The 121,896-nt window shown below is 37.4% G+C and overlaps 1 protein-coding gene across 4 annotated transcripts; it reads right to left on the minus strand.

Moving 5' to 3' along the window:
• Window positions 1–11,595: 11,595 nt before the first annotated feature.
• SH3BP2 (SH3 domain binding protein 2) lies at window positions 11,596–121,504 on the minus strand. Of its 4 annotated transcripts, XM_051966511.1 has the most exons (14): window positions 121,246–121,504; window positions 63,105–63,164; window positions 32,303–32,442; window positions 29,660–29,762; window positions 27,820–27,937; window positions 27,491–27,561; window positions 25,696–25,784; window positions 24,815–24,883; window positions 20,480–21,071; window positions 17,918–18,026; window positions 16,687–16,742; window positions 15,720–15,798; window positions 14,666–14,725; window positions 11,596–13,218 (listed from the first exon to the last, which is right to left on the minus strand). In XM_051966511.1, the coding sequence occupies exons 3-14, from the start codon at window positions 32,436–32,438 to the stop codon at window positions 13,081–13,083; spliced, it is 1,620 nt and encodes a 539-aa protein (XP_051822471.1). In that variant the 5' UTR covers window positions 32,439–32,442; window positions 63,105–63,164; window positions 121,246–121,504; the 3' UTR covers window positions 11,596–13,080. The 4 variants fall into 4 exon arrangements, with proteins under 4 accessions (XP_051822471.1, XP_051822472.1, XP_051822470.1 ...); XM_051966512.1 differs by lacking the exon at window positions 121,246–121,504 and having other exon boundaries at window positions 63,105–63,686; XM_051966510.1 differs by lacking the exons at window positions 63,105–63,164; window positions 121,246–121,504 and adding an exon at window positions 49,403–49,529.
• Window positions 121,505–121,896: the final 392 nt, after the last annotated feature.

Here is a 121,896-nt window from a genome sequence, read left to right on the forward strand (position 1 = left end):
TTCAAACCTAATCTCTTATAGTTACTAGCTGAGTGATGATTTGGCAAGTTCCTTAATCTCTGAGACTCAGATTCTGCACCAGTAAAATTGCAACTATAATACCTACCTTAGAAAGTGAGCATGGATTCAAGGAGATAATGCAAAGTGATTTGCAAACCTTAAAGCATTTGAGAGTAGTCTCCTTTTGTTGTTATTATTTTTGTTATTACTGTCTTTGAATCTTCCTTGTCCTTCATTCTTCCTAGTCTGTTACTAAATCTTGTCATTTTTTTCCTTTGATATTTTCAGGATAACTTCAGAAAATGTCTTGCCCAATCTGTATCTGAGCAGGGATCTCCTCCGTGACATGCCTGGCAAATAACCTTTATTTGAAGACCTCTTGTGGTATCACTCCCTACCTCTTAAGGTAGTTCTGGAGGGTTCTAATTATCTAGTGAAGAACACACTACCTATCAAGGCAGTACATTCCACTTCTAAAGGTTCTAATTACCTAATTATCTAAATGAAACCTAGAATCTAGATGCTGCCTTCTGTAACCAGGGAGAACAAGTGTAGCCCATAACAGCTTCCCAATATGTTGGGCAAATCATTCCATCTTCCTCAATTTCTTTCATTGTAAAATGAGGGTTGTAATTCCTGCTCTACCTGCTGGCCTCTTAGGGATCTTCAGAGGAACAAATGAGATAATGGATGAGAAAAGGGTTTTGGAAACTGTAAAACCCTGCACAGATGGAAGTGATTATCACTACTCGACCCAGGGGAAAATGACACAGATTTGGGCTAGAGTTATTGTTAAGAAACCTTTTCAACTTTCAAACTTATGTTTCCCCACCTCCTTTCAAATGTTTAAAAAGCCTTTTTAAAAAGGGCCTGAAGCCTTTAATAAAAGCCCCCGATGTCATTTAACCACAAGGGGCAGCTGGACATGGGCTGACTGGGGAAAAGCTGGGGCTGACACAATGCCATTATATACTTCCCCTTTAAAAATTCTCTGAGAGCAAACTGGATAGAGAAAGCAGGGCAAAGAACCAGGAGGGCCTTGAGGGCAGAGACACAGGGTAGCCAGAAGGGGGAGAAAGAGACACACACCATTCAGTACAGGATGAAAAAAGTGGATCAAAGGTCAGAACCAAATAGGTGGTGTCCCTTTAGGAATGTTTCTTTTTAGAATTTTAGAGTCCCAGAATCTCAAAGGGAGAAAAGAGATCTCAGAGGGCATCTACCATAACTCATACGTGACAAGGAATCACCTGGACCACAGCAGATGCAGCATGGAGAATGTGCTGATGGGCAGAAGCCTGCGAGTGAATCCAGGTTTGGGGGCTACTCTCCGTGGAACCTTGTGGGTCTGCCCTTGGGACCTTGGTCTCCTTGACTGTAAAATGAGGAATAGAGGATCTCTGAGGTCCCTTACAACTTTCAATCCTACAACTTTGACATACTGTCTATACTTGATGACAGATGAGATCCTGGGTAACTAGATGACCTTGACAGAGTCTAAACTACTGATAAAATTACTCCCTGAGATAAAAAGGAAACTGATGGAGATCAGTTTAATCTTATAGTCCCACCCTCCTTGGAGGTCTTGGGTAGCCCCACCTTGCTGGGTCTAGTCAGAAATCCAAGTTATGTCAAATCCCCAAGGTTAAATTTCCTCTATAAATTTGTCTATGATTTAAGTCATTTTTGCTGGACTCCTTTTGGGTTAAGCTTGACATGATGACATTCATGGTGTCTTTCTTTTCCCCAACCCCCAAGCCTCATGGTGTCTTTCCTCTCATCATCTCATTATACCTATTGGTGTCTTTATCCTTCTTATAGCTAACTTTTTTTAGGATGCTAACTCCTATGTATTTAGTTTGTCATCCATGATATATTCCCACCTCATGGAGTATTTCCTTTCTCCTGATTAATTCTAAGTTCCATTGGGGAATTTGTCTTTTTCATTATTAATTGTTAAAATCCTTTTCCTTGCTACCTACATGTTCTCCCAAATTTATTTCATATTTACCATTCCTGGTGTCTATTGTATCTCTTCATTTGGTCTCAAATCTGTTCTCCTAAATAAACCTATCTTTTGCCAAAGAGAATGGCCATTGTGAATTCTTCACGTGACTAAACCCCAATATTTGGTGCCTACATCAATCATCTCATTTGGGGCCATACCTCAAATACATCATTTGGAACTAAGAATTGGATGTTCAGGGATGGGAAATTCACTATTTCTACAAATTTTGACTTTATTTTTTTGAAAATCCATTTATTAAGGACTTACTGCATGCAGAGGACAGCATTCAATATTGGGAAAGATACAAAGTTTAGATGATCCAGGATTGTTGCCCTTAAGGAGTTTAAAGTATAACTGAGATAAGAGAATGCACAAACAGACAGCTACAATACATATTATTACATGATGAAAGCATTAGAAATGTGTAACAGAAAGTGCTATGTGGGGCCCAGGAGGAAAGTCATTATGGATCTGGAGGATCAGAGGCAGAATACTCTACTTTTGGAGAACTAATTATTAAGAAGTCCTCTCCCATTTGGAGTTTAAATCTATAGTGAAGAAAGAACCAGAAAAAAACATACAATGCCTACAGCTACATAAACAAAAAATATTTTATATAGCACCAAACTCAGAACAAATATAGTGAACAACATATACTAATATTTATTAATTTATTAAAGATAAAGCATTTCTTTTCGACAATGAGGTGATTCAGGCCAGTTCCAATAGACTTGTGATGAAGAGAGCCATCTGCATCCAGAGAGGATCATGGGGGACAGAATGTGGATCACAATGTAATATTTTCCCCTTTTTGTTGTTGTTTGCTTGCTTTTTTTCTTTCTCATTTTTCCCCCTTTTGATCTGATTTTTCTTGTGCAGCATGATAAATGTGGAAATATGTTTAGAAGAACTGCACATGTTTAACCTATATTGCTGCCTAGAAGAGGAGGATAGGAGAAAGGGAGGGAGAAAATTTTGGAACACAAGGTTTTGCAAGAATGAATGCTGAAAATTATCTTTGCATGTATTTTGAAAATAAAAGGCTATTATTAATTTTTTAAAAAAATATCAAGCATATCCTCCTTTCCTTAAGTGATGGTGTTTACCTATAATACCTGTTATTGGTCTGAGCCTGGGGGCTTCGAGTTCTGAGCTGCAATAAGGCTAAAGCCGATTATGTGTTCACTGGCAGCAATGTGATGAGCTCTCGAAAAGGGGAGACCCCAAGGCCGGAAGGACAGAGACAGAACTGATCCAACCTTCTATGGGGATCAACAATGGAATTGGCTTGGGAGTGGCTATGATCCTCCTAACATGAGCTAGAGATAGGGAAACCCAATCTCTGGGAGAAAAAAACCCCCACAGGTAAATTAGTGTAAGATCAAAAGCACTATAACTAGTACTTGTTCTTTTAGACTACATTAACTGTTTAGGGAGTTGTACTTTGGTGGAGGGAAGAGAGGGAGAGGTCTAATTGCATGTTGGGATATACATAATGCATCAAAACAAAATAAAAATATGGAGCTAAAATCTGCCCCTCCCATTTCCCCTCCTGCCTCCTACTTCTGCCTGTTGGTGCTAAGCAGAACAAGCCTACTCCCTCCTTTAAAATAAAAAAAAAAAAGTATCTTTAGCCTTTCCCAATACTCTGGGCTGCCTCAACCCCAACCTACCATTTGATCAAATAAGTAGACAAAATATAAAATACAACAGGACATTTACCATAATTGACAGGATCTTCCTTCTTTGGAGGAGCTTTGTGTCACAATGGATGGAACACTGGACTTCAAGTCAGAAAAATTTAAATTTAAATCTGATCTCAGACTTTAGGCAAATCATCTAATCACAGGCTCCTCATCTATAAGATGGGGATTATAATGGCAACTATCTCTCCAGGGAAGTACTGTGAAGATAAAATGAGTTAATATTTGTAAAGTACTTTTAAACCTTAAATTTCTATAGAAATGCTATTATTATTGTTACTATTAGTATGATGTCAGTCTAGTACCTGGTCTTTACCAAAAGAAGGAAAATATGTGCCATCATTATTTTTCTGTAATTAAAGATGGTCATTGTATTTTTCTAAGGGTTTTTTTTTTTTATTACTATCATCATTTATATTGTTTTCTTGGTTCTGCTCTTTTATCACTTTCTACAAATTGTACTGAATTTCTCATATGTGATATTGCTTATGGCAGGATACTATTGTACTACAATAATATACCAAAGTTTTTTAAGGATATTCCCTGATAGGAACCCCCTCTGTTTCTAGGTTGTTGGGTTTTTTCCCACCACAAATATTGCTACTATAAACATTTAACAAATGTTATTAACAAAATGACAATAATAATAATTGATGAAAATATTGGGTAAAGTACCCAGGTACCAGGAGGTAGAAGAGTTGTTCACAATGTGAAAAATTCATGAGACATTTGTCACTGTCACAAAGGATGCCATTTATTGATGTGAAATGACTCACAGACATTAATCAAAATGAATAAGCAAGATTAAATGAAATATGTTTAAGCAAAATGCTTCCAGTGACAGGGCCTTTTAAAGTCATAAGGAAGAGAGGGAATGAAATAAAGGTGGGATCTGTGGAATTAGGGAGGGGTCAGGGAGACTGGAAAACAAACTTGCACATCTACATGACCAAATACACAATGAGTGACCAGATAAGACTGGAGGAAATAAAATATCCTTTTTAGATATGCTAATAAGACAATCCAAGGGATTCAGAGAGGCTTACAAAGGTCTGACAATGGAGACAGGATATGATGATTAAAATTCCTGTTCCACTTCACTATCATTGGGCTGGAAAGTGGGCAATATACAGTTTAGTCACTTTTTTAGTGTAGTTCCAAACTGTTTTCCAGAAAAACTGCACCAAGTCACAATCCCATCAATGGTACATTAATGTGGACTCATTCTTCTTTTGAGATATTTGAAGGCAGAGTTTAGGATCCTTCCCTCCCTTCCCCAATTTTTTCTTTTTTAAACTGCACATTGACAATGTCTTTATCTGACTTTCTTTTACCTGTTCTCCAAGGTTTCTGGGGCTCTCATTATCCCACTTTTCCTCATGTGGACTCATTCCAGTTAATTAATGTTCCTCTCCAAACATGGCACTCAGAAGCAAATACAATTGTCCAGATGTAGTCTGAAACTTTTGTTCTAACTATATTTCAGAGCTTCAAACTAGAAAGTAAATTTTGTTTTAATTTCTTATTTTTTCCTTTAAAGCAAAAGTGCATTAAGGGAGTGGATCATGCCTGTTGTTTTTGGTTCTCCTCAGATCGTGGAACCACGTCCTACAAGGGATCTTAGAGATCATAAACCTCTCATTTATAAAGGAAAGTAAGGTCCAGAGAAGTTATTAAAATATTGAACCTCAGAGCTTTGAGAAGGGCCTTAGGAAACTCATTTAATTAGAAAATGGCACTCAGGATTCAAACCCAGATCCCTTGACTACAAATATTACAAAATCCACCCCAACCATTCATCCTTTGAAAATTATGTAGGGGATGTTGAGGTCTGAAATTTTCTCTACTCATCCTTCTCCTTCTCCTCCTTAGCACCCTTAATCTTCTATTTCTTCTGAATTTGCTGCAGTCTCTCTTTAGTTAGTCAACAAACATTTATTAAGAGCCTATTATGTGCTGCTCTGAAGTGGAAGCACAGAGTGTAGGTTTTCAAACATTACATTCTGCAATTATCCTCTGGGGAGTGATTTCCCAAACCTCTGGCACAATAAGCCATAGTTTAGCTCTTGGCTTATAGGAGACAATTAAAGTGGAATAGAAGGAACCCTGAACTTATATGCCAAATGACCTATGGTTGTGTCAAAGAGGGAAAGTAGGAAGCACCTACTAAGTATCAGTGCTAAGCACTTAATAGTCATCATTTATATAGTACTGTGTTAGGAACTGTACTAAGCACTTTACAAATTCTCACAATCCTGAGAGGCAGATAATAATTATCCATTTTATGGATGAGGAAACTGAGATAGATTAAGTGAAAGTGATTTGACCAGGTTCATACAATTGGTAAGTGTCTGAGATCACATTAGAACTCAGTTCTTTCTGACTCCATTCCCAGCAGTCTATCCACTTCCTCTTCTGGCTGCAATGGGGTATAGTAATTTTAATTTTGTGTGCCCTGAACAAATCACTTAACACCCCCAACACACACTCCTAAATTTAATCATCTGCAAAATGGTAACAATGATAATATTATTTACTTCATCAGGCTGTTATGAGTATTTTGCAAACTATACTCCAAACTATCACAGTATTAGAGCTGTTACAATTTGGAGCTGTTACAAGAAGTTACTTGGTGTTGCAAGCATGGGGAACTCAGTTGACGTGAGTATTCAATATAACTGAGCATGACTTTGCTGTTTCCTGGAATCTTGGAGATCTGCTTTTTAGAGCTTTCAGAAAACTCTGATCTTGCTCAGTACTACTGTTCATGTTGCTTATGGACTGTAATACCAAGACTCTGTGGAACAGTAAGCCAGGACAACTCACTTTACCATCCACTAGTAAAATTGATCTTGGGTAAGTTGCCCCTTTCTGATGTCTGTAAAAAAAGGAATGGGGTGGATTATTTTTGAGGTCCCTTCAGGCTTTAGTTCATATTCTATGACCCTTTCATACTCTGCTTGCCTTTACCGACCCTTCATTTGGTTCAGTTTAACATTTGATAACATATTTTTACTCTCCAGTTTCTATGCACTAAAGTTTGTCATCTGTTCATGGGAAAGGAGTTACTTCTTATCAGATCTCCCCCATAGCATAGCCTAACTCAGGTCAGGGCAGGAGAAACACAGGAAACACTGGCTGGACTAATTTCAAAACCATGTCAACCTGAATTTCCTGCATTTGCCTGTTTAACCTTTGGGTTTTCTTTCTTATTGTTAATTAAACAACAGAGATTCCCAGCAGGTATCCAACAATGATCAAGAACATTAGATGTAGGCTAATTTTACCTTAAGTTTCTCAATCTATCTTTGGAAGACATTTAAAAAAACCTAGAATATTAAAATGAGAACTACTTCCAGTAGCTATGAAGATGACTAAAGGCAGATGCTGTGTTTTTAAGAATTTGATCAACCATTGAAGATACCCTGTATCACAAAGAAATCATGAAAGAGGGAAAAGGACATGTGCAAAAATGTTTGTAGCAGCTTTTTTTTTGGTGGTGGCAAAGAATTGGAAATTGAGTGGATGCCCATCACTGGAGAATGGCTGAATAAGTTATAGTATATGAATGTTATGGATTATTGTTCTATAAGAAACAATCAGCAGGATGATTTCAGAGAGGTCTGGAGAGGCCTTACATGAACTTATGCTAAGTGAAGTGAGCAGAACCAAGAGAACACTGTACACAGCAACAAGATTGCATAATTTTGGAATTGGCTCTTTTCCACAATGAGGTGATTCAGGGCATTTCCAACAGTTTTGTGATGGAAAAAGCCATGTACATTCAGAGAGAGATCTATGGGGACTTAATGTGGATCACAACATAGTATTTTCACCTTTGCTGTTGTTTGCTTGCTTGTTTCTTTTTCCTCATTTTTTTCCCCATTTGATTTGGTTTTTCTTGTGCAGCATGATAAATAAGGAATATGTTTAAAAGAATTGTACATGTTTAACCTATATTGGATTATTTGATGTCTAGGGAAGAGGAGAGCTGGGGAGGCAGAGAAAAAAATTTGGAATACAAGGTTTTTCAAGGATGAATGTTGAAAACTATCTTTGCATGTATTTTGAAAAATAAAGTTATTATAAAAAACAAAAATGAATATCAAAAACTATCTTTACATGTATTTCAGAAAATGAAATACTATTGAGAAAAAAAATAAAAGGACAATATTAAAAAAAAAAAAAAAGAAATCCCAGGTCTGGATCACCAAAAAAAAAACCCCAAAAACACCAAACTCAAAAAAACTTTTACTATCTCATGGAGGTATTGTTTTTAAAAAATAATAATGGTAAATCTTAATACAGCAAGTAAATGTGAATTGTTATCATATTATCATCCCTCTATTATCATGATTATTTATCACATTACATTTTCTACCACCTAAAACTCTCTAGTTTTTATTTATGTTTCTTAGTTATGTCTGATTCTCTATGACCTCATTTGGAGTTCCTTGGCAAAGAAGCTAGAATGGTTTGCCATTTTCTTCTCCAGCTCATTTTACAGATAAGGAAACTGAGGCAAACAGGGTGAAGTGACTTGGTCAGCATCACAAAAGTAGTAAGTATCTGAGGCCAGATTTAAACTCAGGATGATGTCTTCTTGACTCTAAGCCCAGTACTTTATCCACTGAACCACTTAAGTGCTCATAAAACTCTAGTGGTTCACCATTAAGCCAGATAAAATGTGAAGCAGGAAGCAGGGCTCTGCTAAGAGGGACCAGTTGAACAGCTCTGGGTTTTTCCAATTAAAAAAAAAAAAACAGAAGATCATTAAATTATATTATATGTGAAGTTTCCTGGATAATGTATTTTAAAAAGTCACATTTCTAAGCTGTAAAGAAGGAGAAAAATGTGTTGCTGCTAAAAGTAGATAGATGAGTGTCTGCTCATAGAAGATGGATTTCCTGAGTGAATCCTTCAGTGCAGATCATTTAGTATTCAGCTCTTTTCTGCACCAGGAAGACTGATTCTAGACATCTCCAAAATAATGGTGGTACAGATGAGATAAAGTCCTGGTCTTGAAATCAGGAAGATGACTTCAAGACACTTAACAATGTAATTTTGTGTTAATGATCTCAGAAAAAAACCTCAAAAACCTCTGCCTGCCTCAGTTTTCTCATCTATAAATAGCACCGATCTCACTGGATCATTATGAGGTTAATATGAAATATTATCTGTAAATGCTTATGTAATGCCCTTTGCAAAATTTAGGCTATTATTAGACAGGGTGCATGGCACATAATAGGTGCTTAATGTTTATTGACTATCGTTCTTATAAGGGCCGGACAAAGCTGGGCATTTAGATATGTAAATTTTTACCAAACCCTTTATTCTTAATAGGCAAAGCATGTTTTTAGCTTTGTAACAAAAATTCGTTGCTATAAATCCTCTGCTAAAAACCCTAATGATTTATATGTATGGTTTGGAAATGAATTAGCTTCTCAAGGACATTGCCAGTAGAATTTGTAAGGCCTCCCAAACTTTAGAAGGGGCTTTGTTTATTGCCCAGGGCCCATCTAAGGATAGAAGGGTTTATCACTAGAACAATGGTCCTTAGGGGAGGAATTATGTCAGCTACCTAATCTCATGAAGACCATTTGCTAAGATCAGAAGTCTCATGTGGTCCCCCAAAATGTCTAATATTGAAGTATATTTGTGGGTTGTATCCGAAGAGATATTTATATGTGTATATATGTTTGCTCAAATACATATGAATATAAAATACTTTCCCAGTCTTATTTCACAAAACTTCTCTTATTCTGTCCTTCAAACTGGATTACTGGCTAATTCTTGAACTTAACATACCATCTTCTGCTCTCCATGCAAACATTCATACAAGCCATCCCTCATGCCTGGCATGTTCTTCCCTTTCTCCTCAGCAAGGTCTTTCAGAATTATTTATTTTCAAGGGGTAGTTCAGATGCTACCTCCTCCCCTGCTGCCTCTAGCTGAAAAGTCAATTCTTCCTCATATTCTAAGAGTACACTTCTTGCATTTTATACTCTTCATTTATACTATACCATTTAAAAAAATCTTGTATCCTGCCATATATTTGTTGTCGAATGATTAATTCCAGGTATTCACATGTAAAAATAGCACAGATGATTTTATAATGGTCACATAATGTATAAAAAAGAAAAATATTTTTCATTATTAAACAAATCAAGTTTTCTTGTACCACTTTGATGTCAATTATTTGGGAGAGGGGGAAAGAGAAATGCTTGAATACCTGATAGAGATAGAAGGCCTGAGGACATAAGATGATCACAGAAAGGAACCTTAGATCATTCAGTCCAAACCCTTTCTTTCACATATAAGGAAACCAAGTCCCTGGCAAAGGACTGATCTGCCCAAAATCTCACATGTAATAAGCTTCCAGAGAAGTGAGGACTCAAACTTCTGTTCTGATTCCCGGCCTCAAACACTTTGATCTTCACCACTCTTGTTTTCTCAGCCTGGAGAGGAGTCACAATCACTACACTGGAAGGATCAGAACAAAACAATGGCCTAGTGGAATTGCAGGGGCAGTCATGTGGGTTTTGCTTTTCAGCATTATTTGGAAGATGGGCTGTGATTGCTGAATGTTATCCACTGAGGAAACTAAAAAGCCCAAGGAAGAAGGCCAAATTCTTAGCTTTCTCCTACACGGTTTTTCTTTCTTTCTTTTTTTTTTTTCTACACTGTTTTTCTTGGGGAAAGAGAGTCAGCTGCAGTCAGATCTTTCACTCCAGAGCCTTGCTTCCCTCCCAGGCCTTCCCCACCCCCACTGCTATGTGTTCCAAAAGGCATATCGCCTTTGGGAACACAGGCGTTTTCCATGTTGCTCTGGAGCTGGTCCCTCCCCAATGAGTCATTAATTGGCTCTTGCCCCCTTTGAGGCCTTCCTCTGGCTGGTAGGAGAGACTGAACTGTCAGCCTGGAGATTTGATGGGGGAGGAGAGAATGCAGGAGGGTCCAATATCATCTATTTGGAAAAATGAGTTGGAAATCTTGACCTCATCAGTGGACTTTGGAAACAAGGCTTCTAGGAAATGCAGTTTCTAAGAGCAAAGAACTTTTACATTTTGCTTTTAAAAATTACATTAGGGACACCTGTAGTTCTTGCAAAGTAGAGGTATTGAAATTGAAAACTGAAAATTTCCACATTGGAAAAGAAACTCCAGATCATTTATTCCAACTCAGACTCAAATCATAAATCTTATTTTTTAACATCCCAATTAAACACTTCCAATGATGGGAAACTCACTGATTCCTTATATGGTAGCCTAATTCACTGTTGGTCAGTTTTGTTGGAAGGTTCTTTCTTATACTGAACCAGAATCAATGAGCAAGTACCGATTGTGTGCCAGACACTACTAGCACTGGGGATTTTGAAGACAAAAATGAAATAATCTTTGCCCTCAAGACATTTAATCTATCTGTGGAAGAAATATGTACCTATATCAGAATAGATAAAATAGATTCAAGATGATTTGGAAGGAAGAAGAAGGTACTAGTAGCTGGAGGATTAGGAAAGATGATTGTGAAGTTCTTTATGAAATTAAGCAGAAATCTGCTTTCTGGCAATTCCTTTTGGGGCAGTCATAGTCTACCAGGATAAAAAGAAACCATAGCTAACAAAGCTACTTAGGAACAGAATGAGATGAGTTCCTCCACAATAGTGGAGTTCAAGTGGAAATACAGATAGGACTCATGCTTTAGGACTGGATTAGATAGGTTCTAAGATTGAATGTCATCTTTTCCTTTATGGGAGCATTACCAGGAAATATATGAATCCCAAGGAGCAAGAGAAACATGAACACTCCCATCTTAGTGCAATATGGAACTGAGCAGATTTCCCAGCTTGGTCTCAGAGCCCATTCCTGATAGAACTGGTCAAGCTTGTGTAATCAGGAATGTTGAGTTCTGTTTTATTAGTTACCATCGGAATTCCTCTTTAATTAGAGTTTAGCGTTAGCACAGGGGGAATATCAAAGGACAAACATTCCATGCCGAGTTAATTGTCCCCAGAGAAAAAAGAAAAGTCTGCTGCAATGCAAACTTCGAATGTCTTGATTTAGAGTCTCCTCCCTCTCTTGGCGCCAAGTCCCCATTTGTTTTTAATCAGCCCATGATGGGAACAAAAGGGTCAGCGTCACATGGCTTGCACAAGAACAAGTCCTTTGGTTGGCTTGCTGCTGAGGAACATGAGCCCAAGAGTCTAGGATGAAAGGTGGGCTCAGTCTGCATCTTTGTGCAATGGAGAGCGGCTTCCCAATGACACTTTGCAAGATGACTGAGAGGAACCATGAGAACATTCTGCACACCCGGTCCCAAGAGAAATCCTCAATGTCAAATGGCTTGCCCAGGACGGAGAGTCTTGTAACAGTCCACTTCTCAAACGGTCCATTCCCATGCTCATCCTTAGTAAGGATCCACCACCTCCCCAGGTGGGTCTCTCTTCTCTTGCTCCTCCTTATGAATGGCAGATGGTTTGCTTTCTCCACTATTCTTAGTTCATTTTGTTGCTTGTGACTATATTCCCGGCCAGCAGGCAAAAAGAAGAGTAGAGTCTGTGTGAGGTCACTCTGAAATGTTTCTTGCTTGAAACCCAAGTGAGTTTAATACAATTTTTCATGTTTAATACAATTGAAAACAATACATTAATAATAACAGCTAGCATTTATACGGTGCCTATTATGTGCCAGGCACTGTGCTAAGCACTTTACAATGATTATGACAGAACAACCCTGGGAGGTAGGTGCTATTATTATCCCCATTTTACAGATGAGAAAACTGAGGCAAACTGATTAAGTGACTTGCCCAGGGTCACACAGCTAGTAAGTGTGGGAGGCTGGATTTGAACTCCAGGCCCCATGCTCTATTCATCAAACTATCTGGCTGCCTTAAGTCATGAGCTCTGTCACTCTATTACTAAGACTTCTCAAGTTGACTCAGCAATTATGAGACATAGTATCTTGTGCCCTGATCAATAAAAGTATTTCTGTCCATTTCCATAGTGATCTTTTCTAAATATTGTCATTGATCTATCCAGTTTGGCCACCAGGGAAGAAGTTCTTTAAGAACTGCTTAGGAAATGGAGTTGAGGGTGTGCTTATTTATGATGCTGTATTCACTCCTTGAGCACTCAGGTAGGGGAAGTTAATGAAAGAGAGGTGGGGAGTGAACCCAATTCACCTGCCTCAGGGAGGAATACAGAGCAAAACTATAACACAGGTTCAGAATAACATGCAGGACAGATGAAATTGAGGACCCCAGTTGGGTGGGCAGCTGTCAGTGGAAGTCAAGACCAACCATCCAAGTCTTTCTTTTCTCCTTCTGTCTCCAGGTTCAATTATTGCACCAAAATGCTAAGTCAGACAGGTGTCACCTGGGCCCTGAGTAGCCATAGGGATGCTGAAGAAGCAGGCTCTTGTGACCAGGCAAGACGTGGGTGTAATAGTGCTCAACCAAGCTTCCGATGCTCACGAACAAAAGCTCTCCCTCAAGGTAAAATCTGGAGTCCTGGGAAAAGAACATAAAGATAATGGTCATCTCTGGGATCTATTTCTTGCCCTCTGATGTACACAAAAACCTTGGGGGAAGCATTAGTTGAGGGGTGAATTAGCTCTTTATCTATGGGTGCAGCATTGCCTTTCACTGGCAGGTTTGAAGCACATACATGGTTGGAAGGGAACAAAGGAGAGAAAAGAATGAAAGGAAGATCAGGATAGAGGAAAAGGACAAGAAAAGGGGAAAGTAATGTCACAAAGGGGGAATAGAAGAAAGGACATGGAAGAGGAATGGGGAAAAAGGATTCCAAGCCTGGAATTTCTATAGAGCCAAAAGAAAGGAGAAAGGGATGGGAAAAGAGGAAGAAGGAGGAGAGAGATGAAGACAGAAAAGGAGAAAAAAGAAACAGGAAAAGAGTCAGATTATGTTAACAGCAGGGAGAGTTTGTAATATTTTCTCTCCCCCAATTCTTTTTTTCTTTTCAGTTTTAAAATTATTTATTTATTCATTTTATTTTTGATCTGTAGAATAAAACAAAGCATCCCTATAACAATATACTTTTTTATTTCATTTTTTTTACATAACATAATTTTAAAAGATGATTGCACACGAAACCTTGTGAAGTTAGTTATTGCAAGAAATCTCTATTTTACAGGGGAGGAACTAAGAATCAGAGCAGCAAAGGCTCAGTAAATTTTAGAACTGGGAGAGGAACCTTTGTCCTATAGCCTGGTGAATCTGATTCTAGTTCCCCAGTAGCCAAATCTCATCCAGAAAGTTGAATCATCACAACATTTTGGCATATCAAGTGGATCAAGAGTTAGGTTTATAATCAGGATGACCAGGATTCAAATCCTGCCTTTGATTCTTACTGGCTGGGTAACCACTGGCAAGTTACTTAGCCTTCTCTGAGTCCGTTTCCTCATTTCTTCAGTGGGGGGAATGAGAGGAAAAACATAAGAGCTATGGTGACTGTCTCACAGAGTTGTTTTGAGACTTGAATGAAATAATACTTGTGAAGCGTTTTGCAAATTCCAAAGTGCTACACAAACATTAGTCACCCATCATCCTGGTGATCTCCTCCAATTCTAAAAGAAATCTTTTAGTCTTCTCTGTAGCACCAATCCCAACATTGGTTCTTAGCTTCCTTCCTTAGCTCTAGTGGGAGCCCAGACACCAGAGCTTTTACTTGGAGTTGAGCCATATGATTTAGATCAGTGCTCCCTTCTGCCTCAGGGATTCCCAAGGCATCTACTGGATCTATGTGACAAAGTAAGTATGAGATGAGATATCACAGATGTGAGATAGCCCAGTAAAGAAAACACAAAACACAAAGGATTCCTGCTGTAAAATCTCCTCCAATCGCCTGCACAATCAGACTAACAGTTCTAGCTTAAGGCTTGGTGGCAGGAAAACAAGAGACTTTGATTTCTTGAGACTTGTAAACAACATCTCTCACCTTTTCAAAAATCCGGTAGTTTCTCACTTTGTTAAAGGATTCATCCCACACAACCAAAACCTGAATTTAAGAGGGGGAAAAAAAGAGTTATCAAAAAGTCAGTTCATGGAAGTCCTACAGAGAGCAATTTGGTATAGGGGATTTGTAGGAGTAGAAAAGGAGAGATATTAAAGAAAGTGGGTTTTCAGCTGACACCAGTGGGAGGCTTCAGCAGAGTAAGGAGCTCAAGGCCTAAGTTCTAGTCCTATCCCTGCGACATTTTCCTTACTCTGTTTGACCTTGGATCCAACTACTGACTGGATCGTATTTGTAGATATCCCTTGAATTAGTGCTATTAGTATCTCCAATTTAAAAAATAAAGGTACCAAGCTTCTAAGAAATTAAGTGCCTTTGGCCAGTTAAGTAACAAATGCCAACATCAGGTTTTTTTTTTTTTTTTTTTTTTTTTGATAAGAGAAGGGTTTGGATTAGATAATCCATCTTGCCTTCTTTGGGTCTGAGATGCTGCTTTCTAATCTTTAAGGCTGGCAGAGAAAAGAGGCAAAGACTGAGGATTTCAGTCTCCTGCCCCAAAATACCCTGCCAACTCTATTCCTCATTTTATTTTTTACCCCCTACAGCCTGAATGGTTGGGTAACTCACTGGAAATGACTTTAAAAAAAAAAAAAACTGGTTTTGCTCCTGGCAAGTAAGAAGAAAAATTGATTGCCTTATTATGAATTTTATTATTGACATCAGTAATAATATCAATATTATCTTTTCTGTTAGATTTACTTCTAAGAAGCTCAGGTTCCAATCTGTAAAATAAGGATACCTATACTATTTGTCTTCATAAGGGTTTTGTGAGAAAAGCACTTTGCAAACTTTAAAGTGATCTATAAATGTTGACTATTACAATTATTAGATTATCTTCAAGAAGGCACAGATTGTGCCTTATTTGCCTTTCCATCTTCCCCAATGTCTAGGCATAGGGCTCTGAACATAAGCATGTACTTAATACTTGTTGAATGATTGAATATATTGAATTGAATATGAACATATTGTGGTGTATTACCTTTCCTGTCTTCGAAGAATTCCTAATACAGTAGAGTCCATCTTGTGGTTGTCCCCTAGGATCAGTGGCTTTAAACAAGCTAAAACAGAAGATAGTAACTGTAAGGACTTCATCGAACATTTCCAAATGTAGCTTCCTTGCCCTGAATTGCTAAAGCAGAAGAGATAGGCTGTAAGCCCACACTATTGAATGCTACCATAATGTTTTCAAATAATACCACAGCTGGTAGTTAATACCTTTTCCTTTTCCTGTTAGTTTTGTTTTGAACTACACATGCCTGGGACTTAACAGGACTGTGCTATATAAGCTTAAATATTATTTTAAAAGTTCAGTTGGTTTCCATGATAATGGCATCATCCCATTTCCTAATCTCAGCTATAAAACTGCTTCCTACCAGGGTTTCCTGTGGAAAGAAAGCAGTTTCTGGTATTACCACCTGTTTTTTTTTCCAGAAAGAACAATAATAGTGCCCCAGAGTTGAAAGGGACCTTAGGGGTCACCTCGTTCAAAGTATTCCTGAGCATTCATGAATCCTTTCTGTCCCAGGCATCCAAACACAGCAGAAAATATGCTGGACTGAAAGTGCAGAGATCTGGGTTCAAACTGCAGTTCTACCATCTATTACCTGAATGACATTGAACAAATCCATTCACATTTCTAAGTATCAGTCCCCTCAACTGTAAAATGAAATCAGCCTAAATGGCTTCAACATCTCTAAATCTATTATGCAACTACATCCAACAAGGAGTTACTCCGCCTCTGCTTGAAGAGGCCTCAATGATGGGGAACTACCCCAACAAGACAGTCCAGTTCGATTTCAGACAACTCTTAAGTGTTTGGAGATTCTTTCATAGATTGACTCCAAATTAGCTTCCTTATCACCTCCATCCATTCTTCTTATTTCTGTCTAACAGACAAGAGTTCCATATCTAAGCTCTTTAAATATAATAATTGGAATTAAGCATACTTTTCCACTTCATAGGATTCCGTGGTGTTGACAAAGATGGAGCTAGGCAGCGGCACCTGGAAGAAAGAGGAAGGCAAGTATATACAGTATGAATACAATGTATACAGTGTATACAGTAAGAACACACATTAAACACATGCACATGGTTGATAACAATCTCCTCCTTGGTCCTCATACAGTTTCATGTACTGTAATTCTCTGATGCATTTATCACATGAGATTCTGTACTATAGGATTTGTGTTTATATCTCAAACCCCTACTAGACTGAAAACTTCATGAGAAATCTCCTTCATGACTTTTCTTAATTTTGTATTTCCCCCATTGCCTTGCACAGTACTCTGAATACAGTGGAAGTTTATGAACTATTTGGCAAATGTTTTCTTGAATGAAGGCACACTGATGAATGAATTCTGTAATCTATGCCCAGACACTTGGGACTCGTCCATTTAGTAGTAAATGCTTTCCTCTGGCTGTCTCTCCTTACACCATTAACTTACTGGAGTACCCTTTTATGACTAACTGTTAAAGGAACCAACTTCCTATGAATCATTCCCAAACTCTCCAAACTGGATCGCTCCTTTTCTTGAGTTTTCCTTATATCATCTTCCTATCTTTTTTAGACAATGATGCTCTAATTTGCATTATTGTGTCTTGGCCTTGGTTTCCATACTAGTTTGAAAATTCCATTACGACAGTAAATATGTCTGATTCATTTTTGTATGTCCTTCAGTGCTTAGCTCAGTACTTGCACAAAATAGGTGCCTAATGTTTACTGAGTCAGTATATCTGTATATGTGTATGCGTGCACACACACATCCCCACAAGTTATTTATTTAGAAATCTCATTATAAAACTTTCCATGCTGCTCTATCCACTCTATGAATAGAGACAGTAAAACTTCCCTTTGGAGAAGAACACAGGCAAACTAGAGTAATATCCTAATGCCCAGCTTTGATTGTGTTATTATTCTGCTTAATAACCTTCAATGTCTCCCAACTATCTACAGAATAAAGTTGAAATTCTTTAAGCTGGCACTCGAGACTCTCTTTGATCTGGGACTACTTGATCTTTCTAGTCTTATCTCATGTAACTCCCTAAAACATTAAACTACGGAACTTGCCAAACTGGATTATTCATCATTCTTCAATCTTATTCTACCCAGACTAGATACCATTTCCTGCCCAACCTCCCTGCTAGGACTGTTCCCTTCCTTTCATGAATAAACTGTACCTTTTCATAGTCTTCATCTGAATCCTCGCAGCTTGTATCAAACTTAGTTGAGAGTGAAGGTTTCTCAAAGGAAAAGCTTCTGAAACTCTGTCCATCTGGTGGGGATCTCCTGGAAAGAATAATTCAACTGTGAACACTGCTTATTACCATAACTAACACTCTCCTCAATAAGTCCACTTGTAGAATGCCAGAGCTAGAAGGGTCTTTACAGATGATCTAGTTTAGTCCTCCTCTCATTTGGAAACCTGTCCAAGATCACACAGCAATGTCATGGAAACCTGGGGACTAGAATTCAGATCTTCCAGTGTCTTTCTTTTCTTCCATACTGCCACCCAGTGTAAGGGTCTTCACTGAGTTCTGAGATGGCACATTGTAGCCCTGGGACTTGTGTTATTGACCACTTAAGAGTCAACATACCAAGCTAAGTATCTCTAGATAGTCTTGATTTGAAAAGACATTTTCCTCTTCCTCTGAATATGTTCTGAAAGCCAATGTAATGTAAACTGTCTGGGAACTCATAGGTGTTGCAATGGAGAGAATACTCAACAAAGGGCTCACAAAGACCCAAGTTCAAATCCAGTCTCAGATATTTCCTAGCTGTCTAATACTGGACAAGTCACTTTAACCTGTCTGCCTCAGTTTCCTTATCTATAAAACAGCAATAATAATAGTTCCTGTATTTTCTAGGGTTGTGAAAATAAAATGAGCTAATATTCGTAAAATGTTTTGTAAACCTTAAAGCACTAGATAAATGCTTCCCATGATTATTACTAAGGGAAATTAAAAAATTAGCTGTTGAAAACTTAAATTCAAGATATACTATTTTGATTGCATTAATCTTTATGGTGCAATTTCAGGAAGTTTGGCTGTAGGGACTGTGGAATTCACTCTCTTCTTCTGTGCCTCTATTAGACATATATCCTATCCATTTAAATAGCAATCTCTCTATGCCTTAATGGACAGGATTGAATAGTTGTTTTGATTGGGAAAACCAAACAAACAAAACTAAAAATCAAAAAACTTCAGCTAGAGGTCAAACTACTGAGAAGAAAAGAGGCACAGAAAAAGACAGTATTATGGGGTTGAAAGAACACTTGGGGTCAGAATACCTGGATTTAAATAAGGCTTGCACTAGATCATTTTGGCGTTTTCTTCCAATTTTGAAATTTTATGTGAGGCTTCCTGGGAGTCTCAATTCAAACACTAAGCACTATGGGTCTTAGTTTTCTCATTGGTACAGATGAAGAAGATGAAAAAAAAGAGAAGATCTTTAAGATCCCTTACTGCTCTTCTTCTTTGTGATTTTGTGATCTTGGGTTCTACTGATTGTCTACTTACTAGCTTTGTAATTGTAGGCAAGTCATTTTCATTTCCTGAACCTCAGTTTCCTTATCTGTTAAATGAGGCTGCTTAGATTTTCTCCCCAGAATTACTGTGAGGACAGAGCTTTGTAAACCATAAACCCAACTTGTTATTCAAAGATCTGTGATTTTTGTCATAGTGGGTCTGCTCAGGCAAATCCTAACTCTTTTACGACATTAGGGATAGTTTTTGTGAGCTGCTCTGGCAAAAAGCTAGAAGCCATCGTGAGTCTCTCTGAATTTAGTTAGGTTGATCCCTGAAAGACAAGTGTATTCCTAGAACCATAAATGATGTCTTTTCAAATAGACTGGGTCCTGTCAGAAGTTGTACTCTGCCAGGAAATCCATAAGCCATAAAAGCCCTATGCAAACACGTGTCTTCATTATCTCAAGTTCAGTGGGACTATGAAAGTGCCAACTAACTTCTTGGTGGTAGGGGAGATTTCCATGTAAAAAATAACTAACCTATGATTATGTTTCTAGATGACTATTAACTAAAGCAAGGGACTCCTACTGTTAATGGTAAAATAAAGAATTTGCTTTTGAAAGGTTGATTAATAATTAAGATGTTATATTAATGATCAGTGCTTAATTTAGTTTTTTTTTCAACATAGACTTGTGATTTCATTAATGTGGAGAATGACCAGTACAGAAGCCACTGCAGATAGGATCAGCACCTTGTGTGCAATTTAGATACTCAAAACTGCCTGGGATATTGAAGGCTTAAGTGATTTGGCCAAGGCCACACAGTCATGTCAAAAGTGGGATGGCTACCTACAAGCAAAAGGCATTATTATTATGGATTGCAATAATTTCCAGTATCTATCTCATCAATTAAAAACTAATTAATAATAGTATTTCTAATAACTAAAAAATATTCAACACATAAGAAGTACACTCTGGAAAGCATTTCTAATAGGCTTCCTGACATTCGCATCTTTCAGATTTTTCTGATTAAAAATGAAATAATGGTAATACCAATTCTTTCAGAAAGATCTAATTATCCACAGATGTGTAAGGATTCATACAATTTATGTTAATCATGCACACCTCACCCCCCATCATTATCAGTGCAGTATTATAAAAGAATTAATGATGGTCGGAAAAAAGGATTTCCATGAAACATGTGATCCCATCTCTTAAGTTTTGACTGAAAGATGACAATTTCCAGTGAAGGGTTAAGCCTTCAATGCCAACTTACTGTAGTTGAGGAAGTGGAGGTTTTTCAATTCTGGGTTTCAGTTCTGGCACAGAATGCTTAGGTGTCAAGACCGGTGGTTTGGGAGTCACAGGGGGCACAAAGAGTCCAGGTTTAATAGCTTCTCTTACAGGCGGTAACTCTCCCACCTTTATCAATTTGGGTTTATTGGTTGGGATTGGAGGGGGCTCAGTCAGAGGCAATCCTTGAAATGCTCCTCGAGGAGACAAGTGGATAGATTTTAACTTGTCGCAGTTTTTGGAAGTATTCAGAAGGTGACTGACAGATGCGACCTCTGGAGAAGCTGGTTTTCTGAAGCTGGGCATAGGAGGTAGATTTCCCAGGGGTGGATCACTCTGTCTTCGACTGGGAGAGGGCACTTTCAGATTGGGCTCTGGCCTCCAAGAAGAGATCACTTCTCTTTTCAGGTCCTCAGGATTGATTTCTGGCAGGCCTCTTTTGGGAGGTGGGGGAGGGTGAAGAGGTGTAGAGCCCTTGCTGGAAAACGAGTGGGACCGCTGTGTTTCTGAGTAGGCTGGTTTTCTTGGAGTGGGGATCGGAGGTGGGGGATAAGTTGGTGGGTGAATCATAATATCTGCAAAGTAAAAAGCAAACCCTCTTTCAAAGAAAGTTACTGACTGCTTTACTCAAGGTGATATAGTAAAAAAAAGGCACTATATTAGGAGTTGGGAGACTTGGTTTGAAATACAGCCTTGCCACTTACTATCTGTGTGGATTTACAAGATTCTTTATGAAGCTAAATCTATGACTCTGTGAACTCAAAAAATTAAAATCATCTTGAAGGAGATACAAAATTTATATAAGATATAGTCTTTTTTCATGGGGCTTAAAGTTTAGTACAGTGATAAGAATGATATGCAACAATATATAAATGCATCAATGATGGTACAAAACAAAAGGTTACTAAGAGATCTGAGAAGATACATATAAAGTGGGGACAATGTATCAGGGAAGCCTTCCCAGAGGAGGTAGCATTTGAGTTGGGCTTTAGAAGATGGGTACAGATTCAAGGGAGAGACATTTTAGACATAAGGGAAGGCATGAGCAAAGATAGAAGCGAGAAAGAGGACTGGATATATCTGACTAGAGGAATATATACACACACACATACTTACATATATATAAATCTATATGTTATCTATAAAATAGCCTTAACCTGTCAGGTTGAATAATATTAATAATAATGATGATAGTTAACATTTATATAGTGCTATAAGGTTTGCAAAGTGCTTTTATTTTACTGATCCATGATAATCCTGTGAGGAAGGTATTATTATTATCTCCATTTTACAAATGAGAAAACTGAAACTGAGAGGTTAAAGGACTTGTCCACAGTCACACAGGTAGTAAATGACTAAGGTGCGATTTGAATTTAGGTTTTCCTGACTCCAAGTCCAACACTCTAGCCACTGCACCACTCAGTTGCCTCTCTGTTTCAATTGACCCACACAAGCCCATTCATTGGAGAGGTCAGTTGCTTTACTCCCCCTCAAATATGCCTTATGCATTCTCACATCTAAGCCTTTAATCCTGCCATTACCCATCATCTTCTCAATTTGGAATGCCTTCCCTTGCTCTCTTCTCCCTACCTTAATTCTACTTATTCTTCAAGGTCTGGCTCAAATCTCTCCTTTTCCAAAAGAAGCTTTTCTTTGACCATCCTTGCTTTTATCACTTCTTCTCTCCTTTTAACTCCTTCTCCAGATATTGGTCATTCACTCAATATTGAATCCTATCTTGCTGTGTATTGATGGTTATCTCTGGATGGATATTAAGTTTCATCTTCCTACCTAGACTGTAAGCTCCTTGAGATCAAGGGCTACATCTCAACCTTCTCTGAATTCTCAGCATCTGTACTGTCCTTTTCATGCTCAATAAAAAATTTTTGATCAAGTGGCCAAAAGAGGTCTGAGCCAAGATCCACAGACCATCTAGAAAATGATGTCCATCCTTCTGCAGAGGATCAGACACGTGGTAGCTCATTCTCCTTAACTTGTTTCTAGGTAGGTATGGATTATTCTAACTTACTGCCTAAAAACCTCTGGTTCCATTTTCCTTATAAAGCATCTCCTGAAGCATCTCACCTGATTTACATAGGTAATACTCTTGCCATGTTTCTTTTCCTTCATTTACGCTCACGCGATTCTGGTCTATGTTGATCTCTGTGGTCATTAAAATGATAGGCCTAACTTCATAAACTAGACATGGTTAGAAAGACTAAATAACATAGGGGAAAGCAGGGCTGTGGCCAGAGAAAAAGGAGAATAATTCTGTATATCATTGAGTCAGAGTTTTGAAAGCTAAAGGGATTTTAAGGGATGTCTAAGTCTCTCATTTAATAGATGAGGAAAACAGGCTTAGAGAGGATGAATAATTTATTGATGGTCACAAAACTAGCTAGGCATAGGGACAAATGAAAAACATTCTTTTAGAATGTCAAGAGATAGCTGTCTTTTTATGATTGTGTTATTGCTGGCTAGCCCAGTGGCAGGAGTCTCTTATACAAAAGAATGGCTGGGGATGAAGAGATGATTTTGACCACAATGAATAAACATATCCAGGCACAGATTTCAGTGTATTTTTCCATTTGTTAGGTCTATATAACTTCCATGTAATTGGCAGGATTCACAAGGGCGTGATAAACCCTGACAGTACCACAGAGTGCATGTCTTTCTTCCTGCCCACATGTATTACATTTTACTATCAATATATTACAGATTACTTGGAAAGAAAATATTCCCAAGTACTGGACAACATCACTTAAAACTGAAGTAGGGGAGGCCCATCTGAGGATGCAGCAGTGACTGCTCATCCGGTGCCTGAGTCCTGCTTCCTTCTAAAACAGACCAGGATGATAAGGCAGCTCTTAGGAGACTTGCTCATCACCGGGACTTTCCCCAGCTCCATAAATGGTCAGGAGTGGCTCTGGCCAGATGCACATAACTTTTCTAGGGATACAAAGTCATGGATTTTCTATCCATGGACAGGCCATGGGAGGGGGGAGTAGAGTCAGGAGGGAGGGGAATCTAGGAACCCCCTGCAGCATGCCCTTTATTGAATGTTAACCCGATATTATGAAACAATAGCCTATAGCAACAGGCTACTTGCTTTCCTAATCTCTTTTCCCCTTAACTCCATGAAAGAAAATTCATCTGACTAGGATTTGGTGGGCTAAAGTCAATTTAAAAATTGGATTAAACACCTCTGGTGAACTAATTATTGGGGATCTTTAGCTCCACAGGTACCACTTTCTATAGTTTTTTTTTTTTTTTAATTTGAGCATTTAATAGCAATGTGATGCTGTGCCAATCACTAAATCTCTCTGATTATCATTTTACCTCATTTGAAAAATAGGAATAATATTTATTCTACTTTGTCTCTGAGGATTGGTATATAGAAAGCACTTTGCAACTATTATGTATTCAGCATCACTCTGGGAGTACAGGGTCACCATCCTAAAGCAATGGTGCTTTACCTTGCTATGGCCTACCAGATTCACTGATGAATCAGATTCAAATATAATTGACAAATAAAATCAACACAAATACACAACATAATGTTAATTTGTGATTTTTTAAGATAATATGTAGCCCAGAGGGATGTTTCTATTTGAATCAGACATGCTGTCCTAAAGGATCTCACAAATCCAGTAGGTGACATGAGAATCATGCACATAGAACACCCCAAGGCAGCACATACTCAGGTTTTAAATTGTACCAAATCAAGCTACTTAGATTCATAGAGGGGAGGAGAAAGCTTAACAAGTGTTAGAGATCCACTTCATTAACAGAGGAGAAAGCTGAAGCTCTGAGAGGGGAGGGGACTTGTCTGTAGTTTACAGGATAATAGCAACTTACAAGCCATTTCATCTTGTTGATGAGGACCCCAAAGCCCAGACTCAATAGAATTTTCCCAAATAAGCAAAAAAGAGCTAAAGCCTAGGTCCCTGAACCTTGAATCCAGTATATTTCCTTCTTCCCTCCCTCTTTCCCTCATTTTTTCCTTCCTTTCTTCCTTCCCTTCTTTCTTATTTCCCTTCCTCCCTTCTTCCTTCTTTCCTTCCCTCCTTTTTTTCCCCCTTCTTTCTTCTCTTTCTTTTGAAGTAAATGGGGTTAATGCCTAAGATCACACAGCTAGTAAGTATTAAGTGTTTGAGGCCTGATTTGATACATTTTCTCCGATACCACAAATTACATACTAAGCTAATGTTCTCAACACACCCTGACCCTCTTCAATACTTCACACAATCCCTACTACAAGGTTCTCAGGAATAATGGTCATTTAAGATGTTTATGAAAAAGCCAGGTTAATACCTACCTTCAACTTTCATGGAATCTGGGGTATCTGGCTCCATGTAGGAGTCATCATCATCATCATGTTCATAGTCTGATAAGCAGGAAGGGGAAAAAAAATAAAAATAAATTATTCATTCCCAATTCTGTGCAAGGTCCCCAGGGAAGATACAAAGATAAGACAGAAGTCATTCCTATTGTGGAGAAACTCAAGAACCTAGTAAAAGAAAAACAACAAGGATACAAATGAATATAATATAAATCAGGATGTGGAAGGTGAATATAAAAGTAGTATATAGTGCTATGAGATCAGACAGAGGAGAACTCACTTCTGGAGGCCCTAAAAGCTCAGGGAATACCTCCTGCAGGAGGCTGCATTTCAGCTGAGCCCTAAAAGATGAGACCAGATTCTTTCTAAGTGATGATAGGCAGGTGAGAAAAGAGCATTCTAGGCATAAAGAACAGCATAAGTAAAGGTGCAGAGGTGGAAGTCTTCATTTCTCTGAAGCTGAGAATAAGCTTTATTTAGGAGAAAACAATCTTTTAATGGTTTAATATCAAGCCAATTTTTAGGAGGTCTATTGGGCTAAAATCAAATTTTTAGGTGGGAGTTCAGTTTTTAAGATGCTAGCCAAAGTTTATACACCTATACACACACATCCACTCAGAGCTGGAAAAGAAGCCATATATAATTGGCCATTCCTTCTTTTTCCTCCATTGCCAGAGGACACAGGACCAATTTCTTTTATTAAGATACACATACTTCCCAGGAAAAGGGGTAAGAGCCCAGAACTCTGAGCTCAGGAATATTTCAGGTTATTCAGGAGAGAGTGCACAGTGGTAAGGAAGGGCCAGGCCTTAAGAAACTCCACAGATGGAGAAAGCACGTAATGTGCTAAAACTCACCTTCATTATCAGTGGGATATGGAGATAAACTGATATCAATGGGGCGTTCCACAGAGCCATAGAAGCTATCTGTGTCGGAACTCGAGTCGCTAAATAATAAATACAGAAAAGAAAAAGAAAGCATTTAACACACACTTATAAGCCAGTTTCTACCCCCAAAAGGAGCTTCCAGATCCAGACAAGGGAGAATTTTAGACTCTGATATCCCAGACTCCTTGCATGCTATTTAGTGGAATGAGCCTTGAATTAGAAGTCAGATCTGGGTCTGAATCCTAACTCTTATCCTTATGAGCTTTATGTGATTTCGGGCAAGTCAATTCACATACCCATAAAATGATGGGGTTGAATTAAATGATTCTCAGCTCTAAATCCCATGACTGTGTTATCCTGTGAATTAACTTAGTAGCTGCAGTATTTCATGTCACTAATGTAATATATTCTTTTGTTTGGTTTTGTATTATATTCTTAATGTATCACCCTATCCATGCTGTTATTCCCTTACTCAAAAGCCTTTGATAACTCTCCGTGGCTTAGGGAATAAAATTCAAACTGCTTAGTTTGGTATTCAAAATCCTTCCAGTCTCTGTCATCTTATAGCCCCTTCTTGTGCTATTTCGCTATATTTCTGAGCCAAATGAGATCACTTAATTTTGTATAATCACATCTCATGCTTTGTAATATCTCTGTATCAAGTCATTGAAATCTATCTTATTGTCAAAGATCTAAATTAAATGCCAACTTTTCCACAAAGACTCCTGGATCTCCTCAAGATGGAAATGATCTTTTTACTCCTCAAAACTTTTGAGTCTATTGTTTATATTCCCACTTCTGCCCCATATTAAACTCCATTTTTTGTATAATTATGTGTGCCTCTGTCTCATTTCCCCTCATAGACTGGGAGCTCTCTAGGGACAGGGTCTGTGCTAGGTCTCATTGTTTCCCACACAGTCCTGCAAGTACTCACAAGTACTACTTTAATTTAACATAACAAATATTTTTTGAACACCTGCTACAAACAGGCCTTTTGGCTTTGAGCAAAGAATACAACGTTGTTCTGGAAGAGCTAAGTGTCTATCATAGAGATTGTGATACATACATGAATAAATATGATTCGTTGTGCAGAATGTAACAAAAGGCTGTTCCTGAAATGGTTATCTCTCTCCACACTCAAAGCATAATAAGGGCAAAAGGAGAGGTTCAAAAATATATTTTCAGAAGAATTGAGGATAAAGAGGTCACTTTAGCTAGGGAGGAAATCAGAGGAGGCTTCCTGCAGAAGCACACAATTGACCTAATTCTTGAAGAAAGAGAAGGATTTCCACCAGTGGAGATTAGAAAGGAAGTATTGCAGGGGAGGCCAGGGCACAGCATGAAATGGGGGCAGTTAATCAATAGTCCAGAGGATCAAAGATTTGGAGCTAATTACTGAAGGGCTAAGAACCTCATTTTACAGATAAGGAAACTGAGTTTGAAAGATGTTAAGTGACTTGTCCTGGCTTACAAAGCTAGTCAGAAGCAAGATTCAAACTCAAGTCTTTCTGAGTTCATTTAAGTCCAATACTGCAAAACTTAGTTTGTCCGGAATATGGAGTATGTGAAGGGAAATAATGTGAAATGAGGCTGAAAAAGTGGGTAGAAGTCCCACTGTGCCGGCACTAAATGCCAGAAAGAGAAGCCTGGATTTTCTTCTCTATGCAAGGGGGAGCTTCAGAATGTGTGCTAAATCAGGAGCACTCCAGCAAGTTCCATTTTGAAAAGAATGTGACCCCCAAATCGCTATTGAATAGCTACATACCTGAAATCTAATGATGGCTCTTTCTTCTCATGGTAGTGGCCTATTTCTTTCCTTAGCAGGGCCATCCAACTCTGAAAGAAAGGGGGAAAAACCATACTTGATCTCCTTGTTATAATATAAATTAAATCTTAAAGACAGCCGATAGCAGGATACTGGCAGCAGATCATGCAGAAATGGCCACTAAATTGATTTTTACCTTTTTATGCTCTTAGGATATACTGCTATAAAGGACAGTCGAGATTATCTAGCTTAACTCTCTTCTTCTACAGATTACAAGCTGCCTTTTGGCTGAGGAGACATTCTTATCTGAGCTACAACTTGAAAATCACCTTTCTTTCATCTTCAGAGGAGGCTGAAAAGAACCAGGTTCTGTGTTTCTTGCTAATATGAACAATCTTGAAGGGAAAGACGTTGTTTGATGTTGTTTCCTCAGCAGCTCTCATTACCCTGGGAGACAAGAAGGACAATATCAAGGAAGTGTATCGACTTGATGGAGTAGAAGAAATCTTGGTCTGGACAACAATGGACCGGGATTCTAGTCCCAGGGCTGTCAATTATATACTATGAGACTTTGGGTAAATTGGTTAACTTCTCTCAGTCATGTATCATCCGGGTCTCTTTCTGTTATGCCCCTACAACAAAAATTTCCCAGTTCCTCCTGGCCAGTAACAACTTTACCTCAGACCAGAATCTCAGAAGTAGTAGGAAGGACCTCAGAGGCCATCTACTCCAACCTAATCCTGAAAAAGAACTTGTCTATAACACCCTCTACAAAGGAGTACCTAATTCCCACTTACAGAGCTCTGGGAGTGGTTAATCTGCCACTTTCTGAGCTCATGATGAAGTTTCTCTTTATATCAAGACAAAATATGTCTTCAAAATTTCAACTCAGTGCCATACCCTGGAGCCAAATCCAACTACTATAATTCTTCTGCCACACAACAACTTTTTCACAGATACAATGTTACATGATAGTAACCTCCCAAAATCATAATTATCAATATTAGTCTTCTATCCAATCGGACTAATCTCAATGATGGCAGAGATGGTGTCTTTTTTAAACTCTGTAATTTCTCCAGATCCCAGCACTTTGGACACAGCGGATGATTAATGTTTGTCGAAATGAATGAATCAATGCAAGAATGCTCCATGTTGCCATGCAAAACTCGGTGATATTTAAAGGCCTGCCACATGCAAAAACAGCTTAATTTTTGCAAAGAGCTTATATAAGAATAGGCAGTCTACCTTTCTGTTATTTGTTCTTGTGAAGCCTGGGAAGGGAGATGGTCAGTGTGGTCTCCCTCACTGGGCTCAGCTACCTGGAGGCAGATCTGAGCACTTCACAAGTTCAAACGACTCAACTAACTTTCTCAAATTAGTTTGTCAACCATCCAGGATGTGGGGTTATTTAGAAGAAATGAAAAAGCCAAATAAAGAGTGACTGGTGTTATGACTTTGAGAGCTATAAATGTGGTCAGTCCTTTCACAAATCAATTAAAGGGCTGTGTATTTTTGTATTATGTCTGACTCTTCTTACCTCTGTATTTATCATACCTTGCTCTCTATTTTAAATATCTCTATCCCTGTCTTATCTGTTCTTTCTCCCTTACCTTTCTATGGAGCAAAGGATGTTTTCAGTTCACATCATTCTATTCCCTACATATCCTCCAGGACCTGCCCTCTAGGTGCTTGGAATATACTTATTAAATGAATGTTACACAGTAAAGCTCTGACATTTATAAATAATGCAACCCTAGGCAAGTCACTTAAACTGAATTCTAGTAAAACAGCAAAAATGATAATGATAATAATAACAAATAACTGATATTTATATAGCATATTAATGTTTCAAAATACTTCAGGACAAGAGTACATTCTGGAACACTGATGACTGTCATCTCTAGCCTTGGCTGAGCCATCGATTCCCTCATTAGCATTAGGCAGTTATTCTATCTTTAATTTAGGGACAATAATCCTTTTCCCATACTCACTCTCACTGGGCTGAGGATTCCGATTTCCAGAAAGGTGTTACATGGGCCAATATAAGTGCTAAAAGTAACTTGGAAACAACTCAGTGAGAAGAAGTAATGGATAATCTTGTCAGATTCCAAAGAAAACAGGGGATGGGCCAAGAATGTCTTCTTATCACAGGTAACCAAGTCAACTCACCGATTATAGCCACTCAGGGAGAAGGCCCCTTGGGGAGATGCTGATGTGCTACTCTTAAAGTAATAAATACATCTCTTGTGGATAATCACAAACCGCAATGGCCCTAGAGACAGAGGAAGGAAAAGGTTATTTTAATATGTCTTGCTGATTAAACAAAAAAGTATGATTTTCCCAAAACACCTTTTGCTTTTTGTCTCCACCTGACATTTCTATGACTTCAGGCCCACAAAATACTTTTCCTGGGATAGCTCATCTGCTCTTTAAAACTACCCTGGGATTGTACATATTTAACCTATATCAGATTGCTTGCTGTCTAGGGGAGGGGAGGGAGAAAAATTTGGAATTCAAGGTCTTACATAAATGAATGTTGAAAACTACCTTTATATGTATTTGAAAAAATAAAATACCATTAAAAACAAAAATAAAGCAGATGATCTTTTGAAAAACAATAATAACAACAACAATACCCTTGAAGTTGTACTAATATATTATTCCCTCATTTTACAGATAAGGAAACTGAGACTCAGAGAGATCGACTTGCTTGTTCACATTTAGTAGCTAATAAGTATAAGGAGTGAGGGTCACAAATCAATTGATAAATATAAATCAAGTTTTATCTATGAAGTTCCACAGAACAAAAATACCATTGGTCACATACATGTTCTTGGTGCAGACCATTCCAAACAGCTTCCTATCATGTACCATTCCTAGTCCTGTTTCTGCAGAGGATGATGATAATAATAATAATAGCTAGCACTTATAAAGCACTTTAAAGTTTAAAAAGCACTTTACATACACAATCTCATTTGATTCTCACAACAACCCTGTGAGAAGGTGCTATTATTATCCTCTCTCTTATTTTAAAATTCTTAGTATTCTCATTTTTGCCAATGAAGAAATTGAGGCTGAGTTTGTGACTTCATTAAGGTCATACAACTAGTTAAGGGGTCTTTCTGAATCTAAGTGCAACATTATGCACTGTCCCCCAACAGCTGCCTCAAGGATGCAGCAACCCTTTGGTTATGAGTCTGCACTTGACCTCAAATGCCAACCACACTTTAGCACTGGACTGTCCTCAAAACTATTTAGCTGGTACAACTTTTGAAAATGAAGCCTTTCTTCTGCACCAATGTGGAGCATTAATGGAAGGACACAAGCTGAGTTCAAATCCCACTTCTTTGGCTTTGGCCCCTCTTCGGTAGATTGAAAACTCTGAATACTCCTCTCAGTTTCTTTCCAGCTCTAAATATACCAAGTATGGAAGCAAACTTCTTTTTATTAAGAATTTCTCTAATATTTGTCCTGATTTTATAGTATTTTATTTTTCCAATTTATGTAAGGATAATTTTCAACATTCACCTTTGCAAAACCTTGTGTTCCAAATTTTTCTTCCTCTCTCTTTTTTCCCCCTTCCCAAAACAGAAAGCAATCTGATACAGATTAAATATATGCGAATCTTCTAAATATATTTCCATAATCATCATGCTGCCCAGGAAAAATTCAAAAGTAAAAAAAAATGAGAAAAAGAGAAAAGAAATAAAACTTCTTTAATATTCAGAAAGTATTCTAAAAATATACCAGTATACAGCCTTTTACTAATCTGAAATCTATCAGATGGGAAATGATGTCTTGCTTCCCTCTCTCTGACTAGCCCAATAAAGTCTTCTCTCCTTTGATTTAGGTAGTAACAGGACAAAGACTAGAGACAGGAGCCGTTGGCTGATTTCCTTAAGAAAGGTAGCCTGTTTCCCACGGCTGTAAAGGAGGTAATGATCTATCTATGAAAAGGAAGAAGTCTCTTTGATGACCTCAAGTACCTTGTGATCAGACTGAGATGTGTAGAGGGAGAAGGGCCCTTGAGTGGCCATGCTGGTCATAAAGGGACTGGGTGAATTAGAAGAATGTAGACAACCATATTAATAAAAGGGGAGAGAAAGGTTAAGCCAAAGGTAGCAAAATTCCATAAAGACCTGGAAGGCAACACAAAATATAGTTGTTGTTTTGGGGTTTTCTGTTTGTTGACTGTTGATTTGACTGATTTTCTTAAATCTTAAAAGTCTGATTTAATATTTATTCCTTTTTATACTTATTTGTTTTTATTGACTTATTTACACATATGTGGAAATATGGAGATAAAACTGGGCATAATCTTTACTCTGATATTTAATTTGCTTTGGTTACTTTCTAAATTTCTAAACTTCTGATGGAAAAAAAAAATTTGAGATCCAATTTTTTTTTCTCCCTCCCTTTTCTCCCTTATCCTCAAGACAGCAAGCAATCTAATATAGGTTATACATTTAAAATATATTTTCCATATTAGGGAAAACATATTCTCATTTAACTCTCTTAACAACCTTCCTGAGGGAAGAGAATGGGCATTAGGACCTACATTTTAAGATGAGGGATTTGAGATAGAGATGAGTGAGCTCCTAACATCTCACAGCTTAACAAGCGTGGTTGAGTCCAAGCTACAACTCAAAAGTCTCCCATCTCTCAGTCCTACGATCTCTTGGCTGTGCCTTGTTGGCTCCCTGAATATCTACACTATTCTGCTGGTACCAAAGCTCACTGTGGGAAATGGTGGGTGATTAGATGGGTAGGGGCTTCAGGAGACACAAAATTAAAATAGCTGAAAGGACTTACATTTTAGCAATTGCAGCTGGGTGCCACCTTTTTTGTGAAGGTATCCGGACTTGACCACTCCCCCAGGCATTGTCAAGAGATTCTGAGCTCCAATGGCCTTCATTGGCACGGGCCAATGCTGCTCCTCCGAAGCCATCAAGCTGAAAATAATGGGGAAAGATAAGCTAGATTTGGACTTGGACAATTACTTTGAGGAAAAAACAAGGAGAGGGGGGAAAACATTGAATGTACTTCTGGAAATAGCAAATAAGATACAGCAATGTCTCAAAGATTCCAGGAAGTATGTAATGTGGCAGCTTTTCAGAAAATCCCCAGGGAATTTTTTTTAATGGCTTGTTTTGGGAATGATTTTTTGGATATTCAGATATTTAAACTCTTAAGTACATATGAGCCAGAAGAACATGACCAATCTAAAGTTTAATAGTATTGACATCAAAATACTTTTATTCCCCCTATCTTCTACATCTATCCTAATTCAACAAAATATGAAAAAGCCAGCTTTTTGCCTTACTCCTTATTTTCTTGGTTTGCTTAATGCATAAGGGTCCCTTTAACACTAGTGGCTAAGAGGAAACACTAATGACCACTTAAGCTGGTCAGAGACAAATGACCTGGCACAAACTCTAGCCACCTGAGTACTTTCCAAAGTGTCTTAAGCCATGGGTTGTGACCCCAGATAGGGTCACAAAATTATGACTTATTTGATTTGAATTTGTTTGATTTGTATATAGATATATACAAAGTCATCCAAAGTCATGTAAAAATTTTCTTGGGAGAAAAGGGGTCGCAAATGGAAAACATTTAAGCAGTCCTGCCTGAGACAAATCACTTCTCTTTTGATTTCTTCTTCTATCAGCATTTTGGACTATGTCAGGGTTTGGGGGGGACAGGGATTGGGACATGTCAGACCAGTAATTTTATTGGTAAAGGGAACTCCTTATGCAGGCATCTGCTCTGCGTTTTATAGTCTTAGAGAATCTTAAATCACCTGTCTTGATTCATTCAATCAAAGACTAAACTTTTTTTTTTTTTTTTGGCAAGGCAATTGGCATTATGACTTGCCCAGGGTCACACAGCTAGAAAATGTTAAAGTGTGTGAGGCTGGATTTGGATTCAGATCCTGGTGACTCCAGGGCCATCTAGTTGCATAAGGGATGAAACCTAACCTTTTCAGTTATAAAGTCTATGATCCTATAATAGCATATATATAATGTTTTACAACGCTCTTTATAGCAACACAGGGAGATAAGTAAGCAGCAAGGCACATTGAAAATAGTGTTGTATTTGGAAATAGAAGACCCATGTTCAAATTCTGACTGCCATTAATTACCCACTGACATTGGGTAATTCAATCAACAAGCATTTATGAATTACCTCCTATGTGCCAAGCATCTTGCTAAGAGATGAGGATAAAAAGAAATATAAGAATGGGTCCCTGATCCCAAGGAGCTCAAATTCTAACTAAAAGCAATAGTGGTTTCTGAAACTTTAATGGATCCTTTCAAATACTTTGACTTCTGGACCTCAACTTCTTTATCTTTAAAGCATAAGGGTTGGATGAAATACCCTTAGTTCTAAATCTATTATGCTATCATCCTTTTTTACAGATGTGGGAACTGAGGCTCAGAGGAAAAGGCTACAATTACACAATCTATGAGTAGCAAATGCTTAAAGCTAAATATTTTGACTCCAAATCTAATGCTTATTCATTTCCCATCACCACATATCAAGACCTATAGCGAGCTATCCCTTGAAGAGATAAACAGATGTGGAAACTGAGGTTCAGAGATAAAGGGACATGCTTACATTTAGTACATGTAAGTAGCAAACGCTCAATGCTAAATCATTTGACTCCAAGTTTAATGAATTCATTTCCCATAATTAAATATCAAGACCTGCTTCGTTGCAGCCCTTGGAGAGATAAATAGATGTGGAAACTGAGGCTCAGAAATAAAGGGACATGATTACATTTAGTACATGTTAGTAGCAAATGCTCAATGTTAAATCATTTGACTCCAAGTTCAATGAATTCATTTCCCATAATGAATATCAAGACCTGCTGTGTTGCAGCCCTTGGAGAGATAAACAGATGTGGAAACTGAGGCTCAGAGGTAAAAGGATATGCCTACAGTTATACCCTTTGTTAGTGGCAAGCACTCAAAGCCAAATCTTTTGTCTTCAAGTCTAATGTTCATTTATTTTTCATCACCAAATATCAAGACCTACTGTATGCTAGTTCCTGGGGAGATTAACATTTTAGGAACATACTGAGATTTTTGTCCACACAGAATCTAGCAGGATGGTAAGTCACACATAAAAATAATGCATAACAGTACAGTATAAGGTCTGAGGGAGAAAAGCTTGCAGCAGACAGCAAAGTGGGAGGATATAAGATACTTTTGCTTTTTGAAATGATAATCTATCATCCAGCTAACAGCATATGGATATGATGGGAAGAAATCAGATATGCACCAAGTAAAAGATTTCTGGCCAGTTTAGAAAACCACCCCAATTCTGCAAGAGAATGCTGCCTGTTCTTTCTAGGAAGGATACCTGCAGGAGGTGTAGGTGAGATGAAATGCACCAGACACCTCTTCTCCCCTCTCTGCTCCCTACTCAAGATCCGCCACAGCAAAGTACTCCCCACTATGGCCGGCCATGTCGATTACAGCTGTTTAACTGAGAATCATAGGAGGCTTTGATCTTGGGTAAGCTTCAGGGCACAGCAGGAGCAGGGCTCTTTCCCTGCTTTATGCGGTACAAAAGGCCCCTCTTTCCTTCCCTGGCACTTACTATTCTGGGTAAGGGGGAGGAGAGGACATGCAGAATTAATCAGCACCTGTCTCATTCAGCCACAGCCCTGTGGTACAGGACTGGCCTCAAATGCCATCTTTCCCATGTGAAAGAAGACCCAAAAGGATTCAGCAGCATGAAAACACCCCAATAAATCATAATAGTGATGACAATTCAAATTTTGCATAGTCGTGGTAGTTCCCTTACAAAATAACTGTGAGGCAGGTAAGTGAAGGCATTATTCTACCCATTTGACAGGAGGACAATGAGGCTGGGAGGGGTTAAGTGATTCGCCCACGTTCACACAGCTAGTGATGATTAAGTCTTCTGATTTCCGAAGGTTAGTGAATGTTGTACTGGGCTCTTCTCCCCACTGGCTGCTATTAACAAACCATTCAGAATGGAGAGACTGGGGGCAAAGAAGTAACATCCCTCTTAAAAAAACAAAAAACAAAGAGACTCCGTCACACACACACCACACACAGGGACACAAAGGGCTGGGTTAGGTTTAGAAGGTTCATAATGAAACATGAAAAGGAAACACCCCTTTGCCCCCTTCCAGCCCGATCCGCCCCGGAGGAAAAGGCGAGGCATTCATTCCCTGCTCGGTCCCAGTTCACAGCCCAAGCCAGGCAGCCCCACGGTGAGGGGGCGGACTCCCGAGGACGCGGAAAGGAAAGGAGAGACTGCCTGGGCTGATTAGATAGAGCCCTCTCGGCGACTCCGTGCGCTCATGAAACACGTGGCGGCACAAAGGCAAGAGGCTGGGGTTTCAGCCCACGCACTGATGAGATTAAAAACCCAAACGAGAGTCCCTTCTCATTCCCCACATAGATTAGCCCCCCATCCCCCATCCCGCAACGAAGTTCTCGGCAGACACAGCCGCGGACACGCGCGGCACACGGAGGGGCACCCGAGCATTTGCACTCCTTTGTTTAGGAGAGGAAAGCCGGAGGTGTGACCTGCATGACAAGTAACTCACAGTTCCCGGGCGCCGTCCTTTCGCTCGCGGACATGAACGCAACTTGCACAGCCCTCCGCGGCCGGCTTTTTGGAGGAGACCCCTCCTCTGAGCCTCTCCTTACACCTGCAGACTTCGGGGTCTGCTTCAAAGCTCGCCCCGATTCCTGACAGTCTCTTCAATGCCTCCACGGCTTTCTGACTCTTAACAGTCCAGCCCTCCATTTCTCCACCTGCTTCCCTTTCCTCGACGCCGTCTTCGCCGTCCCAGGAGCAATTCTGTGCTCAGCCGGCTCTTCCCAAATCACCTCTCACGGGAGACTTCCTTCCTCTGTTTCCTGGCATCCACGAGCTTCTTTTCTTAAGTAAGCATTTCGGGCTCGCTTACCTCCCTCCTCTCTTCTTCCATTCTTGTCAGTGCTGCCCCCCCTCGCCCCCCAAAGTGCATGGCCACATCTGCTCTCTTATTTCCCTAAGGGATGCAGGGCTTTTCTGCAGAAGCTGCCTCCCCACCAGGGTTTTGCCTTCAGTCCCCCACCCCCACCCCAGCTCTCCCACCTCCCAGATTATAGATGAAGAAACAGGAAGCCGAGTCCATTGCGGTGCTGGGTGGCGGGCTGAGAGGAGGTGACAGCGGAGAAGGGATAAAGAAAGCACGAAACAAGCCAGGGAAAAGGTGGCAGACCGCAGACCCAACCTGGGGAAGAATAAACAGAGCGGCAGGGTGGACCCTATTTATGAGCCAAAGTATCATTTGGCTCCTGAGACACACAGTGACAGACCTCAGTAATAGCAGCTACGGCTGTAAGCCAAATTAAACATGTTCTCACAGGTACTCGGGGCGGGCTGAGCCTTTTGTCATTGCTGATTCTTTGAGACATACCCATATCCACCAATAGTAACATCTTAAAATCGAAAGGATAACACTCATTAATACCCATTCAACAAATATTAAGTGCCTACTGTATGCCATACTAGGAGCTGAAGAAAACAAAAACAAAAAGATGAAATAAGGGGATTAAAAAACCAAACCAAATCCAGAAGCATAGATTGTTAGGTCTAGAAGGGAATTTAGAGGTCGCTTGATTCAATCCCCTCATTTTGTAGAGGTGAAATCTGAAGCTCAGACAGTTAACTGTACAAGATCACACATCCAGTCCGTGATTGAGTTCAGCCACACACCCTTCAAGGCTCAGTTCAAGTCCTATCTTCTTCCAGGAAGCTGTCTCTGACGATCTCTCAATCTACAACTACTGACATACCTTTCTCTAAAGTCTGACTATTCATATAATCCATGTAACATAGAATAACATATTCTGCAATGTTTTTTTCATTTAACTTTGCATACCACTGCATCTCTAACTAGACTTATGACCTCCTCAACAGTAAAGGGTAATATATTTCTCTACATTCCATTTAGTGTGAATATGGTAGAGTCCTGTAATACATTAAGTGCTTCAAAAATAAACATCTAATGGGATGAATGGATCTGGCAAAGAGATATACAAGAAAACTACCTTGGAGATAAACAGCTGGAGATAAAACTATCTTCTGCCAAAACCCTTCTAAAAAAGTGAAAGTGACAGGATTTGGGTAGGGGAGCTCCATGCCTTATAACCACCAAAGTCAAGGTGGCCTTCTGTCATTATGAGACTGCCTACTTCCTTAAGGTTACCTGGTATATAGTAACAGTCTAAATGAAATTCAGCAGTAAGTAAAAATGGAGTTTTGGAGCTCAAAGAAGACAAATTGTTTCATTTTATAGACGGTAAAACTGAGACTCAAAGAAGAAATTGCTTTTCATTGTTACACAATAAATGACTAATCTTAGCACTAAAACAGTTTCTCTTTGACTCACAGGACCAGCAGTTTCCACTACAGCACAAAGTCTCTCCTAATATTTTTGAATGATTTAGTTCCTATAAAATTCCCATGTTGTCTCCCTAATTAGACTGGGAACTTCTTAAGAATAAGACACTGTTTTTTGCTTGTCTTTGTAGCTTCAGTGCTCAGCACAGTTCATGCATTGTAAAGGTGGGCACACAGTAGGTGCTTAATAATCGCTTGCTGACTACAGCCAAAGGCTGTAGAGATGAGAAAGAGCTTAATGATTATCTACACCAGGGGTCTGGTGAGGCCTGGAGATGTCTCAGAATGATGTTTATTACCTATATCCACAACTGATTGTTCAGTCATTTGGCCCTATCTGTTTCTTTGTGACTCTACATGATGTTTGCTTGGCAAAGATGCTCTTGGAGTGGTTTGTCATATCCTTCTCCACATCATTTTAATTTTACTGATGAAGAAATTGAGGCAAAGAGAGTTAGATGACTTGTCACCTTGTCAGAATCAAACAACTCGTTAAGAGTCTGAGGCCAGATTTGGACTCGGGAAGATGAGTCTTCCTAACTCTGGGTCTGGTGCTCTAACTGCACCACCTAGCTGTCCTATTCATAAATGGAGGAAATGCTAAATTACAGTAAGAAGTTAGTCAAGGTGAGGAAGGGGGGAAGGAAGGCAGGGCTGAGGCAGAGACTGAGAGATGTGTGAGAGACAGAGAGAATGTGTAAGAGAAAGAAAAAATGTGAGACAGACAGAGGAGGGAGAAACAAAGACAGAGAGAATGAGAGAGAAAGTGTGAGAGACAGTGATAGAGAGGAGGAGGAGGAGGAGAAGGAAGAGGAGGAGGAAAAGGAGGAAGAGAAGAAGGAGGAGAAGGAGAAGAAAGAAAAATCTATATTTGTAAAATGAGGAAAGTAACATCCTAATACTTGCTTCACCAAGTTGTTCAGAAAATACTTTAAAAACTTTAAAGTGCCATAGAAAGGTGAATTTGTATTCTGTGGTGTACTCTGCTTTACAGTTTAGTCCATTAAGTGGCCCAATAAGTAGAACATTGGACTTGAAGTCAGAAAGACCTGAGTTCAAATCCTGTCTTGGATATTTTGAAGCTATGTGACTTAGGGCAACCTCTTTTACCCTCAATTTCCTTACCTATAAAATGGGGATAATAGTACCTAATTATTAGGGTTGTGAGAATTCAATAATATAATATATGAAAAGTTCATTGCAAACCTCAAAATATCATATAAATGCTAGCTATTACTATTTCTCTTACCTCACTGATTCTTTACATCTCTTGGAAGGAAGCAGAACAGGTAGTATTATCACCCTTTAATAAATGAGGATCATTATTATCATCATCATCCTGTGCTAAGCAGTTAACTTATCTCATTATCCTGAGAAGTAGATACAACTGAGGAAACTAAAATAAGTGACAAAGAACTTCCTGTCTCCACTCAGAGTTCTATGTACTTAATCACGAAGTTCCAAAACACTTGCATAGTGCTGCCTATACTGAATAAGATAAAGTTGAAACTTCCTATTTCCATAAAACAATTCTGGCAGTTAAAAAACAGCATTTGGAAATTTTAATTTAATTCAGACCTTCCCAAATTCCACTTTGTCTCTAATTGGCCATCACAGAGTATCAGGATGCCGTGTGGGAGGCTATTGCCACTCAGCTGAAAATTTAGACCTACCCATCCAATCCACTCCTCATCTTCCCTAGCCACACAAACTCCATCAAATTACAGAGCTGGCTGAGTTGAAAGTCTAACTGTAAGGCTTCACCTAGATAAGAGAGCTCAATTTGGCTTTGTGTGAAGGTTGACTCTCCCTATTGGCTGAGAAGACTCTAAAATAAGTTTTCACATGCAGTCCACCAAGCCACAGCTGCCCTTCTTTCCTGGGCGGCCTTCCCAGTTCTAGAACAGTCTTCAATGGGGCTTTGAGACCCTGGTATTCACATCTGGTGATAACTCAGTCCAAGTTCCATGTGGCAGCTAACAGCAGCAGCTGTTATTCCTAATCTGATTCTCATAAAAGGCAACCTCTTTCTGAAAAAAGCCAGGATTTGTCACCAAGGAAGTGATCAGAAGACTCAATTCAACTCAACAGAAAACTGCTAAGTACCTACCATTGTCCAAGGCCTGGTGTTCTACTTGGGAATACAAAATTGGGAAATGACCTCAAAGAGGGAGAACGACCAGTACAGAAGATGATTTAAGGTAGAGAATGATCCCTGGGGAAAAAAGGATGATCCAGACAAAATTCCTTAAAAATTTTTTTATGGTGGAGGAAAGATTTTATGGAGGGACTTCAAAGGAAAAAATAGTTTTCTACAGGAAGAGATGAGGAAAGAATGAGTTGCAAGCTAAGGGAATGGACTGCACAAATAGATCTGTCTATCTATCTATATGAAAATCTTCAGCAATAACTTGGCAGGTGGATTTCCAGGACAGGAAGATTTACATGAAAAAGCAACTTAGACTATTATAAATTAAGCTATCTTTGGACCCATGAATTCGTGAGACTCAAGGAGGAAGATCTCTCATATCTAGGGCCAGAGTCAATGGAAACTTTGTGAAGGGTAAAAAAGAAATGTCAAGATTGGAAAACAGGTAGCAGTCTAATTTGGCTAGGTGCATACGAAATAAAGGAACGATGCTGGAAAAATTGAGTGAAACCAGATTATGGGGGGGAACCTTTAAAACCATGATTAGGGTTTCATATTTTATTTTACAAGCAAATGGAAAGGACAGAGAGGCTCTGTGCAAGGGAGTGACTTGGGAGAATAATTTTGGCAACCATATAAATTGCCTTGAGAAGGGGTACATTGGTGAGAAGAAAAGTCCATCATCCCCCAAAAATGAAACTGTCCTTTTAAGCATGTTCCTGTGCAGGAGCTAGCATGTCATCAGAGATGTCATTTCCTATAAATTTCTTGGTGCATTGGTCTGATGGGGGAAAAAGGGGGAAGTAGCATGAAGCACGCCCCAAACATTCAGTATTGCAAAGTATAAGGGGAAAAAACAAAGCACAATGGAAATTCAGGTTTTTTAACACAACAACTTCATCATCTTGTATTTGTAGGCAAAGTCAGTGGAACTTCTCAAGCCAAAGTCTGACTTTGGGTAGACTTAAAAGAAACCCCCCCCCCCCACAAGATTCCGCCCTTTGTCCTGATTGGCATTCAATTCAATGTTAATGATTATTTAACTGATGCCTTTTGAATGCTCAATTGTAGGGAAGATGGTAGCAGTAGCAGCACAGCAGTAATTGGTTATATCTATGAAGAGATTTAAGGATTATTTTCATACCTATGTAAATGACGAGTTAGAGGAGGGATACAGTGGTTAAAGCCCATCACCACCAAAAATAAAATGTATCCATCAACCATGATGTGACCATCTACCCCAAATGAGATTTTTATCTTAAGTGATCCTCCTAATAAACCTGTGAGGTCAGAAATATCGTAATCCTTATAATATTTATTTTATCAAATGGAAACTGAGATTGTGAGGGGTTAAATGATTTGCCAAAGATCATACCCAGTAAATGCTAGAGGCAAGATCTAAACTCAAAGAGTTCCTATTCCTCCACCCCTCCAATTTGCCTCAGAGGGAAGTTGGGGAAAGTCCAGTTCCATTAGGGATAGAGAAGGGCAGAATTACTCTTACTTTCTAAAGTTAAGGTGCCAGATTCCTATTTCTCCTTGCCTTTATCACATCTGTTTTTAAGAAGCAAAAAAAAACCTTAAAGATCCATAGACTTACTCTCACTTCTAAATAGGTGAACAGGAAAAGATACCATATGAACACACACCAAGCTTGCTGAGAGGACTTTAAAATAAAGTTCTCATGTGCAATCCATTGAGTCACAGCTACTCTTCCTTCTCAAGCAGGCTGCCCAATTCTAAAACAGTCTTAATGGAGTCCTTGGGTACTGGTACATGCATCTCTGATGATAATTCATCCCTAATTAGTGGGAATTCTGGGAAGAGGGATAGAAAAAGTGGGGACAAGAGTATTCAGGGAAGACTTTCTGGAGTAGGAAGTACGGAATAATTAATTCTTTATTAGGGTTTTTTACGTGCTAGACGCTAGGAGAGTCACAGAATTTGGAAAAGATTCAGGCCTTGTCTTTCTAAAACTTGCTATCTAGTAAGGGAATAAGAAACAGCCTGCAAATAAAAAGAAACCATTCCAAGGGATGAGCACACAAAGGGGAGCCCAGAATGCCAGGATGCCGTGGCTAGGGGCTGTCTTCAAGGAGCTAACTTACAGCTTTGCCAAGGAGAGAGAACAGGAACCCATATAACTATAATGTGAAGATATACTAAATACATAGAGAGAATGGATACAATAAGGCACTAGCCAAGATGGGGGTGGGGAGGAAGCTTATATACAAGCTCGGTCCTGGGTCCCATTTTCCTCAACTGTAAAGTGGGGCTCAAAAGATCACAACCTCTAAGACATCTTAGAAGTTATAGGATACATCCCAGCCCCTAATATCTTTTTAAAGAGGAGGCAATTGAAGTGTGGAAGTTCATTTACTTTACCTACTTCATCAGAGTGCTATGAGAGGAAAAACGGGGAAATAATGCATGTGAAAGGACTTCATTGATTCTGTAGTGGACTTTCAATATAAGGACATATATCTATCAATCAATCTGTCTATCTATTTATATGAAAATCTTTAGCAATAACTTGGCAGGTGGATTTCCAGGACAGGAAAGTTTACCTGAAAAAGCAATTTAGACTATTATAAATTTTAACTATCCTTGGACTCATGAATTCAAGAGATTCAAGGAGGAAGATCTTTCACGGAATTGATGGAAACTTTGTGAAATACTGAATGAACATATGTGTATGTGAATGTATATATGAATGAATGTGTGCATATTTGCAAATGTGCATGAACATACATGCGAAACTGAAGCGAAGGGTTGGGAGGAACTGTGTAGGTCAGCTGGACAAAAAGTTTTCTGCAACTCTGTGGGAAATGCCATACCACAGTTGACCACAGACTTTTCAGCTCAGTTGCACCATGAGAAGGTAGAAGATCTCTGGTCTTCACTGAAGGGGAAGCCACAGTAGGAGCCCCTCCCCTTACCAAACTTCAGCTGGGGTGAGGAAACCAGCATTTTCGTGAGTGAGAAGTTGGGGAAGATCTGGTTTTACTGGGGGTTGAAGAGGAGAGAATGACTATGGCTTTCTAAAGAGTTCAGGTGGTAGCTTCATATCCCCCCTGCTTTGGTCACATCTGTTTTTTAGCCCCAGAAAAAACCTTAGAGATGCATAGAGATTATTGCCACCTACAAAACCATAGGATATTCCTTCCTTGTCACTCTGGGGGCAGGGAGATAGCATCATGGTTAAGGTAAAGACATTGGATTTGGGACTAGAAGAACTTGAGCCAGTCAATTTTCTTCTCCCCCATAGTCACTAAACTGCAAATCCTCTGACTCAATGATACTGTCACTAGGCTTATAATAAAAAGATCAAAGAAAGCGGAAAAGGACCTGCACATACAAAAATATTTATAGCATCTCTTTTTGAAGTGGTAAAGAATTAGAGATACAGAGAGCACTTATTAACTGAGAAATACATGGAGAAAAGTCAGCAGGAAATCCAACTAGACAGGAGAGCTTAATATTTATTTAATATTTTATTTTTCCTTAGTTATATGCAAAATACTTTTCAACATTTCTCTTTAAAACTTTGGTTCCAAATTCTCTATCCCTTCTCCTTCCCTCTGCCATTAAGAAAGCAAGCAATTTGGTATAGGTCATATATTTGCAATCATATGAAACAATTCCATCTTAGTCATGTTGTAAAAGAAAACATACACACACACAAAAAAAAAACCTTAAGAAAATAAAGAATATAATAAAGTATGCTTCAATCTGTATTTAGATACCACCAGTTCTTTCTTGGGAGATAACATTTTTCATCATAATCCTTCAGAATCGTCTAGGATCATTCTATACCTGAGAATGGCTAACTCATTCGTAGCTGATCATCTTACATTGTTCCTATTATTTTGTAGACAATACATTTCACTTTGCATCAGCTTAAGAAAGTGATTCCAGGTTTTTTTCTGAGAGTTCTCTATTCATCCTTTCTTATACCACAGTAATATTCCATCATACCACATTCCACAATTTGTTTAGTATTCCCCAACTTATGGGTATCCTCCCAATTTCCAATTCTTTGTCCCAGAAAAGAGATCTTATAAATATTTTTGTACATATATGTTCTTTTTCTTTTTGTTTGTTTGTTTATCTCTTTGGGGATACAGATCTGTGAGTGGTATTGCTAGATATGCATGGGTATGCATGGTTTTATAGCCCTTTGAGCATGGCTCCAAATTGTTCTACATAACAGTTGAATCATTTCACAACTCCACCAAATATTCATTAATGTCTCATTTTTCTCACGTACTTCCAATATTTGTCATTTTCCTTTTCTGTCCTACTAGCCAACCTAATGGTTATCTCAGAATTGTTTTAATTTGCATTTTTCCAAATTGTGAGTTAGTGAATTTTTATTATTACTATAAAAAGTCTGGATTACTTATTTAAAAACTGTTCATATCTTTTGATTGTTTATCAATGGGGGGGTGTCTCTTTTGTTTTTATAATTTGACTCAGTTTTCTATGTTAAGAAATAAGTCCTTTATCAGAGAAACTTGCTTCAATTTTTTCCCACAATTACTATTGCTAACTATATTTCCCTCCCTACTTTCCCCCTATTGATTCTATTTTCTCTCTTTTTTCACCTGATTCCTCCTCAAAAGTGTTTTTCTTCTGACCATTCCCTCCTTAATCTGCCTTCCTTCTTTCACTCTCCCCTCATTTCCTTTTTTTTTTTTTTTAATTTTTTATTTAATAATTACATTATATTGACACTCATTTCTGTTCCGATTTTTTTTTCCCCTCCCTCCCTCCACCCCCTCCCCTAGATGGCAAGCAATCCTTTATATGTTGGATATGTTGCAGTATATCCTAGATACAATATATGTTTGCAGAATCGAACAGTTCTCTTGTTGCGTAGGGAGAATTGGATTCAGAAGGTATAAATAATCCGGGAAGAAAGGAGAGCTTAATAAATAACATGTTTAATGTATTGCATAGCTGGAGATAGAAACAAGTTATATGTGAGATGAAGTCCTTTTTTCCTGTTCTGCTTTTTACTGAGAAGTGCTCATTTTATTTGGTATTTAATATCAGAATAAAAAGTGAAAATTAAAAAAAAAAGACATATCAAGTTAAGGTAGGTTATAAAATTTTAAGAAGGGAAGTATTCTTGGGAAGTGATTCTATGCTACTTTCCCCTGACCAAACCAACAATTCCAAATATGGCTCTTTCCCTTTCCATATATGTGAACTTGAAATTATTACGTAAATCTGAGCTCATATTTATACTATTTTTCTCAATTGGAAAACTTCTGGGATCTTATGGTAAAGGGTACCTAGACCAATCCAAATTGAGGTTGAGTCCTTCTTTTGTTCCTTCCATCTAACTTATCCCTGTGACCCACCTGTGCCTCCTACAAAGACTCTCAACAGAGTGCTCCGTTTTAGGTAATATTCCTCCCAAAATGAAATGAAAGAGCTTATATCAAGACTTTGTATGACTGTCCTTGACTCCAGATTTGGCTCTAAAAACATTAAAGCTGACATGCTCCAATCCCGTGTTGAGGAAGTCAATAAAAGCACTGCTCAGGAGAGCCCTTCAAACATGAAGGCAGCCCATTAGGCAGAAGATATGGTGGGCACCGATGGATTAGGAATCAGAAGACCAGGGTTCAGAGTCTCAGTTTCTCATTCTTAAAATGGAGATAGTGTTGATGCTAGCGAACTGAAATGGCAGTTGTAGAGAAAATACCCTAGTAATCTCAGACCCCTATAGAGATGGGAATTGCCATGACTAGAGAGACCTGCCCTCTCACAGTTGACTTGGATTATGGTAGCTAGGTAGGCTGAAGGAGGAAAACTCTAGGGCTCTATAAAATTCCTACTAACCTGAAGACGACTTGGTTTTAACTGCCAAAAGTCCAGGGGTATTTTCCATAGAATCTAGATGTGAAGGAACAGTCATTTCCACCACTTTCCTACCTGACAAGAGACCCTTTTGAGAGTGGTTTACACTGTAAAGGAAACATACTTTGGTTGCTAAGTGAGATTTCAGTTCATGATTTCAGACTTAGAGATGGGAGGTTCTTTAACAATCATCTAATTCAATTCTCCCATCCCATTTAACCACCAAGGAAAAGGAAACTTAGAGAATAATTTGCCCAAGTAAGTGGTGAGAAGAGGTGTGATCTGAACCTCTTCCTCTGACTCCCAATGTGATATTCTGTCTACAGCTCAACTTGCAGGTGTGCCACCTGCTCTTCTAAAAATTATGGTAAAAGGTACTTTTTTTCAAGGAAGAGCCACCATAATAAGTTATTTGTGCATAAGGGGATACACTTATAAAAATGAAAACCAGCTCTTCTGTCTCTCTGAGTCTCTTTCCTCATCTGTAAAATGATCTTTAGGAATTAGCTCTGATATTATGTTCTATATATTATTCTAACTCTGAAATCCCATGCTCTAAAGTCCCATTCCATATTCTATGTTCCCTTCTAGCTTTGACTGACATTCTATGTTCTAAGGTAGGGTATCTTACACTTTTTTTCAGTCATGACCCTTTTTACCTGATAAATTTTTACACAACCCCAGGTATATAAGTATATAAAATTGGTATACAAATAAAACATTTACTGATAACAAACTATAGTTTTGTGACTCCCATATTTTTATGAGGGTCGCAAAGTACAGTTTAAGAAGTTTTGTTCTAGAGAGGCTTGGCGAGACTTACATGAACTGATTCTAAGTGAAATGAGCAGAACCAGGAGATCATTATACACTTCGACAACGATATTGTATGAGGATGTATTCTGATGGAATTGGATTTCTTTGACAAAGAGACCTAACTGAGTTTCAATTGATAAAGGATGGATAGAAACAGCTACACCCAAAGAAAGAACACTGGGAAACGAATGTGAACTATCTGCATTTTTGTTTTTCTTCTCGGGTTATTTTTACCTTCTGAATCCAATTTTCCCTGTGCAACAAGAGAACTGTTTGGTTCTGCAAACATATATTATATCTAGGAAATACTGCAACATATCTAACATATATAGGACTGCTTGCCATCTAGGGGAGGGGGTGGAGGGAGGGAGGGGAAAAATCGGAACAGAAACGAGTGCAAGGGATAATGTTGTAAAAAAAATTACCCTGGCATGGATTCTGTCAATATAAAGTTATTATTAAATAAAATAAAATATTAAAAAAAAAGAAGTTTTGTTCTAAGGTATCTTGAAACCCTGACATTCTATGTTTCTCTTTTTTTTATTAACTTTTAAAAATTAAAGCTTTTATTTTTAAAACATATGCACAGATAATTTTCAGCATTCACATTTGTAAAACCTTGTTTTCAGAATTTTTTTCTTTTCTTTCCCCTCACCTCTTCCCCTAGATGGCAAGTAGTCCAATATGTTAAACATATGCAATTCTTCTATTATATTTATGTCTCAACATTGCAAGAAATCTAGTAAATAAAAGTAAAAGAATAATTAGAAAGCTTGTTTTACCTTGCCTGTTTGTATATTCTTTGAGGGTGAGTGACCAAGTAAAACACACAAACACACACACACACACACACACACACTTTTTTGTGTGCCGTGCACAGCAATGAATCAGGAATGACTGAGTTTTCATTTAAGAAGTGTTGAATACTAATTGGGGTAAGTGACATTAATTCAAATTCAAAGCTGAAAGTTAAACCAGTGGGTCTTAAATCTCTTGGATTTGTACAGGTTTGTAAGAAGAGCAAAACAGCACAGGTTCTACAGCAATAGATAACCAAGGCAATTACTCATTGAAATAATTGTCTTTGGTCCAAAGACACACTGACCATGATAGAAACATAGTATTTTTCAAGCTTGGGTCCTATATAGTGAGAAATGTACACACAGTCCATTGAATGATACCCTAACACTTATTATGAACATCCCCAAAGTTTTCTTGACGTTTTAAGTTGTATCTGGCACTTTACCATTAAAACACATTTTATTAACTCATTAGAATGTTACTACACCAGACAGGGTTACTACATCCAATTTATAGACAGAAGGGCTCAGAAATCAACTGACTTTCCTAAGATCCCATAGTTAATAAAGGGTGATACTAAAGTTTGAATTCGAGGCTCCTGATTTCATGCTTAATTTTATTTTTATTAGACTATTAAGCAGATTAAGGGAAGAAATTATATTATTTCACCTTTTTATTCCCAATGCTAAATACGATTTATTGTCTACTGTAAGTATTTAGTAAATAAAGAATTGAATTTGGACTACACTACAATGTCTCCAGCATGTCTGAATCTACAGCCTTATTCTTCAAACAGTACAATTTGGTCCTAATTATTTTAGATAATGAACCTTTATGAAATAGTTCTATTATTTGAATTAGAACCGGATATTCCTATTGGGCTAGAATCAAATACCATATTTTCATATAATTATACTTTCCATGTTTTACATGTAATTATATTTCACACTATTGAAATATAATTATATGTACAATCTGGTAATCGGTTCCATCCCAATGGAAATATCTAGTGCAAAATCAAATAATGGAACCCCTTCATGGGATTCATTATTCACAGAAACTGGGACACAGCTGTATTCCAGAGGAACTTTGTACAAGTTTCTTCTTCTCTTTGGGGTTCAGTTTCCTTATTTGGGAAATAAAAGAGTTGGATGAAGTCATTGCTAAGTTTTCTTACCACTCAAATATTCTATAATCCCATTTCAAATTCCTAATAATTAATTCTATCTCTGTTTCAGGAAGTAGTAAGTTTTTTCATCACTGGAAATCTTCAAGTGAACAGTAGATGATTATTCATTGTTGGGGATGCCATTGAAAAGAGTTACTACTCAGATAAGGGTTGGACTAGAATAACTGAGATCTTTTTTAACCCCCAAACTGATTTTGGCCCTCACTAACCATCAGAATGTGGAGGTTAGTAATCTCATCTCTCTAAGCCTCAGTTGGTCATGGTAACACACTACTTATCTCACAAGTTCACAGGGAAGAGAATACTTGATAAAATTCAAAGTACTATGAAATAAAAGTTGCTCATCATCTCACCATGCTCATCACCATTGTAAAATCCAATTAGGGTGGGATAAGAGCCCTGGATTTCTGATTTCCCAACTGTGCTATGCTTTGTTCAACTTGTGAGAACTTGAACAAGTCAGTCTTCTTGGCCTCCAATGTCCTGGTTTTTAAAACGTGGAGTTTGGATGAGGCAATTTCTAGACTTCCTTCCAAATCGAAATTCTATGAGTCCTTTCACTATAAAGATACATCTTAAAGCAAATGCTATTACAAGAGATAGAAGGAGAAAGGAAAAAAGCAGAAAAAGATCTTGTTCCCAAGATACTAACCTGAAAGTATTTATTCTACACATGGTTTTCCTGTTGTAAGTTGCACCAAATGAGTATTTTCTTTGGACCGATGTCTCCATCAATCTCTCACAGTCTGGGAGAAGAGACACATGACAGCATTCCTGCTTCTGCCATGGACTTGTCAGGCCCACATGCCACGCAGGCTCTGTTCTGCTTCCCCTCAAAGGCTCCCCCAGCTAGGTTTTGATCAAATTGAGCTGTTGAGCAGTGACTAGTTTCCTTTACTTTCTGTCAGACTTCCTGTTGCTCAAGGGGTAAAGGGGAAAGGGGGCGGGGAGGGCCACTGGACAGCCTCTCGAAAATCCCCACATTTCCTGGCTTCTCTCAGGCCATGCAAGGAACCTGAAACTTGAGAGACTGCTGGCAGCTCATTTCTAGTTAAGTGAAAGAATCCAAACAGCTTTTGACACTTATTTCAGTGGGGGAATAGGGAATAAAAAGGGGAGCCAGGGTCAGAGGGAAAAGGCTAAGAGGAAAGAGAGATTATATAAAGCTTTATGAGAAATTTAATGATAAAATCATGGTTGGAAACACTTGTGGTCAAAGTTACAACCAAATGTTTCCCATTCTCATATTGTTTAAATATCAACCAGCTAGCCTTGCCATATTCACTGATTCCCAAAGTGTATGGGAAGGGTAAATTGGCTAGCCCTATGCAGAGATGGACAGTCACTCCTTCCTAGTTCCCAAACAGTAAAGCTTTAAGTGGTTTTCCTACCACCACCACCACCAAACCACTGTACAGGAAAAAAAAAATGTGCCTGTCCATTTATCTATGTAATCCCTGTATTATCTTCCTTCAACAATTTCATAAGCTAATACCCATCAACAAGGCATTCAAAATACTTCATAATCTATCTCCTACTTTCCATTCTTCTCACACCATCCTCCTCTCTCCTAACTTCTTCAATCTAATGACATCAGCATCTTTGCTGGTCCTCAAACAAATTGTACTCTGTCTGGAATTCTCTCTTTGCTCATCCCTATCTCTTAGCTTTCCTAGTTTCTATCAAGCTCCGGATAAGATCCCATCTTCTACAAGAAATTTTTCCCATGGAACATGGGGAAAAAGAAAGGGAGGAAGGGAGAGAAGGGGGAGGAAGAGGAAAGGAGAAAGGGAGAGAGGCAGGGAAAGAGAGGTGGGGAGTAAGAGGGAGATGGGGAGGGAGAAAGAGGGAAAGGAAGAAGGAAAGAGAGAGAGAGAGAGAGAGAGAGAGAGAATATGGAGACTAAAGCATAGTATTTTCACTTTTGTTTGTTCACTTTTTTGTTCTCACTTTTTTTTCCCTCTTTTGATCTGATTTTTCTTGTACAACACGACAAAGATGGAAATATGTTAAAAGTATTGTACAAATTCAACCTATATCAAATCGATTGCTGTTTTGGGAAAGGGGATAATAAAGGGGGAGGGAAAAAATTTGGAACACAAAGTCTTACAAAAATAAATGTTGAAAACTATCTTTACATGTATTTGGTAAAAAAAATTCTATTGAGAAAAAAAAATCATTTCCATTCACACTTGGTGTCATCCTTCCCTTTCACTGATTACCTCCACTTTACCCAGTGTATGTTTTTTTTTTATGCATGGTTGTTTACATGTCATTTCCCTATTAGATCATGAGCTCCATGTTTCTTGCCTTTCTACTTCTAGTGCTTGGCAGAATGCTACTTAATGGATGCTTGTTGACTAACAATAATAAAACATTTTTAAGAGTTCTACTAGAGTTTGTTCAGGAGAGCCAACTTGATTAGAATAAAATCATGGAAATGGACAGTTCCTTTAGAGTACAAGAATCTCTCTACAATGCCCTTGACAAGCCTGCTTGAACACTTTTAGTAACAAAAAGGTCAGTCCCTAATAAGGCAGCTAGTTTCTCTGACATCTTTGATTGTTAGGAATGTTCTATAAATATTAGCCAAAATTTTCCTTCTTAAAAATTACACTCATTGCTCCTGGGTAACAATCACTCATGTTCCTTTTTTGGGAGGTGTGGGGGGTACAGGGTAGGGGAGTATTGAGGTTAACTGTCCTGCCCAGAATCACACAGTTAAGTATCCTTCTTCTGACTCCAGGACCAGTATTCTATCCACTATACCATCTAACTACCCCTCACTCACAGTTCTATTGCACTCAAAGGGTTATCAAGTACTTTCTTTATACCAATCCTGTAATGTAGAAAGTGTAAATACTGTCATTCCCATTTTTATGTAGATACTAAGTCTCAGACAGGTTAAATGATGCTCCCCAAGGTACTTGCAGAATGGGGATGTAAATACAGCTTTCCCAACTCTTAAGTGTTGGGGATTTCTCTGCCATACTAAGTTGAACAGAATAAATCTTCCTACTTTCACCTGAAGCTCATTCAAGTAGATATTTGAAGAAAGTTATCTTGTCCCTCTTTATACTTGAGCTAATCAATCACTCAGCCTCTAGACTGTGCTTTCATTACAAATATTACATTATACACTTAGCTACCAGGTTTCTCTTAGTGCTCCCACAATGAGCAGAAAAATGAGTATCAAATTAAAATTAAAATTAAAAATGAATAGTAAAATAAAATAAAATAAAACAAAACACAACATAATTAACAAAAAGCCCAATAACCTAGCAACCAAATAAAGGGTAAAATTCTTCCAGAAATCCAAGTTGAAGTATCAATGGATAAGGCAGAAATCTTAATGGAGTAGTGAATTCAATAATAAATCTATTAAAGAAATTAGAGGACAGTATCACAGTTTAAAAAAAAAAAAGCCTCAACATGAAGTGAAACAACTGTAAAATGTGGTCAAAGACATAAAAATAGCTGTGGGAGCAGCAAATAATGATCTACAAAATCAAAAATCATAAGAACAAAAAAATAAAATTGAAGAATCAACTCAGGAAAAATAGAACCTATCAAAAGTAACTAATGAATACCTGAAGGAAAATATCAGATTTAGGAGATAAAGCAAAAAATATAAACACTAGTTTCTGAAAAAGAAAAAAAATGAAATACCTAATAACTCAAGTAAAGAAAATTTTCTACAATAGACTGGATCAGGCAATTCTAATGCAGTGGGAAAGAATCCTAAATCTGGATTCAGAGGACCTGAGTTGAAATTTTAGTTCTGTCCTTTATTCGTGATGTTCATGCCCTGAAAATAGGACTGTATTATTTGAAAACAGAATCAATTAAAAAGCATTTATTGAATACTTACTAGCTGCCAGGCATTGGGCTAAGCCTTGGGTACACAAAAAAGGCAAAAAATCCAAAAAACAACTACAACTCATCAATACACTTATATCCCAAGAAAAACAATATGCTTTGAAGTTAAAATTATTACTTTTAAGCTAAAATTTAATATGTGGAAATGCAAGAATATTATATAATATTATCTAATCATAATACAAATAAATTAGAATATATTATAAAAATCAACACTAAAAGATAAAGAATACTAAAAATCTGTATCTGTCATTTTAAAAGTCTAGATAATGAATGATGGAAATAGATTTGGGAGTGGGGAAAGAGAAAGGAATCAACATTGCCGAAGACAAAACTTCTTTAAACTAAAAAAAAGATTCGTATGCTTTAAAAAAGCATATCAATCAGCAATTAAAAATAAAAATGCTTATGCACAGTGTCCATTATGCACGTTTTTATTATATCCATAAAATGCTATTTTAATAGCTAACTATAGTAAATAGGGGATCTTCAACTCCGAAAGACTATGCTAGTGGGAAAAAAGTTTAGACTGGCAGATATTATGCTCTAAAAGCTCATAGTATCTGCTTTCCATGAACTAGCTAAGTATTAAAAAAAAAAAAAAGCTCAACACCTGTAGGTTGGCCACAGTAAGTTATGAAAAGTAAAAATATCAAGTGACCACAGTCCCATAGAGCTCACTTCCACTTCAGCAATGACTGCTAGGAGTGGCAATAGGACATAATGCAAAGAGAGAGTCTTAGAATCAGGAAGTTCAAATCCTATCTCTAATATTAAAGATGAACTGGGTTGACGCATCTACAACTGTCTTTTAGACTTCTTAATCTATATATTCATAGACATCTTAAATTCAACATGTTCAAAAGTGAAATTATTATTTTTCTCCATGAAACCATCCTCTCCGACCTCCTATTTTTCCTGTTACTAAAAAGGCAACACCTAACAGTACCTTCTATTTGTAGACGAGGTGTTATGCTCCACTTCCCATTATCCCTTTCTGATTCCTGTCTAATTTATTACCAAGGCTTGTTGATTTCAGGTCTGTTCTTCAAATTTTTTTTTTTTTAAATTGTAGCTTTTTATTGACAGAACATAAACACGGGTAATTTTTTTTTACAACACTCCCTTGCACTTACTTCTGTTCCAACTTTTCTCTTCCCTCTCTCCACTCCCTCCCCTAGATGTCTGCTAGATTTTACCCCCTTTTTTCCTTTGATACTAGCTATCACCTAATTGCAACAGCATATTGGTGGGTTTGTCTGCCTCAAGTATCTCTTCACTCCAATTCATTCTCCATTCAAAGCCACCAAAGTGATTTTCCTAAAGCATTCCTTTCCTCAACTAAACCTATTAACTCTAGCATCAAATACAAAATATTCTGTGGGCATTCAAAGCCCTTCATAATTTAGTCTACTCCTACCTTTCCAATCTTCTTACACCTTACTTTTCAACACATGCTCTTTGATTCAGTGACATTAGCCACAAACAAGATACTCCATTTCTAGGGTCTGGATATTTTTGTCGGCTATTCACTATCCCTGGAATGATCTTTTTCCTCAACTGTGACTATGGACATCTTTGGCTTTTTAAAAATCCCAATTAAAATCTCATCCTGTCTGCTTCTATCATGAGATAACATGTTTTGCAAACCTTAAACTGCTTTGTCAATGTTAATTGATACTATGAGGTTAGTTAAAGGTTATTTTTAAAATGTTGGAGCGGCTGTAGAGACATAGGTCTGCTAAATAACAGTTAGTGGTCCAACTACTATGGAAAATGAAGTCTACAAGAAGAGCTCTAAATTGTTCATAACATTTGACCCAGAAATCATTTACTGGTATACTCCAAACATGTTAATGACAAGTTGGAAACCTACCATTCAGTCAATAAGTATTTATTAAGTACTTTTCATGTGGTAGTCATTGAACTGCTAAGTGTTGGAGATACAAATAGAAAGAAAAAAGTCTCTGCCTTCAAGGAGTTTTACATTCTAGAGAGGGAGATTACATGTATGTAATTAGCTATACACAGGATACATACACTTAGCAGCATTATTTGTAATTACCCCCCCAAAAACAAACAAAAAACCCCAAATCAAAAATTTACTTAAGAAAAAAAATGCCTAACAACTGGGAAATGGCTGAACATTTTATGGTTTGTGACTGTGATAGAACATGTGAAAAATTCAGAGAAATAAAGGAAAATTCATGTGAAGAAGAGCAATACACAGTAAAACTCACAAGTAAACAAGAACAATAGAAAAAGACAACATAACTTAGGGCAAAGATAACAAATAATGTTGGTATAGAGGATTAAAGCTAAAATGCACACCTTTTCTGTATCCCAAAAAGATCATAAAAAAGGGGAAAGAGGAGTAGCTAGGTGGCACAGTGTATACAGTACCAGCCCTGAAATTAAGAAGGACCTGAGTTCAAATCTGATCTCAGACACTTAATACTTCCTAGCTATGTGACCCTCGGCAAGTCACTTAACCCCAATTGCCTCAGCCAAAAAAAAAAAAAAAAAAAAAAAAAAAAAAAAGGAAAGAACCCCCACATGGGCAAAAATGTTTGTAGCAGTTCTTTTTGTAACGGCAAGGAACTAGAAACCGAGTGGATGATCATCAGTTGGGGAATGGTATATGAATGTTATGGAATATTGTTATTTAATAAGATGTGATGAGCAGGTTGATTTAGCTCTTCTCAGAAATACGGGGATCCAAGACAATTCCAAAAGACTTGAGATGGAAAAATGCCATCTATAATCCAGAGAGAGGACTATGTTGACTAAATGCAGATCACAACATAATATTTTCACCTTTGTTGTTCTGTTGTTTGTTGACTTTGTTTTTCTTTCTCATTTTTTCTCTTTTTGTAATGATTTTTCTTGAGCAACATGAAAAATGTGAAAATGTGTTTAAAAGAATTACACATGTTTAACTTATACTGGATTATTTACTATCTAGGGGAGGGGAGATATGAGGAGGGAGGGAGAAAAATTTGGAACATAAAGTTTTGCAAAGATGAATTTTGAAAACTATCATCTTTGCATGTATTTTGAAAAATAAAGTTATTATTATAAAAAAATACACACCATTATTTTCTGTTGTTCTGTTAATATTTTTTATTAATAAATCTAGTAAATTATGAAAGATCTAGGTGTCACATGTAGTGATAATCATTCTATGAACTAGTTTTGTTTAATTGTTTTTTCAGCATTTCGTATATCTATGTGTGAAAGAAGTTAAATGGGGGTGGGATGGGGAAGAGAGCTAGACAAATCCTAAGGAAGTATTTATAGTATTCAAATAAGTCAATAAAAACTTTATTTAAAAATAATGAAAATAAGGTATTTTCCCAAGGAAAAAGGGAAGTTAAGATGTTTGTGCAAGATGTTGGGATGAATCAATCATCCTCCAAAAACTTTCCAAAATGGAGGTAAAAATGAGGCAGAGATGAAACAAAAAATCTCACTTCCTTTTATGACAAAAACTTTTTAAAAGCATCAGAGAGAATCTTAGGGGAAAAAAAAGCAAAACGTCATCTTGGATTATTAGGTAGCTCCAGGTCAATTTTATTGCCCTATAATCCCAATTCCAAGATAGGATAGGAATCAAATGAAATTCAGTTTAGTTTTGTAGAAAAAAAGAACATTGGAAAGGACTCTACCACAGAACCTTAGAATGGGAGGGGGCTTAGAAATCATCCATTCTAGTTTTGTTCTTTTACAAAGGAGGGAACTGAATGAAGCTCAGGGAGGGGAAGCTCTTTTCCAAAATCATATAATTTCAATTAAAATATTTAAACTTATATCTAGTTAGTTACATGCTAACTTAAACACTATTTTAAATACATGAGAAGATCAATGTCAATACTCTGTGTAGCAAGGTTGAACACATATCTTTCCGCACTATAGTTGATTTATCTTTTTGGAAGAGAACAGCAGTCAAAAAGATTCATTACTTGGTAAGTCAACCCCTAGGCCAGTCTTTGAATCAGACAGTCTATTTTTGATGGAACTAATTTGAAAAGGACCTTAATAACACCAACAAACAAACACCCAAATCCCATTTTCCCTTATAACTTTGAAATTCCCAGGGATTTTGGATTTGTACAGTATCTTGAGAGGATTATTAGTAAGACTATTTAGACTAGTTATTGCAATGAAGCAGTAATAGTATTGTTATTGTTGTTTATATCAAGATAAACAGGTTTTACTAGCAATAATACTACTAATAAAAATAGATTATTATCTGTATTTATATGAGATCCTCATTCTTTACCTGACTAGTGAGGAGGAAGATAAAGATGCTTACATTGCCCAAAAGCAAAGATCCTACTCAGTGAGTTACTAATCTGAATCACTGTTTATCAAGTTCTGGAGTCTTGGAATTCCTAGGAATGCTAGATACTTGAAACTATGTTTTTCCTTTCCTGTGAATGAATGAACTAATGAATAAAAAATTATTTGTTAAGTATTTACTATGTGCTGAATAATATGATCTAACCTAAGGATACAAACAGAAGAAAAGAGACATTCTTTCCTCACTAGGAGCTCAATTCCAATTAGAGAAGACAATATTAAATAATTGAATTCCAGATAATGGGGCAAGTCTCAAGTGTTTGATTAATGCAAAAAAAAATTGGATTTAAGTGAGGCAGAGGTGCACAAAGTCATCAACCTTACTCTCTCTTCCAGAGTTATCACAGTCCAGAGGCAGGACAGAGTCAAGATGACTGGTGATGACTCAAAATGCAGTGGATGATCATGTCTAACCAAGCTCTAAGCACTCCATAGCATCTCCTTCACCTGCCTTCATGGCCATTGGAACAAATTGTTCTCATCCACCCATTCTACTAGGAGAAGTCTTCACATGCTTCACTAGTAGACACCCCCCTAACTCACTGTAGGGTTTGAGACAACTTGGTTACCCTCAACCTATTTTAGCCTATTTAATGAAATGATTTAGCAGGGTGTAGCTGCTGTGAAGCTACAATGTCTAACAGTGACAGGTGAGAGAGGTGGATCAAGTGGACATCAAAGGTAAAAAGTAATCCTGTGATGGGCTCAGCAACCCAGAGATAATGTCTTCCCCAAACACACATTATACCCCATTCTTAGGGTAAAGTCCAGATGGAAGTTCCACAGATCTTTAGGGTACACAGATCTGATAACACTGTCCAAGGGTCTATAGGGAACAGTATCAGGTAGCTGGTAAAGCCCCGAGGTTCTATTCACTCCATTAAAATAGTACTCCCCCAAGTTACCAATGATCAGGAAGACAATTAGGATGTAATGCAATGGCATATGTGAAGCCTTGCTAGTTTTCTATCTCAACGGAAGGCTTGTAGATAGCTGGTAACTCCAACCTTTATGCAAAAGGTATGAAGAGTATGTCCCTATTCTTGCCCACTGCTTCATCAGGGCTAGTTGGGCCAGCCTGGGAAAGGGGTAAAGGGAAGCTTCTGCTGGCAGCTCTTCCCATCAATGATCCTACTGAGCTTTTCCTCCACTCTGATTCCCCACACTTCCTCTTTACTGACTTCAGTGACTAACTCTTACAGCCAATTTCCTCTTATCATTCACTTATATTTGGTTTCTTTTCAGGATAATGAAGGGATTGGAAAAGATCAAAGAATCACAGATTTAGAGACAGAAGGGACATGAGATATCATCTATTTTTTTAAATAACTTTTTATTGATAGAACCCATGCCAGGGTAATTTTTTTACAGCATTATCCCTTGCACTCACTTCTGTTCTGATTTTTCCCCTCCCTCCCTCTACCCCCTCCCCCAGATGGCAAGCAGTCCTTTACATGTTAAATAGGTTACAGTATATCCTAGATACAATGTATGCGTGCAGAACCAAACAGTTCTCTTGTTGCACAGGGAGAATTGAATTCAGAAGGTATAAATAACCCGGGAAGAAAAACAAAAATGCAAGCAGTTTATATTCATTTCCCAGTGTTCTTTCTTTGGGTGTAGCTGCTTCTGTCCATCTTTGATCAATTAAAGCTCTCTTTATCGAAGAAATCCACTTCCATCAGAATACATCCTCAAACAGTATTGTTGTTGAGATATATAATGATCTCCTGGTTCTGCTCATTTCACTCAGCATCAGTTCATCTAAGTCTCGCCAGTCCTCTCTGTATTCATCCTGCTGGTCATTCCTTACAGAACAATAATATTCCATAACATTCGTATACCACAATTTACTCAACCATTCTTCAATTGATGGGCATCCATTCATTTTCCAGTTTCTAGCCACTACAAACAGGGCTGCTACAAACATTTTGGCACATGCAGGTCCCTTTCCCTTCTTTAGAATCTCTTTGTGGTATAAGCCCAATGGAAACACTGCTGGATCAAAGAGTATGCACAGTTTGATAACTTTTTGAGCATAGTTCCAAATTGCTCTCCAGAATGGCTGGATGTTTTCACAATTCCACCAACAATGTATCAGTGTCCCTGTTTTCCCACGTCCCCTCCAACATTCCACATTATCTTTCCCTGAAACTCTAGCCAATCTGACAGGTGTGTAGTGGTAATAAGATATCATCTAGATCAACCCATGAATTTTTCAGTTCAGAAGTCAGTGACTTGCCCAATCATATTTGTTATTAATAATAATTAATGGCAAGTAATTAACATCTATAGAGTCCTTTAAGATCTGCAAACATTCTACAAATATTATCTCATTTTATCCTCACCTACTTAGGGGATAGATATACTATTATCATTTCCATTTTACTGTCTGTAACTAAGACAAACCAAAATTAAATGACTTAACCAAGGTTTACTTGGTAATAAATGGATAGTTATAAGTGAAAAGTAATAAGCTAATAAGTATCTGAGGATAAATTTGAATTCAGGTTTTCTGACTCTTAGCCCAGCTCTCTATTCACTGTGCCACCTAGTGGCCTGTACATAAATAGGTATATAGAACCTGTTCATAGTTATATACAAGACACATTGAGTGTAGGTAGAAAGTAACCTTAGAAAATAAGCCATTAGTTGCTGAGGGAAGGGAAGGGGATGGTTGAGAATATCCTCCTGTAGAAGGTATTAGATCTAAGAAGATTCTGAGACAGAGATGAAGAGAAAAAACAACATTCTAGAACGTAGGATATCCAGTGCAAAGGAACAGAGATGGGAAACATCTCACATCTGACATATTGGAGAAGATGTGGAAAAATTAGGACACTAATACATTGTTGATGGAACCATGAACTAATCCAACCATTTTGGAAAGCAATCTGGAAATATGCCAAACAGTTTAAAGCTGTATATTGACTCAGCAATACCAGTAGACTCAGTAGGTCTATTTCCCAAGATGAACAGGGAAAAAGGAAAAGAACCTATATGTTCTAAAATATTTGTAAAAGCTCTCTTTATGGTGGCAAAGAACTAGAAACTGAGGGGATGCCCATCAATTGGGGAATGAAGGAATAAGTTGTTGTATATGATAATGACAAGCAGGTTGATTTTAAGAAAACATGGAAACACATTAAATAATGAACAGAACCAAGAGAACACTGTATACAGTAACAGCAAAATCATTAGAAGAGTAAATGTGAATGACTAGATTATTCAGAGTTATGTGAATATTCAAATAAACTACAAAGGGCCTATGAAGGAAGATGTTACACAACTCCAGAGAAAGAACATATATGTGGAACTATGTATTGTATAATTTCACACACATGTGTGCACTATGTGTGTGTGTATGTTTGAAATGCCACCCTTCTCATTTAATGTGGGGTTGGGAGGGAAACAGGGAAATGGTTTAGAACTCAATGTAATCCCCTCAAAAAATCCAAATTAAAAAATGAAAGAAAAAAAATCACTGGTTTGTAGTACTTGAGGCAAGAAAAACTATTAGGAGGCTATTGCTATAGTCTAAGAGAAGTAATATAGGTGTACACTTGGGTGGTGGCTGTGAATCCAGAGAAAGGGAACGAGAAGAGAATTGTTAGAGTATCAAAAATAGATTTGGCAATTGATGGCTATGTGAAGGGAACTTGAGGAATCAATAACACTGATTTTGGTAACTGGAAATATGATGGTACCTTCAATGATAAGGAAGTTGAGAAGAGAGATAAGTTTGAGGGAGAAAGGTAATGAGTTCTTGTTTTGGATATGTTGACTTTGAGACGTCTATAGAAAAATCAAATGATCCAATAGATAGCAGGTGTTCCAGGACTAGGGCTTGGGACAGAGACTAGCCCTGGATGATATTGATCTAAGAATTATTTACACCAAATTAGCAAATTAATACCCATGGGAGTTGATTTAATCACCAATTGAGAGAAAAGAGAAGGGGGCCAAGGGCAGCGCTTTGAGAGATGCCATGAGTTATTGGGCTGACATGAATGAATATACAGCAAAGAAAACGGAAAAGAAATGGTCTGACCAGTAAGTGTTAAGTGTCTGAAGTCACATTTGCACTCAGGTCTTTCTGACTCCAGTGCTCCATCTTCTGTGCCATCTAGCTGCCTCAGCATTGATAGGTTTGAAGAGAGCAATTTCAACTGAGTGAAGAACTTCGGGCCTTTGCCGTCTGCCCTTCTACTGATTTCTGGGCTTTTCCACAGACCCTGAAACTAAACTGGTTTTTGTTATTCTCTCCCTTAGTTAAAATATGAACTTCTCAAGAACAGGGACTGAGTCATTTTCTTTCCTACTTGTAGTCTTGTATTTAACAAGGCACATGGGAGATATTTAATAAAGGTTCCTTCAATTACTCATTGAAAGGGCAGTTATGTGATGCAGTGGATTAAACAGTGGTTCTGGAGCAAGGAGGACCAGAGTTCAAATACATCCTCAAATACTTGACACTAGCTATATGACCCTGGGCAAATCACTTAACCCCAACTGCCTCACCCACTCAAACAAAAAAATTATTCATGGAAGTCAAATTGCAAGGAGTCTGAGATGGGAACAAGAAAAAAGAAAGAGGAAAACTAATTATTAAGAGCTTTTTCAAGAAGTTTGGTTGTGAGAGAGAAGAGAGACAGGATGAGAGTTTGCAAGAATTTTCAAAGGGAAAAATTTTTTAAGGATGAAGAAACAAGCTAAAAGGAAGGAGAGCTGATAGGAAGAGATTCAAGAATTCAAGGGGAGAAGAAAGTGGGGAAAGAAGGAAAGAGAGAGAGAAATATACACACACACAGAGGGAAGGAGGGAAGGAAGGAGGGGGGAGGGAGAGAGAAACAGAGAGAGAGACAGAGAGACAGAGACAGAGACAGAGACGGGGAGGGAAGAGAGAGAGATGCATGAAGAAGCATTCTCCACTGTCTAGTGTACACAGTCCCTTCTTGCTCTGTGACATTCTGTGTTCTAAAGTCTCTTCCAACTGTAATAATATTTTAAGTTCTACCATTCCTACTAACTATAATATTCAACATCTATATGTTCTAAGATTCATGCTAGTTGTCACTTTCATATTTTATGTTTCTAACCCCTCAGAGATTCAGCTTACTTCCCAGAGGAAGATACTTCTAGCCTCTCTCCCATCAGTTGTAAGGGCAGCTGGGAAAGGAGAGGGGAAAAAAGGGAGACAAATGGGAATGGTGGTGATAGAAGTCTTGAAGAGACTTCTCAATTTTTTTTTCAATGGACATATTTTGGGAGAGAAGATGGAATATTTAAATATCTCACATATATTATACAGAATACTAAAGTCAAGTCAGAAAGACTTGATTTCAAATTGAGCCTCAGTAGTTTGTGTGACTGGACAAATCACTTTACTACTGCAGCCTCAGTTTTCTTATCTGCAAAATGGGAATGTTCCAATGCTAGCTAAAGGTAAAGAACCATGGCTTTTCTAAAATGCATCAATAATAACTCATAAGCCCACCTTAAATTGGTGGCTTTTACATTTCTAAGCACTTTCCCTGAAGATGGACTGGTAAAGTGCTTTTGGAATACTTTATTATACTGAAGGACAAAGATGGTAACACCGAAGAATAGGAGAAAGGCCAATGGATTTGAAGTCTCTGAACTTGGAATGGAATCTCAGCTTTGATACTTAGTATTTGTGTGAGCACATAGGCAAATCATTTTCCCTCTTTGGGCTTCCATTCCCAGGATGTAAGATGAGAGAGTTAAACAGTATGATTGAAATCCTTATGCTTACAGAACAGGTCACTCTGAGAGGCACAGTCCCTTTCACTAAAGGGCTGACCTGCAGTGAAATGCTATGATGGAAGATGCCCTGGATCTGGATTAGGAGACAATCTTCCTTTAGACTAACCATTCACCTTGCAGAAGTTCATTCTTTTAGCAAGAATACTGTAGCAATGTTATATTTCTACAAATGATAGACCACCAAAATCTCAGAACTAAAGTGTCAAACAATTTAAAAGTTAGTAGGAAAATAAAATACAGGTCTTAGGGGGGCTGTACAATGGAAAAACCAGAATCTTAGATCATTTCAAGTGAAAATTCTATGTAAAAGGTGAGAAGGGACTTACCCAGCAAATTAATTTCAGCAAACTTGAACTAAGGTGAAGCATTAATCAGTAATCTTGATTCTAAAAGGAAAAGAGAGGGGGAAAAAATGGCATTTACTTTGGGGTAAAAAGAGACCCTCTCCCCAAGTTTCATTTGGTATCAAACCCATTTCAAGGGTAGGAAGAGAAAAACCAGATTCCATGCAGTCCCGGAGAATGAGAAGGTAAAGAATCCAGCTCCAAATCTGGCATGGCTCTTTAGCATGGAGAAAGGTATTTCCTTGGCACTTCTAGCCACCTGCACTTGCAAAATGCTATGAAGAATGTGAGAATTCTGGCCCCTAGAGTTCATTACTTACTCCAAAGTTCAATAAAGCTCACAGAACAAAGTCAGGAAATGGAAAGCATTGACATACCATTGTCACCATTCCATCTTTTTTTTTTTTTTTTTAATAGTATTTAAGTTTTCCAAACACATGCAAAGAGAGTATTCAATATTCATCTTTGCAAAATCTTGTGTTTAAATTTTTTCTTTTTCCTTCTCTCCCTCTTTATCCTCTTCCCAAGACAGCAAGCAATCCTATATAGATTAAATATGTGCAATTCTTCTAAACATATTTCCATATTCATTATGCTGCACACAAAAAAATCAGATTAAAGAGGAAAAAGACATGAGAAAGAAAGAAAAAAAAGAAGTAAATAACAACAATAACAAAAAGTGGAAAATACTCCATAGTTCTGGCTCTGGAAGATTCCATCTTTCAAAAAATATGTTTTTTGGGGGTAGCGATAGGGATTAAATGATTTATCCAGGATCATGTAGCTAGTAAGTGTCTGAGGCCAGGTTTGAACTCAGGTCCTCCTAATTCCAGGGCTCTATCCACTGCAGCTACCCCCCTACTATCCTATCCTTAAAGCAGGGGGTTTTAACTTTTTTGTGTTGTGGAGCCCTTTCATAGTCTGGTGAAGCCCTTGGACCCCTTCTCAGAATAATCCTTTAAAATTTTTATGATAGAAGCCATGAGATTATAAATTTAAGTTAAAATAGAATTACCAAATTAAGACAACTCTGAGGTACCACTACATACCTGGCTAAGATGACAGAAAAAGATAATGAGGAATGCTGGAGGAAATGTGGGAAAACTGGGACACTAATACATTGTTGGTGGAGTTGTGAACTGATCCAACTATTCTGGAGAGCAATTTGGAACTATGTCCAAAGGATTATCCAACTGTGCATACCTTAGATCCAGCAGTGCCTCTATTGGGCCTATATCTCAAAGAGATCTTAAAGGAAGGAAAAAGACCTCTGTGTGCAAAAATGTTTGTAGCAGCCGCTTTTGTATGGCAATAAATTGGAAACTGAGTGGATGTCCATCAGCTGGGAAATGGCTAAATAAGTTATGGAATATTATTGTTCTATAAGAAACGACCAGCAGGATGATTTCAGAAAGTCCTGGAGAGATGAATTGATACTAAATAAAGTGAGTAGAATCAAGAAAACACTGTACACAGTAATAGCAAGATTATATGATGACAAATATGGCTCTTTTCAACTCCAAGGTGATTCAGACCAGTTCCAATGGTCTTGTGATGAAAAGCATCATCTGCACCCAGACAGAAGACTATGGGAACTAAGTGCGGATCACAACATAGTAGTTTCATTTCTTTTATTGTTGTTTGCTTGCATTTTGTTTTCTTTCTCATTTTTCCCTTATTGATTTGATTTTTCTGATGCAAATATGTATAGGTGAATAATATGTATAGAAGAATTGCACATGTTTAGCATGTATTGGATTATCTGCTGGCTATGGGAGGAGATGGTTTGAAAGGAGGGGAAAAAATTGGAACACAGGGTTTTGTAAGGGTGAATATTGAAAACTAACTGTGCATATGTTTTGAAAATAAAAAAAAAAACTTTAATAAAAAAAGAGTTGCCAAAGTAAATTGTTCAGAGTACATAGATTCCAGTTTAGAACGCTTGACTTAAAGCATTTACCAGATTTATCAATGATGAACCTAAGAGAATTCCTCAGTCAACAGGGGAATATGCCAGTTTGGGGAGAAAAGTAATCAAATAATCTGACTTTGTATTAAAATTTGATCCAGTGTTACTAGTCCCATTTTATAGGAAAGAAACAGCATGCTTGGGGTACAGAGCCAGCAAATAAATCTTGACTCTAGTGGTGGCTAGGAGTTACAGTTCTGGCTAGAAGTCAGAAAGAGCCAAGTTCAAATCAACCTCACATACTTTAACATCACTGAACCTATCTTTCTAGTAGATAGTGACTCACAAATGCTTGTTGATTTCCAAAGCCTTATTGGAAAATAATGGATTGATAGATTATGGGCAGAAAGAAGAGGAAGTGTAGAGATCCATACAAATATTACACCTTCCCCCAAATGTAGCATATGATGAACATCTTAAATATTTCTGCCTTAAAGTCATGTGCTTGAATTGTCTAACATCAATTTTATTCTTTGTTGTTGTTTTTAGTTTAACCTTAAAAAATAGAAAAATCTCTTTTCCCTCCCTCTTACTTTGTCCTCACATTGAAATAAGAAAAAGAAGATTTTTTTTTTTAACAGCTATGCAGTCAAGTAAAGCAAATTCTCAAATTGACCACATTCAAAAATATGTCTCACTCTGCACTCTAAGTCCATCTGTCAGGAGGTAAGTAGCATGTTTCATTGTGAGTGATTGGTAAAAGGGGTTGATCCCAGTTTTTTTAAGTCTTTGTGATGTTATTATATAGCTTTTTCTCTAGGTTCTCTTGGTTACTCATGTGACTCTTCCCCACTTTCTCTGAAACTATTCCCTCCATCATTTCTTACATCACAATAGTATTTTATTATATTCATAAATGATAATCATAAATGATAAATTCATAAATAAGCCCTTCTCCAAACAATAGGAACTCCCTTAGTTTCTAGTTCTTTGCCACCCTAAGAATAGAGCATTCACTTTTTACAATGGCAAGTTACTGAAATGACTAGTTACTGAATTTACAAGTTACTGAAATGATTTCAGTGACATGGACAGCAAGTCAAGAAGAAGCCACTTAGCAGCAAGGCAATTTCATTTCCCACTGTCATAGTTTCATCTTATAAGAAATCAATGGAAAGGCTCCTCTATATAATTTAGTCCTCTCTGGGGAAGAGGGTAACATTGTCTTTCCCCCCAAGCCTCTTGACATAATATTAGCTTTAAATTAAAAGATACAATGTCACCAACATCAAATCTCACAATTGAAAGTATAAATGTTTAACAGGCTGACAGGACAATAATAATGATAATTATATTATTTATATGGCAATATATTATTTTATCTAAGCTCCAAAGTAACCTTATTAAGTACTATTATCTATTATCCCTTATAATCCCCATTTTACAGATAGGAAACTAAGATGAGAGATTAACCAGTTTATCCAGGTTGATACCGACAGGTAAAGCTTAAAGTTTCAAATCCAAGTCTTCCTGACTTCAAATCTACCCGTTATGTCATTGGAGCTTAAAGACTCATGGAACATAGCCTAAATTCCTTGGGGGGTGAGGGGTGAGGACTGGTTTATTTATCCTAGCAACTCCATTTCTTAGCATAGTTATTTACTGACAGCAAACAGTTAAGATTCTTTGAATGATTATGTATATAAGTGGACAATGTTCACTCCTGATCACAAAAGCATTTTACAGATTCCAAAGGTCACCTGGATTCTGTAGATCCATGGAGATTATATATATATATATATATTCATATTTCAAAGTTTTATCTTAGTTTTTTCTATTACTCTGCTTGATGCTTTCAAACTAAACTCAAGCACATTTTTATGAGTTTTAGCTCTTGGTTTTAAAATTCAACACTTACCTACCACTCTCTACTTGCTGGGTAATTCTATCCATTTAAGCACACTCTCAAATGTGAAAAGCATGCTCCTCTGAGGATATTCTATGTTTGTTTTCAAAGCAGAACCTGTCTTTGGTACTAAACTTTACAGGAGCCAGAGGGAATTTGTTTTCAGGATGAAAACTGCTACAAATTCCACACAAATGCAGAAAACTTGTAAGAATTAAGGCTTTGGGTGTTAACACAAGGAAGCATCTTTCAAATTCCTGTCTAGCCATTTAGTACAAATACATAACATTAAATCCATATTTACATGCCCGAGAAATGCAGAGCTGAGTTTTTTTTTTTTTTTAATTTATAATTCCTTTGGACCTCATCATGGAGACTCAAAAGTGATGTGAGCAGGAGAGGATCAAGTCAAAATTTCACACATGCATTCATACTTTCATGCTTAAATCTCTCATTTCCATGGCATGGAGGTGACCTTGAGATCTGGAAGGTTATACTAGCAAAATGTAACTCTCTCTTCATCCCAAGCCATGGTCCACTCATCTATCAAAATAATTTTCCTGAAGCATACCACTGATCACAGCTACCCCCTGCTCTATTAATACCAGTACTTCCCTATTATCTCAGGATCATACCTAACATCCTTTGCATTTAAAGTGCTTTACAGCCTGGCTCCTTCCTACTTTTCCAATCTTTTAAATTTACATTCCCCCAAGTGCTCTATAATCTAGCTACATGGCCTCTTTGATCCTCAGACACAATCTCCTGGCTCCAAGTCAATACACTAGAATGCTTTCCCTCCTTCCCTCTGACATTTTATTTTCCTGGCTTCCTTCCTGAGTCAGCTTAAATCCCAACTTGTTCAAGAGGCCTTTCCTTGTTTTACCCAGCAGTTATTATCTTTCCCTTTGAGTTTGTTATGCCACAGTTTTCTTTAACTGTCCTGACTCAGTTTCCCTGTCTCAGTTACCTTAACTGTTCTGTCTCTGACCCAGTAAAACTCAGGATTATTCGCTCTTGGGTTATAAATTAGCAAGATAAAAGAGTAGCTCTCCTGACTCTTTTATGGATTTACAATATTCCTTTAGAATATTCCAAGACCAACCCATGATATCTTTACTTCTTTGTCTCTGGAATTTTTAGGTTTTATGGCTTCCCCTCCCTGATAAAAAACTTTCCCTCCCTTTCTCTTCTTTGTCTCCAAAAAGGTATTTAAGAAGTTGTTGTTCCTCCATTCATTGCTGGAGAATGGCATCTGGCAGCTGTATGCTGGACGCTGGATTCTTTGGGTCCTCCAGCCCTGGGACCAATATGGATTCCTTGGTCCCAGTATACTTATCTCTGTCTGACTGGATAATCTGAGACGAGAGTCCTGTCCAGTCAATCTTACTCTCCCATTAATAAAAATATTAAAAAAATTAATATTTCTATTATCTCGGTGGAACCTCCAAATTGTAATGCCGGAGAAACTGAGGCAGGAGAGAGATTAGAGAGTTTTTAATATTTTTATTAATGGGAGAGTAAGATTGACTGGACAGGACTCTCGTCTCAGATTATCCAGTCAGACAGAGATAAGTATACTGGGACCAAGGAATCCATATTGGTCCCAGGGCTGGAGGACCCAAAGAATCCAGCGTCCAGCATACAGCTGCCAGATGCCATTCTCCAGCAATGAATGGAGGAACAACAACTTCTTAAATACCTTTTTGGAGACAAAGAAGAGAAAGGGAGGGAAAGTTTTTTATCAGGGAGGGGAAGCCATAAAACCTAAAAATTCCAGAGACAAAGAAGTAAAGATATCATGGGTTGGTCTTGGAATATTCTAAAGGAATATTGTAAATCCATAAAAGAGTCAGGAGAGCTACTCTTTTATCTTGCTAATTTATAACCCAAGAGCGAATAATCCTGAGTTTTACTGGGTCAGAGACAGAACAGTTAAGGTAACTGAGACAGGGAAACTGAGTCAGGACAGTTAAAGAAAACTGTGGCATAACAAGTTTACCTTCCATTTTCTCTGCATATATGTTGTATGTAACTAATTATTTACATCTTTTCTGACCCGTTTGAATGTGAGCTTCTTGAAAGCAGAATGTCTTTCTTCTTTGTTGTATTTGTATTTCTAGTGCTTAGCATATACTAAGTGGTTAATAAATGCTCTATCTCTCATTTATCTATCCATCTATCATCTATCTTATTTCTCATCCATCCATGTAACTATCCCTCTATCTTATATATCTCTCATCTATCGATGTAGATAATTGTTATAATAAATGATTGTTAGATCGAATTTACTTCAGTGACACTACTTCCTTCTGACTTTTTTTCTATTCGTGCAATTGCTTTTTTTTTTTTTTTTTTTAATATTCTTTTGTTGATTCCTCATCCTTATACTTCTCTAAGCATGGGTGTCATATGATCTAAGGTTGAGTCTTCTCATCTTGAATGAATATTATTGGATCTATCACCTTATCTCTCTCCTCTACCAATCCATCTTCCATACAACTGCCAAAATTATAGTCTGTGATTGGAATAATGTGATCATCACTTCCCTGCATAAAAACTGCAATAGCCTCCTATAAAATAAAATATACTGCATTCCAAAGCAGTAGTCCATTCCTCATCTGCCTATCTCTAATATTAAGAAAAGTTTTCTTTGTACCAAATTTAAACCTGTCTCTTCCAGCCAAAATGGACTCTCTGTTACCAAAACTCAGTACTTCATCTTATATTTCTATGTATTTGCAGAAGCTGTCCCTCATATCTATGATGCCATATCTTTTGCCAATGCTTACTTCCATAAAGTGCTTCCCCTATTTTCATGCTAGTCTTAATACAATCATTCTGCTCAAAGTATTTGGTATTTGTATTTACTCACCTATATACATGCTATTTTCAATACCAGTAGAATATAAGCTCCTTGAAGGCAGGGGAGCACTAAATTTTTTCTTTGTATCCCCAGTTCCTGACACACAGTAAGAATTTAATAGTAGCTTCTTAAATTGAATAGAATGCTAGAGCAGAAAGTGACACCAAAGATCATCTAGGACAGGGATTCTTAACTTTTTCGTGTGTCATGGACTTAGTCTAGCAAAGCCAATGAACCCCTTTTCGAAATTTTTTTTTTATTACAAGAAAAAAATCAATTAAACTCTAATAAAATTACCAAAATATTTTTTTAAGCTGAGATCATATGATTTAATCCAATCCTTTCTTGGTGAGGAATTATACCAGATAAGGAAAGGGTCCAAAGACACATGATTTTATATAAATATCTTTTGCTGCCTAAAATCTCTTTACATTTTGGGTTTTTAATATGATTACTGTACTTGATAATTGGATTAGATGAATACTTTTAAAGTGCTTAACCCACTGCTTGAAATATAGTGGGTTCTATATAAATGCTTATTCTCTTCGTTTCCGTCTTCTCAAATTTTTGTTGTGGTTTCAATTCCTTCATTCCCTACATTTCTATCTTTTGTTCAGTCATTATTCAGTCACATCCAACTCTTCATGACCTCATTTGGGGTTTTCTAGGAAAAGATACAGGAGAGGTTTGCCATTTCTTTCTTCAGCTCATTTTACAAATGAGGAAACTGAGGCAAATAGGGTTCAGTGACTTGCTCGGGATCACATAACTAGTAAGTATCTGAGGCTGGATATGATTCAAGATGAATCTTCTTGATGCTAAGTCAGGTACTCCATGCACTATGGCACCACCTAGCTGTCACTTTTTCATTCAGTTGTCTTCTTGTACATAAAGATCTCAGATTGAAAGGGATTTATAAAATCTAGGCCAAATACCTCATTTAAATAAGATAAGGAAATGAGGTCCAGAATGCTTAAGTGATTTATTTGCCCAAGGTCACATTGGTTTTAAATAGCATAGGATTAGGCTCTTAAGGAATTCAAAGAACTCCTTATCACATGAATTTCTATGGAGTAAACATGAAAAAATTCTCATAAAATATAAGGGAGGAATTATCATCTGGGGACAATGAAGGGATAGAGGATGGCTAAACTTTTAATGTGGTGTTTTACTTCTGCCTCCAAAAACACACCATACCATCCACATGTGGAACCATCAACTGATGGTTATATCCACAGCAAATGGAGTTTTGAATGCTGTGGATAAATTCACTTATTTTGATGTACTTTCTTTTTTCTTTCTCAATAACATTTTATTTTTCCAAATACATATAAACATATTTTCAACATTCATTTTTGTAAAACTTTTTTAAGTCAAATTTTTCTCCCTTCTTTACCTCTATCCTCCCCCAAACAGGAAGTAATTTGATCTAGGTTAAATATGTGTTATCCTTTTAAATATATTTCTATATTTGTCATTTTGTGCAAGAAAAATTTACCAAAAGGTGAAAAAACACAAGGTAAAAAAATAAAAAGAGAAAATACTATGCTTTGATCCCACATTCAGTCTCCATAGTTTTCTCTCTGGATGTGATTGTCATTTTCCATCCCAGGTCTATTGGAATTGCCTTAAATCACCTCATTGTTTAAAAGAGTCAAGTCCATCATAGCTGATCATCTTGTTATTGTGTACAATGTTCTCCTGGTTCTACTCACTGCGCTCAGTATCAGTTCATATAGACATTCCCAGGCTTTTCTGAAATCAGCTTGCAATATTCCATCACCCTGGTATACTTTCCAGGGATGTCCACGCTGATAATGAAATTGACACACACATTGCCAGAGCTAGGTCCACGTTTGGAAAACTCCAAAGGAAAGTGGGGGAGTATTTGACTAACAAACTGGAGGTCTACCCGAGACGTTGTGTTGACCTCATTGTTGTTTGTCTGTGAAATGGGCCAATATACCAGCACCTTGCCAGGAAACTGAATGTCTTCCATTTGAACTGATTTAGGAAGAGTCTGAAGATCACCTGGCAGGATAAGATACCAGACGCTGAGGTCCTTTCTCAAGTTAAACTGCCAAGTGTCCCAGCTCTACTGCACAGAGCTGGTGCTGTCACATTGTTTGAATGCCCAATGTATGCTTGCCAAAAAGACAATTTTTATGGAGAACTCAACACAAGGCAAGCGCTCACAAGGTGGGCAGAAGAAGTGATCCAAGTACACTCTCAAGGTCTCTCTTAAGAACTTTAGAATTGATTTAATGACATTGGTACAGGACTGGCCAGGATGGAGTGCCCTCACAAAAAAGGGACTGTGCTTTATGAAGAAATGCAAGATGTGCAAAGTTAGAGAATCCACCCCAAATGTTTATAGTAACTATTTGTGCCCAATCTGTGGCAGAGCAATCTAAGCTCTTAGTTGTCTAGTCAGACTGTAACTTTATTCTAACACACAGTGATGTCTTTTGGTTCTCTTGGAGAATGTAGGACAACAATCAACAATCAGAGATCAAAGGAAGGGACAGCATTACAGATAGTTATCTTATTCCCCCTTCAAGCAAACTATAGGCAGCTAGATGGTACAGTAGATAGAGCATTGGCTCTGGAGTCAGAAGAACCTGAATTCAAATCCAGTCTCAAACACAACATTTAATAGCTGTATGATTCTGTCCAAATCATTTAACTCCAAGGAGATAGGAAGTAAGCACTGTGTTCTACTTAATATCTTTAAACTCCAAAAATTGTTTTAGAGTTGGTTATGGTATATAGTGGAGAAAAATACAAACCAGTGTGCTTAAAATTATATAATCTAATATTTACAACTATCTTGAAAAAGTAAATTAAACTTGTCTGAAGTTCCTTAACTCCTATGTAAGGTTGGACCTTCTCCCTTGAGTTTCATGTAGGTCTTGGTTTCACACATTACATTGTACTAATATCAGATATTAATAACAACCTAATATGATGGCTGTTTCATAACAGACTATGAACTCTGCAAAAGCTGGGACCATAATATAGTAAACTTCTGCACATGTACTGTTGTATATACACAGAAGAGAGAGAAAGGAAGTAAAAAACATTCCCAAAAAGACAAGAGTAATAATTCTAAAGTTTAGAAAGCGCTTTACAGAACATGACCCCATGAAGAAGTATCATCTCCATTTCATAGATCAGAAAACTGAGGTTAGAAGTTAAGTGATTTGCCTATTGCCACACAACTAGTAACAGAAACTTCCTTAGTCCCCTGTGTTTGAAACCTCAAAAGTCATTTCTGATTGTCTCCTCTCCTTCACCATCATCCTTTACTCAATCATTTGCTAAATCTGGGTGATATTTCATTCTCTAACATCTTCCCTTCCATAGCTTCTCTGCCTCCACCCTCTGGCCAATCTATCCATTTTTAAACTATCCTTCAAAATAATCTTAATGCAGAAGTTTCAGTGTGTTATTCCCCTGCTCAAACTCTTCAGAACTTCCTTGTTTTCTATAAAAATGAAACACAAACTCTTTATCCTGTTTATTATTAACCTACTATTTAAGGTCATTCACCATCTAGCCCCGATTTGCCCTTCCAAAATGATTTCATATTACTATTTATCCACTCTATGCTTCAGAATGGCCCATTATCTGTATATTTACACTTTATCCTGCCCTGCCCTTTATGTATATAGATGATGTTGTTGTTGTTTCTGGTCAGTTGTTTTTCAGTCCAACTCTTTATAACCCTATTTGGGGTTTTCTTGGCAAAGATAATGGAATATTTTGCCATTTCTTTCTCTGACTCATTTTACAAATGAGAAAACGAAATAAACAGGGTTAAGTGACTTTCCCAGGGTCCCACAGCTACAAAAGTATCTGCGGCCAGATTTGAACTCCAGAAGATGAGTCTTTGTGACTCCAGGCTCAGCATTCTTATCTACTGTACCAAACTACTCCCAATGCCAGCAGAAACTGGACTCTCAGATCACTCCACTTTAAGACCTTTGCTACTCTGCCTAGTTTCAACTCCAAGGAACAAGATACCTCCCTGGTCTTCTATTCCTCCCTTTATATGTTGTCTCCTCCTTTAGATTATAAACTCCTTGAGGACTGGGACTTTCTTTTTGTGAATTATATTACCACTGCTTAGCACAGTGCCCTTATCACAGGTACTTAATAAATGTTGATTGGAATGGATAGAATAGATATACAGACATAGATATGTATGTGCATGTATATATGTATGTGAGGGACAGAGAGACACATGTGCACATACACACATAGCTAAAATTCTATCAGATAAGAACAATTATCAAGTTAAGGAATTGGAATTCTTTTCATATATTTTTTAATTAAGTCTTTGTTTCTAATAAAATCTATGTGGATTAAAGAATTAATCCACTCAGTTAAGCACAAAAGCACCCGAATTTTATAGCAGGATTGAACTCAAGCTCAGTCAACTCTTTCCTGTGATTACATACATACATAATTAAGGTATAAACAAAAGCTTATTTCTCGTAGCTTAAGTACCACACAAGTTTAGAACAGCTGTGTTATCATGGAAAAAAACACCTGACTTGGAATCAGGAACCAGGTGGCTCCAGGTCCAAGAGCTGTCACTTAGAGCTATATGGCCTGAGCAAGTCACTCTTTGTAAATCTCATTTTTTTAATATGTAAAAGGGTAATTAGGTGGATCTGAAATCAGGAAGACCTGAGTTGAAATCCAGCCTTAGACAGTTCTTAGCAGTAGGACAATGATCGAATCACATACCCCCTATCTGCCTCAGTTTTCTCTTCTGAAAATGGAGATAATAGCACTTACATCCGAGTGTTCCCGATGTTAGTTTTTATAGTATTTTCACTTTCATCCTCCTTGCTTCTATGCTTTTATGAAGAACTACGGTTGGCCACTGGTGTCCCTATGCAGTCATCATTCCCTCTGAGGGCTCCCCTTTTCTTCATGATTAGAACCAGTGTTTGCCTGGTTAGATTTCATTCTGAGAATTCTCTGTGAGCCAGGGATTCTAGCTAACCCTTATACACTCTATATTCCACAAACTATTAATTATCCCCAACTTTTCTCCTAACTTCTCTCACCTCCATATCCAACTTCAGAACACATACTCTTATCTTCATCATCATCTTCTGAGAGTCTTCTCTTTTTTTAAGGCTCAGGTCAGTCATCATCTTCTCCAGAAGCTTTCCTCTCCCTTTCAGTTTTACCCTCCACATTCCAAGTTGTACTGTATTTATATTGCATTCTAACTTGTACCTAGATAGGTGAAGTGGTATTGTGGGAAGAACACTTTCTTCCAGTACTTTGTAGCTATGTGATCATAAGTAAGTCATTTAACTTCCCAAGCCTCAGTTTTCTCATTCACAAAGAGGGTGTAACAAAATCTAGAGCACTCATAAAAGCACGCACCTTTTATGAGGAGAAAATGAGATAATATGCACAAAGCATTTTGTAAATCTTAAAGCCTATGTAAACGTTGGCTATTATAAGGAGGATCTAACATCCCCTTCATTAGTTTCTTGGATTATAAACTACAGGGTCAGAAGTGGTATCCTGCCAAAATTTTTAGTTTCCCTCAGGGCTAATGAAGAATGCTTTGCATGTAGTAGGTTCTTAACAAATTCTTGTTTCATTACATGGTTGTAATTCTTGTACTGGGTGCTAATAAAGTATCTTCTCACTGACTGATTGGGAAAAGTCAATGTCTTTCCATTCTCCGACCTCCAAGCTTTCACATGGTTTCACATGAAGCAGGCAGAAAATATTTATCTTGTCAAACATTAAGAGGGAATGATTATAACCTGAGGCAGAGTAACTGAATAGGACAATTAGGGAAACTGGATCAGGACATTAAAAGGAAACTGTGGCACAACATATCCAGGTATGGATTAGACTATATGGTTACTGAAGTACTTTTCCAACTTTGGATATCTGTGGGAAAGAAGATGAGAAAGAGAAAGAAGAAAAAGATAGAAAGGGGAAAAATAATTGGAACAGTGAGGAAAGAAAAGACAGGAGAGGGAAAAAAGGAGAAGAGAAAGGAAAAGAAAGGAAAAATCAGAAGAAAAGAAGACAGAAGAAGAGGAGGAGAAGGGAGTAGGAGAAAAGGGAGAAGGGGAAAAGGGAAGAAGAGAATGGAGAAGTCAGGGAAAAGAGGAAAAAAGAGATGGAAAGAAAGAGAGAGAAAAGGGATGGAACAGTGAAAGAAGAGGAAGACAAAGGGGGAAAATGAAGAGGGGAGAAAAGAAAGGAAAGGTAGAGAAGGAATACAGAAAGCGGGAAGAGAGAAAGGGAGAAGATACAAACAAGTGGCATTCCTTGTGAAGATATTTTACTGTTAGCAGTAATAAAGTTGAAGGAGCTGTTCTAACTCTAATTGGGGAAGAATGAGGCTCTTCATCAACTTCAGACACAAAACCCAATTCACAGCTGTTGCTCCATAAACGAATAACTAATCTCCCTTGTTTTTTTTCTCTGCTTGGAACTAAAAATGAGCAGAATGGCTGTTCTCAGAGAAGATGATGTTCCCAGCACTTGAGGTCCAGACAGGGGAATGAGACAAATCTCACATTCTTCCCATGCTCACCATGTCAAAGCAAGAGCACACACAAACATAGGCCAATTTGTTCTGGAGAGAGCTGTATGAAAAAGTGATCTGAAGGGAAGGCTGACCCTTTGGGGAATGTGGTGTAAAGGAGAAGAAGGAAACAAGGCCTCATACAATTTTAAGAACAGGTTTCACAAGACAGAGAAATACAACATTCTTAGTGCCTTGGCCCACTGTTCAGTTCCTCATCAATTAAACATTGTTAGAAAAGGGCCCCGATTTCCCAAAGCCATTCCAAAATGAATTATGGCTGGAATCAAGGAGAAGGGTGGGAGAGAAGGCAAAGAGCTACATAGTGATATTGTCTATCTAACTGATTGTCTATTGATTTTGTTTGAAATAGCACTTTTCCTCATAAGCAATGTATTATCAGCCCCATTTCACAAATGAGAAACTGAGGCGATAAGTGGGAACAAACACCCCCCCAAAAAAGAAAAAGGGACTGATAGTAGGAAAGCAATTTAGAGTTATCAGCAAATCCCACTTCCTCATTCCATAGGAAAAAAAAAAAAAACAAAAAAAACCTGAGGTCCAAAAAAGCAGTTTGTTGAAGATCCTTTAGGGAATAAATCACTGAGATGAGATTCAAATTCAAGTCTCCCTAGTCCAGCCTTGATGTGCTTGCCACTACAAAATACTCAGATCTGGGGATTGGACTTCTCCATGGCCAAGGTCTCATTGATTCTAGACAATCAGGAGCCACTTCAGTTCAGCTCAATTACCAAAGAAGTAGCCTCATTAAAGATCTGAGTCCCATGATATAGGAGGGGCACTTCCTTACTTGGTATTCCCTTAAGCAAGGGTTATTAACCTTTTGTTGTTTCATGAACTCCTTTCATGCCTTGGGTTAAGTCTATCTCACAAACAAAATGGGAGTGATGGAGAGAAGGGGCCCACTTGGCCCTTCAATATGCGCCACATAGTCTAAATACTACCTAATTATCAACAATGGGAAGTCGATTGTCAAACTGGTGTCAAAGCTGGACCTGAAGTCAAGAAGATTCATCCTCCAGAGTTCCAATCTGGCCTCATTTATTAGCTAAGTGACCCTGGGCGAATCACTACATCCTGTTTGCCTCAGTTTCCTCATTTGTAAAGTGAACCAAAGAAGGAAATGACAAACCATTCCAGTATCTTTGCCAAGAAAACCCTAAATGTGGTCATAGTCACACATGACTGAAACAACAGATCCACCACAGCTATACGGAGAGCTAGATGGCACATTGGCTAGAGCACCAGTGCTGGAATCAGGAGGACTATGTTCAAATCCAGCCACTTAACATTTACTAGTTATGTGATCCCGGGCAAGTCACTTCACCCCAATTGCCTTGTCAAAAACAAAACAAAACAAAACAGAAATCTCAAACAGTTGTCAACAATACCTAGTTAAATGTAAAGGACTCTTGCCATCTGGGGGGAAGGGGTGGAGGGAAGGAGGGGAAAAATTGGAACAGAAATGAATGCAAGGGATAATGCTGTAAAAAATTACCCTGGCATGCGTTCTATCAATAAAAAATTATTAAAAAAAAAAAAAAAAAACAATACCTAGTTAAAACAAGCTCTTTCTTCGCTTCACAGCCAGATTCCTAAGAGGGGGAAAAACCAACTATGAGCATTACCTCTACTTCCTCTTCTCTCACCCATTACTTAATTCCTTCCAATCTAGTTTCCGGTTTTTCCTGTCAACTGAAACTACTCTCTCCAAAGTAACCAAATAAATCATGATTGCTAAAGCTTTTTTTTTTTTTCAGCCCTGACTCTTCTGGACCTCTCCCTCATCCTTCTGGACTTCTGTAATTTCTGGCAATTTGACCATCGCTAATTTTCAAAATACTGCTCTCTGCTGGTTATTTTCCTACCTGTCCAATTTCTCCTTTGCGTTACTCATTCCTTAGACAGTGAGCTCCTTGAAGATAGGAACTAATTGTCTTTTGCCTCTTTTTGTATCCCCAGTGCTTAGCAGAGTGCCTGGTAGATATTTGGTGCCTAATAAATGCTTATTAATTGTCTGATTTCTGTCTTCCTTACTGAATCATCACCATCCTAACCCCAAACTGCAGATATCCTCCATAAGTCTCTCTTGGATCCTTTTTTTCTCTACAAACTAACTCAGTGATCAATAGCTTTATGGGTTCAGTTATCTCTATGCAGATGGCTCTTAGGTTTTTATGTCCAGTTCTATTCACTTTAATTTTGGACATTTCCACCTTAAACTGAATATATCTAAAAGAGAACTTCCCCAAACCTATTTCTTCCCAATCACCTAGACTCTTGTGCCTTAACCCATCCCATGTTTAATCCTTTGCTATGACTCATCATCTCTATCTCTACATTCAAGTCAATAAGCATTTATTAAATACCTACTTTATGCTAGAAAATGTGCTAGGTATTGGGGATGCAAATATAGAAAACATTCCTTGCTGTCAAAGAACTCAGATCTTACTAAGCATTTAGGAAATGGAAATTAAATGTATAAAAATAAATCAATGCACAATATATATACTGAGGCAGAAATGGAAATGAAAATGAAAAAGGGGGACATTCCAAACACTAGTGAGAGCTTAAACAAAGGCATGGGAAATGGGAGATGATTCTCATTTATGAAAAATAGTAAGGAGGCCAGTTTGGTAGAAGGTATGGTATAATAAGGGCTAGCATTTGTAAAGTATTTTATGGTTTGCAAAATACTTTACAAATATTCTCTCATTTTATCTTCATAACACCTTTCAGAGGTACATATTATTTTATTATCCTCAGTTAACAAAAAGGGAAATTGAGACAGAGGTGAGTGATTTGCCTAGGACCACACAGCTTACTGAGTGTCTGAATGAGGGCTTCATGCTTCCAGGTATAGTGCTCCATCCAGGACATGAAGAAAATGGATGAGAAATGCTTAGAAAAGTAATTTGGATCTAGGTTCTAGAGGTTTTATTTTGTTTTGTTTTGGTTTTTTGCTGAGGCAATCAGGGTTAAGTGACTTGGCCAGGATCACACAGCTAGGAACTGTTACGTTTCTGAGGTCAAATTTGAACTCAGGTCCTCCTGACTTAAGGGTTGGTGCTCTATCCAGTGCACCAACAAGCTGCCCCATAGAGGTCTTTAAATGCCCAATAGAGGCATTTGTATTTGCTCCTAGAAGCAACAGAGAGCCATATGATCTTCCAGAATGGTGGAATGACATGGTCAGACTTGTGTTTGTGAATGAATATTAATTTACCAGCTGTGTGAAGAGGTAAGTCTGGAGGAGAGAGACTAGAGGCAATAGCAATTAGGAGCCTAATGCAAAGTATAGGTGAGAAGATGTATACTTGGATTGTGAGTATATGAATGGAGAGGAAGAGATGGGCACTAAAGATGCTGTGGAGAACTGACTCAATGACAAGTGATTGGCTATGGAGGGTGAATGGACATAAAAGAATTGAGAATGGTTTCAAGGGTGTGAATCTGGGTGCCTGAAGGATATCAGTGTCCTTTATAACAACAGGGAAGATAAGAGGAAGGGAAAGTTTTGGGAAGAAGACACTTAATTCTGTTTTGGAGATAGTGACATACAAGTGGAGATATCCAGCAGACAACTGGTAAATTTTCTCCAACCACAGAACTATTACCTTAATTCAGGCCATCTTCTTTTTAAATAGCCTCCTAGCTTTCTGTATATCCCCTCTTCAATTCATCCTCCATACAGATATCAAAATAATCTTCATAAAGCATAACCTGACCATATCACTCCCCTGCTCAAAATATTTTAAAAGATCCCTATTGACTTCAGCAAATGCCTCAGTTTGTCATTTAAAGCTTTTACTGCACCTGGCACACATATGTGATGTGACTGTGCAAGTCACCTACCTTCCCATTCCTTAAGATTTTAAGTTTCAGGCACCAGACTGCTTTGGTAGAATGACTTTTGTCATTTGCAAGTTCCCTGTGACAATAAAATCAGAGGTCTAATTCCTCATCCTTATCTCATGATCAGCTCTAGCCTGTCAAACTTACTGAACATTTCTCCCTTCACACACACTACATTTAGTTAAACTGGACTAACTGCTATTCCCCAACTCTTTTCTCCATTCCCATCTCTGTGCCTTTTCAGTTTGTATTCCATCCCAGGAATGTAGTCTTTGACCTCTAAGAAGCTCTAGCTTCTTTCAAGACTTATTGCAAAAATAACTGTTTGGACATGTATACTTATATTGTATTTAATTTATACTTTAACATATTTAACATGTATTGGTCAACCTGCCATCTGGGGGAGGACATGGGGGGAAGGAGGGGAAAAATTGGAACAAAAGGTTTGGCAATTGTCAATGCTGAAAAATTATCCAGCATATAACTTGTAAATAAAAAGGTATATATATAGATATATATATATATTTTAAAAAGCACTAAAGCCCATTTAGCTCTATTAAAAAAAAAAAAGACATTGCAAGCACCATCTCCCAGAGAAAGCTCTTTCCTCATTCCTTTCATGGTGAATGCTAGCTCACTCTTCATCTTCCTCATATCATGCATCTATTTAAGAATGTGGAGTCTAGAAATAGAGAATCTGATTTCAAATCCTCTTGTGACATTTACCAACTGTGTAATGTTGGGCATAACTGCCATAGAACTGAATTTCCTCATTTGTAAAACTAGATGACCTTTGAGTTCCATTACAGTTTTAGATCCATGAGATTTGAGCTGTGGTATTTGTTTACATGTGTTGCTCCCCACTTCCCTTCTTACTTCCCCTTTACCATTAGAACAATAATTGTAGAGGAAATAAGGAAACTATTTTGCCCAATTATATCAACAAAATTGATAGTAGGTGAAATGGATGAGTAATTACAAAAATGTAAAACATTCAGAATTATAGAACTAGATTATTTAGATCATCCAATATCAGAAAAAGAAACTAAAAAAGCCATATACGAACTTCCAAAGAAAAGCTCCCAACCCAGATGAATTTATAAGTGAATTGTATCAAGCAATCAAAAATCAATTAATTCCAATATTATATAAGCTTTTTAAAAACAGGAAAAGAATGGATCTTTCTTACCACTATGATACAAATATGGTCTTGATTCTTAAACTAGGAAGAGAAAAAAAAGGAAGCTATAGACAAATATCTCCAGTGAACATCAATGCAAAAATAACATAATGAGCAAATTGATTACAACATATTAAAAAGATTATACATTAGGACCAGAGTAGAGTTTTACCAAGAACATAGGATTGGTTCAATATAAAGAAAATTATAAATTTAATAGACGATATTGTTTTTAATAGGAAAATAGGAAATTTCACTAGGAAAATAATAAAAAATTACTATATTAATGAATGTTGAAAAAACATTTAACAGAATTCAATATCTATTTCTGTTTAAAATAACAACAACAACAACAACAAAAAAACCCACACCCAACACTAGAAAGCACAAAAATATATGGATCTTTCCTCAATATGATAAATAGCATCTATCAAAAACTAAGACTCAATATTATATGTAATGGAGGATTAAAAATCTTTCCTAAAAGCTAAGGAAAAGGAAGGATATCCATTATTACCTTTATGTTTTTACATGGTACTAGAAATGCTAGTTACAGTAATAAGACAAGAAAAAATAATCAAGGGAATAAACAAATATAGGAAAAGAGAAAGCAAATTTTTTGCAGATATGATAATATTTAGAAAAAGTCTAAAGAGTTAACTAAAAATTAACTGAAACAATAACTTGCAAAGTTGAAAGCTAAAAATAAATAAATGCATCATCGGCATTTCTATATAATGTAAATAAAACCCAGGAAGAAGAGGAAGAAAGAGAAATTTTATTTGAAATAACTACATAAGTATAAAATACTCGACAATCTATCAAGACATACACAAGAACATAAAAAGGAATTGCAAAGCATTTTTTACAGAAATAAAGAAAATAGCTGGAGAAAAAAAGTACTTTTGCAATAATAAAAATAATATTACCAAGCAAATTTCAATTTTTTAAAATAGAAATAATAGGGGGAAAAAAGCAAAATTAATCTAGAGAAACAAAAGTCAAGACTCTAAAGAGAAATGATGAAGAGTGTTTAGCACTACCAAATTTCAAACTATGCAATGGGGGTTTGGCAAATGCAAAGACCCTATTGGCCATTCCACTATGGCTTCTAGGAAGAGTGATAACTTGTAAGGGAAGTGACTCAGAAAAATTTTTGTATGGGACCATCTGTCACTTGTTCTGGTTGGCTAACATGATTAGGAGGAATCTTGTTTCATTGTTTATGTAGCCCAACTGTCAGTGTCTTTCTAAAAGCCATAAGTCAGAATCTCTTTGCTCCATTAATATCTGAGGGAACTGGATGCCTCACAGCATCTAGTGAGATATTGCATGCAAAGTAAAGGACTGAGGGCTTTTTTCCCCTCTGAAACCATACAGTAACTAAGAAATGACCCAAGTTCTTGGCTCTTTCCAGTTGAGGTCACAAGTAGCCACTAAGTCTCCAGTGATGAGCAACTTCATTTCCTTAGATAACATAGTGTATAAAGTATTGAGCCCAGCATCAGGAAAAGCTATACAACAGGCACTTAAAAAATGCTTACTGATTGACTGAAGACCTGAGCTCAAATATGACCTTGGATACTTTCTAGCTCTATGATCCTGGGCAAGTTATTTTACCTCTGTTTGCCTCAGTTTTCTCAACTGTAAAATGGAAACTGTGAAATCAAAAGAGATATTTGAGGTCTTAGCATAGTACCTGACACATATTAGATGCTATAAAAATGCTTATTCCCTGCAAGGTTGGTTCAATATTAGGAAAACTACCAATATAATTGACCATATCAATAATAAACCCAAAAGAAATAATATTACCACCTCATTAGGTACTGAAAAAACTTTTGACATTTGACATTCCTATTAAAAACAGTAGAGAAAATAGGAATAGATGAAGCTTTCCTTAAAATGATAAACAGCATGTATCTAAAACTATTAACAAGTATTATCTGTAATAGGGATGAGCTAGAAGACTTTCCAATAAGACCAGGGGTGAAACAAGGATATCCATTATCACTTGTACTATTTAATATAGTATTAGAAATGTTAGCAATAAGAAAAAGAAAACAAAGAAATTAGATGAGGCAATGAGAAAACAAAAATAACACTCTTTGCAGATGTTATGATGATATGCTTAGAGAACTTAGAGAACCAACCAAATAACTACCTGAAATAATTAACAAAATGAAAAAAAAAACATGAAAAAGAACGAAGTAAGAGAAAAAATATATTTTCTGCATTCAGAATCCATCAATTCTTTATGAGGAAGTGGATAGCATTTTTCTTCATGAGTTCTTTGTATTTGTATTGTGTTGCTGAGATATTCAATGATGTGTGTGTGTGTGTGTGTGTGTGTGTGTGTGTATATTTATTACATCATTACACAGTGTTGCTGATACTATGTATAATGTTTTGTTCATTTTACTTTGTCTCAGTTTATACAAATTTTTCCAGGTTTCTCTGAAATCTGCCTATCATTTCTTTTTGAACAATAGTATTACATTATTTTCATATACCACAGTTTGTTCAGCCATTTCCAATATTTTGCTACCACAAAAAGGGCTGCAAAAATACCTGTAAGTTCTTTTTCCTTTTTTTTATGATCTAGATATAGAGATATAGATCTAGTTGTCAAAGTTAAAGGATATGCTCAAAAAGTTGCAGGACATAAGATAAACCTGCATAAATCATCTGCATTTCTTTATATGATCAACAAAACCTAGCAGCAAGAGATAGAAAGAAAAATCCCTTTTAAAAAAACCATAAACAATATAAAATATTATGGAGTCTACCTGCCAAGACATACCCAGGAACTATATGAACACAATTACAAAACACTCTTCATCACAAATTAAGTCAGATTTAAACAACTGAAAAAATATTAATTGCTCACGGGTAGGTTGAGCCAATATAATAAAAATGACAATTCTGTCTAATTTACTTACTTAATGCCTGCTGAGTTATAGGACCATGCTAAGAGGGAGTACCAGGGCCACCTCAACCTTTGGTGCATAATAAGTTTTCTGCCACGTTGCAGAAACACCCTTGTTGAGCAAGTGGCAATGATTTATGATCATGGGGATGGGTGCAAGCCAAAAGGTTATAGCCAGTGGCATGTGTGCCTGTACAGAGCCTCTCGCCTGTGAACAAGTTGCTGAATTGCGGGATTGGCTCTCCTCGGCAGATACTGTGCATAGGCAAAGCTCACGAACTGCTTCTCTGAAGGGTGTCTGGAGATTGCCTATTGTTCATGCACTGATCATGCTTGCAAAAATGTATATCAACAAGGCTGTACGGCATAATAGACTGGAGCTCTTTTCACACTATGAATCTCCCGCCTCATTCATCTCTCCTCTGAGATCAAAGGGCTCATATACTATGAGCTCTTAAAAGACAGTTGCAACAATGTCATACCAATCAAACTACCAAAAAATTATTTAATAGAACTAGAAAAAATATTGACAAAATTCATCTAGAAGAACAAAAGATCAAGACTATCATGGGAATTAATGGAAAAAATACAAAGGAAGGTAATTTAGCAATACCAGATCTAAAACTATATTGTAATTATCAAAATTATCTGGTACTGGCTAAGAAATAAAATAGTGGATCAGTGGATATGATAGTCGATGACCATAGTTACCTAGAGTTTGTTAAACCCAAAAACCCTAGCCTTTGGGATAAGAATCCACTATTTGATAAAAACTGCTGGAAAATAAAAACAGTAGAGAACATACTCTTTTTTAATAGAAATAATAGGGGGAAAAAAGCAAAATTAATCTAGAGAAACAAAAGTCAAGACTCTAAAGAGAAATGATGAAGAGTATTTAACAGTACCAAATTTCAAACTATGCAATGAGATCAAAGAGCTCATATACTATCAATTGGTCTATACCAATATTTCACATCATATATCAAGATAAGGTCAAAATGGGCACAATGATTTAGACAAAACCAAATTTTAGAAGAAAAGAAATAGTCTACCTGTCAGATCTATGGGGAAGAATCCATGACCAAATAAAAGATTGAAAACATTATGAAATGTAAAATAGGTAATTTTGGTTATATTAAAATAAAAAGGTTTTGTATAATCAAAACCAATGCAACCAAGATTAGAAGGAAAGTAGAAAGCTGGGAAATAATTTTTATAGCCAATGTCTCGGATAAAAGCCATACTTCTCAAATATATAAAGAACTGATCATTTGGAACTATACCCAAATAGTAAATGAATTGAGCATATCCTTTAACTTTGACAACTAGATCTATATCTCTATATCTAGATCATAAAAAAAAAAAAGAAAAAAGGACTTACAGGTATTTTTGCAGCCCTTTTTGTGGTAGCCAAATATTGGAAATGGCTGAACAAACTGCGGTATATGAATGTAATGTAATACTATTGTTCAAAAAGAAATGACAGGCAGATTTCAGAGAAACCTGGAAAAGTTTGTACAAACTGAGGCAAAGTAAAATGAACAAAACATTATACATAGTATCAGAAACACTGTGCAATGATGTGATGTATATATATATATATATATAGATACGGACATCTATCTATCTATATATATATCATTGAATATCTCAGCAACACAATAATCTGAGACAAATACATAGAACTCATGAAGAAAAATGCTATCCACTTCCTCATAAAGAACTGATGGATTCTAAATGCAGATGAAAACATATTTTTTTCTCTTACTTCGTTCTTTTTCATGGTTTTTTTTTTTTCCATTTGATCTGTATTTTCTTTCACAACTGATTAATATAGAAATATATTTTATATGATGACATATGTGTAATCTATAACAAATTATCTATCATTTTTGAAAGTGGGAAGGGAGGGAGAAAAAATTTGGAATTCAAAATCTTGTAAAAAATGAATGCTAATGATGTATAATTGGGGGAAAATACCATTAAAAAACCCCACAATGTTGAAAAATTATCCATGCATATGTTTTGAAAATAAAAAGCTTTAAAAAGAAAAGAAAAAAAAAACTAAAAATGTTTATTCTCTTCCCTTTCCTCTTCATATCTTAGGCAACTGTTAAGAAATTTCATACAGAGTCAAAATCTGTTTCCCTGGAACCTTGCCATCCTCATTGCTCCTCATTCTGACCTCTGACATTAAGTTTCTTACCTTTCCCCCATGACAGCCCTTCAAATACCTGAAGACAACTAGAGAGAGATTAGCCCAATCCTTACACCAGTATTCCCAGATCATCTCAGAGTGTGAGATAAACTAAAGAAAAGAACGTTTCAACATCGTGACTTCAGCCAAATTTTTAGCTGTGCTAGCATAGTAACCCCACCCATAATTTAAAAATCTACTGCCAGAACACAGCTTTTAGATACAACTTGCAAGTTATTTGTGAATCAAACTAGATAAAAAGTATGGAAAAAGGAACCTTAAAATCTATATAAATAAGACTTTTTTTCAGTATTATTCTTCCTTATCATCAACTTTATCCAATTTTTAAAGTTTATATTTCACCTGTTCTTAATTTTTCTGTTTTTTTTTCCTAGGAAAATGTCTGACTTCAGGGTCACTGTAACATTAGCCAAATGATTCATTTAACTGTCTAAATAAATATCATTATTTCTTTCTAGGTTTCTTAAGATTTGCTTAGAAGCTATCACCAAACTATACTAAACATCTGATTCTAAGATTTATCTTTTTAGTTTTAATGTTCAAGAAGCACTACCCACATCAAAAAAGAATTCTAAACTCCCAAATTTATGATTAGAAGTAAAAATAATAAAATCTCTTATTTAATATCTGTTTCTAGAACTGTGTCATATTTTCAATTTTTCTTTCTCTAGCATCTAACATAGTAGGTTAAAAAGTGTCTGGCTCCAGGGACTCACTAAGTTTAACAAATTATTCATAAACTTTTTCTACTTAAAACCCCTTTTTGCTTAAGAAATTTTTATCTGAACCCAAACATATAAAATAGGTGTACAAACTAAACATAACCTGATGATAAATCATAATATTGTGACCCCCACATTCAGTTATGCAACCCACAGTTTAAGTCCTCACACTTTTTAAATAGGGGGCCAGTTCACTGTCCCTCAGACTGTTGGAGGGCCTGACTATAGTCAAAACAAAAACTTTATTTTGTGGGGTTGACATACCCCTGGCCCTGGCCTATCTGTTTAGAGCCTAGCTTCATCTGCTAGGATTTGGAACAAGGCTTAGTTTGCATTTAGGAAAATGTATATGATCTTGAAACTATAATCACTTTGGGGACAGCTAAGTGGCTTAGTGAATAGAGCACTGGCTGTAGAGACAGAAGAATCTGAGTTTACCCTAAGACATTTACTAACTGTTTGGCCCTGGACAAGTCCCATAATCCTGATTCCTTCCAAAAAAAGAGTTTATGAAAATACAGTCATATTGCACTTCATTGTGCCTCAGTTTCCTCCTCTGTAAAATGAGAAGGTAAGACTACATAAGGAGTTTTTAACTTTTTTTTTTTTTTGTACAACTGACTTCTGATAATCTGGCGAAATAAAACTCAGTGATCCTCAGTGATCTCGGAATATTTTTAAATAATTGAAAGAAATGATACATTTTAGTCGGGTTAGTGAAAATAAAGATGCAATTTTTTTTCCCCTATTCAAGTTCACTGAGACTCTGAAATCATCCATAGATCCTTGAGAGTTTGCGGATGCCAGGTTAAGAATCCCTGGCTCTCTAAGACTCCTTCCAGTTTTGCCATTTGGTTTATTTTTAGATTTTAAAAATAAATTATGTATTTAATAACTGTGTACACTATGCCAAAGAAGCACAGAATTTCAGAGATAAGGGGGACCTCAGGAGCTATCAAAGCCAACTTTCATAAGTAACATAACTTACATAATCCTCTTTACAACACACCTGGAGAAGTGGTCACTCAATCTCTGCTGGCAGACCTTAAGTCAATTCTTGATAACTCATTAGTTATTTCTTTCTGCCCTCTGTTCATTTAGCTCTCCTTGTGCAAGTACCTGTATGTTCTAAGGGCTCTCTAACCTCTGACATTCTGTGTTCTAAGGATCTTCCCATCTGATATTCCATGTTGTAAGGGCCCTCCCATCTCTGATGTTCCATGTTTTAAGGATCTTCCCACCTCTGATGTTCCATGTTTTAAGGATCTTCCCACCTCTGATGTTCCATGGTTTAAGGATCTTCCCACCTCTGATGTTCCATGTTCTAAGGATCTTCCCACCTCTGATGTTCCATGTTCTAAAGGCCCTCCCACCTTTGATGTTCCATGTTCTAAGGATCTTCCCACCTCTGATGTTCCATGTTCTAAAGGCCCTCCCACCTCTGATGTTCCATGTTCTAAGGATCTTCCCACCTCTGATGTTCCATGTTCTAAAGGCCCTCCCACCTCTGATGTTCCATGTTCTAAGAGCCCTCCTGTTGGAGTCCAGCTCCTGTAGTGAAATGAAGGGTGTGACTTTTACTAGGGCCAGACTCTTGAAAGAGTCTTGAATATGAATTCTTTGAAGTTTATTGATCAGAAAGACAAATATATGTATATATATATGTATATATATATATATACATATACATATATATCTCAAATTTATATATATATAGCATTTGAGCTATATAAATGCTCATAGACTTGATACAAAGTACACTCTTTGAAGTTCCCATAGTTTTCTCTAACAAACAAGATCTACTGAGATGTAAATCATTGAGACCCGGATCTTGGTTAATTAGACCGAGATGCAAATAGTTGAGATACACATCAGGGTAAAGGTTATCATACCATTGTCTCAAGTATCTTTCTCCCAAATGCCTTTGTCTCTACTGTGGGCTCTTTTTCCTGTCCTAAATTCAAAAGTTTGCCTTTAATCCAAAGAGTCGTGTTAGCATTTTGCTTCAGTCGCTAGATCATTAATTTATTATATTGACAAGTTCTCTGCTCTTTCAATAAGGGAGTTTTGGTGAACCTAGTTACTGTAAGACACAAGACCTGGAATGGTTTCTTACCTTCTGGCCCTCTACACCCTCCCACTTCTGACATTCTGTATTCTAAGAATCCTCCCACCTGACATTCCATGTTCTAAGAGCCCTCCTACCTCTGACAATCTGTGTTCTAAGGGTCTTCTCATCTCTGATATTCCATGTCTAAGGACCTTCTAGCTCTGATAGTCTATGCTCTCAGGGCCCTTTCAGTAATGACATTCTGAGGCTCCTCCCAACTCTACCATTCTATAACTACATGCGTGGGCAGGTCTGGGCAGAGGGGCAAAGTCTAATGGGATGGAGAGTTATGTTATTGTTGTTATTACATGTTTATATGTAATGACTTTGACAGGAAAGCTTATGAAGCTTTTATTAGTAACACTTTGCTATTATCTGATTGGAAAATATGCAAACTTGGGGAGTTGAGACAGTCATTGTTTCCAAGGTGAGAGGTTGCTTAGTTTCTCTCTCAGATCGAAAGTATCTATCTCAGATCGAAAGTTAAAGACAGTGTAGGGGAAAGCAAAAGACTGACATCACATCCAACCACCAATGAGAGTGCTGCTTGACCTTCAGAACCCCTGACCTTGAGATCAAAACAGGATCTCTCCTGATGATTTTGCCATTCTGAATCGCTTTTTTTTTTTTTTTTTTAAATAAAGAACTAGCAACTTTGGGGCTCAGTCATTTATTGTGCAATGACATACAAGTCCTGTGATATCATTTTTGAGAAATGGGCTCTGTTGCTAATGATGGTTGCAAATTCCCTGCCTGATCACCTTTGTATTCAGAAAAGGTGAGGTCCTCAACCTTCTGTATTCTCCATGCCAGTCAGACCACATCTGCAGGACTGAGTCCACTTCTGGGAAAAATAACATTAAAATACATCAAGCCCAGAAGAAAACTATCAGCAGTGAGCTGGAGACCATGCCATAGAAAGAGCATTTTCAGAAACCAGGAATTAAAGGAGAAAAGTTAAGAGCTGATTACAAATATCTGAAGGGTTGTCTCGTGGAGGAAAGATTAGGTTTATTCTACTTGGATTTTAAACGAGTGAATTCATGAGTGAAAGTAATAGGGAAATATTTCAAGAGAATTTCCTTCTTTCTAAGAAGTAAAAAAAAAAAATCCAATATTCATTTTTACAGAGGATAAACAAAGGAGAAATACTATGTCCCAAGTCCCACCATAAGTTAGCTTAAATCTCAGGTTTATTCTCTTAATTAAACAAATAATTATGAGGTGCCTAGGATGTGTTGGGAGAAAAGAAATGCTGCTGTATTGGACTACCTACCAGCTAGGGGAGGAGGTGGGGGAAAGGAGGGGAAAATTTAGAACAAAAGGTTTTGCAAGGGTCAATGTTGGAAAAATTACCCATGCATATGCTTTGCAAATAAACAAACAAATAAAAAAGAAAGAAAAGAAATTGTTATAAATATTCAGAAGGTTCATATACTTGTTTTCCCATCCAAGTACATGAAACTGCTGAATATTTATAGCATTTCCAGTGAAATTTAGTATTTTCTTCATTAGTTATTTAGAAACATGATTCTGAGAAGGGGTTCATGAGCTTCAGCAGACTATCCAAGAGATGCAACACCTAAAAAAAAGGTTAAGAATTCCTGGTATAGTAAACAGAATGCCCACCTCAATATAATGAAGTCTCTGATACAAGTCTAGCCCCTGACATGTGGCTACTGTGTAATCTTGGACAAGTTACTTAATTGCCTGCTCTCCCCAACAATTTTCTAAGGTTCCAAAATCTACCACATAGATAGAGGGAGTGTCCTCACTGGGAATTCCCTAAGTAAATGAAATAACAACTGTGACCCAAGGAGGAAAAAAAAAATGTACCAAGCACTGGATTAGCTGTTAGAAATACAGAGATAAAAACAAAATAGTCTGGTCTCAAGGAGTTTACATTCTCAGTTCTTTCTAGTCAAACAATAATATCTGAATTTTGCATTCATCCAAAAGTTGGAGCTTTATAATAAAAATTAGTCATTGCCTTACTCCAGGCACCAACCATTCTTAACTTATGCTATTTAATTTACCCATCTATTACAGCAGTTCACAGTCACTGGTCTTTGGACATTGCTATCACTGAGCATATTCAGGGGTTATTACACAATAGGGGGTTATTAAAAGGGGAGACCAGGTACACAACAGCAACACATCTATTTGCTGTTACTAAAGTTACTCACTTAGGATACAGTTGAGTATTCTCAAAGAAACTGTTCTTCACTCATAAACGAAACTTTAAAAATTATCTTTTACAGTGGGAGAACTGAGAGCTAACATCGGGAGTGGATTGTGTTAATTTGCTTTACTCGAAGCTGCTTTTGTAAGAACTACCAGTAGAGACCAACCACTCATATGGCCAATATTTACTAAGCCTCCATTATATCTGAGACCCTGTTCCAAAGCTATTCTTGTCATATCTATTCTAACATAGACCACAATTCTTTAAGTTAAGCCACCTAGAACCAATTGTGTAGCACACATAAGGCCAAAGAGCTTTTGATGGATCCACTTTGACCAGATCAGGAAGGAGTCTGATTGCTTCAGTTAGTGGAAATATCCTCAGATTTCTTTTTTCCTTTCTTTTTCTTTTTGATGACTAAGTGACTTGCCTAGGATCACACAACTAACTGTCAAGCATCTGAGGCTGCATTTGAACCATAGCCAGTACTCCATCCATTGCACTATGTAGCTATCACTTCAGATCATTTTCAACAAGCTTGAAAAAAAGAATCCTTATAGACAGACTAGTCAAAAGAACAAATTTGTAGTTTTAGGAAAATTATTCTCCAAGAACAGTAAGCCAAAAGTTAACTGTCTGTTTTCCTGTGATAAAGCAAATTATCTTCATTTTCCCCTGAGCACTGTAGCTATGTTTTATTTCACAGTGGAATTTTGTCTATTTTCCAGGAATGTGATCATTGTAACTCCTACATGACTTATATTAGGGAGAGATTTTCAAAGTCATGAGGTACTTTCTCCTTCTTTGGCTATTTTTCTCTAAGAACAAAATCTTGGATTAGAATAATCAAAATTAATTAAAATATTTCTGGCAAACATGCCTAAATAGAACAAAAGTTTTCCTCCAGACTCCTCAGAAACTCTCTACTCGTTGTTAACTATTTAGGACAATGTTATATTGTTTCTGAGGAACCTATTAATAATCTATGCCTGCATAAGGCAAACATACATTAAACATAAATCCTCTATTCAATCCATCAGCAAGCATTTTTAAGCATGTACCATGTATCAACTACTATGTCAGGACTGAGACAATAAAGACAAAAATGATTAAGTTTCTGCTTTCAAGTAGCTTATATATCAATGGGAGAAGACTATGACAGCTCTTTCTTTCTAAAAGAAATCTAATGCTATTTCATTTAAATTTACAACTGGATATTAACTTGATTACTAGCATATTGGCTAGTATTTATATACCATATGCTAGGTACTGTGCTAAGAGGTGTACAAATATTTTTTCATTTAATTTCCACAACAGTCCTTTGAGGTAGATGCTGTCCATTTTGCAATTGAGGAAACTGAGGCAAAATGACTTGCCCAGGGTCACATGGCTAGTGAGTGATTGAGGTTGCCTTTGAACTTAGATTCTTGATTCCACTTCTAGCACTTTATCCAGAGAGCCACCTAAACTTTCTCAATTTCATAATCACTTTAAATGAGTTGTTCAGTCAGTACTGACTCTAGGTTCTAAGTGTCCTTTCCAGCTCTACTCCTAGAATCTTCTGAAAGCCTGAGTTGAGTGAACAGCTGTGACAAACAGGCACTATGTAGCCAACTAACCCCCTAGAATTGGTACCACCATAGAGGCTGAGAGATCTCATTTCCAGCTCATATAGAGGAGGTAAAGGAATTTGGTAAGTGACCTATGAGAGTGTTTTGGCTAGTGAAAGTAACAGATATGCCCTGAATGCATGTTGGTCCCCCTCTTAGGAGGAAGTTAAAAGGCTGGGGAAGTGATTTTCTACTTTCAAAGCTAGAATAAAGAATGAAGTATTCCATGAATAAAGGGACTGCTTTAAGGAGTGGGGAGAAGGAAAAAAAAAGGGATGGGAAGAAATAGAGTTCTACATTGGGTAAGAAAGGTAGATGATGGAATAGAATAATAAAAGGATGGGGAGAAAGACATTTGGAGTTGAGAAAGGTGGACCAAGACCCTCTGAAGAGGAAGCATCTTCATGTAATCCAAGAAATGATCCACAGGTGCCATCAAGGGAATGGTAATACACACTGCTCAGAGAAAGAAAATGAGTGGTGATGATTGATGACTACTTCCTAAAAATTAGTGCCACAGCAAAGGGTTTATCGGTCAACCTGAAATAAACAACATAGAGGTTTGATGTTTTCCTGAGGGACTATATCGGGGAGAAAAAAAGTCTCCTGGGACTTTTCAAACCTGACAACCACTATCCACCACAGGTGTAGTGCCAGAAGGAACCCAGAAAAGCATTGCTAAGAATCAAGTCCTGGGCAAGCAATGTAAGATCTCTGGGACAAAGAGTTGTTTTCATCATTGCTGTTAATTGAAGGTTAGGGGACTCGAAGAGATATGTCAATTTGGAAAATAAATAGGTGCCTAAGAAGGTTATTTCTAAGGAAAGGATTTGTATTTCTAGGCCACAGCTTAAAATATAGAAATATTACATGACTGGCCTGGGATAGAGTACGTTGATACAAAGGCAACAAAAGTGTTCTTAAGATAGCTAATAATGGGGCAGTGGATAGAATGTTGCCCTGGAGTCAGGGGGAGACTCATCTTGCCAAATTCAAATGTGGCCTTAGGCACTTATTAATTGTGTATTTTGGATGAGTCACTTAATCCTATTTGCCTCAGTTTCCTCATCTGTAAAATGACCTGGAAAAGGAAATGACAAATCCCTCCAGTATTTTTACCAAGAAGACCCCAAATAGGATCAAGGAGAGTTTGATGTGACTGAAAAAAAAACTAAAAAAAAAAAAAATCCCTATTTGCTTAGCAGGAGTTCTTCACCTTTACAATCTTCAATGTCCACTACTTCAGTCAAATTGACCCATGAAGCAGTCATTTGGCCTCCCTGAATAGGATTATAAACAAACAGGATTGCTGTCCCATGATGCCTTAGGAAGAGTTTTAGAAAACGTGAGGTTTGGAGTTAGAGCATTTAGCTTTGATACTAGTCTCATCTGTAAAGATAAAAGGATTAAGACTAAGTAGTCTTCAAGGTCCTCTCCAACTGAATCCTACTATCCTATGACTGTCCCAGGGAAGAGAGGGAATATGGAGCTAAGAGTCAGGGAGGAAGGCAGAGCAGTAGACCTGATGTTCCCTTGGATTCCTGCAACTCACCCTGTACATTGGAACCAATTAACCCAAACACTCTACCCACTCCTTCTCTGAAAAACCAGCCAAGGAAATCAACTTGCATTGCTTCCTGCTTCTTAGCTAAGGTGGGTGGGGGACAGAACCAAGGATGGTTGTAAGCGATTAGTCATCCAAACAAGCAGACAGAATGCTAAGGTTAGATCAAACAGTGGTTGCACCTACTGGGTGTCCAGTAATTCCATACCACCAAGAAGGTACCACTCAATCATAATTGTTACCTCTTTATATATCTCAATTATATTATTATCTTAAATAATTTAAAGCATTTAAAGCCACCCGCAATTTGGCTCCTATCTTTCTAACTTTCTTTCACCACTTAATATGTAGGTAAACATAGAGGAGTAAAGTCACTTTCCTGACCCTTGATTTGCTCAGTTGCAAAGTGGGGATATATGTATATATGCCCACTGCCCAAAATTACCTTAAGAAAAGCATTCCTTCCAACTTACCTTAAAGCCCTGAGCTGTGACTGAGATGCTCTACTTTAAAACTCAACTCAGTAATCCCACATTGTTAAACATCTGTCATGGGCAAAGCACTGGCTATCCAAACACACACAAAATTAATTAGCTCAGATTCTCCTGAGTAGGAAGGAACACAAGATGTAAGTAAAATACAAAGCCAGGTGTGATGGAGGCGTGGGAAAAACTAAGCAAAGTCTTCTAGGAAGAGATACTGTCACTTATGGGAACCAGGGAAGGCTCAATGATGGAGGTGGCCCCTCAACTAAGCCTTGATACAAGGGGAGTATTCTGAAAGCATGAGGATGAGAAGGCTGTATCTTCCAAGCATGGGGAAGAGCATGCAGCAAACACAGGTGGCAAAGCCAAGTGCAGATGAGAGGTGGGAAACAGCCCAAGTCCACTTTGGATGGGCAGTACAATATTCAAAAGGAACTCGTAAGGCTGGAAAGGCAGGTCGCACGTAGAACATAGTCTCAGACTCCAGACGTTTATGAGAGACAGGGACCAACAATTTTTGAGGAGGGGAAGGGGGTCATGGTAGAAGAAAAAGGAGGTAGTTTCGTGACAGATGGATGGGACAAGGGGGAAAGAATGGAGGAAGCAGAGGGGATCTATTAGGAGCTTAGTATAATAGCTCAGATCAAAATTCAATGTAATCTAACTCAATAGATATTTATTAAACACCAGCTGTGAGGAAAAGCCAAGAGCTTACATTTTATTAAGGGATAAAACATGTGCAATTATTTCCAAGTCACGCCGCCTACACTTTGGCCATTCTTTCCATCCCCCTCCCACTGGAAACCTGGAGACTGAGAGAGATGAGCTTTCACTTTTATCATTCCCAGACCCAGTCCCATCTCATCTTCTGACCCTTTCTACCCCATGCCACAGGAAAACAGAGCCTGATGGCCAGAGGATGTGCTCTGTGGCCACAGGCTCAATGAGACAATGAGTCTGTGGGGGAAGACTTAAGTGAGAGTTTCCTACACCAGTGATATCACAGGGGAAAAATATTTAAGATATAACAGATAGAGACTATGTTCACTAGTGAAAAAAGCCCCAGTGTTTCCCAATTGGAGACTCGGGAAAATTTCTCTAGGGTCAGACCATCTATAACTGATAAAGTAGTTCCACCTATTCCTAAGGGAAAGGAAGGTACGAAGCCAGAGCCCCAGAATAAATTTATAATAATAGACACTTAAATATTCATTGAGTTGAACAGAGTAATACAAATTCAGAGGAAAGGTCCCAAAGGAGAAGGATGAGGATTCAAGTTATTGTTCAATCATTTCAGTCATCTCAACTCTTTATGATCCCATTTGGAGTTTTCTTGGCAAAGATGCCAGAGTACTTTGCCATTTCCTTCTCCATCTCATTTTACAAACGAGGAAACGAGGCAAACAGAGTTAAGTGACTTCCTCAGGATCATATAGCTAGTGTCTGAAGCTGGAGATAAATTCTCAACTTCAGGCCTGGTGCTCTATCCTCTAAGCCACTTACCTGTCTCCCCATTTTTTTTTAATCCTGAAGCAATTTTTGTTGCTACTTTTGTTTTAAGATCACCTTTATTTTCAAATATATCCCATATTCCTCCTTTATCTAATAAAATGTAACTCCTAAAGAAGGAATAAAAATCAGTTCAACAAAACTAAGCAATACATCAACTAGTTCTACACAATAATTCTGACTCAGGTTACCTCTCAACTCGACTACTGCAGTAACCTAATATGTCTACCTGCTTTCAACTTCTCTCCTCTCATGAAATCTCACACAGGTGCCCAAATGATCTTTCTAAAGCACAAGTTTGATTTGTCACTTCCCTGCTTAAGGATCATCAGTAACTTGCTAATGTCTCTAGGAAAGGGGGGGAGGGAGCTCCTCAGTTTGAAAATTTCATAATTTGGCCCTGACCTACCTTTATAATCTCATTTCATGTTTTTCTCTTTTATGTACTCTATTCCAAGCAAATTATCTTCCTTACTGTTCCCTATGTCTGACATGTTATATCCTCACTCTGACTTTGTGTCAGATTTCTCCCATACCTGGAAAATACTCCCTTCTCATCTCTGCCTCCTAAGATTCTTAGCTTCCTGGAAGGCTGAGCTTTCCTGTGAGAAACATTGCCTCACTTTTCTAGGGCTTTTCTCTCTCCTCAAATTTTTTTTTCTTACTTGAATGAATGGGAAAGCATTAATTAAACCTGTGCTTAAAAAGTGCTAAGCACTGTGCTAAGTACCGGATAAACAAATATAGCTCCAGATAAACGCAATATAGAAAAGGTGCTAGGAGCTCAAGGTGGGGTGACTGCCAGCAGTGGGAAGGGAAAGGAATTTGTCTTGTGGAAGAAAAATTTATTTCAGCTCTTCTTCAAAATGGTTTTCACCCAAAGATTGCAGGCAATTTGCCCTTCCATTTGTAGGAGAGGGGTGTGCACAGATTTTCAAGATTAAGTTTTGTTTCCTCAAGGGCAAGTTTCTTCAAGTAAGCCTGAGTCTTTTTCTTAGTCATTCACCATTTTGGACAAATTATTTTTTATGGCAGCAATTCAGGCCCAAACACAGTCTTTTAATTTTATCTAAGCAAAGGAAACTAAGAGCATTGTGGTATGTTGAAAAAGATTACTGAATTTTCTTTTTCTTAAGATCATAGGATCTTAAATTGTCAAAGGATATGAACAAGCAATTTTCAGATGAAGAAATTAATACCATTTCTATTCATATTAAAAGGTGCTCTAAATCATTGTTGATCAGAGAAATGCAAATTAAGACAACTTATATTATGGAATATTATTGTTCTATAAGAAACGATCAGCAGGATGATTTCAGAGAAGCCTGGAGAGACTTACATGAACTGATGCTGAGTGAAGTGAGCAGAACCAGATCATTATATACAGCAAGAGATCAATTCTAATGGACATGGCTCTCTTCAATGAGATAATTCAGGCCAATTCCAATGGTCTTGTGATGAAGAGAGCTATCTGCACCCAGAGAGAGGACAGTGGGAACTGAATGGGGATCACAACATTTTTTGTTGTCTTTTTGTTGTTTACTTTCATTTTTTCTTTCTTGTTTTTTCCTTTTTGATTTAATTTTTCTGAAGCAGCATAATATTTATGGAAATATGTATAGAGGAATTGTACATGTTCAACATATATTAGATCACTTGCCTACTCAGGAAAGGATGAGGAAAAGGAGGGGAAAAAAATTAGAACACAGAGTTTTGTGTATCCAAAATTATTCATGTATATATTTTGAAAATAAAAAGATCATAGGATCTTAAGTTTGAAAGCTGTAAGGAGCAGGATTTTGACTTAGTTTTGCCACTTAACATAGATAAATAACCTTAGCAAGCCATTTAGATCTCTCTAGAAACTGAAGGACCTGAACCACATGATCACCAAGGTCCCTTCCAGTAAATCCTATTCTTATATAACTACCCAGATCCAGTTCCCCACTCTCCTGACTTCCCCAATTCCTATCAGGTACCATCAGGATGGGTTTCGGGGAAGGAGGTGTAATATTCTCTAATTAGCATCTAAAGGCCCTCACCTACTGTACTTCCCATTGACTATCAGCCAGCTAGACTTTATTTACTTTTTTAAAGATGGTATAGTAAAAATAGCTGATCCAAAAAACTTTTCCCAAAAGCCTGACATATTCTCTCCCTTAAAAATTCAAAGAACGTTATTTGTCCTTTGTTCTTGAAGAAGATCATCACATTAGGGAGGTGATACCATGACATGCAAGTGGATTGGATTTAAGTGAGGGAAGGCTGGGCAAGATCACTTGCCTCACTTTCTCCTCCAGAGCCATCTGGGTCCAGTGACTAGAGAGCGATCAGGATGACTGGATGCAATGAGAGACCTTGGTCTTTTTAAGCTAAAGTATTCAACAGGTCTCAGTTTGAGAGCACATACAGCCAAAGGACAATTCATAATTCCTGGTTAGATTGAAGTTCCTCATGAAGTTCCCCTTTGGTATAGGTAGCTTTCTTCTGGGCTCCAAAGTTTGGTGCCCACATAGAGTCCTGAAAATGTCGTGATATCTAATTTGTCCTTGACAGAGATGAATGAAGATATTGTCATTTGCCAAGATTGTTATGAAGATACTATTATGGAAATTAGGATTCCTAATTTTAGGTCCTAATGAAATCCTCTGGTTAAGGGGGAAAGAAAGAGCTAGAGAAGAATTTCTTTTCCTCCCCCCATCCAAGATTCCCTCTCAGGGGATTGGCTGAAGCTGTTGACCCTTAAGCTGGCCAGCCATTTGAATACTGGATATCAAACTGGTTTTTGTTTTATCCAAACCCTATAAGAATATGACTGACTCTCTTCAACCACCAAAAAAAAAAAACAAACAAAAAAAACCGGTTTCTTGTGTGAATTTCAGTCAATTTGTACCAATTAGTACCATTAATTAGCTAATTCTGTATCTTAAAAGATGTTATCACATGGTAAAGGCATCAGGGAATAAAGCATCTTAATTACATTTGATGGGATTAAGAGTATAGAACATTCCTATTATACCTGTCTTCTATAAGGAGCAATTATTTATTAAGAAAGGTGGGGAGAAAAAAACCATGGCAGCCCTTTTTGAACTGAGAAACTGAGGAACTGAAAACTCAGTGGACGCCCACCAGCTGAGGAATGGCTGAATAATTTATGGTATGTGAATGTAATGGAATATTATTGTTCTATTGTTTCTTATAGGTATGCCTATATTGGATTTAACATATTTTACCAACCATCTAGGGAAAGGGGTGGGGATTAGAACACAAGATTTTTCAAAGGTAAATGTTAAAAAAAATTATCCCTCATATGTTTTGAAAATAAAAAACTTCAAAAAAAAAAAAAAAGAAACAATCAGTAGGATGATTTTCAGAAAGGTCTGGAGAATCTTACATGAACTGATGCAAGTGAAGTGAGTAGAACCAAGAGAATATTTACACAGCAACAAGATTATCAATTCTGAGGAACTTGGCTCTTTTCAACAATGAGATGATTCAAGGCAATTTCAATAGTGTTGTGATGGAAAGAGCCATGTACACCCAAAAAGAGGACAATGGGGACCGAATGTGGATCACAACATAGTATTTTCACTTTTTTTGTTGTTGTTTGCTTGCTTGTTTTTTCTTTTTCTTTTTTTCTTTTTTGATGTGATTTTTCTTGTGCAGCACAATAAATGTGGAAATATGTTTAGAAGAACTGCACATGTTTAACCTATATTGAATTACTTGCTGTCTAGGAGAAGGTGTTGGGGAAAGGGAGGGAGAAAAATTTGGAACACAAGGTTTTGCAAAGGTGAATGTGGAAATTATCTTTGCATATATTTTGAAAATAAAAAGCTATTATTTAAATTTTTTTTAAAAGGTAGCAAAAAGAGATGGTCAGAGAGGAAGACAAAGAGGAGAGTGCTAAGATGCTCTTTCAATGCCCCATAAAAAAAAAAAATTGCATTATGTATTTGAACAAAAAAGCCTAAGACATTCACCACATTCACCACCTACTCCTTTGCTGAAAAACCACTCAGGGAAGGAATAACTTGACATTATTTCCTGCTCCTTAGATGCAGTAGGTGGGGGACAGAACCCAAAACATTTTATAAACTGTTAGTCATCCAAAGAGATATGCATACTAAGGTCATGTCAAGAATGCAAACTTGAAATGATTAACTCATATATCTCTGGAAAGACACAAGCTATTAGAAATCCCACCATTATGCCACTTGTTTTTTTGCAGTTCTTGAAAAACAGATTTTTATTTGATTTTTTTTGTTTTTATATCACTACATTTCTACTTTATCCCTGAATGCCATTCCTTATAACAAAATTTTGTTGTTATTGTTGCTTAAAGAAGAATCTATTTCTTGCACTTTTAAGGCTATCTGCAATCCGGCTCCAATTTATCTTTCCAGCCTCACTTCACCTTACTTCCTTCCATAAATCCTCTACCCAACCAGAGAGGAATACTGGTCCCTTTCTACTCTCATCTGTCCAATATTTCCCTCCGTAAATTGGTGTAAATTGTTGCCTGGGGATGTATTTCTACCAAGATCTTTTCCTTCTTTCACTGTCCAACTCATTTCATATGCCTTCCTCCTCCTTTAAACTTTCCCTGCTACAATCTTTCCTCACAGCTATCAACTAGAAGTGATCTCTTCTCACTCCAATCTCTCTACCCACTGTGCTTGGACCTCTCCTATACATTGGTATATTTTATTTCTTCCTCCTAAATAATAATACAAGCAGACATTTAGTTCTTTAAGGTTAATGCTCACATTAACCCTGAGAAAAAGGTATGTGAGATTAATTATTCAATCCATTTTATGGGAAAACTAAAGAACCCAACCAGTTAGGTGACTTCTTCATGATTGGTTTAATAGATTAGTATTAGAAGCAGCATTTGAATCCAAAACTCCTTTGACTACACAGGGGTTCTTAACCTGAGATCTGTGAACTTAAAAATGTTTTTGATTAATATATTTTATGTTTATGAATGCACATATATTTGAATTTATGGATTTATTTTGACTTGATAAATATATATGAAACTATATTTTAAAATAATTTGATAAGTATGTTTCACATATTTATGAAATCATAAATTCTAACTTCCAATGTAATTCCATGTGTTTTATTTTATGCCTTTAAAAACATTATTCCAAGAAGGGGAACTTTGGCTTTTGCTGAGTGCCAAACGGGTCCAGGACATTAAAATGGTTAAAAACCCTTGAACTACATACCATGCTGACAGCAAACATCTATAGGTGTATATGGACAGGGACCATGTTAATTTCTATTTTTGCCCCCCAGCATCAAGCATTCAATAGTCACTACATGTTGAACAGGATAACATCACATTTTACTTTCTTGTTCTCCAATATTGGTTTTTCAAAATCATTTTCTAACTTAAGCCTCCACTAAGTCCTCTTCAAAGATTATCATCATGAGATTACCCTGGTTTCTGTATAATTTTGCCAGAGAAAGGCTATCTTTTGTAGGGCCAACCAAATTGAAGAGGCTTCAAAGTAGGGCTACAAATCTTCTATTCAAAGACCAGATTGGCCAAGTTTGGAGAGATTCATTCTAGCAGCTGTGTGATTAACTACTTTGATTATAGTAACTTATAAAGACCAAAGATTGACAATCTTCTCAATTATCATGGGGATGAAATCATGTATCATCCACATATCCCACATCATTGGAAAGTAGTGGTCTTAAATCAAAGGATAGGTAGGAGACCACTTATCAAGCATGTTAGAGTGGAAATTCTCTTCATGTATAGACTGGACTAGATGGATATTAAGGTCTCTTCCAACTTTCAAATTCCAACTTTTAGGAGTAATGATGAAGTATGTTATCCACTTCCAGAGAAAGAACTGATACTGTCTGAATATAGTCTGAAGCATGCTATTTTTCACTTTTATTCTTTAAAAAAAAAAAAGTCAAGTCTTCTTGTACAAAATGACTAATATGGAAATGTTTTACATTATTGTACATGTACAAACTGTGTTGGATTGCTCACTGTCTCAGGGAAAGGGAGGGGAAGAAGAGAGGGTTAGAATTTGGGACTATAAAGTTTTTCTTTTAATGTTTAAAAAATTGTTTAAACATGTAACTGGAGAAAAATATTATACATAAAAATATAAAACAACTTTCAAAGAAATTTACAAATTTTAAAAGTTGCCAAATCTTCCATTATTTCTCTTTATAATTTCTCTTCTTTTCTGACAAAAACTTCCTCTCTGAATTTTGAGAGTTTACGCTCCTTCAGCTCAAGGCCAGTATTCTATGTCTACCTGACCTCAAGCAAATCATCTGGTGAAGGATTTGAGAAGGGATGGCTTATCGGAGATCACTGTGACTTAATGGGATAGGACTGGCAGGACTTTTTATAAAGTCCTTTTTATGAATTGTTATAAAGACAATTCATATTTCTATTGATCTCATGGATAAAAGGAAGAAGAGAAAGGGGAAGGGAGAGAAGAAAGAAGAGAAGGAGAAAGAGGGACAGAGGAATAGAGGGAGAAAGGAGAAGAGGGCGGAAGGGGCAGGGGAAAGAAGGAGAAAAAGAAAGAAGGGATTTTTCTCATTGGATCCTCACAACAACTTTGGGAGATGGGAGCTATTATTATCCTCATTTTAAAGTTGAGGAAACTGAGGCAAACAGTAAGTGAAATGCCTTGTATCACACAGCTAGACACTGGGTCTTCCTGACTCCATGAATCACTGCACCACGTAGCTGTCTCCATACAGATCTTTCTATACTTCCTTGTAATTTTTGTATTTATTTTTGGCAGCTCTATAACTTCTATTATGTTACAATACCATCATTTACTTAACCTTTCAACAGTTTTAAGGATATAAATTGTTACCACTTTTTTTGCTCTCAAAATAAATCTGTATAAAATTTTTACTTGTCAACAATCATTTACTACTAACAGTCTTTACAACTTAATCGTCTCCAACTCATTGCTATCTCCTTCTCTATCTATCATGTTCCTTCTCCTTCTATTTCAGTTACCTATTAGATGATCCTCAACTTTAATTTTTTTTAATATTTTATTTTATTTTATAATAACTTTATATTGACAGAATCCATGCCAGGGTAATTTTTTTTACAACATTATCCCTTGCACTCGCTTCTGTTCCGATTTTTCCCCTCCCTCTCTCCACCCCCCTCCCCTAGATGGCAAGCAGTCCTATATATGTTAGATATGCTCAACTTTAATTTTTTGAAGGCTATGGTATTCCCCACCTTGTAGCCATAACAAAGAATATTATTTTTTTCTAAGTTAATCTTTGTTTTGGAGAGAAACTTGGAGTCATTAAAAAACAATGGAGCCTGCTCTCTTCTTCCTTCTCAACTTTGGGCCCAGTTCATTTTCTAATTTCAATATCTGTGTAAGGGCAAACATTCTTCTCTGCCATCCTTCTCTTGCCAACACTGGCTCCCTCCTCTTAAGCTCCAGCCACAACCTTCCTGATGATATATAGGGCAGAGGACAGTGACAGTAGAAAATTTAGATATTTTTCTGGGTCCATAGTATGATTTAAGTTAAAAAAATACAGCTAAGTACCTGATGACTTGCCAGTCATTTGGTCCATAGTTCAGTCTCTTCATCAGTAAATTGAGTACGGAGGACTAAGACCATTGGTGAGATAATTCTGGAAACTTAGATTCAAGCACCTTCTCCTGTTGAAGCCCTGAGTTTCCTTGCCTAAAAAATGAGGGGCTCAGACCAAACACTGAAATCCTTCACAGTTGTGACATTCTATGATGGTTAATCTCAACTCTTCCTACCACAGAGATAAAATGTGTTAGCCCAGTATAAAGACTAAGCTAGACTCAAAGAAAAGTGGTATTACTATTATTAAAATGTTTAAAATTCAAAAAGGGGAACAAGAATTCACTTCTTCCCCTGAATCAGCATTAGGGAAGTTAGAAGGGTGAATCATTATGGAAAGGACTGTTTTAGTCCATCTTTCAGAACACAGAGTAACCAGGCTCAAATACCCTCTAAACATATCAAATGGCTCCTGTCCAAATCTATTATTCCATGTCTGTGTTGGACAGTGGAAAGAACACTTTCCACTTAGAAAAAGAAGCTGAGTTCTTCTCAAAAATCCTCGAGTTGGAAGAATTTAAGCAAATCATTTGAACTCTCCAAGGCCAAGTTTCCTCATTCGCCAAAACAAGAGGCTTAAATTAGGTAATACATAAGTTCCTGCCTTGTATACAGGGGTTCCTAACCTGGGATCCATAAACTTGTTTCTTTGTTTTTTTTTTTTAATATATTTTGATAATTTCATTTTAACATAATTTGTTTTTGTACCATGCATTTAAAAACACATGCTGAGAAGGGGTCTATAAGTTTTATATTTCCAGAGAGGTCTATGACACACCCCAAAATGGTTAACAACGGAAATCACTTCAGTTTAAGCCTGTTTATTCATCTGTAAAATAGGAGTATGACTATTTTCCTTGTCCATCTAAAAGGGCCGCAGTGAGGTTCGAATGATGTCAGAGTAGGAGTCCCAAAATATAAGAACTAAAAAGGATGGAAATCATTTCATTTAACCCTCTCATTTCACAGCTGAGGGGACCTAGGACCAGAATATTAAGTGACCTTCCTCAATATCACACAAATAATAAGCAACTGAGCTGGGTTGCAGACCCCCAACCTCGGTTTTGAAGCCTACAGGGATAGCTCCCTCTCGTAGTTCTAGTTTCCGGCAGGTAGAACTTCTCTTTACCCTTTCCCATTCTTCCTCCATTCCAATGAGATGAATCATATAAGCATCTGAAGGGCAGGGGCAGAGTCCTCTCCTCTTGGCTGCCCCAGACTATGAGCAAAGTCTCAGTCTGCTGTTTCCATGGTATAATAGAAATAATATAGAAAAACACTTTGTAACTATAATGTGTTTATATAAATTTATATAAAAGTTTATATAAATGTGAATAATTACTATCAGCGTAATATTTGAAGTTCCTCCAAACTGGACAATCAGGAATATTCTGAAGTCTTTTAACAGAGCTGGGCTACGAATTGCTGGGGGACTCACAGAAAGGCCATTCTAAGAAGGTGTCCAGGAGTACGAGCCAGTATACATACCTTCGGGTTAGTCCTGGAACTCAGTATATTATTGGAGCAGGTGGTGAGAGAGAATGCTGCACATATAAATGAAGTGAGAAGAGCCCCCAGTCAGGGAGAAAACAAGAGCTAAGCAATTCTCTGAAAATTAGTCCAACTCTCAAAGAGGTCATGTTCTGTCCCAATTCTTACCCAGCCTTAATCACCAAATGGGCATTGCCTCAGTCAAACTGAGACCTGTTAAAGATCTTAGTAACCCTTTTTGCAGTGGCAAGGAACTGGTAAGTGAGTGGATGACCATCAGTTGGGGAACGGCTGAATAAGTCATGATATATAAATGTTATGGAATACTATTGTTCTATAAGAAATGAGGAACAGGCTGATTTCAAAAAAGCCTCAAAAGATTCACATGAACTGATGCTGAGTGAAGTGAGCAGAACCAAGAGATCATTAAACATAGTAACAACTATGTGATGATCAACTGTGATGGACTTGGCTCTTTTCAACAATAAATTGATTCAGGCTAATTCTAATAGACTTGTAATGGAGAGAGTCATCCATATACAGAGAGAAAATCATGGAGACTGAATGTGCATCAAAGCATAGTATTTTCACTTTTTTTTTTAATTGTTGCTGTTTGTTTGCTTATTTTTTCCCCTTTCTCATTTTTTTTCCCTTTTATTCTGATTTTTTTTTTTTTTTTTTTTTGTGCAGCATGACAAACATGGAAATATGTTTAGAAGAAGTGTACGTGTTTAACCTGTATCAGATTGCTTGCTGTCTTGAGGAGGGAAGAGAGCGGAGAGAAAGAGAAAATTTTGAAACCCAAGATTTTTGCAAATATGAATGCTGAGAACTATCTTTGCAAGTATTTGAAAAAAAAAATAATTGTTTTCAAAAAGGGACCTAAGGTTTCCCACCGTATCTGGGGCCATCTTCAATCGTCCTGATCGTCGAGGCCATTGGACCCAACTGGTTCTGAAGGAGGAAGTGAGGCTGATGACTTTGCATAGTCTTCCCTCACTTAAATACAATTCACTGGCATATCATAACATCACCTCCCTGATGTCATGGTCTCCTTTGGAGCAAAGGACAAACAAGAGTCTAGAAAAAACAGCTCATAGTTTTAGGATCCTTTATGCTAGTTATAAGATACATAAAGCACAAAAAAGTGCTTTATATCCATTAACCTATCACAACAGCTTAGTAAGAGACAGAACAGGGAAAAGCCTGTTGAAAAAGTTGGGTAGCAGGCAAATAACGGGTCTGGGCTTACAGAGTCCAGAAGTAGAAGGTCAGGGCCTCAGTCTAGGTCTTTGGCCTCCAAGCCCAAAGCTCTTGCTACAATACTATATTAAACCAAATACCTTCCGAATTTTCTATTTTTAAAGTAAAATTCCAAATCATGTCTTATAAAGATATTAGCCCAGGAAAGATAAGAAATTGGGCGGAGGAGAATACAGCTATCTACTATCAGGTATCTGAAGAACTATTTGACTAGATTTATATTACTTGGCCATAAAAGCAAAACCAAGATAAATAGAAAGTTTGAAAAAGGAAAATCTTCCCAATAATTAGAACTCTTAAAAAAGAGTGTGTCTGTGTCTGTGTCTTTGTGGTAAGGGGGCTCTCCAGAAAGGTTATTAGTGGTAATAAACTCATAGGATCATAGAATGAAAATTGGAAGGGGTCTTAAGAAGTAACTTAGTCCAAATCCTTTATTTTAAAATGAAGAAACTGAGATGTAGAAGCTAATTAATTAATCAGTCCAAGATCACATAAATAGTACCAGAAGCAACACTTGAATCCAAGTCCCTGATACCAAACCCTGTACTCTTTCCATATCATCACAGCTAAGAAGCCACTTGGGAATATCACAGAACTGACCTCTATTGAAACAGAGATGGGGATAGTTCTATGAGGTAGCTTTCCCATTGTAAGATTTTGAGTCTGTCTATAACTTGCTTGCTCTAAACAGTGGCTGTCATCTCTGTCCTGTGCCATTAATAATAATAATAATTCATACTTCAGTGGCACTTCACAATTCATTGAATACTTCCATTATAATAATACTGATGAATAGATAATTCCAAGTATTAGATTATGAGATTTACAGTTAACTGAGGAAATAGGCCCAGAGGGGCCTGACATCTCACCCAAGATTGTCAAAGTTCTGTCCTCTTTCTACTCCACTAAGCTTCCTTTGTTCTGCTTATTAAAAGATCATTCATATAACACTTTAAAGCTAAAGTTTCCTTTCCATGCCTTATTTTACAATAACTATAGGGGAGGCAATATGGACTTTGTGGATGAGGAAATAGATCCTGCAGTAAAATGATCTGTCTCAGCAAAGGAGCAAAAATCTAGTTAATGCCTCCCTCCCTCTTTAGCCAAGGGAAGGAGGGAGAGAGAACTTTCCTTCACAAGAACCAAGGTTAACTAGTCAGTCTTTGCTTCTCTCTGGATTGTAGGTTGTTTTTTTTTTTTTTTTTTAAATACCTCAAATTTACCCAAAGATATATTTTGCTGAAATTTAACCAGAAAGCCAGTCTGGCTCCAGTGGTACACAGTCTAGTCAAACAGTAAATAGACAGGAAAGCCCCTCCTCATTCCTAGGGGGAAACAGACCCAAGACATGAAGTGAAACTACTCCCCACCTCTCCCAAAGTATACATACACACACACACACACACACACACACCATTCATAGTCCTTTTTTAAAGGTTACTCTGATTGTCAAAGAAAAAAAAATTAATATTGTATTCCATGTTACAGGCAGAAATCTGTTTGAAACACTTTTTATTAATTTAACATTAATCTAAATTCCAACATTGTTCTGCTTAGAGAGAAATGTAAAATTAGCAGAGTGCCCTCATGCTTGGCTATGTCTCCAAAACAACATTTTGAAGCAACATTTATAGGAATCTCCAACAAAGCATATTTCACTTGCAGTTTAGAATTAACATTTTGTTTCAACTAAAAGAATAAAAGTTCCTCATTGTTTCCTTGGAAAGCCCCAGGAGAATCAGTATCCTAAAACCACCGTTGTCTATGACCACTTCTCTCAAGAGCTATCCCCAAATTGATCACACGTGACCAATAGAGATTAAAGGGATCTCCTCCCTCAAAGAATACCCTAACTGCTTCAGAAAAAAGGTACAATTCTAGGGTAGGTCTTTAATTAATTAAGGAAACTATGGGAGAAGGTAAACATCCTAACTTTTCTAAATTAGGTTACTACCCTTAATTCATTTTTCTGGAGCTTAAGCTTCCTTCTTGACCTTTTACATACTTTTTCTAAGAAAAATGGGATGAACTTAAGAGGAGAAGAAAAGGGGAAGAGAAATAAACATTCATATAGCACTTTACTATGTGCCAGAACTCAGTATAACTTTTCAATATAGGTGGTGTTATTATTTCTATTTTATAGTTGATGAAATTGAGGCAAAAAGAGGTTACACCCACAGTAACACAGCTAGTAAGCAACTGAGGTTGAATTTGAACTCAGAAAAATGAGTTTTCCTGACTCCCATGCCAGCATTCTATCCACCACACCACCTAGCTGCCCTCATGCCTTTGTTATCATACCACTAATTAGGTATATGATAACGGGCAAATACCCATCTGAACTAAAATGGGGGTAGTGATACCTATCCTCTTACTACTATGAACTAGCTCAAGAGGTTAACTAAGTTGTGAGAAATAGTAATCAACCCCCAAATTTACATATTGCTTTCCTGGATATTTTAAAGACATAATGATAGCTATTCCTGTCTTAGGCAAATGTCCAAACAACGAACCTTCCTATTGAAAAAGAACTCATTCTACTATTGAATAGTTCTAACTCTAAGAAAGGTCATTTTAATCTTAAATCAGAATCAAACCAGTGAAGGGTCAGTGGTTCTCAAATTTTTGTTCTCAGTATCTTCATGTTGTTAAAAAAGTATCGAGGATCTGTTCAAATAGTTTTTGTTCACATGGGTTATATTTATAGCTATTTACTATATTAGAAATAAAAAATAATTTTGAATTTGTAGACCCTCTGAAAGGGTTTCAGAGACCCCAACAATTCTTTGGACTACACATTGAGGACCACTGGTCTTGAGAAAGGGAGTGACATGGTCAGACCTATGCTTGAGAAAAATCACCTTGGAGCTATATGGAGAAAGGGGAAAGAAGAGAGGCTGGAGACCATGTAGAAGGCAATTACCAGGATACAAGAAAAGGGGGTTATGAGGACGTCAGTAGTGTGCTTATAATGGAAAAAATGAGGCATTTAAGAAATGCTGTAAAGACAGGAAGAATCAAAGAGCCTTGGCAACTAATTGCATACGGGAAGAATAGAGAATAAGAAACACGAAAAGAAGACAGAATCATTCAATTCCTATTTTGTTTTTATTTTCTTTACCAAGAAAAACCATCTTCTATCTGATAAGGGCATAACAACGGTGGTTAATACAGAATTGGAATCAAAGGAAACAATGAAAAATTGGAGGTAATATGTTACCTCCAATGACTTCAAGTCATAGATCCTAAATTAACTACTACATCCTGGAAGATGAAAAGGGTTGACAGATGTGATTCTGGAGATACTGTCAATGATCTTTAAAAGACAACAGGAAATGGGAGACATGCCCAGAACTGGAGAAGAATAAATGGTTTTTTAAAAGATCAATGTAACTGAAGTCTACTGAGCAGTAGTGTCAAACACAAGTAGAAACCAGGTCACTAATTGGGAAATATGCCAGCATATTGACTGAATTTTAAAAATTATTTATATTTTAAAGTATTTTATTTTGTTAAATATTTCCCAATTATATTTTTATCTGGTTGGATTGTATTCATGAGTGTTACTGGCCACATGTCGCTTGCTCTCTGTGTGACACTTGGGCTATAATGTTTAGGCCACTGAGCTGCCGGTCAACTCTTCACAAAATCTTAATATGTGTTATTAAAGTTTAGATGTTTTAGTGAACATTACAAAAAAGGAAGCACTAATCATAAAGAGGCAACATGGCTTTGTCATCAGCAAGTCATGCCAGACTAACCTTGTTTCCTTTTTTTGTGAAGTGGAAGGGTTACTAGATCTGTAGATGACAGGAACTCTATAAATAAAAGGTCATTAATTTCAGTAAAGTATTTGACAAAGACATTATCCTTGTGAGTAAGAAGAGATTTAGACTTCGTGATAATAGCTACAATTATTAGGAATCCCTGAATTATCTTATTATACAATAAGATTCAAATGGATCTGTGAGCTAAATAAACATAAAAAGTTTAATTATTTTAAAAAATGAGAGAAGAATGGAAGGAGATACTTTGCACAACTATGACTGAACTAAATAAGGGATGAAAGTGTTGACAAAAGATAAAAGATAATTTTTTATTCTATCAAATTAAAGTTTTTGCACAAATAAGATCAAGAGAAAATACATTTCAGTTATTTGAAGGAAAGTATAGGGAAGTTCTAATAAAGATCTGATACCCAAGATATATAAAAAGTTCAGAACAAGAGCCAATACCATAGGCCTTTTTTGTTTCAATTCCTACCTAATTCTTAGTCATTAAATGAATATTGCCTCAAGCCAACTGAGACCTGAGAAAAACTTTAATTTAGAAAGAGTAAGGTCACCCAGTGCATCTTGGGCCACATTAATCGTCTGGACTTTTGTCTTGCCACTGGAGGAGAAATTGAGGCTGACATGTTTATGCGGCTCTGCCTTATTTAAATCCATCCCATGAACAAATCAAGACATCTCCCTCATGATGTCATTAGTTCTCTTGGAGAATGAAGGACAAACAAGTAGTAAAAGGACATGACTAGACAGTGTTTAAAAGAAGAAATTCAATCTCTTAGTAACCATATAAAATAAAGCAACAAACCATTAATAATGTGAGAAATGTAAAATTGTTAAAAGTCTAAGATTTTACATCAGTTATCAAATTATCAAATATAATAAAAAAACAAAGCCAATAGCTAGTGGAGGGATTGTGGAAAACAGGAGGATTAACAGTCTTGGTAGAATTGTGAATTGGTCCAACCATTCTGGAAAAATTAGAAATTATACTAGAAAAGTCACTAAATTGGGACTTTTAACTTGGTGTACAAACCTTTTAACTTGGTGATACCACTAATAGGTATACATCCCAAGAAGATTAAGCACTTAGGAGCAGCATCTTATACATACAGAAACATTTATAGCAGCATTTTTAAAAAATAGTAGCAACAAACTAGAAGCAAAACTGGGATCCATTAAATTGGAGGATGGTTGAATAAACTTATGGTACATTAACATAATGTAATACCATGCATAAGAAATTATTAATAAGAACATTTCAAAGGAATTTGGAAAGATCTGTATGAACTGATGCAGAATGAAGTAAACAGAACCAGAGAATTGAGAACTGACACAATGATCTCAATAATGTCCAGAAAAATTAACAATGTCATGAAGCCCTAATGCCTTGCAAAACAAACAACAATGAAAGATTTTGAAACTCTGATTAATGCAGTGCTTAATCAGGATTTCAATAGCTACATGGTAAAGAATACTTTCAACCTTTCAGAAGAGGTGATCTATAGGTGCAGAATGAGGCACACATTTTCAAATGTAGTTAATGTGTACTTAACTGTGCTGCTCTTGTTACAAGGGAGGATTTCACTGAGGATAAGGGAAAGGTCAGTTATTGGCAAGTAATATATTTTTTTAAATGTCAGTTTTTTTAAATGTTCTGAGTGGCTCAATGTCAAAATAATAATAGCTTCTATTTACACAACACTGTGAAGTTTGCAAGATATATTACAAATACCTCATTTTATCCTCCCAACAATATAGGGAGGCATGTGCTACTATTATTACTATTTTACAGATGAGGAATCTGAAACAGAGGTTATATGACTTGTCCAGAGTCACACAGGTGGACAGTCTGAAGCCATATTTAATTTCAAGTCTTCGTCACTCCAGAGTTAGCACTCCCATCAACTGAGCCACTAGCTGCTTAAATTAAAGGGAAAACTGTAGTGTCGTAATCTAGGGATTTTACTGTGACCTTGTGTTATTTATATACATATATATATATATAACCAATAATTTATATGAAAGCATAACTATCACGTTTGCAGATGACCCAAAAGCTGGATAGGAGAGCTAAACGTCTGAATCCAAACAAAATTAACAGACTAGACACTGAACTGAAACTAATAAGAAAAAATTTAATAATAAATGGGAAGTCATAATGTGAGTTCAGAAGTCAACCTTACATTTTAAGAACTACAATGGAAAATTAAATTGGGTCCAGAGGAAGATGACCAAGAAGATTAAAAGCCCAGAGACTAGCTAGAGTAAATAAAGAATACCACTTGTAAAAAAGGTGAAAGGTGAAAGGGTTTAGTCTGAAGAAAAGAGAAGACTTAGGAGCCCAAGGAATGTAATAACTAAGCATTTGAAAAGCTATTTCTTAGAAGAATTCTATTTGCCCTGTTTGACCTCAGAAGTCAAAAGTAGGAACAATGGGTGGGTGGAAGTTGCAGAAGCAGATTTAGGCTTGCTAACAGGGGAACCTCCCTGTCAAATCATTTATCTCCTAAAAGTGAAACTGGCTGCCTCTGGCAGATGATTTTCCCTTTACTGGACATTTTCTGGCAAACAATGGATGCCCACTTTGGGGGATACTGCAATGAGGAATCTCAACCAAAACTCTGGTTTCTGATTCCAAAACTCCATGATGTTATGAAAATGAATGTTGAAAAGTATCTTTACATGTAATTGGAAAAACAAAATACTATTTAAGAAAAAAAAAAGAAACTCCATGATATTTTAACTATTAGGAATAGGACATACCAATGAATAAAACAACTCTGGACTAGAAAAACCGGGGGATACAGCCACTAGGTAAGAGTTTTGTAGCTTGCCTCACTAGTTATTGAAACAAAACAAAAACAAAAACAAAAATGGATTCCATTAGGGGAATGGAGAAGAGAAAGAATTGCCAGAAAGTTAACAAAACCACTAGGTATCTACAATGTAGAACAGTTGTCTTTAATGACTACTTTGCAGAGTCCCAGACTATTAAAGCTAAAAAGGGATTTAATTGAGACAATTTTAGAGCTTACTCCACTATACTAAATAAAACTCCCCATAATTGGGCCAAGATGCCCTATCTTGGGAATTTTCAGAAGGACAAAGTGCCTACAATGAAGATTCCACTTCCATGCCCAGCCAAAGGGTAGTGAGGGACCTTTCCAGCATCTTCCTGTTTGTAGGACCCCATTATTTGGCAGCGAGTGGTATGTATGGGGGTGGATGTCATCTGTGAAAAATCCAATCCTCTCCCTTTCCATTAAACCCCTTATATCTCACCTCTGAAATTCCCTATTACTCAGAAAGTGAGGGTAGCATCCTGTGATAAAGGTCCTGCTGTTCCTGCAATCCACTCTATCTCATCTAACCATCTCCCCCTCCTTTCATATCTCAGTAATCTAGTGAGTCTGTGCCCATCACAGATATACAACCATCATGCTCCAGCTCATCTTCCATTTAACCACCAAAATGATTTTCATATTCTCCCTACATATCTCCAAATCCTTGATTCCTTGGCTTCCTTCAAGTCCCAGCTAAAATTCTACTTTATATCATTATTGATCAGACAACTACAAATTAAGACAACTCTGAGGTACTACTACATACCTCTCAGATTGGCTAAGATGACAGGAAAAGATAATGAAGAATATTGGAGGGGATGTGGAAAAACTGGGACATTAAAATATTGTTGGTGGAATTGTGAATTGATTCGACCATTATGAAGAGCAATTTGGAACTATGCCCAAAGGGCTATCAAACTGTGCATAACCTTTGATCCAGCAGTGTTTCTACTGGGTTTGTATCCTAAAGAGATCATAAAAGAGGGAATGGGATCCACATGTGCAAAATGGTTTGTGGCAGACCTTTCTGTAGTGGCAAAAAACTGGAAACTGAATGGATGCCCATCAGTTGGAGAATGGCTGAACAAGTTACGCTATATGAATGTTACGGAATATTATTGTTTTATAAGAACCAGCAGGATGTTTTCAGAGAGGCCTGGAGAGACTTACATGAACTGATGCTGAGTGAAATGAGTAGAACCAGGAGATCATTATACACAGCAACAGCAAGATTATACAATGATCAATTCTGACAGCTGTGGCTCTCATACAACAATGAGATGATTCAGGTCAGTTCCAATGGTCTTGTGATGAAGAAAGTCATATGTACCCAGAGAGAGGACAGTGGGAACTGAATGTAGACCACAACATAGTATTTTCATTCTTTTTGTTGTTGCTTGCATGTTTTCTTTCTCATTTTTTCCCTTTTTGATCTGACTTTTTTTATGCATCATGCTATTTGTGGAAATATGTATAGAGGAATTGTACATGTTTAACATATATTGAATCACTTGCTGAGTGGGGGAGGGGTGTGGAGAGAAGAGAGGGAAAAAAATTAGAACACAGGGTCAAAATGTCAAAATTTATGCATATTTATTTTGAAAGCAAAAAGATTTAACTAAAAAAAAATTATACTTTCTCAAGCCCTCTTCATTTCTATCCTTTCCTTCTTAGTACTTCTTAATCATTCTGTATACAGCTTGTTTGTACATAATTTAAAAGCATACTGTCTCCTCCATTAGATTGTGAACTCCTAGAAAGTTGTTGATTTAGTTGTGTTCGACTCTTGTTGATAGCATATGGGGTTTTCTTGGCAAAGATACTGAAGTGGTTTACCCTTTCCTTCTCCAGCTTATTTTACAGATGAAAAAACTGAGATAAAGAGGGTCACACAGTTAGTATGTTCCTGAGGCCAGATTTGGACTCAGGTTTTCCTGACTTCAGGTCTGACACTGTGTCTCCTAGTTCCTCTATAATAAGCACTTAAAAAAATGCTTGCTAACTTGACTCTCAGGATTGGTGCAAGAACAAAAGATAAAACACACATAAAACACTTCATAAATCATAAAGTCCTATATTAATGTCACAGCTTTGGACTTGAAAGGATTTATTGAGATCACTTATATCTAAATCCCTCATTTTACAAATGACACCAAGAGAATGTAAAAGATCTGTCAAAGGCCATAAAGATTGTAAGGATTAGTCAGGAATCCTGGTCCTCTGTTATCCAATGCAGTCATTGGGTTTCCAATGGAGCCATTGGGAAAAGCATCCCATGTACAACTGGAGTTTAAGTTTGAGCCGAGCTCGGTAGCATATGGGATTTGGGGTTTGCTACTATTTTGAGTCTTGATTGTCTCATATATTACAAGAAAGATAAGAATACTTGTAAAATCTACTTTGCTGAGTTACTGGGAAGAAGCACTTTGTAAATCTTAACACACATTAGAAAGTGAGTTGTACATGTTATGTTCACTTTTTTTTTCTGGTTTTTTTTTTTCCCAGTGATTTTCCTTATGTTCTAATTTTGCTCTTGCAACATGAGTCATATGGAAATATGTAAAAAATAAGTGTGCATGCATAACCAAATAAATAAATAACAAAAATTAATTAATTAAAAAGAAAAGAAAGGTAAGTTGTTTTTTAAAGTCCATATCAAGTTCCCCTTCCAACTGGAAGCCTTTCTTGATCATCACCAGCCAAATGCAATATCTCTTATCTAGAGAATTTGTACAGCTTATGTTATTTATAACATCCGTTTTAATGATTGATTATGTTCAATTTAGAACTTTATCATGCCTTTGCTTCCTTCCCTGTTTGTGTGTTTTCCCCAATTAAAAGAACATGAGGTACAATCAAGTATGATTTGCTTCATAGAATAATAATTGTCATCTATATAGTACTTTCAAGTTTGCAAAACACTTGAAATATATCATTTCATCTGAAACTCACAACTTAGTAAAGTAGGAACTATAAGTATTATTCCCATTTTACAGATGTGGAAACTGAGGTTTCATAAGGGTCAATGATTATTCTAGAAAGGTTCACATAGTTATTTTAGTATCAAAGGCATGATGTGAGCTCAGGTCCTATTAATTCCAAGTCCATTCCTCTTATTCACCAGGAGTCATTCTATCCCACCCTGAAAAATAGCATTCATTCTAATAGGAAAGAGGATATATACTCAAGTAAGTACAAAGCACTGTATGAGTATCAGACGTATCATAGAATGCTTTGTTTATGACTCTATTTGCGGGTTTCTTGGCAAAGGTACTGCAGTGGTTTGCAATTTCCTTCTTTAACTTATTTTATAGATGAGGACACAGGCAAAAAGGGTTAAGTGACTTGTTCAGTGTCAGTTGGATTTGTGTCTGAGGCTGGATTTGAACTCAGGAAGATTAGTCTTCCTCACTCCAGGACTGGTGTTCTATCCACTATGGCACCATCTAGCTGTCCATGATAAAGTACTTGAAAAGTCAAAAGTATCTACTATTTGTCCAAGGAAGAGAGAGGATATGACATATTCCAGATTTAAAAAATCTCTGTCCCAACCAACTCAGACCACCAGCCCTGATTTCAACCTGCCCCTCACAGCCATTACTCAGGGGAGCAACTATGTAAACAGGATCTAGCAATGTGCTTTCCTTATATGTTCTTGTGGGGCAGGTAATGGAAATGTCCCTATTTTACAGAAGCGGAAACTTTCTCCAAAGTCTGTGTCTAAACAAATAGCTATAAGTTTGTTTCCTATTTGAAATGCAGAATATTTCCCTGGAAGTGTAAAGTCTGCCACAACACCCAGGCTTCTTTTTTTCTTATTTTTTAATTACATATATTTTTTAGGTTAGCCATTGTGTCTCAGAGTTATAACTGCTACAGCTCTTTATATATGCAAAGATAGTTTTCAACATTCACCCTTGCAAAACCTTGTGTTCCAAATTTTTCTCCCTTCCTCCACACCTCCTCCCTCCCCTACACAACATGTGCAGTTCTTCTAACCATATTTCCATATTCATCATGCTACACAAGAAAAATCAGATCAAAAGAGATACAAATGAGAAAGGAAAAAAAAAAAAACAAGCAAACAAAAACAAAAAAAGGTGAAAATACTATGTTGTGATATCATCTTTTTGCTGTTGTTTGCTTGCTTTTTGTTTTCTTTTTTTTTTTCCTTTTTGATCTGATTTTTTCTTGTGCAGCATGATGAATATGGAAAAATATACAGAAGAATTGTACGTTTAACCTATATTGGATTACTTGATTTCTAGGGGAGAGGGTAGAGTGGGGAAAGAGGGAGAAAAAACTTGGAATACAGCATTGTGAATGTTGAAAACTATCTTTGCATGTGTTTTGAAAATAAAAAGCTATTATTATTTTATTTTAAGAAAAAAAAAAAAGAGCCAGGTCCATCAGAGCTGATCATCACATAATCTTATTGTTGTGTACAATATTCTCTGGGTTCTACTCACTTCACCCAGCATTAATTCATGTAAGTCTCTCCAGCCCAGGATTCTTTCTAATCTTCTGACATTAGCTAGAAAGAACTATACTTGCAGTCTAAGCATCTGGATTCATTTCATAACTGCTTCCGTGAAATCCTGGGCAAGTCAGCTTCTTTGGGCTACAGTTTCCATATCTAGACCACAAGAGTGTCAGTCTAAATGACCTCAGTATCTAAATCTAAGATCCTCTTTGCCTTCTCTTATGCCAGCTACAAAATAACAGCATTTTATAGCATTTTTAAGATCCCTTCCAACTGTATCCTTTGAATCAATTACTTAGAGGAGATCCCAGGAACTTAGGGAACGGAGTTTTGATAAGGAGAAAATTGAGGTAATACCTAGTAAGGAATACTTTGGTAGGCAGAGCTAGACTGGGTAGGACCAGAAAGCACGAAAGTGGGGGGACTAGCACCAAGACACTGGGAGTCAATCAGTCAATAAACGTTTATGAAGTGCCTACTATGTGCCAGGCACTGTGCTAGTTTCTATAAGCTAAACTACCATCAACTTTAATCGTAGAAAAGAAGAAGACCCTCCTTTATTGCAAAAGTATTCTACTTCCAAAATTCACATCTCAGTAATAGAATTCAGCTACATTGGGAATAAAATGGGCTTTTGTGGGCTGCCCTGGGATTACAGCCATAGCTCCAAATCCTGTTGCTAGGGGAACTGTGGTCCAAGTTCCAAACAATTGACTTACAAACAAACTTTTGGAACAGAACCTATTCCTTCGGGGTCTACAAGCAGAAGAGTTTTCTGTAGTAAACTCTTCAAAAGTGTCACCCACTAAACTATTCTTTTCCTAAGAAAAACTCAGCAAACCCAAAGCATTTTCCTAAGAAAAATTCAACAAACCCAAAGAACAAACCACTTAACATTCTCTCCTCACCCCTAGGCTCTTGGCTGGGATGGGGTGGAAGAGGGGGTGATGGTAGTGGAAAAACCCTCTGAACTTCTTCCAGGTGCCACATAAAGATGTCATTATTGCCTATTTTGATGAGACATGCAAGCCAAGGGCATAGTTTCCGCAACTGGTTTCAAAAGAGACCAAACACATCAACTGCCAACTCCCTGGGCCTCCCCTAAATAAGACATGCTTTTCTTTGGGCCAAGTCCCAGTCCACAGAACCAAGGCAGTAAGAGAGGAACCTTAGAAATGATCAGAAAGTCAGCCTAAATAACCTTGGCATCCCTAATTTTATGTAAGGTGGGACCTTCAGGAACATCTAAGCCCAAAAGGGCAGAAGTTATATTACTGAGTTCATCTGAAAAACTGAAAATAAATATTTTGCCATTTTCACCCCCTTTTAACTTTTTATCTTTTTCTTTGTTATAAGAAAGGTTAGCTGGGGAAGTAGGGGGTGGGAGTAGATGGAGGGAAAAGAGTCTATAAACAACAAAAGCATCAAGTTTTAAAAAGAAAGAAAATGAATTGTTCCGAGTTAAAAAAAAGTAATACACAGGTTTATTTGATCCATTGACTACATTATTTGAACAAATGTTCATCCAAACGATACATGAAAAGCCAATTTAGTATCTTCAGTTAGTTTTCTGCCCTTGAAGTTGTCTCATTTCTGTATATCTGCATACATTTTACATTTCCCCCAGTGGCTAAGAGGGGTAAAAAGTGTCTCCTTTCTGTCTTTATGCCTCCAGACCTAAGCACAGTGCTCTTTGCCCAGAGAGTAGAAGCTTTAATAAATATTTGGGTTGAAACGAATCCAGTTCAAAGTCCTCACATTACAGATAAACTGAGATTCTGGAGGTAAAAAGATCCCACAGGTAGCAGAACTTAGATTGAAATTCTGATCCCATATGGATCATACCTAAGATCATAAACAACCCCTCTGGGGATGTCTGGATCTCTGTTGGAAAACTCCAGTTCCCCCTAAAAGTTCCTCACTGTTTTGTCTGGCATGAAATTCCCAAAATTAAGTCTTGCCTGTTCCAAATTGCTCCCCCCGACCCCTCACAATTTGACAAATGAGAAAATTGATAATAAAAGCTGCTGCCTTAGCTCACCTCACAATCTTGTGAGGAAGACAGGGCAGAAATCATTAACCAGATGAGAAGATTCAACACTAGTACTAACTCATGTTTCTAGTTTTTCTGATATATTTAAAATGATTATGTTTATATAACCTATATCAGATTGCTTGCCACCTTGGGGAGGAGGAAGGTAAGGGGAGGGGGGAGGATTGGAACTCTAGGCTTTCTGGAGCAAGTCAGGTAAGGAACACAGGACCCTTGGATCCAGGAGACCTTGTTAGCAGGGACCTTCTGGACAAGTCACTTACCTTAGTCTCTTTTTAGTCACTATTTCCCTAAGCCTTCATTTTTTTCAACTATAAAATAGGGACAATAGCACTTGCAATACTTAAATGGCCCATTTTATAAACTTAATGTCCAAAGGAAAGATTAATTTACAGCACTTGAAGCTAACAAAGTATCTTCACTCAAATCTGTGAGAGGAAGTGTAAATATTTCTATTTAACAGATAAGGAAACTGAGACTCAGAGGGGAAATAAATGCCTTGCCTTAGATCACATAATAAAGAGAAACAATGGTGTGTGGCGGAAAGTGGTGCTGTCAAAGGACCTGGATCCTTAACAGAATTTTGGCTCTGTGACTAGGGAGGAAGTGGGCAACTGAGATCCCTCGAGACCTCAATTTCCCCATCTGTAAAACGAATGGGTTGGATGAGATTTTCGTCCCTGGAGAAGGGGGGCTCCCAGGCTGGGGGTTCTTTCCGTCACCACCCCAATTCCCGGTTGCAACACCTGGATTCGTGAGAGGAAGGTGCCGAGTGACTCCCAGCCCTTCCGAGGCCCCAGGCGTCCAGCTGGCGTCACCAACCTGGCCCGAGACACTCACCCATTCACTATCTCCCATCCCCGGTTCGGGCCCAAAGAGTGTCAGTTTCCCCCAAAGTCAAGCTGCCCACGTGCCAAGTGGGGGCGTGCCTTACCAGGGGCGAGGTGGGGGGCTCAGGGCACCTCCTCATCTTCATCTCAGCTACTGGGGGCGCGGTTCAGCCCGCGCGGGTATTCAGAGCATAGGGGCTGCCGGTTCCTCGTGGGGCCTCGTGGGCGTGGGAACTGGGAGCGCACCTGGGGGCGCACGAGGCGGCGAGCGCACCTAGGCGGCCGCGGAGAGACACGGCAAGAAGCGGAGGGGAGCAGCCTCCAGCCCAGTATCGGGCTCCGGCTCCCTCTGAGGCTCAAGTGCCTCCGCCTCCCAGCCCGCCCCGCCTCCCTCCACCTGCCCCAACCCCTGGCTCCTCCTCCACCCCTTCCTACTCCCCCGCCTCCTCCCTTAAAGGAGCCCTCTCTTCGCTTTTCCCTCCACCCCTGAGTGAAGGTGAAATAACCTCAACAGCTTTTTCTTACCCCCCTCCCCCACCACCTCAGGCAAATCGAGAGGGAGAAATAACCTAAATTTGCATAAGCATTAGACTTTCTCGAGCACTCCCATATCCGTTAGTTCGTTTAGTTCCCCGAAACCGCCCCGGGGGATAAATTGATAAAGGTTAATACTCCCTTTAAAGACCAAGGAATTATCCCGAGGCAGCTTAGGAGAGTGGAAAAGGAATCGGATCAAGATGCTGAAGACCTGGATT

This window comes from Antechinus flavipes, chromosome 6, assembly GCF_016432865.1.
Source record: "Antechinus flavipes isolate AdamAnt ecotype Samford, QLD, Australia chromosome 6, AdamAnt_v2, whole genome shotgun sequence".
In the NCBI taxonomy this organism is placed as follows: Eukaryota; Metazoa; Chordata; class Mammalia; order Dasyuromorphia; family Dasyuridae; genus Antechinus; species Antechinus flavipes.

Excerpts from the sequence above, each read along its gene's own strand:
- SH3BP2 (XM_051966508.1), bottom strand. The coding sequence starts at position 36,280 with ATGGAGGGCTGGACTGTTAAGAGTCAGAAAGCCGTGGAGGCATTGAAG. Across the intron at positions 27,938-29,659 it reads TCCCTGAGTGGCTATAATCG|GGTAATGAGAGCTGCTGAGG; the intron begins GTGAGTTGACTT and ends CTTGTCTCCCAG. Across the intron at positions 27,562-27,819 it reads CCTCTGAAGATGAAAGAAAG|AGTTGGATGGCCCTGCTAAG; the intron begins GTGATTTTCAAG and ends CCTTTCTTTCAG.